This window comes from Symphodus melops, assembly GCF_947650265.1.
Source record: "Symphodus melops genome assembly, chromosome: 18".
Classification (NCBI taxonomy): Eukaryota; Metazoa; Chordata; class Actinopteri; order Labriformes; family Labridae; genus Symphodus; species Symphodus melops.
Window position 1 is genome coordinate 15,726,815 of NC_136708.1, and position 115,016 is coordinate 15,841,830.

Below are 115,016 nucleotides of genomic sequence, written 5' to 3' on the forward strand. Positions count from 1 at the left end.
AAGTATATTTATGATATAGATTTTTGTTTGGTGATAGATTTTGTTGCTGAACTGTCTGCATGCATGCACTTCCAATTACATGGTCTAGCAATTCCAATAATTAATTAATTACTGCTACAGCTGCTTCATTTCCCCTTTCAGGATCATCAGATACTTCATAAAAACAAAAATCTGCAGGGTGAAATAAATAGAATAAAAAGGAGGAAAGATGCAAAAAGGACCAAAAAGGTACTAAAAACTAGATTTCTACGGGTTGTTTTGTGTGTGCACTGTCTCTTTATGGGCGGTGGGACCATGGGACAATATGTGACCATTGGTTGCTATGCTCAGTCTTATGCAATCACAAGCCTGAAGGTCTGCCTACTGCAGTCAGTTGAACTGGGTGATACCACTGGGTGCACACGACTCTCTGTGCTGCTTTAAGATCAGTCTCTCAATGGGAAACTCCATTTAAAGTAAAACAGGAGGTCAGATACTATCAAGAACAGCTGAATGTCTTGCTTTTAACACCCAGTTTCTGCAACTTACAGCAGAGAGTCAGGAAACGACACTCAACTTCCAGCAAGGTGAAAACTTAGCCAACTGTAAGTGAAAACGTAATGTTGTTTTACAATAATAAAATGAATTTGAGGATTTGTGTCTCTAAGCACCCATAAGTCTGTTGACCCTCAAGTATCATGATGCTTATTCATTTGTGGCTATTTGAATGTCTTTGACTTAACCTTAAATACATTATTTTTAATTTATTATTTTTTGTCTAAAGCTGTAGAGACTGGAAGTCCAGAATGCAAAGTCTATGCTTTGTCAGATATATGAAAAAAATATGGGATCCAGCACAGGCATACCGTCTACTGAGAGTTTCTTACTCGCAGAGATCTGCTTGTCACATGCAACACAACAAGGTATTTTTTTGTTAAATAAACAGGTTGACTTAAGTTAAAGAAAAAGCCTGAGTTAATAATGCAAAAAAAAAGACTTGATTTAATGCCTTTTAAGTGCAAACAAATGCAATTCAAAGGGACAATGCACTGATCACAACCTAAAACACTTAATTACAGTTTGATATCAATGGAGTACAACAGAAAATGCATGTGAACAGTTACCAGAGCTAAAAGAAAGAGAGTTTGATTTGAAATAGGGTTCAGGTTATTGACTGACTCGTAGATCTTAAATCATTATTCTATAACTAAGGATTAAATGTTAAATATCAAATAAGGGGAGTGACAATTGTTTTGAGATATTCTATTTAAAAGACTGTCAAAAAAAGCAGGGAGAAAGAAACATGCCTTAACTGAGGCAGGAGTTCACAGTCCAAAGCTCCCCAGCTTTCCCAGCCTTGTTTGGTTTAAGTATAATTTTTTAAAAGATTAGCCAGTAAACAGGATGGTCTTGATGACCTTTCTGACACATCTCAAGCCTCCCAGCATGCACTGGGGCAGCAGGTCTATTCTTATTATTGACAGTCTGTAGCTTTGTTCAATCATCACTTTAGGGTTTAACATGTTTAATCTTAATAATATAAAGGTCTGATGTATTAGAAGCGGTACAGTCTATGCATTACGGAAGGAAGCTTTTATTTTGACATCTTCGACAATCCCCATATTGTTGTTCCTGGTTCAAGAACAGGAAAAAAACCAGAGAGGCAGAGTCATCAGACACCTTAGAGTAGATTCTGGTTAGTTTTCAACCTTTGCAGAGGTCCTGTATTGATGACTGCTGTCAAACCAGCCTCCACTTCAGAAACGATAGTTAAACCCTGACGATATTTTAAGGTGAGCCTGTAGTAGAACCATTACGGAAAGACAAGTGTCAACTCAAAATCCACCCCAGTATTTCACCACTTTACAATGTTATTTACCAGTTATCAGGACGATCTGATGTAGAATTTCAAAAATAAAAGCTATCTGAAAATTACCCCCCCCCCCCCCAGCTATATTCAATCATGTATTCAATGCGTATTTTAATTTGAAATGAAAAACAAATTACTGTTTACCACAGACTCATCTCTGTCGAGATAGGTAGTCTTCGGGTCGTCCGTGCAGGATAACTATCTTACACGGTAACTCACATAAAGTAACATGAAACACCCCCTTAGCTTAGCTTAGCATACAGATAGTAAACGGGTGAAGCTCCGTCAAAGAAGAGCAGTAACCATAGAGACATAATATACGGCAGTAACCTTATCTGCTCTTTCTGGTTGCTGTTTAGTTGCCTAAATAACCATATAATAACCATAATCATTTGTTTTTTCCCCCAGATTAAATATTAAGACAAAAGTTGTATTGTAATAATAATTGAAAATTCAAATGTTCTGATTGGCAGTTAAAAAAAAATGCTTAGCTACGCTAACTAGCTGCTGTCCTGCGTTACATAAACTTCGTTATTCTACAAAAATAGCGGTGGTGTTTATTTTTCCAGCTTATTATTCAAACATATTTTGAAAATAATGTTTTTCAGTGCATGTGGGACTATAAACCAAATAAACAGTTAATATAACAACTACAAACTTACATTGTATATATATTTGTATATTATATGACAAATTCTCGGTGACACAGGGACCTTTTCACCTCATGTAGGTCTGGGCAGCCAGGGCAATTGTGAATGCTGCACTCTAAGTAGCCTTTTATTATACTTTAATATTGTATCATTAAAAACCAGTTAAATCTGAAACTATTTGCTTAATCTCTGCCCAATTAATGATATTTAATTAACTAAAGTGTTTGACCCACTTTACATTTCTGTTAAATCTCTCCAGGTGATGGAGGACAACAAACCATGGGCCCTGTTCTCTGTGGTGGGTGAAAACGGTTACCTGGAAGAAGTAACTGATATAATGAAACAACACTTCAACATCATCTGCTTCAAAGACTTCAATCAAAACACCCAGCTGTATGGTCCTAAAATCCAGGCCCTGTTCGTGTGGAATAACCTCCCCTCGACCAAGCCCTCATTTCTCAGCTTGTTGCCCTCGCTGAAGGTGGTTTCCAACGGAGGAGTGGGCATCGACCACCTGGATGTGCCATACATAAACAGTCTGGGAGTAAAGGTAACCAACACACCTGGTGTGGTGAGCAATGCCACGGCAGATATCGCAATGGCTCTGCTTCTGGGATCCGCACGGAAAATTGTTCAGGGTGAGTTAAGCAAACAAATAGACGACGAAACTGAGTCAACTATTATGAATAGAATGACATCACATGATAAGCCTCCTAAAAGGGAATCAGAATCTTTCTGGGATATAATAGCCGATATCTGGCATTAATGTGTTCATTATCATGGGCAATAATTACTTTCATATCATGTTCAAAGTTCATCAAAGTTCATACGTTTTGGCATTGTACTACTTTATCTATCATATATAAACATACATCATATAATATAATACATATACACGGATGAACATAAGGATGACTCTAGACTGGTTCATGTCAAACAGTTAATCTGATATGGGGCAGGTTTGTCATGATAACTTACAGAGGACTTTGATGCATTTTTCTATAACAACAAAGATGGCTACCACTTATGTAGAATGTTCAAAATCTTCCAATCATATCAGTATTAAATAACATGAACATTACTTAACTTTACATTGATATTTTAAAGGTTAGTTATCAGCTTTTGTTATTCCAAACATCTGTTTATGTTGAACTAGGTCACGAAATAGCCACGCATAAAAAACCCACCCACATACCACCAGACCTGATGGGAACTGAGGTCACAGGGTCGACTCTGGGGATTATTGGAATGGGACACATCGGCTGCAAGATTGCTCAAAGAGCAAAAGGGTTTGACATGAAGATCCTGTACCACAATAGGAACAGGAGGTACATTGTGATCAAAAAGTTCAATATGACTTTATTCATTTAGAAGGGCCTTGGTTAAAAAAATGAACAAAGAACATCTGATTCACTGAGGTCAGCTGCTCAAGAAATAGATTGATTGTATTTTATATATATGTATATGTAACACATATCTAAATAATGTGTGTTGAGCTTCTGAATTGACAATGAGTGCATACTGTATCTATTTAAACAATACTTAGAGATTTCTTTCAAAATATTTCATAATAAATACATGTTTTAACCTTTTTACTAATGTGAATCAAATTCAGGCATTAAACCTATAATTACAGCTGTAGTACATTTTAAAATTGTACATAGTCACATTGCAATAGTAGACCAAGTAAGCTTTCTCAGTTGGCAGACATTTATTTCAAATCTACAAATCATAAACCTTCTCAGCTGTACTCTGTTAACTGTCAGCTTGAACTTTCCTCCGTGCTGTTTAGGAGCATTGAAGACGAGCAGGCGGTTGGGGCGAGTTTTTGTGTGAACATGGACGACCTGCTGCGTGAGTCAGACTTTGTCATGCTGTCAGTCAACCTGACCCCTGAAACCACGAGCCTGATCAGCCACAGAGAGCTATCCCTAATGAAACCCACAGCAACACTGGTGAACATCAGCAGGGGTGAGCATCATTACAGTTCAACAATTTCAGAAGTTAATTGTTGAGTTATTCTCAAATTAAGTCTGTTCTTTTATTTTTCATGTCTCAGGTCTGGTGGTGGACCAGGATGCTTTGGTCACAGCGCTGCAGTCTGGAACGATTAGTGCAGCAGCACTGGACGTAACTTACCCTGAACCTTTACCCAGGTCTTACATATTATCTTTAACCTGAATAATATAGCTATTTATATATATTCTATTTTGTCATTGCACCAGCCATAGCAGGAAGCTATATAAGTTAAGTTATAACAACTATATGCAACCTAGCCAACACCAATCAGCTGACAGACCCAGTTAGAAATAACACAAAGTTGAGTATTTAAGTATTAAAGCACCAGATACTTCCCTCATGACTTGTTGGAGGCCAAAAACTTAGCTATAATTACAAACAGTAGCTTTGCTTTGTTTTAACTATTTCAAATCCACATTTTAAATTCACCGTCTTAACTACCTCCTAACAGTTCTGTCTGTTTCTTCGTCTTCTGCAGGGATCATCCTCTCCTTCATCTTCCTAACGTGCTCATCACTCCCCATGTTGGCACAAAAACTCGTAACACAGAAAGAAAGATGGTGCAGAGGATGGTTGAGAATGCTGTGGCTGCATTGAACGGACAGTCTATTCCCAATGAAGTCAAGCATAAATAACTTCACTGACTGTTATTTATCTGGCTTCAGTAATGGCAAAATTAATTCTTTTTTTAACGGTCTGAACCATTTTTTTCCCCACAGGGTTCTGTTCAACGATCTACTGTAATCAGTAAAAAACGGTATAGCCATAAACTACTTGAGTAGCAATTAGATACGTTTAAACCACAGGTCTATGAACAAATGTTTGATGTGAAATTTCAAGTAAAGATAAATGTCTTTGTATCGCTGCACCTCATTTTTGATTGAGTAAAAGTAAAAGTATAGATAAATGTTTTAGTATAGGTGCACCAAAATCTTTGATTGAATAACTGTTACATAAACATATGAAATGCTGCAAAACATAAAAACAAACAAGACAAGAAATAAAGCTACATCACATTAAGGCTCAATTCCTTCAGCTCAGCAACATTTTGTATGAACTGTCTTTTCCTTAGTCCTCACGATCATGAACAACACCGGTGAAGCATTTGTGGTCAGCAGGGCCAAACAAGATTAAAAAGTTGAGCCATGGTTGAAGTTCCTCTAATAAATTATTTACACTTTTGAAATGAATCCATATTTTTCCTCCCTCCTGTTCTTCTAGTTGCAGGGTGGCAAATAAAACCTCTGCTGTGTTTTGAGTTAATCCTACAGCTAAATCAAATAAATGCTTAACCGTCATTTAAAAAAAAAAAAAAATCATAAAAACAAAATAAAAAGCAACCTTTTGATAATATGTGAAAGCAGCAAGACTGAAACTCACCACAAGATAAATAAATCATGTGCTAGTTATCACGGGAATCTAGCAATCTTATTGTCTTATTATTTTTTTTGTTCACATTATTGGAAATGTGTTTGAGATTCCACTATTTTGAAACGAAGTTGCTGATCTCTTCCATGCACGAAATCTTTGTTGAGCTTTAGTTGGCCGTGACTATGCCTGATTAAAATGCAACTCCAACAATATTCAGGCATTTACATCAGGTACTAAACTCATTTAATCATCAACAGTCGACGTTGAGAAAGAGCCAAAGAGGCCCACAACACCAGGCATGATAATAGAAGTGAAAAACTGCCGGGTGAATACCATTTTGGGGAAATAAAAAAACAACCTAATTTGATTTAACATCTGCAGCTCTTTACCTCTTTGGCTTTGTGCATCTGCAATTTAAACGACACCATGTTTATCTCTTCTCAAAACCCACCGCCCTCCTTCAGAGATTTCACCCTTGTCATGGTGAGTGGCACATCTGGACTTTATAGTTTCGTTTTAGAGGATAAACTTCACTATTGTTATTTAGCGGTGTGGCTGATTAAGATATGTGTTATTTCAGATGTCGTAGGGCTGACGTCACCCAAAGTCTTGTCACACGCGTCAGTTTAGTAGACCCGTTTAAGAAAGTTAGACATTTTACAAATTGGTTAAAAAAATCCTGCGATAGTTGGTACCACGTTATATTATTATATTATTGTTGTGTTTTATATTCCCTTCTTGCAGAACTTTTCTGTTACCTCACAACATATCTGCAGTCGATGCACCAGTGTGGATCATCTCACTTAATCTGACTTTGAATGTAGTTTCAATGGGAAATATTATGAAAGATCCACTTTGACTGTGTTTTTTAACTTAAATTGGGGTAACCTGAGTGTCTATCAATCCCAAAAATATTAAATAAATCCATGCAGTCCTTTGTTTGTGCTCTGCAATAAGTCTTACCACACAGAGAAAAAATGCTCTGTTTCACATTTTCTCCGATTGTGACATCACAAGTTGGATTGTGGTATTAAAAAAAAAAAACAGAAACAAAACTTCCCTCCCCTTTCCCCCTCCACCCACGGACTCTGCTTCCAGTCTAAAACAAAACTTTTACGCCGGTCTGCCATTTCTATTCTTGTTACAGAGGAGTGATTTATACGGGGAAACCCAGGGGGCTCATTGCATTTAAAGAGACGCACACGTCAAAACGGAGTGTTTTGAGAGAGCTGGTTATTTCATAGTCACAAAATCCTCTGGTGCTTGATTCATGTTATATTTGGAGTCGCACCAAAGCTCAGCACAGATGTTTCATTTAGACCACAGAGGGACTGTTTGAAAATGTGGAAAAGAGGGACAATATGTCCCCTTTAAAGTTGTCTGGGAATCATTTGTGATGGCTGTGTGATTAGTTAGTTCTGGGCAATAAATCGAGTTTCAATTTCAATTACATGTTTGTCCTCCCACCAACATGAAAACAAGATAATCAAGATAAAGCGATTTATTATCCTCTGATTTACTTTTCTGTCTAACTTAAACCAAAGTCCAGACTCTAGACATAAAACTAATTAACACTGTTAACTGTGTTCTCTCCTGCAGCCAGCAGTGGCTGTTGGTAATGTGGGCCAGCTGGCTGTGGACCTCATGGTGTCCACTCTCAACATGAAAAGAGCGGGATACATACACACAGACTGTCTCATACCTATGGCTGGTAACAACCCGTATGCCACCTGCAGAGGAGATGCAGAGGAGCTGCACACACCAGCAGAAGGTGATGGTTGATCACTGTGGACACACGCCTCTCTTTGGCTCACTCACTGTTGTTTGGCTGATTAAAAATATGATATGAGACCTGTTATGATTAAGTTGATGTCATTCCCAAAAAAATACATCTTTATCAATAGAATGAGGGTTGACTAACGTGTAGTAAAACACTGATATGTATTGAAAGATATAAGAGTCCCAGCTTGGTCATCCACAATGCTTTTAATCTGTGAATAATGTGTAAGTAAGCTTTTAAAGTTTACTCTGTTGCTGGATTTGAACATCTTCAGATATCAATTGCTCATTTAATCGATCAACATTTTTTCATCAACAGTGTACATAGCAGCAGAACTGAAGTTAGCAGTTCTTCAAATCAGGGCGCCAATAATTCAGGTACAGTAGTTGGTTACATCATTTCAGTTGTATAATTCAGGATTTTAAACGGAGCTTTAAAAACATCAGAACTAATTTTGCTCTGTTGCAGAAAAAATCCAAAAAGTTCAGGCAGCTTGTGGTGGCGTGGATCAAAGCCAGCGGGTTCTCCAGGACCGTCGTTCTGTCCAGCAGCCACGCCTACCAGAGGGACGACCAACAGCTGCAAGGGTACCAACCACAAACTCCACGTCACCATTGACATTCCTCCTGTGCGCGCAATTTAAACTCGCGTCTTAAATCAAATGTCTCTGTGTTAGCACTCCTTTAAGGTACCTGGTCACTCCGTCTCTGCAGAAGGTCAGCGTGGACGCATTTAAAGAACTCGGCTGGAGGGAGATGGAGCGAGTGACGGCCTTACCTGAACTGAGGGACGTTAACACAGAACCACGCCTCTACATCTCTGGAGGAGGAATAACCAAAGGACTCTACACAGATGGGTACAGAGAGAGGGGCAACCTCAATTTCAAGCATGACTATAGTTTACATTTTTTAAAGTCTGAAAAATGACTGATTTATTGTTTTTGATATTCAACTGATTACATACTGAGCACATTTAGCTTTAGTTAGCATTCTGGCGTTTATATAGGACTCATAATACATAGTATTGTACTGATCTACAAGAGGCATTACATTTTACTGGAAGATCTGCAGAATTGTGTTTTCTCTTGAGTTGTAAATGACAAAACAAACTGTAAATACCACAACATGTTAGGTTTTTTTTTTTTTCAGGACACTTTGACAAATAAGCACAAGGTTTATGTATTCAAAGATCTTTTTGTATTTTGTGACCGTGCGTGCTGTATTGTGTGCTCAGTTGTGAGGAGGATCTCCCGCTGGCTGTGCTGCTGCTCTTCTGTTCAGAGGGGGACAACATCCCGGATGCCTTCACGCTCGTTAACCACCTGAACGACTGGCTCCATCTGCTGGACAACCCTGTGAGTGAAACACATTTAGCTTCTAACAAGACTTAAGACTGTACGTTCTCTCATACTTTCTGTCTTGATTGTCGTTGCAGAGCAAAGAGCCTAACAAATGGAAGATCCCAACTTCCTGGAGTCTTCTGTTCGGCAGCGGCATCCCTCCAGCGCTCTTCTGATACACACATACCTGTATTAAGTTTTTGCTATTTTTAGCTCCGCTTCTGGGAAATCCACTAGGCTCCAAAAACTCGCAGATGTTTTCTTCGACATGCAGGCGGTCCAGTTGTAGCCCCATGGTATTCTATAGCGTTTTGTTCATCAGTGGAAATGTATTACTAGTGAACAGATGATTGTCTTTTGTGCCCTAAGCTCATAATAATACCAAGACAAGGGGCGAAAGGAAAGGATGATTTCTGCTCTAAACAACAAATTACTTTGTTTTACCTGGTTTGGACATAAATCAGAAGCCCCAGCTTTTCAGGATTCATCAAAGTTTACTATTAATTTTAAAATGTAGAGACCAAAATTTACCAACAAGCGCTTCTGGAATACTGTATCTTACTATGGATGTATTTTTCTAACAAATAAAAGATTGCAACAAAATGCAGGACGTGAGTTTATCTGCAATGATTGTATATTGTGTATTTAGTGACTCCCACTGGACCCAGCCTCTGCCTGTTTAACTGAAAGTGTTTGGAAAGGTGCCATCCCGTATTCCTGGCAGACCCGCCTCTCTGTAATTTGATTCCTTCCGACAATATGTTCGAGCGTACATATTGGTAACAAGAAGACAACACTGTGAGTCATACGTTGACCGTTTAAGGATCTTTTGCCAAGTTTGTGGTTTCCTTTTCTGTGTGCATTGTTTTGGGTGGTTTCTGTGTGGACTGTTAGAGGAATGTCCTGACAGCATTTTTTTTTTAAGAGATGAAACTGAAGAGAAACCAGGAAATGATTTGAAGGTTTTTACTGAATGTTTCCTTTAAGATACAGATTCCTAATGAACAATTGCCCACAAAAATCCCCACGTAATCAGATAAAAAATGTAGTTCAATCGTATCATATCGCTGATTTATATTTTGCCTCCATGTTTATACTATTAAAGTTAAAGTTCAGAGTATTAGAAATCAACCTCTGACATCTCATAAGACTGTTAGCTTATGTTAGCAGGACTCAGAACAGTGAGCTAGACTGTTTAAAAATCTGCTTTATAAACAAGTTGCTGTGAAATTGATCGTTTCTTACCCAAGCAAATGCAAAATAGTCAGAATTTTGCCATTTTTTTTAAGAACAACTTTTTCTGAATGAACACATTTTAAGCTTAATAAATGCGATGAGCAGTTTAAACTTTCAAAGCTAACCAGCTAATAACTGTTGCTTCATTTTTGAAGTGTTGTCAGTATCACTAAGCCTCTTTTTTTTTTTTTTTTTTTACAATCAGTGTTGGAAACTAATGAAAGACGTGTCCTGGGACAAATCAACAAACATGTTTGTAGTGATGTAACAACAGAAGAGCCAGGACAAGTTTGTATGTAAACTAGATAATACCAGTTTTATTTTGTAGGTTATACTCTAAGAGAAACTTAAGACAAATGAATTTCAAAAAGGAGAACAAGTCAGCAAATCAGCTTTTCTACCGTTTCAAATATGTAACATTGTCCATCTTTTTTTCGTACAAGCAAAAATATGTCTTTTTACAGGCATCTTTTTAAAAAGAATATTATATACATCATGGAAACTTTACATGCCACTGAATTTCTCGTGGGAGGAGGCAATGATTTTCATGAACCACCCTCCTCCGTCTTTGTGAAAAACTTCAAGTAATCTCATATAAAAAATAGAACATTTTCATTTGCACCTCTGAAAAAAAGGTCCTCTAAAAATACACATGAACACCATTATAAATTGGCAATGCATAGCCCCTATTTATCACTCTTAATTTCATAAATGCAAAGAAGAAGAATAGAATGATAAAGCTGCAAATAATAAAGTTAAAGCAAATCAAAAGTTGGAGACTCCAGAAGCAGCACAGGCTGCGGTTGAGGGCTGGTGTGTTTATCTGTTAAAATGTGCTCTCTTCAAAGAATGTCGAAGTGTCGGCTGTAAACAGTTTAGAGAGGATGAGGAGATTTGGGAAAGCTGTGAGGAGGACTAAGGCGGATTTCAGGGTGACTTGCTCCTATTAAAAGAAAAACAAGGGAGGTGCCAGTTGGCTGAAAAATGCTACTAAGCTTGGATTAAAAAAATAAGCGTTTAAGAGAGGAGAGCTGGCTGTTGAGGTTGAAGGAGGGCACAGAGGTTGGGAGAGAGATGGAGTTCCCTGCCGAGGTTTGCTGTGCTGCCAGAGCTGGCAGTGCGTAGCTGGCCACAGGTGGCGGTTAGCAGTCGCTGGTTTTCGCCCTGTCATGACATAAAAAAACATTTAAAGGTTGAAAAAAAAATACAACCGAGTCAGTTTAGGTCAAGACATATTTAAGGTTTTTTTTTCCCCACAAATTGTCGTTAGTGTTTTCCAGTTAACTCAAATTCAGAGATAAATCCAGAAAAACTAGAGGAGCTGTTAAAAGGACACACTTGGATTAGATTAATAATCAGAACCAAAGCAGAAGCCATGTTTTAAACAAGTCACACTGGTTACATTAGATGTTTTAAGTAGAAGATGTTACTTTATTTGTATCACTTTCTTTCAATGTAGCATAATGTCATGCAATGCGAGGCCCTGTCTTGTTTTTTTTTTCTGTCTGACTTAAATAATGTATACTCTGTTAAAAAAATAAATAAATCTGAAAATCAAAAAAAAAAAAAAAGAGAGAAAACAACAAAGAAACTAGCTGTGTTTACCTCACATAGATTATACGGTATTATTCCAGACCCTTTTATTGTATTATTCATAGAATCACAGCGAGCGAGCGAGAGAGAGAGGACCTTAAGTCCCCCCCCCCCCGATTTTTTCTAAACCATTATACATTTCTGCAGCTTCAACACTTCAAAACGTGATTCATTTACTTGAGCGTCTTCTGTACTTCTGAGGACACACACACACACACACACACACACACACACACACACACGAGCAGGTGTGTGCGCCCGTGTGTTAGCGAGCGTGTTTGTGTGGATAAGAGAATAAAAAGGGGGACGAAATTAAAATGAGAAGATTAAGTTGTCAACAAATGACAGATAAGTACGTTTTACAATAAAATAAAGGTGACACTCCCCCGCCCCCCCCCCCTTTTTAATGTACAAAGCGGGGGTTTAATGAAGTGAAAAGATCGTGGCTGCTGAGAATAGCGTCAATGACACTTTAAAAAGGTGCGAAATTGTTTTCAAACTTAACGTGACATTTCAGAGCTTCAACAACCACACACCACAAATGTACACACATACACACACAAACACCATGCTAGAGTGCAGCCAAAAATCAACCAAACTCCAAAACCACACAAGCGAAGCAAGTCACAAAAACAAGAACAAAACCTCAACCGAAACTACAACACAGCAGGCACCAGGCTCAAACTTCCACACACACACACAAACACACCTTTTTGTACAAGAGTAGGCGGGCTTTTGTGTTTTGTTTTTAAAGCGGTGCGTAAACTTCGTCCTCTAAATTGTGCTCTCCGTGGTTGTTGTTGTTGTTGTTGCTGTCACAGAGGGGGGAAGAAACACACTGCCCCCCACTGGACAGGCCAGCTCTTGTTATGTGCAGCAAATGCAGCCCAAGCTGTCCGAGAAGAACCACAACAGCAGAGAAAGACTTCATCAGAAAGAGAAAAAAAAAAAAAAACGGTACCGGGCTGCTACTCCGGGGGCTCAAATTACTGGAACAACACTGACATGTAACACAACTAAGAAAGGCTTCTCAGAAATGACGTGGGGAGCTGCACAGTCATCAGAAATAAGTGCTACATCAGGTCTAGCTGCCTGGTCTCAATAAGAGCAAGACGTATATGTCACTTAGCTGCACTGGAGGCTCCACACTAAATGACGGAGGAAAATGAGAAGAAACTGAAGCCGAGGCTAATGCATGAAGTGTAACTTCTGTTTTCATGAGGCTGTGTCACACACAGGGAAAAGCTAACTGTGTCTGATTTAAAGAACTGTCGCTGTAAACCGACTCATATCTTTTGTTGACATTTCTTTGAAATCATCAGATACATCGTGAAAAGCAACAAAAGTTCTGGCTCAGAATATAGATTCAAACATAGATAGATCTATGATAGATCCGGCTCTGAGCACTAGAATAAAAATAAATAAAAAAACATGGAAAAAAACTAAACCTAAAGTGGTAATGTGATGTTTCATGACAAATAAGAGAGAGATGGGATCACCTTTTTCTCTTCTTCTCCGAGTCGCTCGTCTTGGGCTTGCTTTGGGGCGTTTTGGCTGAGGCTGATTTGGAGATGCTGTCTTCTCTGCGTCGTTTGCTGCAGAAAAAAAGGCGGGGAAAGATGTGTTGACAAGAGCTGGGAAATACAGAGAAAATGCTGCCTTGACAAGACCACATGTAGGAATAACTTATCTAGCTACCCTGAGAGCTGTAATCATCTGTTATCTCGCTGACTTTTTCCCCCTAAATGTTGTCAAGACACGTTCACGTTGATTTTGTACTTCATTTTTATCCATTTCCCCCCCCCTCTCTCTCCTACTTTTCCCTGTCTTTGTGACTTGAATCCGTTGTTGGACAAACATGTCACTGGATAATCATTCTTGTGAAGGTCTGAATTTAAGAGGATTAGCTGAAGGTAGGTCAGGAGGATTGTGTGGATGGGGCATGTGTGGTGGAGGAGGGGGTGGGGTGGGGGTGGGGGGTGGGGGGTGGGGGGGTGGAGACGAACTATTTCAGAACTATGATCATTTTAATAATGTTATTGTCTGACGCATGATACGCTCAGATTTCTAATATATACTGCAAACTAGGTGCAACCTCGTAGGATTTTTGGATCTATGATAGATAGATAGATAGATAGATAGATACTTTATTGATCCCGAGGGAAATTCAGTAAAGACAGTTTTCCTTTATTGGCCAGAAAACCAACAATGCACTGAAACACTTTTTACTTAAAAATTTACAAATATAAAACAAATAAACTTCAATGAAATAAAAGAGACGTTTTAGAGACGCATATCGGAGAGAAAAATCAGCCGATACCAACAGTCACAGGATATTCTGATATCGGCCGGCTGATTTATAGGCTTTACTGCAAACTAAAGCATAATGACTTACCGTAAATTTCGGACTATAAGCCGCTACTTTTTGTTGCGGTTTTTAACACTGTGGCTTTTAAAACGATGCGGCTTATTTATGGATTTTTCTTGCGGGACAATGAGCTTGTGCCGCTTTATGCACGCACCCTCATCATGGAAAACACACAGAGAAAAATATATGATGCAGCTTTCAAGTTAAAGGCGATCGAACTGGCTGTCAAAGAAGGAAATAGAGCTGCTGCACGTAAAGTTGACACTGACAGCGACAACGAAAAAGAGACTGAGGAAGTGAGTAATGAAGTCATTCTGAGGCAGTGAATGGATGGACTTTTTCCTGTGAAATATATTATGGTAATCTTTTTCATCAGCCGCGTTACAGACACTGTTTGATAAAGGATTTACAGTAGGCTTCATATTTGCGGATGTTACCAGTAGTACGTATTTCATTAAAAGTTAAAAAAATGTCTTTGTGTCACGTCTGTGTAAATAGCTCTTGTTATAGCGTGGACACCTGCGGCTTATAATCAAGTGCGGCTTATATATGTACAAATACATTTTTTTACCTATTTTTAGCCGGTGCGGCTAATATCCAGGTGCGCTCAATAGTACGGAATTTACGGTAATCAAAAACTATTAACTTAAACTTTCTTAAATAAGGTGTTTGCCGTGTCAAGTCTTGGAACCAAAATTCTTAGAAATATTTTGAAAGCAGACCATCCGTTTCCTCACTGAGGCAGAGACCTCTGATACAAACTGACCACAGATCAGATTGTCTTTAACTCAACACAGTATCATAAACTTTCTGCTTGTCTGTTCAATTCAAACATGACGCCATCTGAACGTGACCCTTCTATACCAAGTTATTTCAAATTAACACGATCTCATGATAAATAAGTGAGTCAGATCATTTAGGATCCTGGTGCATGTTCTTTCATTGACTCACTGTGCTGTGCTGCCGTCCACCTCCTGTTCTTTGCAGGGAGACTGCGCGGGTACTTTGCCATCCTGTCTGTACTCCCCCCCCTCCTCCGGCGGACAGCCCCGCTGGTTACCGTTGCACCGCTCCGTCTGGCACCTGGCCTGGGACTGAGCTGAGGGGGGAGACTCCAGGATCGGCTCCTGATCTTCTTTGGACAACTCCCTCCATCGGTTCTACACAGGCAGGAAGTAGAACAGATTAGGCTTTAGATAGTCGTCTATCACTCGCAGGTAGATAAACACGTTACCCACAACAGGAAATAATCGATACTTTAAGATAATTATTAAGGTATGAAAACATCTTAAATTTGAAAAGCTCTTTCGATGTGACTTCATTCAAAATGTGGAGGTGGTTTTAGCAGGCATAGATGAATAATTGAGGACTATCACAAGGGACACCTGGTCCTTCAGCAGAGATGTGATAAAGCTCCATCTGTTTTTTATTTTTATTTTTTTTAATTTTGACCGTGAGTTAAAGTGAGACTGGTGAATGATCACTGAGTGAATGTAGAGGAGTTACAATCAGTAAATTAAAAAAAAGTCAGTTCTGGATTATGTGTATAGGACTCTTGAAAAGGTGGCTGTGGTCTCTGTCAGTCAGCTGGTTTAACTATCGCCATAGCAACAATCTTCCATGTGCCGTTTTAAAACTTCGATGGGATTGTGGAGTTGTGATATTTCCTGCTGTAAACGATTCGCCCGTTGATGAGAAGTCTCCTCCTCTGATGAAGTCAGAGCCGGGAAGGTTGTTGAGAACAGAAAACAAGTTGTGAAAGGAGGAAGGGTCATCTTTAATTTAGGGCAGCTCCTGTAAAGAGCCTGTTGTTAATAGAGATGTGAATAATGATAAATTGTCACCTTGGATCTGAGATTGAGGATTGGATGTTATTATTAATTGCAATTGTTCTTTGTTTTGAATTGTGATGAACTGAGAAAAAGTGAGGGGTTTTTAAAATAGTGCTTTTATTGTTGTGATCGTTTCCACATTCAGTAAAGCCAAGGACTCAGTTCATGGTCGCGAGTCAACAAACAGCTCATCTACAGAGACAACAGCCTTGACTTGGGTTTTTTTTTTTTTCTTTCTTTTTTCTACAAACTGCTTCCTTGAGAGAAATAGTTGTGTGAGTCACCAAGATTTCACCAGGAAACTGAGCTGTATTCCTTCGTTTGTTCTTTCTCTTAATTCTTCACCATGTCGTTGGGTTTGTAATATTCAACTTCTCGAGCTGTTTGTGCTCCTGTTTTGCAGCTCAGAGACGGTGGACGCAGTGGAATAGGATTTTATTTGTTGTTTTGGGTTGGATTTGGAGATTTGTTTGCTCCCAGATATACTGGAAAAAAGTGATGTTGTCTCGCATGCGAACGCGCATGCAAACGCGCATGCAAACGTCTCGTTTAGCCCTTCGTTGACCCTTGTTATGGCGGCCATTTCAGTGGAAAGAGTCTCTCTGTGGTAAGAATGAGGATCTGTTTCACACTAAATTCCAAACTTTGTTTTCGGCTCTCAAATTCACTATGTAAAGGTTTCTCATTTGACACTAGAGTGTAGAGCTGGCCAAACATGTCGAGCAGGTCATGACGCTCATCAATGACATTTTTTTTAATATATATATCTATCTACACTTTTTTAATCCCCGAAGAGGAAATTGTGGTTTACACTGTTATTGTAGAGACATGCTTCTCACACACAGGCCTGAATCACACACATGCACAAGCAGGACGTGTGGACATGCACTAATGGAGAGAGATGTCAGAGTGCGCCGACTGCCCTCACTGGAGGCGCCCCCTGATCTGGAGGGGGTTCGGTGCCTTGCTCAAGGGCACCTCAGCAGTGCTCGAGAAGTGGTCTGGCACCTCTCCAGCTACCAGACCAACTTCCATATTTTTCAGGGTCCGCATCGGGACTTGAACCGGCGACCCTCTGGTGTCTGTCCGCAATGTACCAATTCATCCAGTTTTGTCGATTGATAAAGAGTTGCACAGGGGTTAAAAAAAGTCCTCAGCTCATACTTTTTTTTTTTGGCTTATTCTGTAAAGCAAAATGCCGCTGCCACGTTATATTGTACACCAGTCTCTGGAAATGGGAGCACAGCATCATGATGGGCTGGCACAGTACAGATACCTGTATGGACGAGTCTCCTTTGATGTACTTGGCTCCTTCGAGGACGGCCATGTAGGAAAAGCGTAACTGGTCTGGTGTTTGTATCAGGCCCATACGGCACTTCCTCATGTCCAACAGGATGCTTTTGATGTCCACTGATGAGGGATCTTTCCTCTTGTCCATCTGCAGGGCAGAGAGAGTTGATCAGCTCGAAGCAGAATGAACCCCTATGTTCTCTTAAAGCAGGATTTACTGCTTGTGTTTTGAACGGGAATTCAAGCTGGACGCATCCTTACACCATGACTCATCAACGGCTTATACAGACTGTATCATGTTTTAAAGCATTTCCCAGCATTGAAGTGCTAAACTTAACCAAAGTAAAAACACAGATCCAGAGATTATTAAAAACAAGGAGGCTGGACTTACCAGAACTATACACGTGTCAACTAATGAAAATGTCCCTGAGCGTCCAATTCCAGCACTGCAGTGAACCACGGCCGGTCCGTGATCAACCCCGAGAGCTCCCGACTCCCGCACTTTAAAGAGGAAGTTTAGGAAGGATGCAGGAGACTCTGGGACACCAAAGTCAGGCCACGTTGTGTAATGAAAGTGGTAAATCTCTCTCTTTTCTCCCGTCTGTGAAGGCAACAAAAAAATTTAAATAAAAAAAGACTCTGTCAGCTTCTTCAAGGAGTCAGTGCTGATTGTGATCTGTGCTGTTTGGGGTTGGGGGGGGGGGGGTCAGAATATTTGGACAGTTTAGGCAAGAAGACATTCCCAGCAGTTTCTGTTACACTTTACATGAATTAATCAGGTAACAAAAAATTGTCAGGGCAAAACAACAAATCAAGAAAAGCTTGTTCTGCTTGTTTTGCTTTGTTTTCTTGGCATTTGATTTCTTGATTGTTCTTTTTGTATGCAATAAGGAAAACTTTTTTTCCCCCCAAGACCGTAAAATACAACGATAGATTACAGAAAAGAACGCGCCACAAATTAAAAAAAAAAAAACTTCCTGAAAAACTTGAACTTGATAAACAAGGATGTTTCCGAAACCCTCAGACATCAGAACTACATGTGATCCCTTCTTGGTGTGACGGGCACGAGCAATTTCCGTTCTCCATTTGCCGACTCTTACTGGGAATGCCTCTGGTGTTTAAGTTCAATTCTGGCCTACACTCAAGTTCTGAAGCTCCAGGACTCTGGTGGTGTAGTACGACTTTGTGTCTTCTGACAACAGCGTGACCATGAAGCGCGTGTCTCTGAAGGCCATCTCCCTCTCCTCAGCTGTGGGCCAGTACTGGGCACATTTTTCCTAGCACAGAAGAAAACAAAACATTCCTGGTTAGGGAAAGCAAAAAAAGAAGGTTTACCGCATGATGGTAAACAGCACAGTGTAGCTGGGTCGGCCTTGAGGCAAGAGCAGACGTCACTTAAAGGAAGACGGTTTGCTCCTTGGTGTCATATAAGGGGAAGCAGGATGATCTGAACTCAAAGAATGCTTTCGTTGCTTCCGTGAGGACTTTTAAGCTGGTTGTGAATCTGACTAAAATTAGCATTGATGATGCCTCTTTGTGAGAAAGAACAGCAGTGAGAAAATGGACCATTTGTGTTTCGTAAAGCCTGTAATTATGCCAAAGAGCATGAGTCAGACAAAGCAATAAACTGAGCCGCTTTCGTTTTCTACTGAAGTCACTGACTGATTCATACGACGGCAGGGTGACTTTTTTTTTTTTTTTTGTGGAAACACCACATGCACTTTCTCCAGGGTCCTGATTTCCCACATATCCGCACGTTGACTCGGTCACACATGTACACAGCTGTGTTGGAGCAGCGAGACATCGAACAGTCACTGGAGTTTGACACCCCTGGTCTACGTTATACTGTGTTCGATAAGAAAGATATGATCCGTTATCTGATTTGTCTCCCTCCCCAATATCGGCCCCAAAATTCACATTAACAATCAATCAATCTTTATTTGGTAATGGTGTCAATTCACAAGTGTTACCTCAAGACCCCTTCACAAAAAGCAGGTAAAGGACCTTATTATGTATTGCTATATTACAAGGGCCCCAGCTTAATCCGTCATATCGTGGCAAGAAAAACGTCCCTTTAACAAGCAGAAAACTTCAGCAGAGCCGGGCTCATGACGGAGCAGCTGTGTGCTGGCTTTGTAAACGGGATGGGGGGGAGATGAGATGCAGAAAGAAAGAAGGATAAGATGTGCTTCACGAGTCATAAAAAAGAGTTTTTGCTTTTCTTCCATGTTCTATAATGGTTTGTTTCTGGCTTGTGAGTGATTCGATTTAGTGACTTCACTCATTAAAACGAACTAAACAACACGTGACAACAGTTTTGCATCACATAACTGGATTAATCGAAACTAGCCATACCTTTATTTCACAGTAAACCTCAATGTTAAAGTTTAAAGCAAGCAGCACACATCACAAACCAGCGGTAGAAGATTTCAAATCTCGCTCAGACGAGTTTCGCTTAATTCCGGAAACATTCCTGATCTTATGGGGAAAGTTCGATATTCTGAGACTTCTATTCAGAGAACAGAAGTCAAACACTGTGAATAATACTTCAGTCCTGTGAACAGCTAACTTGTCATCCCACAGTGTTGTGTCTTTCATCGTAAGCGGACAGTGGTCAGAACTGTTGGGATAAGTCTATTATGTAACATTCCCTCTGCAGGATTGGAGAGCTGGCCTACATAAAAGATCCTTGTCAGGTTAATAATACCCATGCACAAGGTGCCCTTTATCTCCTGTTTCCGAGAAAACGGTGAGAGTGAATCTCATGGCCGAGTGCGATCCTACCCAGCTGCTTTATTGAGAGAGAGAGAGAGAGAGAGAGAGAGAGAGAGAGAGAGAGAGAGAGAGAGAGAGAGAGAGAGAGAGAGAGAGAGAGAGAGAGAGAGAGAGAGAGAGAGAGAGAGAGAGAGAATGGATGCTCTACTTGAGGGAGACAGATATTCTGTGTGTGTGTGTGTGTGTGTGTGTGTGTGTGTGTGTGTGTGTGTGTGTGTGTGTGTGTGTGTGTTTAATGGTTGCAGGTCAATCTGTGACCACATTATCTAAACACTAAATTCCAGTTATCCCTCTTAAGCCCGGTTCCGGTCACACACACACAAAAAAACAAAAAACATGTAGAAAACTGGAGGTTTTTTTGGGGGGGTTGAGCTGAATTTTCCACTCTGACTTTACCTGGAGCTTCACCCTTGTGATTTTTTCCCCCTCAGAAACTCAGAGTGAGCTGTGAGCACGCAGCAGGACATAATGAGGAGAATTCACTTTGAGCCAGTGGGATACTTAAAGGGACACTTCACCCATATGCATTAAGCTTCGTATCATTAGAAACCTGGTAATATTCATTAATGGTCGTGCATTCGGCCCTCGTTTTCCCCTGAGACGGGAGAGATCCGTATTTCTTTTCTGAAAAGGAGCCTGAAAATCGTCTTTTTGCATCATCTGAGGTTGTTTTGGTTAGCAGGGGGGGAATCTACATCGCTAGTTCCTCTTATTTTCGACGCCATCTATTACAGGTCAGTGGGCGGGACCTCACTCCCAGAATCTAAACTTAGCGTCAGGCATCTTGCTTGAAAGCTACATTAACAGACTCTTTGGAGAATGCTGACAAGAACCCAGAATGGCGGAAAAAGTACATTTCAACTTCAAGCTGATATGGATGAGGGGGATTTTGAAGGTCTTGTGCTCGAATCGGATCCAAAGTGAGAGAGAGAGACACACACATAATTCATTTTACTCACCGAGCCTTTCTCAATGACTCTATTAAGCATGATGACAGCCTTGGTTTTCTGCTCCCAGATCATGAGCCAGAAGTGGCCGCATGTGTTCCTGAGGGGACCCTGAAGACACACACACACACACACACACACACACACACACACACACACACACACACACACACACACACACACACACACACACACACACACACACACACACACACACACACACACACACACACACACACACACACACACACACACACACACACACACACACACACACACACACACACACACACACACACACACACACACACACACACACACACACACACACACACACACACACACACACACACACACACACACACAGAGTTTGGATTGGGTCCGGCAGGAGAGCGGAAAGTCATTTACAAACCCAATGTGGCGATGTGCTGTGCACTAATAATAACACCGGACTCCCTTCATACATTAGCTAAGCAACGTGCTGAGGAGGACTGATGTCATTAAAGTGATAACAGTGCAGAGGATAATAAAAAGGGCTTACTTAAAGGTCAGGGCCCGTATCCACAAACATTCTCAGAATCCTCTCAGAGAGCTCTTAACTTAGCTTAAAAAAATCCTAGCCAGGAGAAACGCTTGTCTAAGTGAGGAGGTGTGCTTGACACATTTTTTTTGATAATCTGTGATTTAAAAAAAATGGAGATAAAAAGTTAAACTGAATCATAGTCAGACATGATGTGTTTTATTATAACAGCATATTTTACCTATGTTTTCCTTTCTTAGTTGTTTCTGTAGTTATTGTTCTTAATGTCTGGATTGTGAGAATTTTCTCACGAGGAGAAACTCTTAGTACTTCGGAGGCTTCGTGAATTCTTACCCAGGACTGATAAAGTGTAGAAGATTGTTTTTAAATCTAGAAAGCTGCACTCTATGAGGTAATGACACATGAAAAAAAAAATACAAGATGGGTACGACATAGTGCAACAGTAACTCACGAGTAGATAGCATGTAGAGTAGGATGTTATTGACTGGGCATGGGGGGGGGGGGGGGAGGGGGGGGGAGATGATGAAACACCAGATGCAGAGTTACACAAGTTTCTATTATTAGACTCAAAACTGAATTAACTGAAGCCAACATTAGCCCTAATATTTGCTCTGTATGCAGATTTTTTTTATTAGGCAAAACACAAACAAATGGCACAGCTAATGATTTGCTTTATAAAAATTCGGGAAACGTTTGTTTTTTTATTCCGAAGGAGAAAACATGCTCAGCTCCCGTTTCATGTCAAACAACAGGGTGCTAAATAATGTTCAAACAGGTAAAAACGATAAGGTCAGCGCTCCGAAGTTAAACAGTCTGCGAATGGCCGCGCAAACGTTTCTTCAGGCATTTTTCTCAAACCGGTGGGACTCATTTACACTTTAAATAGGAAGCCAGCAGAGGGAGTCTCCGCCTCACACCGTTCAACATCGAAGTCGTCGATGAGCTTCTTTAACTCGAGGTAACAGGCTACGTCATATAAATCCACAAAAACAAACGTTTGTTTAAGAAATTAATCTCGATTCTTGCATTAAAAAAAAAAAAAAAAAAAGGAGAAAAGGAGAAAACTTTAATGTACATTCCTCTGAAACCGTCCTTTACAGCTCACTGAAACGTCCTGTTGTTCTAAGCTCTTTGAGCAGCACGCAGATCGTGAAAGTGTCGTGTCAGCCCAGTGATCAGACTTTCACAGAAAGGAGAATAACATAAATTGCAGAGACTTCTCTTTTTTAGTAGAAACAGGAGATATACCTAACACACAGTGAGGGTGGATATATGAAGCCTGACATTTTCATGATTGAGTCGAGTCATTCGGACGGTTACATCATTTTCAAAAAAACAATACTGGGCGTCTTTCCATGTTTAAGAAATAAAGACGGCTCTGTGAGGCTCCTTTGATTTCACCTGGTTTTAAAAATGTCGACGTAATTACATAATAAGCAGACGTGTCTCTGATTTATTGAGACGAACAATAACAACAAGGGTTTAAACCAAGCAGCCATAGCCACTGGTGCTGTTCTGCTGAAATGATTTTAGCTCCTGAGGGCAGACGTCAACACCGAGCAGCTGACTGGGATCGCTGGTTCTCCTTTAGAGCATGAGGCGGCCATTAAATGTCAATAAAAACTATAACGTAGGTTCATCTGGAGCAAGAATCTACCCTGCAGGTTTCTGTCTTCGCCATAAGACGTCACTTAAGTGACCTCTGACCCTTTAGATTAGCTTTACTAGTCTCTGCTTTGAGTATCCAGCTGATTGAATGTCCTCTTATGGCCTGAAAAACACAAAGTCATGTGCACACAGAGAACATCGTCCACAGGCAGCGGGACTGTGAGGACAAAGCTTTCATCTGTGTTTGTTCATCTGAACGAAAGCAAATATGACTTCATTATCCGTCGTCTTTACTGTAAGTCAAACCGAACAAACAAAGGACAGCTGTGTAAGACTGAAACACACGGAGGGGTATTCTCATTCTCTTCAAATAAACGTAGGCATCACTTCGTCATGGACATGTCCCTCTTTTTCACCTTTTCAATCAGAAACATCGGTTTTTTCTGTGCTTTGGTCCAAATATAAAATGAATCAAGCACCAGAGGAGGTTTGTGACGCTGTAGAAACAAAGCTCTCTCAGAACGCGCCGTGTCTCTTTAAATACAAAGAAACCTCCTGAGTTTTCCCAGTAGACGTCACTCCTCTGTAGAGAGAAGACAAACGATAGAACTGTACAAATGTTTTGCTCCAGGCTGGAGGGGAAGTCGATAGGAGGAGATTTTCTCAATCAGAATCCAACTTGTGATGTCACAAACTAAGAACATTTGAAACGGAGCATTTTTCTCTGTGTGGTAAGACGAAGGCAGACCACAAACACAACCCACAAATTTTGTGGGTTGATAGACACTCAGGTTACCCACATACTGCACATGTTCAAAAAACCCTGTAAAGGAGGATTTTTCATAATGCGTCCCCATTAAGATTTCAGAAATACCATTGACTCCATTGTTTTTTGGGGGTTTAAATGTGTTAAATAGAACTGATTTGTTAAATAGGAGAAGAGTATGAAAGTGTTCTGAAAAGGACAAAGACTGCGACTTCTCACTCTATCATTTAAAGACATTAGTATTTAGCATCATATCGACGTTCTGCAGTGATGATATATTCATCACGTGACATTTTAAGGTTAACCATCGTGCTCTAACACACAAGTGAACAAGCAGTCGTGAAAGTGAAACTGGTCAACTCTGCTAACGTGTCGGACATGAACACAGATTTGTTCTTTACGAGGGCAACTTAACTGCTGTTGAAGATATGAGCTCACGGAGAGTCGTTAAGTCATAAACGCAGAACATAAACCAACATACATCGAGAAGTTCATGTGGACGGCTTCAGAGCACTTGTGATTATTTAGTGAAGTGAAAGAATACGCAGAGTGTGACCAGCTTTGATGTTTTTTTTTTTTTTTTTAACTAGAGAATGGGACTGTTCAATATTGAGGTCATTTTTCATATCTGATATCGAACTGATGGCGCTGATCCACGTCACAGATCAAGAAACATCGCCGGGCACTCAAATCATTCTCAACTCGTGCGGTCTCGCTTTGAAGACGTTCAGACTGAACCGGAAGAAGTGTCAACAAATCGTCGACGTTCAGACGAGCGCCGTCATGACCACAAATTCTAAAGACTTATTTTGAAAACCTGGCAGACTCTGCTGCTTCCTGTTTGTATACAAAGCCAGCACTATGCAGGTTTACTACACCTTTGTGTAGCTTTACAGATAATACCAACAATAACACTATGAGTGAGAGTGCTAATATCCAAATCTGTATTTTCGTAATGTGAAAATATTTATATTTCTGTGATATCTATCATAATTTACGATGCTGCTACCTGTAAAGAACTTTACTATACGTTGCCCATCTTACCTTTATTAGAGTTACTTATTTATATTCCTCTTCTGTTGTTTTCTTTTTAACTGTGTGCACTTTAAGGAGAAGCCAAATAATTGTGTTGTACAATTATACAATGATAATAAAGGAATTATATTATATTCTATTGTATCAGAATTGGTGCATCTGTATTTCCTACTTTTACATAGTTTGTTAGAATAAATGTGACATCCTTGACTGAACATTGCCCTTGTTGTTCGCACACAGAAAAGCTGCATCTTGTTTGACAGCAGCACAGCTTTCGGACTCGCCTGTGATAATATGTAGCTTCTCTGGGCTTCCTCCATGACGACCAGACTCGCATTGATGTAGTCGTTTTCCGTGTTCTCCAGCTTCACCCGACTGTGATCAACTGCAGGCAGCACGAAAAAGACAAATAAAGCGTCAGGATCAGCAGCACTTTCTGTTTAGACACATGTCGAGGTTTTCACAAGTGTTTACCTACATGGATTGACATCTCTGTATCTGTTTCGGTTGCGATTCTCTGGATACTTTGCCACTTTGTAGGAGCACTCGTGGGACTGATTCCTGATTTCCTGTTGACAAAATGCAACTTTTTTTTTCAGGGCAGGAAATGACCAGATAAGCAACTAGTATGACATTAAAATGAATAATGGTACACTGTGACTCAATTCCTCCTCTGATAAAACTTCTTCAATAGAAACTGAATAAAGAGGAAACCAATGACAGGCTGTGTAAGTGTACCTTCATCTCTGAACATTATATAAAGTCATATAATGATCATATTGTGGGCAATAAACTCATTCATTCAAAGTCATTCACATTGATCTTGTACCACATTATCAGGTTTTAATAGGTTACATATAAAAATATACTTTAACATAAACAGTGTGAAGTGTAATCTGGAAAAAAATACATAAAAGCAGCCAAACAAAACGGTGAGGGAGGCAGCGGGTTAAAAAAACAGGAGACACACTTAAACCTGATCTTCTGTGTATTTATGTTACCTCAATGCTAACTATGCTAACAGACTTACATGGTAGAGTTTCTGCCACCGGCCCTCTGAGTCTATGTCTTCAAACTCCTGCTCCATATTCACTCTGTCACTGTTTTCTCAACCGAGGTTGTTGTCGTTTGTCGTCCAGGTTGTCTACCTCATTACTTAGTCCCGGCTTGGAGGAGCTTTTTTGTCACTTTTTTTCTGCGCTCAGTGTTCGTCCGTTATATCTCTCTACTGCAGGTTGACATCTGAACTGCGCTCTACTGCGCATGTGCTACAAAAAAAGAAAAAAAGAAGAGGTCCTTCAGCTGCTTTCAAACCAAAGAGCAAAGATATTCAGCGAGTCATCGAGATGTTCAACACAACAACAGCAATCAGTCTGCAGCAGCCATTTTAGGAATGACTTGATGACTTGATGATAGATCAAGGAGTAGGCTATGAGAAGGCGCTACAGAATTATTTTTTTAAGTAATTGCAGAGAGGTTTGGGTTTCATTTAACAAATGAACTTCAGGGCTAGAATAGTAAACATTTAAATGATAAATAACAACACCATTTAATGTGTTTTTTTGAACCTAACAACAAGTTTTAACTTTTCATATATCTGTTATTGATTATAATATTTGATGAAAAGTCAAAACACGTAAAAACTTTAAAATGAAAAGCCTTCACACATTTATTATATTTATATTTGGCAAGCTGGACCAGGTTACTTTACAGGCATTTTGGTTTGCCATTAAAAATAGTGGCATATTTTTTCAAAAGTAAAAACAGGCCTCTACTAGTATATTAAAAACATTTATATGGCACCTAAGAATGACATTATGAGTGATTATGAAGCCACTTTCAAACAATGTAAGAAGCTTTAATTCAGTTCTCAAAGAGACCATCACGATATTATTGAAGAAACTGGAGATTATTAGATTGTTGAATTTAACAAAAATTGACTGACATTATATATTGTGGAACAACTCAGTTTTATCAGAAGAAACACATAACTCAAGTCCTGATGTTATGTTTTTATTAATAGAATATGAAACATTTATTTGGAGGGAAATTTTAATGGGGGGCTGTATATTAGAGTCACAATGAGATGTTAGCCTACAAAGATAGCTGTGAATGAGCAGAGGGGCTCAGTGTTTTTGTACTGACACATATTTGATGCTATGCCCCCAGGTGTCATGCAGGCCTATCTGAATTGTCTCTAACGAAGAAACTTGATGTATCTGGATGTCTGCCAAAACTCCTCTCCGGCAGCCACAGGGTGGTAGTATTACTTCTTCTTAATGTACACTAGCTGGAAGATAACACTTGTAAAGTTATCAGCTGCTGTAAGGAAAAAAGTTCCGACAAAGATAAAAACAGATAAGAGCACATAAACAGACAAATCATTTTACATGAGGTAATATTAAAATCAAAACGATACAATATATTTCTGCCATTTTGGGGTGATAAATCGTTTATTTAATTTAAAAAATAAAGACAAGAGACAATAAAGCTTTACAAAATAAAATAAAAATAAATCATAAACCAATGAATCATTATCATGATTTCTTATAGCTAACCTTTAAAACAGTTTTCAAACAAATAGCCAAAAAAATTAGAGAGATGAGCGATTTCATACATACATAGCCTAAAATGGTGGAATCAGCATGTTGTTGCAATCCTGCCCTACTGTGATATCACATTTATTTTCTTTTTTTCTTTTGCTTCAATAAGTCTTATTTTACTTATATAACATTTAAAACAGGTTTTACAGTTAAAGTGGTATTTTTTGTTTACAATGTCCTAATATTATGTTTTGAAACTGTTTTAAACCACAACCGGACGTATGTGTTTTATTTTGAAGGGCGACCACTTCAGACGGAAGTCGACGTGTTTTGGTCTCGAGCTTAATGACTTTAGTTCAGTCTCAGTCGAGGAAATGAAGCGAAGCCGTCCTATGAAGTTTTCATCAACTACGACCTGCTGAGACATGGAGACGGAGATATATGTTTCTGTAGTGAGGTAACAAGGACCAGAGAGACTTTTAAAAAAGGTGAGTGTGAATAAGAATGAAACATAAAGGTTTACTGTTTATACAGATCTGAACTTCCTCCTCTTCGAGCCTGAAGAAAAGCTAACTTAGCTTCGTTAGCTTCTACATTTCTCTCCTAAAACTGCATAAAACTGCCTGCCTACATTAAGATATCATTTTTTATAGCTGTTATGGCTTCTGTCTGTGTCAATCCCCCCCGTTGAAGATTTAAAAGTCCAATGACCAGTCTCTGTCAACTCTTTCTGTGATTAAAGTTAGCTTCCTGCTAGCTCAATCTGATGCTAGTAGCTAGCCTGGTGGAAAGTGTAAACACATATTTTTTAGTCTCTTATATTTTAGTCTGTGGAAATTTATTATGCACTTCTCATATTCCTGTGCTGTTTTTTAATGTAGCCCAGACTCTTAAAACATCCACTTGTGATTAAAAACGTTTTAAACTTCGGTATGTTTTAAATTCGTATCATTTAATTACCTGTAAATTGTTTTTTTCATTTACGCTTCATGTCTTGAAAGATAAGTTCACACTTTAGTTTTTTTGGCTGAAGCAGCAAATGTTAACCATTTAAAATTGTTAAATTAAGTCAGAAAACATTAGAATGATTGAGTATTATTTCAGGTTTGTTTCGTTTTTTGAGGCTTGATAATAAAGCCTCACCTTGTTAGTATAATCATCTATTCAATTTATTATTGATAACAGTCATTTATCCCACACTCTGCATTTAATATTATAATTATGGACTTTACTTCCTTTTATGCCTTTATTAATTTGTACTTCACGTGTTTACATTGTAAGTCGTTGTAGATCTATTTGTGATTACCAAACAGATCTGCTTCAGTCAGTGAATGGAAAAGCTTTCTTCAGTGTTTATTCTCTTCATAGCTCAATCAGTGGTGGTTTCCTGAATAGATAACACGTCGCCTGTTGTGTGCAGTATTTCCTCATTCACTGTGGGACTTTTACAGCATGCATGTTAAATTAATCTGGAGCCTTTTGCTTGTCAGTATTGATTTTCTGTTTGTCTTAAATCCAGACAAAATACAAGACAGTGTTTATGTTATATGAACACTGTCTAAATCCCTTTTAGTTTCTTGACATGGGAATATGTCAAGAAACTAAAAGGGATTTTTGAACTTACCTTCTCTCAAACTTTTTATGACTAAGAATCAAAAATTCTGTATTACTCTCAGGGGGAAAGGGACCTGTCACTGGAATTTCTCACTGCCAGTCCAAGTGATGTATTTTATATGTTCTTTAAAGACTCGTCACACTGAAACCGTCGAGTGGTATTTGTTTTGTAAACCACATAAATCATGAGCAAAACTCAATGTAATTTTTTTTTCTCATCACATATTTACAAACAGGGCGTGCGCCACACCTTTAATTTGTAAGGGGAAAAAAATAGGCCAAAGATTATCCAGTCTGAACTGGTTTAAGTTACGATGACCTACATTTAGCAGCTACTTTGTGGGTTTGAAACTGCTGTGTGATAGATTGAGGGGGCGAGAAAGTATAGTCAAATGTTTAAAAATTGTCTTCTTTTGTGATCCGGAAATAAAAAAGCCAACAACATGTGAGGAGATGAAGTTATTTTTACAAGTTCTTTACATATACAGCAAATTAAATCTTTGTTTTAGCTACATTTTTACAATCCAGTGATGAGTCAAAGTCAGGCTACAGCCCGCTGACCTCGGAGCAGTGGGTGGATTCAAGGAAACATTTTCATTTTACAACACTGTCTCTTTTTCTTATAAGCATCGACTTTATCTTTACTTTTCTTTTAGCTCGATCTGGCATGCAAACGTTTTGAGTACACGTGACAAACAACAAAAGACGTCTACAACCGAATGTTGGCCTGAAAGGGTCGACAATTTAGGTTCCAGTCAGCCGTTGCTTATTTAGTCAGAAGTTGACAACAAGAATAAAGTACTATCCCAGCCTGTTTAAAATGGTCGAAATCATGAAGCATCATTTGGAGGATGAGATCACAGTTTTAAACCTTTGAATAATCTGATCTGGGTGTAATGTAGTCTCATGTTGCTTTAAGTGATGTTTACTGTTGTGTTGTCATTCATTGACCTTGTTCCGTTGACTTGTTAGTTTTGCTTTGTTTGTCGTCTTGTGTTTATGTAGATCATCCTGCCCTGGCACTACAGATTAAAAGGAACTCTGTGCAAACCGTTGTGTTTTGCAAAATTGTAGAATTATTCACGGCCCGTGAATCAGACGTGAATGAATACTAGATAGTTCTGCAAAGTAAAGTTGGGTTTTACATGGAAACTCTGTTATTTAGGAGTCCAGGTGAGAAGCTGGGCAGCTCTTGGCTTGTTCAACAGTCGGTTCCCTCATGACAAGGTCAGAAAGGATTTCCTCAGATATCAAACGGTAAATATTTGGTTTCGTACGGACAGTGAATCGGAGCCCTGCAGGTGAAGTGTGAGTAGCTCTGTCGATGACGTCCTTCATGGTCACACAGACTTGAGCGGAGCTGTCTCCTCCATCACATCACCCATCTGCTGCTGCTGCTTGGCTGTTTGGGGTGAAAAGGCTGACGCGTCGTGTTTTGCAGTGATTGCTCGGGGAATAATTGTTGTTGGCTGAAAGAGCAGATTGACATGATTCAACCCATGCTGGCTCTATTTGTAAATGAATTTAACCCAGGATTGGTTTCAACCAGTGGTGTGTGACTACTAAAATACCATCTGTTGTCCTGTATATTTCTCCTGACTGTAAAAACAGCATTTGAGTCTGATCATGCATTTTCCACCAATTCATGCAGGAGCTCAGATCGGTTGGTTTGCAGCAGTTAGATATTATTTTTTGTACCTTTTTTAAGGCAAAAAGAAAGTACTTACTCACCAGTTGGGGGGGATCTCCATTGATTGATAGTTTTTTCAGGAGAGTATTGAGCTTCCCACCCTGAGAATGACGTCTGAGGAAAACGATCGCAGTGATATTAAAGTGAACCGTTTCACAGTTTGTCTCTTTAGCCGACTTAAAAAAAAGTCTTTATGAGAGAGTAAAGAAGAAGGATGCCAGCATGTTAACGGTTTGGATTTGAAAAATTGTAGAGAGTGGGCTTTGTGACGTTAATGCAACGGTCACTTTTATTTGACCCCGAGGACACACACGGTTTGTTTTGCTTAGTCAGTGTGAATGTTTGTTTTTCTCCACAGGACTCTTTTCAAAGGGTCTTAAAGTCAGTCCCTGATGCTGAGACCTCCACGGGTGCACGTCGTCTTCACTGCATCTCACTGTTGGCGTTTTCTCATATGCACTCGGGATAATTACTGGAGGACTGTTCCAGAGGTTCTCCCCACCTAGCTGCTCATGTATAGACCTCACATCTGGACACTATCCCTGTCAGCCAGGAGGTCTGGAAGGAGAAACTCCGGGTAAAATCTGAGTGAAAAATCTCGGCTGATGTATTCACACATACAACCCCTCCGGATAATCTCTGGAGCTTTTCAGGAGAAATGTGTGAAAGGGTTTTATGTTCAGCTGCTGTTCTTCATGTTTTATGCAAATACTGGTTTGCAACATGTCCCTCCTGAATAGATATTAAATCAAGAAACTGCTCTTTGTAGCTTATGTCTAGACGTAGCTTTTTCTGACGGCATCAAAAATGTTGTGAAAACGTTTCTGTTCTACCCTCCATCAAGAAGGCGCAGCGTACATGCTCGGGGACTTTTTATTTTTTAAACCTTTTGTGATAATCCAGACTTAATTTCCCAGCCCTACAACACTTTTCATACACGTCAGAGATGTAAAAAAAAATGTTTATAAAATGATTGTAAAGTCGTTATTGGGACCAGACGAAGCCTGACGTGGCTCTTCTTCATTTTGCTCCTCTTCATGAACCGTTGGGCTGCAAAGACTTTGCTCCATGAAGCATGCGAATGGGGTCACGCCTACTGTGGCCTCTTGTATGTTGATAAATGCATGAAAAGCAAACAAAACAATACAAAAAAATTTTTTTGACTTGCTCTCTGGAAAAAATGGTTGGTTGAGTCATTGCGTGGTGAGTTTAACTTTGTCAGTTTAAACAAAGCCTTTAACTAAGCACATAGTACAGGTACAGTTCAAAGGTCCCCCAGCCTTGTTGGCTCGATATTGAACTGTGAATAGTTCCTCCAGAACCTGCTGTTCACATGAACTGAACGTCTGACATCATTCTTTGACTAGCAGGTATCAGGCTAAAGATTGATAAAATCACAGTTAGCTAACAGACAGTTGCTGACCTACACCTGGTGAATGATGACAGTCTAACAATGACTTTAATGTCATCTGTAAACGGCAGTGAATGTTTTAAACAGAACAATATATTTCCTCTTAATGTGGGAGGTAAACGTGTTGTGTAAAGAAAAGGAAAAAAAGCAGCTTGTCTTTAGAGTTTGTAATCCAGTCTCTGAGCTGTGCTTCTGTCTCAAGCTGTACTAGTTGAATGCATTGTCATGATCAGGAAGTCTGTCCTCTGGCAGGAATGTCTCCGGAAATTAGTGTACGTGTTGAGCACTTTGCAGAAGAACACTTTGAAACGTTCGTATCCAGCGTTGGGAGCCGATTACTGCATGTGGGATTTCTTTGAAGGAAGGCATAGGTTACAAAGAACTCAGGAAGCTCACATCCTCTATAGGCCTACCCACATCTGGTCATCTGAGCGTTGACAAACGAAACTGCGATGCCCTCTGTACACATTACGGACTTTTGATACCCGAATTCCAACTGTGTTAAACTAAGAATGAAAGAGGGGAGTTAACTTTAGTTTGTTCTGTCTGTTGAGCACCTTAAATAAAGAAAGAAGTGAGTAACACAGAGAACTCCCATGATTCCCCGTCAGCCTCGATGCCATCTTTTGTTATTGTATCGATTTAGAGCCCCCTGGTGGTGAAATCTACAAACTGGGCCTTTAACTAGACTATCGTTTAAATATAAAGAATCTGTTATCAGGAGTCAGTGAACACACTTTTACATCTTAAAAAAAAAAAAGTTACATCCAACACTGTTTAAAAAAAGGAACATTTTTGGTGCTTTTTATTTCAATATATTTATTTATTTATTTATTTCTATATATATTTCTCCTTTAATTTCTCAGTTTTTCTTGGACTCTTGAATAAATCAGACAGTTCTGAATATACTCTGGATGATGTCCTATCTCACTGTTGTGCCCTTTTTTTTCTTTTTCTTTTTTAACCACTCGCAGGTTTGAGATGATGCATGCAAAGTCATGTCTTTTCTGTGGAAAAGTTCCAGCAAGAAAAAAAACCCAATTTTTTTTCAGTGGGGGCGTGTTCAGCGTTTCCTGCTTTTTATTTTTGTGCTGCAAAAACTTGTTTACTTTGGAAAAAGAAGAATCACAGTGGAGCAATGTTAATATGAAAATTCAGGACGGATGTTCCTTGGGAGATTGCCATATTCTCTTTATAGCTTATTAAAAGTCCCTAAAAATACAAAGACGCTTCAATGCAGCAGCTTCTGATGAGCCAGCGTGTACTCGCAGACCGGTAATATAAATGTTCCATGGCCGTTTGGTTCTGCACCTAATTGTCTCTTTGTGAAATTACAGCCTGTGGAAAACCAGTTTTTTTTTGTTTATTGCTGTTCAAGAGCCAACATGTTATTGCTCGGTGGTTTGCAGGGCCTTACTTGTTAAAACCGTTACCACTACAGCCCCGAGTGACACATTCTGTTACGATATTTTTCCCCTCCATCTTGGCACATGAATGACCATGTGTCTCCCCCCCTCCCCCCCAAAAAATAAAAAAACTCAGCAACATTGCACTGACCTGTCTCACGAATAGAAAAGAACATCAGCTTGAGATCATACAACAGTTGAGGTAATCTCAACACAGAATCGGATGATGCAAACGCAGTGAATCCTTTTTAAGAGTCGAGGGACGGTTGAAACCATTTATTCTGCCGCAGAAAGCTTCCTGCCCCCGGGTTGTCTTGGGAACTGGGACACCATCCCAGTGTGTGAGAGCTGAGAGTTGCATATGATTGCCCTCGAGCTACAGAACTTGGATGCATAGATGTATATTCACACACATATACACACACACACACACGACTGCTGTCACCGGAAAGTCCCACTCACTCCGAGTACAGTGCCGTGGCAGGCTTTTTCAGTTTAATGACGCCCGGGGAGTGTAATTTCACATTCACTTGCGGGTAGCCTGAAATTGCTCCTCTCTCTCTCTCTCTCTCTCTCTCTCTCTTGTTAAAGTTTCCTCTTGCTCATGTGACTTTGCTAGTTGACCTCATACATCATCAAGCTTTGTTATGATGTGGAATTATAGTGTAAGGACATCACTTTAACCAGCAGCCCCCGAAAAGCCTCACAATGGAAGTTGCCTTCAAGGTCTTTGGCCTAATTTTGGATTGAGGATACTCGGGGATGATGACTCTGGAAACATCCTGTTGAAAGTTTCCAGTAGTTACTATTAAAAGACCTCTCCACTTGATTACATTGACTTTTCAAAACTAGCGAGTATAAAGATGCCGTTTCATGCCTTTACAGACTACAGGGTTGTTCTGTGTCTTCAAATTCAGCACAGGTCGTCGTTGGCCTTGCCCGCTCATTGCTCATATCTTTTTCTTTTTTGTTCCGCATCCAGATTAAGTTTAGAGACAAACCATGCGAAAAGCATCTTCTCTCCCGGCTGTAGTTGGAGATGGATTGACGTGCTTTCTCTCCATCTCCGTCAGATGGAGTTAAAGTCAACTCCCAAAGCAACACAGAACTAAAACATCTCATCGAGCGTGACATCAGAGCAACAGATCAGTTTCCCCACACTGCTCCTCGCTGAATGAGCTGGATGTGACGGAGGAGATACGCACTGTAACATAATCGTTTTGACTGTTCGCCACGCGGGATCACACGTCTCTTCGTCACACGGACGTAACCTGAGTACGCCGTTGTTAGCAGTCTGTTGACGTCCAGCCTCACAAAACTGATCATCGGTACAGCGATGGTCTGATTTCAGAAACAAATCTGATTGGCCCGCGGTTTTAGCCAAGGCTTCGAGTCAGTTGCACCGTTGCCGTGACGTTCCTAAAGGAAGTAACGCTGACAAACTGAAGTGGCGAGCTGTGTAACCCACCGGTGCTCTCTGCTTTGCTCGTTCGCATCGACAGTTTTGGGTTTTAATTGCAACTCTTAAACTGTCAGGACGTGTAATTACACCTCATTACTCTTTACAACTTTGCTGCAGTGTGATTGGCTTGACGAGATGCAATTATGGTTTAGATTTTAAATCTTTATTTATTTTTAGTTCACAGTTCTGCACAGATTAACCGTACATCAAAGTAACGTAAAGATCTTTTTATGCTTTATTTAATTAAGATTTGCTTCATTCATATTCTCAACATTTTATTCCATTTCAATGTAACATTTTGAGTTCATAGAGTTTGGAAAAATAAACTACCCCTAAAAAAAGCAGCAACATCTTTAGAAACAAATAAACAGAAACAAACAAACAAAACAATGAAATAAGAAAAGAGGTGGAGGGGTAGAACCTCTTCATTCAATGCAGAGTTGAGGTTTCCACATTTTTACATTGATTTAGATATTAGCAAACCTTCATATCCTTATTTGTTATTTTTAAAGTAACTTAAAGACGTTAGTCAGCAAAATATGGCTGCTGACGTTTGTCTTGTGTCATGTTGTTAACGAGTATCGAGTGGATCCTTTTCTCTGTGTCCAGGTCCAAACTGATTTGTTATTGATGTCACGGCGTGGCAACACTCAAAGAGTGTGACCATAAAAAGTAAAAGCACTAAATGTTTACACTGCCTGTGTGTTACGGCCCTTTTTATTGAGAGGAGATGAAGGTGTGAGAAGGAAAGGAGCCAGTCGAGGGAAAGAACTGACCAAATATTGTGGAGCGTTTAGCCGTCAGCGTTTGTGTTCTGCTGTCCGTCTTCCATTTCTCTGCAGGAAGCTGCTGCTCAACGAAAAACAAAAGCATTGTATTTGTAGTTGAGAAACTGGGCTACTTTTTTTTTTTTGTATTTTGGTTACTCAGTTTTGAAAATCATCCAAGTTATTTGACCCAGAATGCATTGTGTTTAGCAGCTTTAGTCTACATGGCACAGGTTGTTACACGGTACATAAATCCTATTTCATTATGACTTTGGTAAGTTTGTATTCGGGGTTCATTTGAAACTATATTTTAAGAGTTGTTGACTCGTGATCAAATCACCGCCTCTCTCTTAATGCAGATACAACTTGGCTTGATGAGGTCGAGGAAGAACAAACGGCCTCGACAAACAATGAACCAATCTGTCTCCTGACTCGGCCGCTTAAAAGACTTCTTCACATTTCTCATCTCAGCGCCGAAGCAGCCGCAGTAAAAAGTTAACTGCTGCGTGTATGTCATGGTGAAGGGAGGAAAAGCCGCAGCCAGTCAGAGTGAGGTTTCTAGGTTACGAGAGTGAACATTTGCACTTCTACAAGGATTGCTGTCCCAATTGAGATTTACAGTGGGCTTGTTAATTAGTCACCGTTTGGCTCCCACTGGAATTTTCCTGAAATGAGTCCCTAATGACAAACACACACACACACACACACACTTGCACAAACACAAACAAAAGCTTAGCACACAAAAAGTAAAGCAAGAACATTCTTTTGTTTGACAACTTTGGATGCTCTAGGATTTTGAATGTTGGATTTCTCAATCTGGCTTTTGAGCTCAGTGAAGTTAATGTGTCATTATCTGTATAATAACATGTTGCTTGGATGGAGTTGCAGAGTTTTAAGACCCTGATAAGCTTTTCAAGTCCAGGGCGACATTACTCTGGTTTAAAACGTAGCAAGACTTTACCGTAAGATGGACACAACCAACTTTGTGTTGAAATCTACTGATAGAGGTTAGTGTGTGTCATGTGACCCCATGATGGAAGTGTTTGATTGCATAAAAATGGAGTAGATAGATACACAATTAAAAACAAAAAAGGAACAGTAAAAACAGACAGTATCAGTGCTGTGGGCCTGATGTCTATATGAACAGATGAGTGGGATAAATATGACGTGGTCATAACACATCACATGGTTATACAATCATATTAAAACCTGATGCGGCTCTTTCAGCTCAGATTTTTCTAAAGATTTTTGGTTTTAGTCTGCAAAGAAGAAAACCGACGGGTCAAGCTGCTCTGAACTCTGTGCGAGGGCATGTTTGACTCGCTCACATTGCCAGCTTGGTCTCTGACCAGTTAAAGCGCGTTTTGATTCGCTCCATTGCTCATACTTAATGCAGTTTTCAGGCCGGGTGGTCCTGTTTCAAAGATGGATTTTTAAGCAGCAAACGTTGAACTTTGAGGTTGTATGAAATCCAAATAGTTGGTGATCATCCCTTATTTATTTTTTCTTTTCTTTTTAGTTTTTCTCAAAGGGAACCAGTCCAACCCAGAGAGAAATATTCAAAACATCAGCTGTTTGGGGATCTGTCAGCACCACACCCACAAACTGGGAAGAATTAAGCAGAATATCTGAGGCAGAGATAAACCATCAGTGTTTTGTGCTGATGTGTCAGCAGGACAGAAATCAGAAGAGTCACTAGCTTCACTTTACATCCTCTACAAGTGAACAATAAATGATCTTCTCTTCAGTTTGAGGCAAGGTGTGGCTGCTCTAGAGACTCACTGACACAGCTGTGGCAACATCTGAGCTCCACGCTGGGAAAACGGGGGATTCTGTCTTGTTGTGCCTTTTGGATGATTAATGCACACTCCGGGGGGGGGAAAAAAGAAGAAGCCTGCAGTCATTTTAGATGAGCAGCTTCACATGCACAAACACACGTACACCGAAGAAACGCCTCAAAAAAAATGGCTGTAACCAGCCAGAAAACGTTTGATTTATCGCAGGGATGGTCTTTCCTTAAAGCCAAACAACCAGAGAAAGGCCTCATTTTAATAGAATTTGACAGAGTTTTAGTGTTTTGAATGCAGCTGATGTTTTTGAACGGACTCTGAGGAACGCCACTGCATGTGCTTCTGTCTTCTCTGAAGATCATTTCAAGTTAAAGCATTCAGCTCTGCATCTAATTCTCCGTGTTGTGTTCTCTCTTTTTCAGGTTGGTGTCCCGCTTCTGAACATCTACATCTCATCACTGTGATTCCAACAGGTTACAGACAACACAGCAAAACTTCCAGACCTCCTGTAATTTCTGCAAATCGCTATGTCCTAGCTAACACAAGTCAGACCCCCTCCCCTGATCATCCTGTCCCTTTAACCCCAGTTACCATCCTCCATCCTCATCCCTTACCAGGTTGTCTCTCCTGATGTGCTGATTTCTGGTTGTAGTACCAGCGGCGCCCCTTTCCAGTGCAATGAGCAGCCTGCACCAGCAGCAATATGGCAGCACAGGCTCAGAGCGAGACCTTCACTCTGCTGCCTCCTCTGTCAGCCTCCCGTCTGTCAAGAAGACCCAGAAGAAGCGTCGTCTGTCCTTGCACTCGCTTTTTGGCCGCCGCCGCCGTCATGACCGCGATCCCAAGCGCAAGTCCAGGCCTCTGCAGGTTGGAGCTGGAGTGGACGGCGTTGTCAGCGCTGAAATCATCCAGCCCGAGGCTCTCCAGGATAAAACCTCAGCCAACTCTTCACTAGCCGCGGCGTCGACTTCATCGGTGTCGGGTTCTTCATCGGAGCTGATGGAGTGCCCACTGTGCCTCCTGCGCCACGCACGCGACCGCTTCCCTGACATCATGACCTGCCACCACCGCTCCTGTGCGGACTGTCTGCGGCAGTACCTTCGCATCGAAATCTCTGAGTCCCGCGTCAACATCTGCTGCCCCGAGTGCTCGGAGCGCTTCAATCCCCACGACATCTGCATGATCCTGGGGGACCGAGCCCTCATGGAGAAGTACGAGGAGTTCATGCTCAGGAGGTGGCTGGTAGCTGAGCCTGACTGCCGCTGGTGTCCGGCCCCAGACTGTGGGTAAGTACAAGAGAACTGAGAGATTCAATTATAAAATACACAGTGACTACAACTTTTAATATGAAATATCACTTGCAGGCTGAAGGAAGGTTAATACTGGTTAGATTTGTTGTGCAGCTTTTAATTCAACCAGAACTTTCCAAATCAACTTATATTTAATGATTTTATTTCATCTCTATTTTTGGTCACCTGAGAATCCACCAGGGATGTTTTGTTGATCTGATTCCAAAAAAAAAAAAAAGCCTGGGTCCAAAAATAAGCTGGAAAGCTGCCACGCTGAGGAAACTTCTAGGCTGTGATCATCGGGCCCTTTGAAGATGCTCACCTCAGCTTCTACATTAATGGCTGAATTATAAATAACTCCCAACAGTAATAGACCTGTTTGTTCTGTCCTCCACATGACTCAGCCAAAATAAATAGATCTAGGCATCCAGCGATGACGATGTCTATTGTTACCTGTCATTCGCTTTCCATGACGGTCGTCGCTCAAGACAAATATCACGTAACGCCAGCATGTTGAGCAGTAAAAAGGGGGTAAGTCAGTAAGGATAATAGAAGCCGTTTTGTACCCGAAAATCTACCTGAACGTGTGAATGTTAAAGAAGCTGAGTTGGATTTTCTGGCCAAACTTCACCAACTACCAAGGTTCATGAAGAGTGAAAGAGCTGCAGCAACACTTGTAGCAACGCAGGTCAACTGTGTGAACACATTTACCCTCAAGCCAATTTGTTTATGATAATTAAACTCACAAGCATGAACTTTGAAGTTTTATATGCTGTGAAGCACTTAAGCATAAAAGTTGACAGTGCGAAACTGTGGGACATGTAAGCACACTGTGCGCGTTAAAGGTGGGGGGGGGGGATTTGATTAACTTAAAAATTGAGATTCTTATCTGACATTTGAAATAGACTCGTGACTTGGCGGATCAGTCAGTCCCTAAAGTTACCTCTTCAACTCATTAGAATGTTAAATGGAGCAGCAGGAAAGTCGGCCAGTCTCACAGATGACCGGAGTCGATCCTGAAGTATGTTCTCATTCCGAAAAAGACTTCCAGAATCCTTTTGAAATTAAAAAAAGACAATGAATCGAATCGCGTTGTTATGAATTCACAACACCAGGACCGACGTATAGTGATGATATATGATGACAGAAGAAAGAAGCAATGTTCTTAAGAACTAAAGATATTCCCCCTCTGCTCCTCTGATAAAACTCTCCTGTAGATGTAATGCAGTGTTGAGTTGTTGTTGCTCATTTATGAATGTTTCATCTCAAAGACTGAAACTCTTAATCATTTCTGGCTTTTTCCAAGGAATGACCCCCCCCCCCCCCCCCCCCCCCCCCCCTCCTCAGCTCTGCAAAATGTGTCTCCCTGCATTGGCCCTTAATACTCTGCTGTATAATTTGGAGTATTGAGCAATGAATCTCCATGAGGTCAAACAAAGTCACTCCATTCCTTAAAAAAAAAAAAAATACAAAAAGTGAAACTCTGCTGATTGTCGAAGGGAGAAAGTATTTCTCAGGTTTCCCTCTTTCACAAGGAGTTGATGAGTGTAGGTGTGTGTGTCGGGGGGGGGGGGGGGCAGGGGGCAGGCAGGCAGTTGGGGGTCTTGTAGGTTTGGAGCTGATAGGCATTCAACAGTTTGCTCCCAGGGGCCCGAGCTGACTCTGACCAGGTCACTCTGCCTCAGCTGACATGTAGACAGACAAAAACACAGCATCATAACTGGATGTGCGTTTGCCTCGCTCTGGAAGAATCTGCAGATGCTCAAAATGTTTTTGTTTTTTTAACTAAACAAAACTTGTACTGTAAAGGGTTAAAGAGTTTTGAAGCTCTTACTCGCCCACATACCCTGCATTCAGTCGCCATTGTTAGTTTCGTATTGAAAGATTGCCCGGTTCAGTAATGACTTCACTCTCTTTCGGCTTTGTTGCATCAACACTGCTGACCCTGTCTTTCAGAATAATGCCTCTTTCATGAGCGTGTTTCAGCTCTTCTTGTTCTCATCATCTAATCAGCTAAGCTCTGGCTTCACTGCTAAATGCTGACATTCTTTCAACCTTATATAACCCCTGGTATGTTAACAGCTATTTGACCTTATCGTCGGGGTTTTCCAAACCTCAATTGATCAGTAAAAAAATGGATCACTTGATATGAGTGTAGAAAAACAAGTCCAACCATACGGGCGATGACTTGAACACCATATGTCATGAGTTTGCCTCACTGAGGTGTTAGAAGAGTCTGTCTGGATCCTGTCTAGACTGAATGCTGTGGACCTTTACGGTGCCCACACACTGCTACTAATCTTACTGCAAAGTGTGTCAGTCACTTGGGAAACATTGACGAGAGTATCATAAAATGATTCCATGAGATTAATGACTGGAGGTGCATCAGTTCTTGTTTTCTTCATGTAACACCTCAGCACCATAAAATGTTGTGGACATTTCCCAGTATCTGTGAACATACTGTAGTCCGCTGTTCCTTTTTTTTTTATCTTATCTTATTTTTTATCACTTTTGACCTGAATTCAAACAATGTGAGGACAACACCAGTTCATGTTTTGAAATCTACTCGTGCAAAGAAATAAACCCAGAACTATATCCCTCTTCTACTGTTGGATAGATTCCCTGACAGCGGTCGGACCATACACTCGCTTCACGAGGAAAAACAACACAACCATATTTAAACACTTTGATGAAATAATATTCGACTGGAAAAAAAAAAGTATGGATTTAATTTAAAGTCAAAAAATGCAGGTCCATGTTGAAGATCAACTTTATGACAGACTTTGATTCCAGACAAGACAACACATAAAATACAAAGCTCAGTGTGAAAATCACTCAAATGTACTGACATGTTATACTAGTCATACATGTATCTCTATTCCTCAATTTCCTTCCCTTTATATTCTTTGGTACAATTCATAATACAGCCTGAACTGTCTGTTTTTAAACAGACTGTAGTTTAAACGGCTGCATCATTTCAATAACTGTATTTAAAACCCTCATTACTTTATAAACACTAAACTGAAATCTGTCTGTGAAAACAGTTCTGCTCATCATGTATAAATGTGCGTTGCGTGTGACTCAGACAAAACAAACTTTATCTTTTTATCATCGCTCAGTTTCTGCAGCGAACACGGGGCTGAGTGCTCTGTGACGGATTCTGTTTTTGCTGGGTCTTAAAGCTGCAGTGTATCTTTTCTCAGAACTGTTGTCACTGTTGCGTCTCTGATATCAGCTGATTTCAGCATGTCCATTGGATCTATTCATCTCATTATTATTATTTTTTTACCAAGAGAATGACCGAGTGAACCACTGTTTCACAGCCATGGCAGTGGCGGGTACATCAGCTGATCGTGGTCCCGCTCATCTTTGATCAATTTCAGGGAATGTGTGCAGCATGCTGTTCATTACAGAATCACATGTTTAAATCAAATCATGATGGTGTGTACCCACAGCATTAGTCTGAGGGGGCTTCATGCTCGTTGCAGACTTTTTGTGTGCATAATTTTCTGGAGCTGTATCCTTCTGCACGCAGTGATTTCCAGGGTACATCTGTTCCACATTGTCCTCTTCATACGTCAGTCTCAGTGTTTGTTTTCCCTTATCCTCTGTTTCTAGTGTTCCCATGATCACCGTGCTATGAGATGCACTTCGGCTACAACAATCCCAAGGTTTAGCTGAGGTTCTCATACATACACTTACTTTATTAATAGGCTGTGTGCTCTGCTCTCCCTTCCGCAGTATTTAAAGTCATCCTTCAATAAAATCACTATTATTGTGTCAGCTTACAGACGCACAAGGACGTGAGTTTCATTTTGAGCCTGCAATCCAGTGAGATCTGTTCCAAACCGTATTGTATAACTTTGACAGGTGATAAATATATTTGAGTGAGGCAGTTATTGTGTTGGGTCATCAAAGACTGCACTTTGAGTGATGTTTTAATTCCAGTTAGGTACGTTTGTAATAAATCTGTTTTTAAAACCCAGGAGCTGTTGGACTTTACTTTGGTCATGTAGTTGTCTTTTGTCTCCCAAACAGACCGCTGTGATGATTGATGAGGGATACTGTGGTGACATGCAGTCATGCTGGACTGATTGTGCCAGTCCAGCCTGGCAAAAAAACAAAACAAAACAAAAAAAAAAGCCCATAGTAGTAACTGTTGTAGGAAGTTGAATTTGCTAATTTCCTGCGATTATGTAGGAAACACTGCTCAAGTTGTCAAACCCCAGAAGATGTAAAATGCTGCAGTAAAGAGGAGGTTTCTGAACTGAACCTCAGCAGACGTAGCTCATGATATCACTTTCCTCCTCACCTCCACACTTGTCATTTTAGCCCCGCTGACCTCTAGTGCTGTGCTGAAGTACTACATCCCTCCTGTCTTACTGGCTAACCTTGACCACCACCATGTTTTTTTGTTTTTTTTCTTCTTATCTTTCTCAGGTACGCTGTTATTGCGTTTGGCTGTGCCAGCTGCCCGAAGATCACCTGTGGGCGTGAGGGCTGTGGGACAGAGTTCTGCTACCACTGCAAACAGCTGTGGCACCCAAACCAGACGTGCGACTCGGCACGCCAACAAAGGGCCCAAACTTTCCGGCTGAGGAGTTTCAGGTCCTCCTCCCTCAGCTACAGCCAAGAGAGCGGAGCCGCAGGTATCAAACTAATGACTACCTGCATGCCAGTCACCTTTTTCTTTTTTGTATCCTCATCCTTGTACACAGAGACATACCTAACATACAATCTGCGCTATATATAGACACCAAAAATACCTGTTTGTAAAATACTTCTCTTGTTTCCCTCTATCAACCTCGACAAGGCGATGACATCAAGCCGTGCCCACGATGTGCTGCCTATATCATCAAGATGAACGATGGGAGCTGTAATCACATGACCTGTGCAGTCTGCGGCTGCGAGTTTTGCTGGCTGTGCATGAAGGAAATCTCTGACCTGCACTATTTAAGGTGAGACAAATGATGACCAGTAGATAAAAAAAAAACTCAACTACCCACTGTAAAAAATACAAATATACAGTATCTATCCTTTTTTTTTTTCTAAAAATTGAGCCTCAGTGATGTGGTTTAAATAAAGTAATGCAATTGTTTTTTTGTTTTTTTGATTTAGCTCATTTTTCTTTTGCTTCATTCCTTTTCTTTGTATAAATGAGTCAGCCCCAGTTTTTCAGTCATGGTAGCCATACACATGTCCACTCACATCCCCTTCTCTCCCGTAAACCCTCACAGTCCATCAGGCTGCACCTTCTGGGGGAAGAAGCCCTGGAGCAGGAAGAAGAAGATCCTCTGGCAACTCGGCACGCTGGTGGGAGCACCCGTGGGCATCGCACTCATAGCCGGCATCGCCATCCCCGCAATGATCATCGGAATCCCCGTCTATGTGGGCAGAAAGGTGAGCACCGAAACAAGACAAGTGACGAATAAATGGACGTGATCCAAATTTTGAAACGGAGAGCTTAATGTTGGGAGACTTTGAGTTCCAGAGGAGTTCTTGATAATGATTTCCTCCTCAGATCCATAATCGCTACGAGGGCAAGGACATCTCGAAACACAAGAGGAATTTAGTGATCGCTGGTGGTGTGACGCTGTCTGTGATCGTGTCGCCTGTGGTGGCAGCTGTCACTGTTGGTGAGTGTTTTTTTTTTTTTAATTCCTTAAATGTCTGTCTCTTTCAAAAGCATCCCATTTTGGTTTGAGAGGGGTATTATTATTATTATTACGACCGAGCTGCCCCATTTAGAAAGGAATATACTATTTTTGCAGTTCAAACCCAAAATCCCACTTTGTACATTTCACCACCTCTTCTTCATTTTGTCGTGCAGGTATCGGCGTTCCCATCATGCTGGCGTACGTCTACGGAGTCGTCCCGATCTCTCTGTGCCGGAGCGGAGGCTGCGGGGTGTCTGCCGTCAACGGCAAAGGCGTGCGTATCGAGTTTGATGACGAAAACGACAACATAGGCAGCGGGGCAGCAGCAACAGGTGAGAATATCGTCCTGCCTGAAGGACAACATGTAGAGTTACTAATCGTCCTCGAGCTGGCATCAGCGCCGTGCTCAGGTGAAATACAAAGACAGAGTACACAGATGGTATGTTTAACGTTGTACTTTATGGGAGAGTACAACACGACTATACATTAATTCTCCTTTTTAAAGGAGGTCAACAAACCATGAAACCTATTTTTCAAAAAATCTCAATAATTTGCTTCTTCGTCTCCTTGAAATGGTGACTGCTTGTATTTTCATTCTCTCTACTTTTGGTCACTCCCTTTTTAAGTCTTACTCTCAAGTAGGTTATCGGACTCGAGAAGAAACTTCCAAATATACTTCAAACCTGTCCTCTCCTGTCACACAGTTACTGTTGACACTGTTGTGTGTCACTATATTGTCTCAATCTCCCTCTGACGTCATCAGCAGCACTTGATTACTTGGTAAATACCAGCGGCTGGTTTTGTGGCGCTCTGTGTGTTCAGGCATATTTTTAGCTTCTCCCAGGCTGAGAGAAGAACTCTTTTGTCTTTCCCTGCCTTTCTGTGTATTTATACTAGATTATAAATAGCCCGTAAAGAGGCCTAACAGCTGATGGTGTTTGTGGTGTGTGATGGTGTTAAACGGCTGGCCTCATGTCAGTGATTTGACGATGCGTCTCTGTCAAACTGAAGCCCTTCGAGGTCGAGCTGGTTTTTCTTTCCCAGCAGGCGTTAAGGGCGACAGCGTTGGGTTTCTCATTGCGTCTGTCAACAAAGCCAATGATAATTATGAGACTAAATGACAGCCTGGACGTTGGCCTTTCCAGAAACACAAGGTGTAATATTTGATGTTTAGTCACACCCAACGAGTCCTCGCCCTGTTGTTACAGGAGGAATTTTAAAGTCTACACAGCACTGACTCATTGGAATAACTTCAGCGGAATAAGCTTGCTTTTATTTCACTTTAGTTTTCTGTAATCTGACTTCCAGACTTGGGCTGCTCAATGTCAAAAATCAGATTTTTCTGTTTTGTTTTTTTTTGATATTTTTTTTAGATTATTGAGATCAGGATTCATTAAACATGATTACAAGCTGTACATATGCATCACGTTCATTTGTCATTGAACACTCTAGCATCTTGAACCCTTTGAAAAAAACAAGCACTAAAATGTGTCTAAAATAATCCAATGACTCTCCTGGCTTTCCCGTTTCCTCCGTAGACACCACCTCCGTGGCTGAGACGCGGCTCAACAACCCCAGCCTCGGAGACGGAGCGAGTGTCGGCGGCCTGACCGGTCTGAGCCTCAGCGTCAGCGGAAGTCACATGGAGCGCTGCGGAATGAGCTCCACTCAGCGGGACAACATGAGCGACAACGCTAGCACCACGGCACTCGCTGGGACCAGCATCACAGGCAGCCTCTCAGGAAGCTGCTACAACAGGTAGTCCACCGGGACCGGACCTCTTTTTGAGAAATGTTCAAAGAGAGCGCCTGAATGGCTTCATTTTATTGGTTTAGTTATTTCATACTTTGTAAAGCAAACATTCAGACGCTTATATTGTTTTAGTTTTCATTTCTCTTGTTTTTCTTTTTTCTTTTTTTTTTTTTTCCCCAGGATGGAAGTTCAGGCTGATGTGCAGAAGGAGCGCTGCAGTCTGAGTGGAGAGTCTGCCACAGTCAGTCTGGGGACAATCAGTGACAACGCGAGCACGAAAGCCATGGCGGGATCCATCCTCAATGCCTACATGCCTCTGGAGAGGTCAGTCAGAGTTTACTCATTCCACTGACTCCATCTGAACATTTCTGACCTTGTTTTTTAAATCTCTGCCAGAGTTTTTACAAGACTCATTGTGGTCAGATAGTTTGACCTTTTTTTTTTTTTTTTTTTTTTTTTTTAAATCATGAATTACTTTGCTTTGAGTTTATGACTCAAAGAAGTGCTTTTTCAGGATTTGTTTGGTCACTTGGTTACTTTATTGCTTTTAAATATACAGGTGCATTTACAAAATGGGGGCCAAGTATAGCAGCCTTAACAGTGTGTTTATATTTTGCAGAGATAACAGTCTGGAAGTTCAGGCAGACGTGGAATCCAAACAGGAGAAGGTGAGGCACTGCAGCGCCAGCAGCAGCCTGGATGAAGCCAGCTGTAGCAGCAGCATTGCCGGCCTCAAAGGTGCTAGCGGCGGTGCATGTTCATGCCCATCATCAAGCTGCTGCGCGCAGCATGACAACCACTGCTGCCCCTGCTCCCTCCCCTCCACTTCAGGGGGCAAGAGGAGCAAAGGAAAGCTCTGGAAGAGAGGCAGCAGTAGCAGCAGCAGCAAAGGAGAAACAAAAACCAACGAGATGAGGGGGGACTTGGACGCGCAGCTCCTGGAGCAGCGCAGCACCAACTCGTCCGAGTTTGATTCTCCGTCTTTGAGCGGCAGCCTGCCCTCTGTGGCAGACTCGCACTGCAGCCACTTCTCATCAGAGCTCAGCTGCTCAGACCCCGAAACCTCGAGACCAACTCATCCACCCTGCTCCACCACAATAGACCCCCAATCTCATCATCCCAACGCCGCCGCCGCCGCCGCCGCCTTCAATGATGTCAACATCACACCGATGCCTGAGGTGGAGCACGACCGCCTGGAGCATCATCCACCTCAGAGCAGCCGCGCAGCCTTCACACACCGCCTGCTGTCCACATCTCCACCCGCTTCACCCAAAGAAGGGGGCAGTGTGACGTTTTTGTACATCAGCGAGGAGAGCAGAGGCCCCACAGCAGACACAGATCCAGAGAAAGACAAGAAAATACAAGAGACGACCAAAAGCGCTGCAGCACATTCTGTAAGCCCGACAAGGAAGCACTGTATACAAACAGACATCTAAAGGACCTTTCCCCTGTGTTTGAGTGGTGTTACTACTGCTAAATAAGTTAGCCTTATAACCTAATTTCACTGTTTAGTGAAGCATCTTTGGAAGCTTTGAAAGGCTACAGATAGAAGTCTACTTATTTTTGTATCTGCTGCCGAGGCAGAAATGTTATGTGAATGTCAGTCTACACAGTAACCGAGAAGGTCCAAGTTGAAAAGTTAACAGGAGCACATGAAAGTTAAAGCGAGGTGTAAAGCAGAAGTTCTATTCTGCTGTTGAAGTGTCGAGTGGAGCAGCGAAGTTTATAGTAGGTAGAGTTGGATGTATGTGGGAAGGTGTAAGTATGTTATCAGGTTGGTGAGATACAAAGCCCACCCAGCTTTTATGATGATCTGCAAAGTCTGTGCTCTGATTTGCTTTTCTCAATCCAAGCTCAAATTGACAGACGCAGAACTGACAAAGCTGGTTAGGAGCAGGTCAAATGTCTGCTTTTACTTTTCAAAGTAAAAGTTGAGCTGCTACCTTAAAGCCTGATCCTTTCTTTACTATTTTTTTTTTCCTCCCCTTCCCTTTATGATCTCTGCAAGAATCCGTTTTACTTTGGACGGTTTGCATGAATCAGGGATGGATTTGTCATCACTGTGGTCCACCGCTGTGCCACCAGTTCACTCTGCTACTTCTTAAAAAAATGGCAAGAGAAACACCACACAGCTAAAGGATTGTGGTACCTGACAGGGACCAGTCAATACAGTAGCAAATTTTATATTTCCTTAATCTTCTATAAGCAAAATATTATTGTTGTTTTTGTTAAAAAATGTGACTCTTGTTTTTTTTTGTGCTTTTGTCTTTTGCTTATTTTTTATTTTCCATTTTGGGAAAGTTGGTTTTATTGTTAAAGCCCTGTGTTGGGTCCACAATTTTAGTGTTAAAGGGTGGGAACTGTGTTTGCGACCCAAACTTACCTACCCTCCTTACTTTTTATATATATATAGCAAATTTAGGGAAGTTGACAACTGGCCTATGTTAACCCCCCCCTTTTTTTACACTTTTGGTGAATTCATTAAGTTAGGTTAAAGTAATTATAGGGAATTCCATAATCCGATGTCTCTGAGAAAAGCCCAACCTTTCCCATTATAACTTTAGCAACTTTTCACCAGTTCATTAAAGCTGGAACCTTTTAATGGACTAATGGCTAAACTAATTGCAATGAGGAAGATGAATCTGTCAGCTGGAGCAGATGTTTTCAGTCAGCTCTGTTATAATTAAAGGTGCAATGAGAAACTGCTCTTGTGCATTGGAGCACCTCCGTCTGTCAGTGAGCGAATATTCAGTGGTGAATGTATGATGATAACAGGGTGATAATGTTGATACTCCCTTCGGAAGAATCTAAAGCAAAGTTTTATTCCTAATTTAGCTCCTTTGGTGTATTATAACTACGATGTGTTGAGCTTTTTTTCTTCCTTGAATCCCTTCAATGGATTCATGCAAATAATGATTTTATATTTGTTCGACCCAAAGTGCCTTTGGGGGGATAAACCTGTTTTCATTTTTTTTCTTTTTTACATTTTATTGTTATGTATTTTTTTCAAAAGATTAACATTTAAAAAAATACTATACAAGGAATTATATTTGCCTCATTAAATGCATACATCCTCATGCTAAATACTCGCCTCCCCCTGAGTGCTAACGCTAGCACTCTCATTAGCTTGTTTAGCCTACCAAAGACTGCTTTCAGGCTACTACAGTTAAGACTAGCACACTCAAGTCAAATTAAATCTATTACACAGGGAACGTTTAGCCCTAAGGTACAAAACTGGCTTCTACAAAAGAAAACATAGCAGCTCACCTCTGGACTCAACCTGTTTGAAGAGCAGAGCTTTAAATCCAAGACCAAAAACGATTTTGTGTTTTAGTTACTTTTAGAAATATTCCTTTAATCATCTTAAAAAGGTGCTGAAGTGTACATTGGGTTGTTAATCGGCACCTGTAGGCAATAAAACCCTGTTTTTTATCCAAAGTGATCATTCAGAGATGTTTAAAGCCCCAGACATGTTCAGCTGAGCTGTTTGGTCATCAGAGCAGTCGGTGCTCCTCAAAAGCCTCCAGCTGAACAGTTTCTCTCTTGTTTTGGTTCCCTCTGTTAAAGATGCCTGTTGAACACTTTTGAGTTTTTTATATTTTAATTTGAAGACTTGTGCCAGGTCTGTTTCTAACTTGGTCAAAAGAAGTCTTTGCTCGTTGAGACGGAGACTATATTCCCTAATTATTTGCTTTATAATGTGCATGTAAATGCATATCTTTAAACAATAAAACTTTCAATCAAGCGTGCTGACTGTTTTTGTGTTGATCCCCCCTTTCTTGATTTTAAATATAAAAGAGGATGCAAAGACAAAGGCTCAGTAAAGCAACCACAGTGGTTTTATTATTTACATTTGCATTCCAACTATTTACATACGTTACATGCTCTTTACATTCCACGAAGTCGCACTTCAAACCTCATGTCAAGCACTTTCATTTAGCTTCAAATAATGCTTTCAGAACACGAGAAAATCTATGAGAAAAAGAACCTGATATCGGTCAGTCGAAAAACATGATAATTACTGAAATAAAGGTTGTGGCACATTGTGCTGTTTAAAGATTAACATCAAAGTGAAAGGCTAACAAGGCTAGGGTTTGTAAAATATAAAAGACCCTGAACAGAGACAGATGTTTTCAGTTATGTTGATTAATAAATCATTTGTTAGTGTAAATCAGTGATCTTCAACTGGCCTACAGTGTACAAATAATCTAAGGTGATAAAAGAATAAACATAAAAATGAAACCACATGGCTGAAATACTCCAATTAGGTTAACTTGTGAAATTAGATTTCCCCGTCTTTACATTGGCTCGGCAGCTTTCAGACTTGTGTGCAAGAATATTTTGAAGTCACAGTGTCTGTCAAAAAAAAGAAACTGGCCCTTGAACAGTTGTAGGTAATGATCCCTGGTGTAAATGATTGATTTCATGAAAGTCTATTTGTCCAGTTAATCTTTTTGAAAGCAGTCTGAAATGTATTACTTTTACTGTGAGAACAAAGCGGTAAAAGTTGGATTTATAATGTAAAAAAATTAGGGTGATGTACGTTGTTAGTAACAGGAAAAGAGATGTGTTGAGAAAATCAAGTAGAGTTTTAAAGAGATTTCCCCAAAAAATAAAAATAAATACAGTACACCTATTCACAAACAAAGACGTACAGTCCTCTGGTTACATTCGAGGTTGAACCTGAGACCTACATGAAGTCTTACAGTACATGATAGAGTAACATAATGCTATGTTCAGCAGCTTCAAAAACAAGGAATTGACCATTTATAATTTAAAATGTCTTCTGAGCTTGGAATATTTTAGATATTTCTTTGGGAAATTTGTATTTTTACATCTTTGATTGTAGTCACATCAGAACACGTCAATTTAATGGAAACTGAGAACAGCCATGCTTCATGTTATTCTTTTATGCCTTGATGTCAAAAGCCTAAGCTGTGTTTAAAGATAACCAGACGATCATCCAATTATAAGGAAACAACAATATGTTTTTTTCCTCAGATTACCTTTATCAGATATCAGAAGCAGCATGTCAGCATGCAGAGGAGGCGTCTGATTTCTTCAGCTAATATAAATCAAATGTCTGCTCAAAAGATGAAAATGATATCAAAAGATCTGAACTGTACTTCTGCACATACAGTTCAATTAAGAATCTTTACAAACAGCCAATCAGGTGTGATCAAATATAGTTGAGGACTGCAAGAAAACTTTTCTTTTTCTTTCTTTGTTTTGTTTTCTTGGGATAATCATTCAAATGAACCCGTTATCGCATAGAAACTAGCTTTGTTCACCTGAGATCAAATCAAGACGTGGTCGTTCTTGGCCTCTATATATTCGACAAGCTCCTTAGCTGTAGTCCTTTTATAATAACTTTTTTTTTCCTGCTTAATTAACATAAACTGTAAGTAACTGTAAGAGCAGAATCTGTGGATAGATAAAGCTTGTAATGGATCCTTTGAATCTTTAAAATTTCCCATCGACAATCCAGTTAAACTGAAGCTGTTCCTGCTTTTATTATGAGCTCACTGAACCAAACCCAACCTCTTCAAACAAATTCAAATAAGACTTTGATTCTTGGCGGGGTTTTTTGTATCCTTTACTCAGATAGAAATCTTTATAAGGCACACATATCACACTCTTCGCTTTCCTGGTGTTACTTCACAATTTGACAGAGCTCTGCCGTTTGTTACAAGAATCTGTATTCACAGTACATTACATCATGATGTGAATGACTTTCAGTGCAAGCAGGTCATGAGTACCTTGACATTAGCCTCAAATAAAGCTGCCCCATTATGTAAGGTTGTGTACTCAGGAGTTATGGTGTGGTGTGCACACACCGCAGATGGTGCAGTGCTGGTTGTCTGAGAAGCTGTCGCAGGACGTTAATGCCTGTAATTTCCATCTTTACAGGTCATACTTATGGCAGATGATGGCTTCAAGAGTCCTTTTCCTCCATTACTGCTACAGTACTATTGTGTCCACACCTGTTTCCTCACACTGCTTCCATATGGCTCGACAAACAAACCTCAGACCTGCAGGAAATGTGGAAAAGTCAGTCTCTTGATGTTTTTATTCCAGTATTACTGCACAATAAGCATTTTACATCTTATTTCTTTTACATTATAGGTTACGCTTGTTAATAGTCTTGAGGGTTTCATTTTCCTACACACGAATGAGCTGGTGTTTGAAAAAGAAGAGGGATTTCAGCTTAAACCTAAATCAAATCAAAAAAAGAAAAAAGTTCTGTTAACACATATGCCAGGATTTCCCAAACTTGGGCTTCCAAAAATAATGTATGTCTGGGGTCGCCAGATCTTTGAGAAATTCAAGTGGGGTCACCTAGATGTTTACTACCTTAAAGACTGAGGTCTTGAGGATGTTTTCATGTGGGTGAATAACTACATTCTTACCCGTGGTGTGTGTGCAGTGCTGTCCATCAGGCTCTGTCTAAGCAAGCCTGTCACTACCTCCAGCTCCTGCTCCGCCTCCCGAACTTTTGGGTCGAGCTGGAGGACTTCCTGCAGGTCACTGCTGGCTGACAGGTAGTCCTGGATTCCAGGGTGATCCCCAGATATACACAGAAGAAGAAGAGTCAGAAAACCATGAATTAAAAAAAAAGCACTAATCGTTCTTTATTCGGCTTAAATGTTTGAGTTTACCTGTAAACCTTTATGAGCTAAGGCTCGTCTGTAGAAGGCTTTCTTGTTGCTCGGCTCAATCTGCAGAGCGGAATCACAGTCCTGTTTGGCCTCTGCAAAGCGACTCAGTTTCAGGAGACAAATGGCTCTACAGAAGAATAAAGAGGAGAGTAGAAGAGAGAGCTACATGTCCATACCTGTCATCCAGGTTAAGTTGCCAATGGAAGTAAATGACGAAAGAGATTAGGCTGATGTTGCCCAAATTTGAAAACTACAAGCATCCAGACATCTCCTTTACTTGTCTCATTTTTATCTGAGTAACTTTAATTTTAGTTTCTGCAGCCCAACCCATTCGATCTCAGGGGCTGCAGAAAAATGCAAACATGTGATAAATATTGTGCATAATAAAAAAAAAAACAAGATATTTTCTTTTTTATGTGCCAGGAAGGGCTGATGGTGGTTTCAAACTGTGGGCTAATAAGGAATTGAGTCAAATTACAGACATGTTTGGTCCTGGGACTGAGAACAATAAACATTGAGGAACTGGTAGCCAAGGGTAATGTCCCTTGCAAACAGTTTTTAAAAATATTTTCAGCTCAAGAATTTTACAAGATCTAAACAGAATCAGTCCATGGCCATTACTGCTTTATCTTTCTTATGGAGGTTTTAAAAATCCCTTTTAAAAAACTAATAATGTCAGAGGCATATAAACTGCTGATAGCTGAGTCCATAGAATCCTCAGAAACTAAACTGAAAGACATAGAAAGAAGATCAACAAGATCTCCGTATGTTTGTTTCAGTTCAGAACCTATGAAGCTTCTTCAATACTTTAGACTTTATTGTCCCCATGGAGAAATTCCTCTTCACAGCAACGTCTCTGTCCAAACGGACAAGAGTACAAAACTTTACCAGCCAATGTCAACTATTTCTAATGTTTCAATAAAATTGTTTTTGAGAGTAGAGTATATTACAGCAGAAAATCTCTGGTGAGAGCTGCTCTCAACCACACAAGCTGTATCATAAGTACTGTTAGTCACGTAGATAACAGAAGTGATGGACTGGAGGTGAAATGTAGATGATTATGTGGTGCCCTCTACTGCTTCTCCTTCTAACTGTTCTTGGGGGAAATCAGCAGATAACTTAGAGACATCCTGTGTGCGCATGTTTTTATAGTCAAACAAATAACATACAAATATTAAACGAGAATAAATATGGAGCTGCTGCTTGATTTACAAAAGATGTGGATTATATTGGTTGCTATACAAGCTACACAAATGAAGCACTCAGTTTGTTCATACAAGATATTGTTCCGTATGTTTGTTTCAGTTCAGAACCTTCAGTTCAGTGTCTCCACGTTGTTGTAAAGGACACAGTGTCTCTTTTATATCTAAGGGATGATTCAACTTGTTGAAATCCTCCCTGTTGCAAATCTCAATCTCACTTTGCGTGAGACAGGTTGCACACCCGGGTATTTTCACACATACCTGTTGGTGTAGAGGGAACACTCATCAGGTTTTAGGGTGAGGCATTCGCTGTACTTCTCCAGAGCCTCCTGGTACTGCCCTGTCTTGACCAGGTCGTTTCCTTCCCGTTTCAGTAAAGTAAAGCGGGCATCTTTCCTTCGGGCTGTTGGAGGAAATCCACAAAAATTAGACTCTGAAACACTCGAAAAGGAACAAAACAATGATCACATAATGGCCATGAAAATAGCAGGTAGATATTTTTCTCCTGATTGGTCATAACATACCATCACATACTACTTTCACTTTCTCATTTCTGTGTTAAGAGGCTGTGCCGAATTTGTTCGTGCTTGTAACTGATTGGAGAAGGAAAAGCTTCTTTAAAGATTTTCTTTTCAGCATGGATCAATAATTACATCAGCCTGTCAGCAGAAGTCTGAATGAATGAGGGAGACGAGTCAACTCCTGCTTACCGAGCTCTCTGCTGTGCTGAGAAAACCACTATGTATAATGACTTCGGCAAAAACACACAAACACACACTGGCACTTTTAAATACATCCACAAACTCATGAACACAGTCACACAGGAGGATAAGAACTTTTTTCTCAGAAAGGGTTGAAAGTCATAATGCAAGTCATCAAGATTTTCAATGCTGAGTGAACACTACTGTACGACACTAAATTGAAAAGCACTACAAAAATCATATTTGTTACATGAAAAACAATCCATGAAAAATGGATTATAAAGAGATAAACCTTTTTAAATCAGAACTGCTGGAAGTATCACTCACCTTTTGAAGGAGTGATTTAAGGTTTTAGTGTTCTATTTTCTAGATTTTTTATTGAACTATTTTTTTTTCTAACGCAACACAAAAAGCAACGACTGACAGTCTCAGAAAGGATGTCATCATGCCTGGCTGATATCATTAAATGTATGAACAGACACCACCTTTAACTCAACCTCTCAACGACTGAGCTCATTGTCGTCCCAATCTGTCCCTTTATGCAACCAGAGATCAATATCCTGCCTAGAACAATCAAGCTCATGTCCATGGAGTGTGCCTGAAACCTATGGGTGTCATGATTAATGACCTGCTGACCTTTAAGATTCACACAACCATGATTACTTGGTCATGTCGATTTGTCTTGTACAACTTCAGAAAGATCAGACCCAGCCTGTCAGAGCATGCTACGCAAATCCTGTTAGAGGCTCTTTTTATATCAAGCATCAGCATTGACTAATGAAAATCCTTATTGGCTGGCAGGGACAGGTCATGCTGCATGCACGCTCAAACATCTGCAAATGATCCAGAATGCAGCAGCACGTCTGGTCTATAGCCTTCCTAAAAAACAACCTTCCACGCTGCCAATCACAATCCCTCCACTGGCAAAAGGTTGATGTTTGCATTAAATACAAATACACTGAAAGGATTGAGCAGAGACATTACAAACAGACAGTTGGATAAAATTAAATATAGACAGATCAAACTAAGGCAAGTCTAAACAGATGGGTCTTTAACTGCTTTAAGAATAGTTCCAAAATGTATGTTTCACAACCTCAAAGACTCAGTCTCCTTTTTATTTTAATCTTGTGCAAGAAACAACCAGCAGACCCTGTCAGAGGCCCTCAGGGACCTGCTGGTGTTATTTGCCCTCAGCAGCTCAGTGATTTAAGCCGGGGCTTGACCATGCAAGGCTCTAAACACAATAACTTTAAACTGTATTCTAAAACTAATGTGGAGCCAGTTTAAAGACACAAGGACAGGTGCGACATGAGAGCGCCTAGATGATTGTGTCAACAGCTAAGCAGCAGCATTTTGGACCACTTGTAAGCAGCTCATGGAAGTGACACTAAGACATGGAAACACAGAATTACAATAATCAAGCCTCAATGAAACAAAAGCATGTACAATCATCTCATGACTGTTTACATGCCAGTGTGAAGTTGTTACAGTCAAGAGTTATTCTTGTGTTTTGTGTATTATAGCATTTAGATTTATTTTCCTGTTTCATTTTGTCGTTTCATCCTCCTTGAGTTGCTGTTTTCCTTGTGTGTTTTATTACTTTACTGTGTCAGGCCAATCAAGTACATCTGGCTCATTGGCACCCATGCAGCTAAGGAAGCTGCAGACTGCGAGCACACCAGCTCCCTACCTGAAGCTTTTTTCTTTGTGACCTAATTTTAACACACATTACTCATCCATTCACACGTGACGTTACAGATCTTACAGATTTGCTAATTTTTTTGGGGTACTTTTTGTTGAGTGAGTAAACGGTAAAATAAAAAAATAGTTAAAACGTTTTTTTTTTTAAAGCTTTCTTCTTTGTTACAAATAGAAAGAAACCATGTTGTAACATTAGTCACAACATGCATTGCAAAGACTTTTTTTCTTCTTGTTTCAGACAGACAGAATGCTTCTTTCATTTTTCAGTGAAGTACAATTTGTCTGAATGTCAGTGGTAGACTAGGTGTATGATACGAATTAAAAGTATAACATTGGCTGGTACAAGTCAAGACTGAGCCAATAAACATGAGGTGTTAACCACTGACAACAAGTTGAATTTCTCACTATCAGTTTCCCCAGCAACAGAAATGTGCTATTCTGAGATTTCCTCTGATCTGTATGTGTGCTGTAGATAACATCTGTTTATGTGTGTGCTTGTGTGTCACTCCCAGTTTGGGGTTTTGTCTGTGCAAGATTTATATCCAGTGTATGGGAATGTTGTGAGTGAAAACCAATTAATCTGCAAGTATGTGTGTTAGTTTTATAGCTAATTGTCATGTATTTGAATTTTTGACACATGTGGAGCCTTTTGTCCCTGTGAGTGGCAGCAGCCTGCAAGAAACCTGACCTGGATTGTTCCATTACAGAAGCACAACACTGACAGGCTCTCCTTACCACCTTGCATTATTGATGCTCTACCCAGACACACAAACACACACTTTCTCAGACAGAATCTCTCAGTAGGAGTTTCTTCTCCACAGCTCAACACTTACACACTGATTCTCTCTGACTGACTTCTGCCATTGCTGCCTTATAGTTCCATCGTTAAAGGGTTTCATTGAAAAGAAATGTTACACTCAAAATGGTTAGAAAATATCCATAAAGACAATAAAGCAGACAAACAGAATGTGCAGGTTGAGGTGTTTTCTCTCTGCATGTGAATGGTTTAGAAGACAAGAGTTAAAACTATACCCATAGCAAACGTTTTTTTTTTTAATGTACACTCCTGCAGTTGACATGTTATCCTCACTAAGCTAAACGGGAGTGATGTCACTGACCTTCGTCCTGAGAAGCCCTGGCGGCCCGGGCCTGAGCCACTTCAGCGCTGATGGGTTTGTCTCTGTGTTGCTGCTGTACAGACAGAGGAACCACAGGAATCTCTGGAAGTTTCTCCCTCCAACCAGGTCCATCCTGCTCAATTAGCATCTTGGTGATCCTGATAAGAAAAACAGAGGACAACTCAAAGTGAAAAACCAATGATTTCTCTGTAAAAGGAATTTATATTTTTGCTGCAATGGTGGTTGTTGAAGGCTTAGACTAGTTGACATGTAGTTATAGTCAAAGTATTATTACTACTAATTATTTTTTTTCTGTCTGGATAAACTCCCACAGATATGTATTCCAAAAATATGCATATTATTTATCTGAAACATTATTTAACAGCCAAACACTAGTCAAATATTGTAAACCACAAAGAAAGAGAAATTATTAAGCGACGTCTATACGATACAATGACAAATAATTTAATAAGATACTATATGATATTATAGGAGATATGTTGGATTAGGCTGCTCTGCACTGCCTTGCAAATACAATGAGATGTGATATAGAATATTATCAATATTGGTAAATGCTATGTTTATTCAGGTGTTTCAGTAAAGGTATGTCAATTTACCATAGATCCTGCTAAATGTTTTAACAATGTTGCTGAGTCTATGTTTTAGTCAGCTGGAATAGTGACAGTGCAGTAAACTTAATTTTGCAGATGGTTAAACTTAGTTGTTAATAATATAAGTCTTGCTAATATATCTGCAGTGTAATCAGGAATTAAAATAAAATGGCAAGGTATTGCTATGTCGTGTACACTATTTACAAAACCAGGAAATGTTCAAGATTTCGAAAGCTTCAAACATTTAGGCCCTCTCAGCGGTGCTGAATGTGTTGCCCTAATCTGACACAGTTATGCCTCGCCTTCAGACCCCACAGATTTTTTTCATTCTTCACGCCCACTCTTCATATGAAGGAAGAAAAAAGGCCTGTGGTTCTCTTAAATGAGCAGTGATTCCCAACTAAATACTGTACTACAGCAGCAGATTTCAGCAGGAGCTACTCAGTGAAAGCAGCTGTTCAGTGTTTGGTTGAATGAAAAGGTGCAGACTCCTAGGCCTTGATGGCACGTGATTAGCAAGCTGAGCTCTTGTTAAATCCCTGTTCATAAAGTCATTGTTTAAACACACAGGTTGAAAGCTACCAATGCTACAAGGCATACAAAGATAGAAGATAGTATCTAATGCAACAAAATACAGTACAAAAATAAATCATCCAAATTAAAAGGCTGGAAGGGGAAAATAGAGATGTGGAAATCAATAACTTCTGAATGAACTTTAACATGAAAATAAGTTTTCTTGGGATAAAAACAAGTCATCAGAAGAAATGAAATCTAAAGTAACCATTAGGCAGTTTTCAGCTTACCTGTGGACACTATCATTAGCTGCCTGCACCCCAGTGTCAATCTGCAGAATAGTCTTATAATCCACGTAGGCCATTCTGTAGCGCTCCAGTGACTCATAAGCCATCGCTCTACGCAGCAGGGGCTTCAAGGCGTAGGGCTGCAGCTCCAAAGCCCTAAGAGGATCAGAGAGACGCGGAGAACAGAGAGGATCAAACTGTCTGCAGCTGCTCTCTGTGTCACAGGTGTCACTGAACGGATCCGTAACACTTCATTCATAAACACACGCCGTGTTTGTCTAGTACATGCAGCCCACAACACCAGAAACAGTCACCAGAGTGTGTTTAGAGTTTGTAGGTACGCTAGAAATAAAATTCCACTTATTTAAAAAATAATGAAGAAGTCGTGCGAGAAAACTGCAAATGATGTGAAATAGTTGACTTCAATTATAATGTGTGGCAGTAAAAGCAGCAAAACAAGACATGGACAGAATCTCTCAATTAACTTTGCATATCTTCCTTGTTATTCGTGCTTTTACCACAACACAAAAATCCTAAATATGCAGACCATCGTTAAGTATCTAAATAACTCAGTTTTTTGTCATGTGTTAGTTTGGGCAGAATAATTACTGTAAGTTTAGTAAAACCATTCAAAGTTGAAAAGAATTGTTTAAATATAAAAATTTACCGAACTACAAAACCTACAACTTTGGTTGAAGTTAAAGGTAAAAGCTAGTTTGCTTGGTCTGAGTTGTAGAGTTACCTTAAACTTCAGCATTAAGTTGGCTTGTAAGATTTTAAAATCAGGATAAAGGATCCTTTTACGACTGCACATGTTTCTCTGCTTAACGCTTCTGATTTGGTGACTGATATGAGATTTGTTTATTCTCTGTGTAATCTTTAGAAAAACAGTGTTATTCAGGTACATTTTATTATTTTACAGAGATCTACTAGACATAAATAGACATTTAATCAAGCATAAAGGAAATCAACGTTTACAGAGTTAACACCTGGTACTTACTTGTTGCAGTCCTGTATGCAGTTTGTGCTGTTTCCATCCTTCAGGTAACAGGCTGCTCTATTAGAGTAAAGAATACACAGGTCTGCTGGACTATCGATACCTGGAGGGAAACAATCACTAGACAGTTATTTTAAAGACCAGATGCTGACAAAGCACTTTGGCCATCTTTGATGTCAGCACAACACAAAGGTGTGAAAGGAGTTTTTCACAATAACATTAGCCCTATTTAACATTTTCTGTACTTTTTTGTCCTTGGTTTTGAGATATCAGAAGAATAGATGCTGATGGGGTTAATGATGAGCCGAAAATATGGATTTGCCTTTATCAGTCCCTTTGGCAGAGTCAGTTTAAAAACTTTCCTTTCACCTGTACTACAGTTTCAAATCTACATCAGGGCATCACTAGTGCTGCAACACTAACATGCTGATATTCTGGAACAATTTAGACATACAATATTTTAAAAAAAAGACAATCACATACATGCATTGTTTCCCGTGTGTTTCTTTAAGAGTCTCTCTGCTAAGTCTACTCTGACTTTAAGTCTAATCTTTTTAAGCAAGTGTCCGGAGCTTCATAAAAAGGCAATCCCTCTCGCCAGTGTTGAGAGTAAAAGTTGGCTGAGTGCTCTTAAAGGTGCAGGGTGATATTCAATCTCTCGAAGAGCCCCACGTAGGTCACATGACTCCTATGTATGGTCAGCTGTGTTATCTGGTGCCAACCCTCCATCGCACTTACAAATCACCAATGATGTCATTTGTCAGCTGCAGTTTTTAGACATCTAAAACATCACAAAGTTAACTTAACTATACAGCTGACTGATCTGAAAAGGGCAACATTACAACCATGAGTAGAATTCATTTAAATTGACATGAGATACTGTGCTTAGTGAAGCCAAAAGGCACTCTAAGACAACTTGTATCTAATATCCTTATAAAGGCCAGTGCATCTTTCTGTTTGTCTCTGTCTCCCCCTCGGCTGCTCTTTCTGAAACACGAGTATTACTAAATTAAAAGTTGCTTTACAGTTTTCTTCATCTACAATTACAGCAGAGAGAAGTTTGTAAAGGCTGTTTCAGAAAGGTTGTGGGGGGAAAAAATGAAGTTGCATTATAATGCAAGTTTGACTGTAAGACTCCTGACTAGTGTGAATGATTTTTTTTTCTTCGTATTTTAGAAAATAAATCTCAAGTTACATAGATTTCATGCTCTCAAAGTAAACATTTCCAGTCCAACTATTCAGAAACAAATATTTTTGGATATGAGAATGTTTGTCAAAAACAAACATTTGTCATAAACAAACAAACAAACATTTTTGGAATGATCAGCCCTACTCCTAACTGAAGTCAATTTAAATACATTCTTATGTGACATGCATCTCTAGTCACATTGTGGTCATTAGTGTTTATTAACGGTACTACACTGTTTATATGTATACATGATTGCTTTTAAAAACAGAGAATTCTAGTAAAAAAAAAAAAACCGACACATTTTTTAATAATATATTTTCCTTTGAATAGATTATTTCAATTAAACACTAGTCACAAGGGGAAGTCTTTACAAAAATAAGCAGACTGCTCATATCTTTCCTCACCTGCTTCAGCACATCCATCTATTGACTGCGTGTACTTCTCTAAGGCATCCCCAAACTGTCCATGTTTAAAGAGGTGGTTCCCTTCATTCTTGATCCGGGCCAGGTGAGGAGGAAGGGCCCCAGCAGGGGCATCCAGGTAACTTGTGTCCACTGCTGCAGGGCTGCTCTGCTCTTCTTGGCCACCCACAGTGCTGTTTTCTCTACGGGTGCCATTGGTAAAGCTCTTCTCTGGAGCTCTCTGAGCCTGGGGTTTTCCCCCGATGCCTTCACCACGGTTTCTGGTCCCGCTCCCTGCTGTTGTCTGCTGCGATCTGCCTCCCCCTCCTCCTCCACTTCCCGGGGGTTTGTCCTGTGTGTTCCCCATAGCTGCACTCCCTCTGCAGTATCTTCAAACTCTCTTCCTCCCTCACTGCCTCTCTCTCTCGCAGAGCTGCAGCTGCATCTGTTCCTGGCTAGGGATTTCTTTAGGACACGCCCCCTGGATGAGACGTTAGTTGTGATGTCATAGAGGGGGGAAGTGCCACAGTGACGCAGTGCTGCAGTAGGGCATTTCTGATGGAAGACCCTCAGATTAGGTTTAAACTGACACCTTCAAAAAACATTTGGATTTTACCTGGATTTCCCATTTCTCTTTTCTTGATTAACTTTTTATTAGATTTCAAGTTATTGAAGTTAACTTAATACAATTAAATAAATCAGAACCATTTAATGCAGCCCTGGTTTGACAATATATGGGTTTTTAAAGTTGTTGAGAATTAGTCTATATTTATCTCTTCATTGTATATTTATAGCCAGTATCTTTGAATAAACACTATAAACTAAAATATGATTCAAACATCCAACATATGATTCCTAAACGGGATCATATGTATGTAACATGTAAACTCTGTGAGGTCACAGCAGAAATATTTCGTGTTCAAAATCAGAATCACTTTTATTGGCCAGGTATGCTCATGCAAAGAAGGAATTTAACTTCGATAGACTGTGCTCTCTATGTAAAAAGGCATAACATTAAATATTTCACAATACACAAAAATATGTACATGCTTACATGAGATAAAAGTAAAGTTGTAAGTAGTGCAAAAACATACTGAAACAGACAATAACATATTACATATTCATTTACATTAGGTGGATGGTCTTAACAATATTTACATTAAGGCAGGATGGACAAGGCAGCACTGATTGTTAGAGTAGGATACCAATAGTGACATGAACTCTCCTATAAGCATTTCCCTCACAATACTTTAATTCTTCTCCTTCTGAGCATTATATCCATTTCCACCGAGCTTCTACCGCACCTGTATGGATCAGCTCATTGAATTTTACTTTGAACTTGGCATTAATGTAACTGATAAGAAGAAAAGTTAACTCATAAGCATTTATAGATCCAGAGGTGCCCCAAAAAGGAATATATTTGATAATCTGCAGCATACTGTTGGTTTCTTCCAATACCACTTACTGCACATAAGACATTTGCACAAGCAGCAGTGCAAACAGAGAGACAGAGTCAAGGTTAAGAGAAAAATCATGTTTTTAATTAACCAAAATTTGGAAAAATAAAAAAGCACTGCCCTTACATAGAATTGCAAGTTTTGAGAACAATTCAGTAATCTGAAGTCAGGACCGGAGATTTATTTATTTACATGATAACATACTACAAAAAATAGTACACAACAATAACCATTGCTCTCCGTCTCTTCATCGAGCATCAAAGACGACCACTGGAATTAGAAAGTCAAGGAAAATGCACAGGTATATAAATTCTCAACCCATACATTTGATTCACATAAAGCCCATTGCTATTAAACATGTGTGAAATGATCAATATGAGGACTTTTACTGATAATGAACACCGTTTCTGCATCAGAGTCCAAATATGTAAACTCCAAGGCAAACTTCCCACAGAGACAATAAAGTCAATCTTATCTGAAAAAAAACATTAACTGCTTAATGTTAGGTCTCCATGCTTCTACAAGTTCTTCTAACATTGGTAATGTTTGCATGTCGACATAAGTCTGAGACAAACCTTGTACCCTCTTTCCAAATATAACTACAATTCAATATGGATTAAGATTATGAATAGTGATGTAAAGATGAATCGTGAGGCAGGTAAAAATCAATTTATAGGTGTTATGGTTCAAATCGGTTCTCTAAAAAAAATTAATTGCAACATTATGGTGAACGGTCAGGAGCTGTAGAGCAGAGGTGGAGGTTGGTTGTACTAAGCAGCTGTTATCACGGCAGTGGAAGCAATAAGACTTCCCCAAGACAGAAAATTAAAGACCAAAAATTGAGTGCATATTTTACAAAAGACAGGAATTTACAAACAGCACAACCAACACAATGCAGCATTTAGTCAACAGCACAATGAGAAGCTCAAATAACCTCCAGGTTCTCTTAAAATAAATCGTGAGTTGAGTGAATCGTTATATCTCTAATTATGAATGTCACGGTCAGGTTTCATGCAGTTCCCCAATGCACATACATCCTACGAACATGCAGAAATAACCATTTAAAGGATACATCTCTTTGTCCTCTTCTTGTACATGATTCTGTAACCGCACTCTCTGCATCGGATTGGATCCCGGGCTTTAATTTCATTTTCGGTGTGACACTCTGAAGGTAAAAACAGAGAGATTATTATCATAGAAACATTCAAGTACAAAATACACATAACGTGTTTTTAGTCCTATAGCAGATGTTACATTGGTTGTTCGTGTAAGCAAATACTACCTCCACATATGTAGATCATGGGTTGCTGTTTCGGTGGCTGGATATCTTTCGGTGGATCCATTTTTTAGTTTCTTTAAAAGTCAAGAGAATCACAGGAGGCTCAGTCACATCTGTATTAAATGTGCAGCATGCTAACACAGAAACAACAAGGCGGTGACTACAAACTGATAAACCCTCACAATCAGCGTCAGAATTATCATTTATAACTCCGAACATTAAGTAATAGTCTTATAAATTGCATATACATAAGGTCAAGCAAGATTTAAAATAACAAAAAACCCACTCACCGTTTGAACAAGCTAGCTTAGCTATTTACGTCTTTTTCACATCACACGCTTCCATCCTGTGCGCATGCGCACAACCTTCATGGACCTCGGAACAAAGCGATATGCGATTGGCCACAACATTAAGAGCTATAGTTTTCATATTTCCCTTTTTTAAGTCAGCTAGTAAGTTTGATAGATTAAAAAATATTAAATATTATTATCAACATAAACGCCATTGTGGGGTATTTCTTGAAGGCCAAATAATTTAGAATATTAATTAAATTATTGATCTCCAGGCCACCAGGGGTCGCAGTGTAAAACTCATCAACCCAAAACTACCGATCTTCAACAGGAACACTCAGCTGGCCCTCTGCTAGTTTATGACAACAACGTCTCTGTCGACAATGTTCATATCTTGACTATCGGACAAAAAAGCTGCCCTAACTTTCTATTAGCCTGTTTTTCTTTTTTTTGGTTTTGAAGGCTTACACAAATGGAGACGTCTGCGCCCAAAAGGTTCGTGATTATAAACGTGATTAACTAACTAGCTCGAAGGCTAACGTCGGCTGGATCTGATTTTAGTTTAGATGAACCAGTTTTATACTGTCAAACTTTCCTCTCCTTTACGACGAGTCAAGGACCATAATCACAAGCTTTTAATGAATCTGTCTATTGTTCAGGAACTTTAACTTCTTTCTTGGAGTGAACTTAGGCATCTATTGTTTGATAATAATGTTAAACACGAGTATCATCTACAACCTCATAATTATTATTAACCCGTGTGTCTGAAAAACATGTTCAATGGTTTTATTTCGATCTAAACATTATTTTGTTTAACATGATAATTGTCGAAATTGAACTGATTTAATTATAGTTTTACAAAAGACTGTCATCCATATTTTAATAGTTTTTTTCACTTACTGACAAATGTTGTGTGGCATTTAAACTATGATGACACTTTGATTACATTATTTTTTTAAAGTTTTATTCATTGTTTTGCATAACTTTATGTTCAGCGCCCTAAGCCATACTAACTGTGGATTGAGAGGCTCGTATTTCAATTTGTTTTATTTAATACATATGATCATAAAAGGTTGTTTTTTTCACAGCAAGCTGAAAAAGCTGAGTGAAGATAGTTTGACCAAACAACCAGAGGAAGTGTTTGATGTTCTGGAGAAACTCGGTGAAGGGTGAGATGTTTTAAGAACCTGTTAAAATACAGTTTATCTAATGCACTCTGGATAAATTGTAAGGTAATGTGTGTGTGTCTTTAGTTCCTATGGCAGCGTGTTTAAAGCCATCCATAAGGAGTCGGGTCAGGTGGTGGCCATCAAGCAGGTTCCTGTGGAGTCTGACCTGCAGGAGATCATCAAGGAGATTTCCATAATGCAGCAGTGTGACAGGTTAGAAGATAACACAGCTTTCTCCAACCCTCCAAATCTCACCCGTTATATTTAATTATTAAAACAACTATCCTCAAAAATCCTGTTTTCCCCTTTCAGTTCACTTTACTGACCGTCAGCTGCTGCAGCCTGATGTCTTCATGAAAAACAGTTTTCTCACTTCTGCTGTTTTCAGTTTGAAACGAAACTTTTCTCTTCTCCTTTGATAACTCTGTTCTGCTTTTTTTTTTCATGGCAGCCCTTACGTAGTGAAGTACTATGGCAGCTACTTCAAGAACACAGACCTGTGGATCGTCATGGAGTACTGTGGCGCCGGCTCTGTCTCTGACATCATCAGACTGCGCAACAAGACGGTGGGTTGTTCCCAGAGAAATATGGCTGCGTTGCACTTGTCATCCTCAAATGTTTAAGAGTTTATATTTCCAAAATGTATTTTAATCAAAGATTATCGTTTGGTTTTTTGATGAACGTAAAGTAAACTTTAAACCAAACATTTACTGCTTGGAGGCTGTTATTATATGGTATGTATACCACACTTTTCCAGCTCTCTTTTCAAACAGTAGTGAACATTAGAAGAAGAAAACGCATGGCAGATTAGGTCCTCACTCTTATGTATAGTGTCATAATACTTGACAATACTTGAAACTTGTCCTGGTATGTTGTGTCTGTGACATAACTGGCTCAGCTATTGACTGGAATTTAATGAAGTCCTGAACTGCCTCACTCAGTTTGAATTAAAACTCTTCTCATGAATGTTATTTCATCCCCTTGTTTTGTTTCTTCCTTCTCACATCAGTTGACAGAGGATGAGATTGCTACCATCCTCAAGTCGACGCTGAAGGGTCTAGAATACCTTCACTTCATGAGGAAGATCCATCGGGACATCAAGGCAGGAAATATCCTCCTCAACACAGAGGGTCACGCTAAACTGGCAGACTTTGGAGTTGCTGGACAACTTACGGTACCATTTAAAGCACTTTTTTTGTGTGTTGTGTGCTTTGCCACGTTACTTTGGATTTTATAATCATTTCATGGATTGATCGGTATTGTTCTGAAAACTTTATTGTTTGTTAAAGTTCATAAAATGATACCAGAGATGGTCTTTCTCTGTAGGACACCATGGCAAAGAGAAACACTGTGATCGGAACTCCATTCTGGATGGCCCCAGAGGTGATCCAGGAGATTGGCTACAACTGTGTGGCCGACATCTGGTCTCTCGGCATTACGTCCATCGAGATGGCTGAGGGCAAACCTCCCTATGCTGACATCCACCCAATGAGGGTGAGTGTGTGAATGCTGTTTGTCGAAGAAATGTGAGTTTATAACTACCATGAAACAGCTGAGTCGATGTCCTCTTTGGCTCCTCTCCTGCAGGCCATCTTCATGATCCCCACCAACCCTCCTCCAACTTTCAGGAAGCCGGAGCTTTGGTCAGATGAGTTCACAGACTTTGTGAAGAAGTGTCTGGTCAAAAATCCAGAGCAGAGAGCGACTGCAACACAGCTCCTACAGGTCGGAGGAAAGACACGCACATTAACAGACACAATCATTTTTTAACAGAACACAAGTGCCTCCTATGACCTTTGCTTCAGGAATACTTTGATGAAGTACATGCAGGAATTAAAAAATTTGAGTTTTTATGTCAGCACTGTGTAAGAGAGCTCTAAAAGACCCCCCCCCCCCCCTTGTGAATATCCAGCACCCGTTCATCAGCCAGGCCAAGCCGGTCACAATCCTGAGAGACCTGATCACTGAGGCCATGGAGATGAAAGCCAAGAGGCAGCAGGAGCAGCAGAGAGAGCTGGAGGAGGAGGACGACAACTCTGTAATCACACTCGTACTTTGATTACAACAACAATATGTTATGTAACGCGTTCAGATGATGTGATCAACTGTCTTTGTTTCTGTCCAGGAGGAGGAGACGGAGGTGGATTCTCACACGATGGTGAAGTCGGGTTCGGAGGGTGCTGGAACGATGCGTGCCACCAGCACTATGAGTGACGGGGCGCAGACCATGATTGAACATGGCAGCACCATGCTGGAGTCAGACCTCGGCACCATGGTTATCAACAGCGACGACGATGAGGAGGAGGAGGAAGACCAGGGATCCATGAGGAGTGAGCAAACACATTAACCTCTTCATGTTGGAAATGAATGAGATGGAAGTACAGGTGTTGGTGTTTCTAGGGCTTAAGCTTTTTTCTTTCTCCTTTTCCTGTTCAGCAACACACCAAATTAATTTATCCGTCTGAGCCCAATGATGAGTTAAAGAAACAAATCTGCAGTGAAGCGTCTTTTCCGCTGATGATTTGAATTGTGACTAAAAGGAGGACAGCCTCCTACAAGCATTTATATACTACTCTCTTCATCCTCCTCCTCCTCAGGGCACGCCACCCCCCAGCAGCCACTCCGTCCATCCTTCATGGACTATTTTGACAAGCAGGACTCCAACAAGGCCGCCCAGCAGCAGGAGAACTACAACCACAACCAGCCACAGGAGCAGCCCGGCTACCACATCCAGTCTAAGAACGTCTTCCCTGACAACTGGAAGGTGCCTCAGGACGGAGACTTTGACTTTGTGAGTAACATCTGCCAGCTTTACAGGTTAAAAATAAAAAAAACAGAAGCAGCACCTAAAATATACTTTACACAGAACTCAATATGAGTCATCCCTTTTTTTTCCCCCTTTGTTTTTTGTGTGTGTTTCCTTCTTCAGCTCAAGAACCTGGACTTTGAAGAGCTGCAGATGCGATTGAGTGCCTTGGATCCCATGATGGAGCGGGAGATCGAGGAGCTCAGGCAGCGCTACACCGCCAAGAGGCAGCCCATCCTGGACGCCATGGATGCAAAGAAGAGAAGACAACAGAACTTCTGAATCTCCCAAAACCACTATCATCATTTAACTTGTGTCCCAGTGACTCAGAGGAGTTAAGATGACCTCGTTGTTTCTTTTGGAAGCCCCCTGCTGTTCCGACCGACCGCTTACTGGCCTATTAATGAAGCTACAGGCTCTCCATTTCGGCTCTGGGAATCTCCACTCACAATGCCTTGTTTCTTACAGTATGTCTGGATGTTGTTCGTCCATTCAGGATCTTGAATGATGCCTAAGATTTCAGCCAATGTAAGAACTTAGGCTCTATTCTCACTAAATGGAATTCCCCTTTTTTTTTTCCAAATCAAATGACATTTCTTGCACGGTAAACCTTCAGGGAATCCCCCATCAGTACATAAAGAAGCCTGTCGTCTGGCAGTAAGCAGCAGTTCAATCAGCAGGTCAATGACGTGTGCTCTTTCTTCCTCACACTTTGTGTAAATAGAACATAGAGCCTAGTTTAAAAACGACATCAACAAGAAGCTGTGGAGGCTTGTCCATGACCAAAGACAATCAAAATGATGTTGATTAAGTTGATAATGCCTTAAAATATTTTAAACCTGGTTTTCAATGTAATATAATAAGCAATGTAATATTTCAACCAGGTGGTCACATGGTTGAATACCCTTTCCTTACTTGGTGATGAGGGAGGAAAAATGGACAGAGAAGACATCGGTGAAAGGATTGTGCATGTTTTCAGTCTTTGATGGATCAGATTATCCTCAAATAATTTCCATTAGTCTTAGTCTTTATTTTGTTCTACTGAAGATGACAACCTGGGCTTCTTTAAACACTGTTAAAGAAGCCCAGGATGTCAACCTCGTTGTTTCAGAAGCCCATTGTCTCCGTCCTATGTAGTGCCTCATTTATTCACTCCTAGTTCTGTCACTCTCAGCCTGCCGACACTCTTCAAGAACAGAAAATCTGAGCTTTAACTAAACTTAATGATCAATTGTACTGAAAAAAACCTGTTTTAGACCTAAACTCATTCCTAAACTTAAAAGAAATGTATTTCCATTCAAGCAAACGCATTCCAAAATACTGTATGACTTGTTTATTCATCTCTGGAATCTTTAAAAAAAAAAAACCTAATCATTATGGGGGGTTTTTTTACTATAAAAAAAATCTGATTATGATTGTCTCACCTATTGCTAAAGCCGTGAAGAAAACAACAACCACAAAGACCAAACAGCATGGTCAGATGACAGGCACAGTTGAGTGATACTTCATAATAAATAAATAAAACAAATCTAAAGTTTAATTTTGAAAGTTTTCTCTTAATTCCAGTTAACTTCCCTGTAAACGATATTTATACTTTCCTAATAATGTGATAGGATGGCCTTTTTATTCTTAAAGGTGTGATATTATTAATGAAGGATTTACTCTGTACTGTCACCTTGCTCTTATCGACGGTCTTTCCAACAACACTTTTGATCAAAAATGATTGTTTTTGTTACATGTTTAAAGTACACATTTTGGTTATCAGATCCTCAGCTCTCAAATAGTGAAGTCAGTATTGGCTTCAAACGTCTGATGTCAGTCTGACTTTTATTTAATGAATAACACAATTATGAATGTTTAATTGAAAACTCTGACATGAAGGAATCAGTTTGATATGTTGTCATGGTTACATTTGGGCATGCTGATTATACATGTGTATCGAACATGACCCAATGAATGAATTATAATGTGGTTACATACAGGTTGCTGTTACACAGGTATGTTCATATGCAGCCTGGCTTTGTGGTTCAGCCTTTACCTTCTGCATATTAATCTATAAGATTTGTTACACTGTCAGACCTGATTGACAAAACGGGGAAACTGAGCCAATGTTTTAACTGTCTGAATCAAGATCATAACTACAATCCATGCACCATGTCAGCCCATCAATGATCATGGCTGTGTTGTTTTGTTTGTTCAACTATTATCCTTTTATCTGTAACTTCACAGAAATAATTTTTCATATCTTAAGGTCATCATTCACAAGCATTTACACTATTTATTGTGTTTTTTGTTTATTTTTTCCTCGACACTGATTTAAATATGATAGCTGGATTGGCTGTTTTTATTTTCACCATTTTTGTCCAATACAATGATTTCTGTGTGATTTAAACTATGCATGTTTGTAGTTATGTTTGCTACTTCGAGGAATGCAATGATTGTGCAAACTGCACAGATAGTACTGTTGATAGCGAAGCTGTGTTTCAAATTGAACAAAAACGATTTGCTCTGTACAATAATGAAGCCCCCTTGTTAAGAAGTTGCCATAATATGTATAGTTATCAATCAGTCTTCGTCGTATCACTTTATGATTTCGTTGTCATTTATTTCACCATCATTTTTCTGCGTCATAACGACTTGAGGGTATAGAGTGGAATGTAAGCATTTATGTTTGAACCACTTAATTTATTTTATTTTGTTTGTAATACTTTATAACGTTTTGAGAAAATGCAATACATAATAAAAGTTACTTATTGTTAACCTTAACTGCAGTGAAACATCTTTTATCTTATCTCCAACTTCATAAAAGCAGACTTGGAACTTGGACTCCTGTGTTTAAAAAAACCCCTCATAAATGGCCACCTGTTCTACCGTAATTCTTCGTATAGTGGCTCCTTTTAAATTCATTATCTGTTGTAAATTCCGTCAAAAAATGCAGTGTTCGCTTGTGTAGTTGAATTACGGTACACTTTACGGCAGCAACTGTTTTTCTTTTCCAGAAGCTGTTGCAAACACGTTTCTGCCTTTGAGCCTGTCTGCAGGTGAGACTAGAAAGGAGAGAGAAACATATCAGGTAATCATGTCTGCGCTCATCAGAAGAATCATCAACACGACATCCGCCCCGGCTGCCATCGGCCCTTACAGGTGAGCAAACTAATATGTCCCTTTTTACTATTTATAGTGACACGTGTGTTGCATTCACGTGTATTTGCATTAAAAGTTTAAATAAACAGTAATCACGAGGACAGTACAATAGGCTATATGAAAAGGGGCGGGACTTACGTGTTCATTGAACTCACCTGCTTGAGTTGACCCCATAAAATAGTGCCAACGTTTTTAACCTTTAGCGGAGCAGCTGCAGAGTAGGAAATCTCTCAAACAGACTTGAAATGGCAGCAGCAATTCGTCGAAAATTTCCCTACACACCAAAAGCCCCCGTTAGACAGGGAATATACAGGTAAGGTTTTAAATTCAGTGAAATAATGCATCTTAACATCACATGCACTTTAATCTTTAAAAAAAAACTGTGCTACTTTTTGTTTCTAACAACTTGATTGAAGTAAAAAATACCATACAAGAAATGATTTGCAATCTGTCTAATCTAAAGTATCTTATTTTTTTCTGGCTTCTTTTCAGATTAATTTTGCACAGTTTTAAGACTAAATGTTGAGGGGTGTCTCTGTCATGACCAATAGGCTGTCAGTGGGCGGAGCAATTTCAGACAATGAATGAATGGCCTCAGATTGCGTAAAATGCCCTTTAATCCACTTCAACCATAGACTGTAACTTCAACAAGGCTCTGCAGGAATGAAATTGTTTTGCCATTCTGGCCCCTGGTGGTAGATTAAGACAACCTATGTTTTACACTTTGAGTGAGTCCTTGGCTCCCTCTATAAATGCTGTAATGCAGTAATAAAAAAAAAAAAAGTAGACAAAAGAAGTTAGGAGCAGATCATGATAAATACAAAATATTGGTCTGGAAAAACACAAGGGTTGAGTATTAAAGCTGTTAATGGGTATACAGATAATATAGTGCAAGTTGTATTACTTTGGGGTTATAATGGTGAGGCTAACCTTTATTTTCAGATATTGTAAGTGCAGATATAGAATTGTTTTGTTGTATTTGTTGAGCTTATTATATGTTAGTAACAATCAAAAGGCTAGAGAGAACTCGCTTTATCACATCATAAATGTCTCAATGCCAAAAGTCCATTAAAATAACTAATTAAAAGTGATTAATCACTATTGATAGATTAGGAACAATTGATGATATACGAAAATGTGTGTTTTTTCATAAAAAGAAAGAAAGATCAGCAGATTTTTTTCAGCTTCATTTGGTTTTGGTGTTTGAAGTGTTCATGTGTACACCATTTTATTTATTTATTTTTGTCTGAATGTGTGTGTGTTTCATTCTTAGCCAGTCGGTGGTTGTGGACAGAACAATGTACATCTCAGGTCAGCTGGGGATGGACGTGGCCTCTGGTCAGCTGGTAGATGGAGGAGTGCAGGCCCAGGCCAAACAGGTAACATTCATAGGGGAAGATCACAGTGATGATGACTGTTAACTAAATGTGAACGCCTGGTGACTTGACACTGACTGATACATCTGCAAGTTGTTTTCGTTGACTTAGAGGGCTGTAAGTCTGAAGGTCAGCTACCATCGTTAACCTTTATCACAAATGTTTTTGTTTAAGATCAACTAGAGACCAAGCTTTGTCTAACAAGGGACCTTCATTGGATCAGTTTTGATTAGAGAAGCAGCACAACTGGCTCAAGAAATGAAGCTAAAAATGTCATGTCAAAAATTATCGGTATTCAATAAAACTACCAGTACTTTTTTTGTTTTTTTTGGTCTTTTCAAGAATAAAAATTCAAACTGCTAAGGTATGATCCACAACAGAAATGAATAAAACAAGAATCTGTCTCGGCAGAAGGGATAAAACTATAAATGTTTTTAAAATTGAAATGCACAAACTCCAAAACTCTTTCAATGTCTATTTAAAAAAAAAGATAAAACCTAGAAGAAGCATTAAAATAATTTCTATTGTGCGTCTCTCGTTCCTCAGGCTCTCGTCAATATGGGTGAGATCCTCAAAGCAGCCAACTGCGACTACACCAACGGTGAGATCTCAGAACTACCAAATGTTTCGTGACTTGCTCCTTATGTTTCTTAAAAATGAAATCAAAACTCTTTGATTTCAGTGGTGAAGACGACGGTGCTACTTGCTGACATCAACGACTTTAACAGCGTTAATGAGGTCTACAAAACATGTAAGCTTTGTTATTGTTTATTTTTCACACGCTTTTTGGGGTTTTTGTCTTAAAATTTAAAATGGCAGACTTGATTGTCTTGATATTCTTTTGGACGTATGAAAGTCGCCACAGGGGGGCACCCTTTTACTTAAAAAGTTCTGTCAGCAACACAACTGACTTGGTTTAATCTATGTATACTGTTGGATTGAACCATTTTCATGCTTTAGTGACCTCAAGTGAGGCACGTGTTATGAAATGTCAACAGTAATGATTGGAAGCTGATAATCAATCTATCAATGTTTATGTGTCTCGCACGAATTCATAACAAATGTTACATCGAGACATTTTACAAAAAGAGCAGGTAAAATACCTTTCTCATTATTTAAAAAAAAAAAAAGAAATATGGGAGATTATGAGTAGTGCGACTGGAGAGAAAAAATATAAATATCATCATTAAACATTACCTAAATACTCACACATTGTATTTACATAGTCATGCTACAAGTCCATGTGTGGGCCATTGAGGGGACGAGCCAGAAGAATTATAGATTCTCATTGGGTTGTTTCGGGGGTGCAGGTAATCTAGTTGTTAGAGTGAGTGCCCCTTGTACAGAGGCAATGGACCTCCAAGCAGGTTCGACTCCGACCTGTGACTCCTCTTCTGCATGTCATTTACATTTATCTCTCAATCCACTGTCCTGTCTCTGAATAAAGGCATAAAAATGCACCAACATGATCTTTAAAAATATTAATAATTATTATTTGTTTAATGAATGCCCTTTTATGTAAAATACAAGTTATTAAACTTGAAGTAAAAAAAAGTATTTCATTTGCTGAGTTGTAATTCTACTTTCTTGTTTGTGCTGTTAGTGATGAATCGTTATAGTTTTTTTACTACTTAAAAGCAAAAAAACATTATAACCAGTCTCTTTCTCATGACTACTTTGATTTGCAAAAAAAATAATCCTCCAAAATGACAATCAAACTGAAAAATGTTGTTCCCCTTGGCACACTCCAGGATCTGTATGTGTGTTGTCATTAGAGGATGCAGTGCCTCGTGACGTCCGTCACAAAATGACTGCTGACAGGTGTATCAGTCACCTGACAGACAGCCTCCCTCATCTCGTCCTCTGCTGTATGAATGCTGTCCATTCTGACTGGGCTTTTCCTCGTGGATCAAAACAGACAGGTGTAATAGAGCTGCAGTATCCCACGAGTTGTAAACGGACACCGCTGTGCAGGCAAACAGATGTAACCCAACTCTCCCATCAGGCTTTGCTGTGCCACCCCCTGAGCTCCCATCCCTTCCTAACAACCTAAAAACAAATTAAGTTTTACTTGAAAAAAAAAAGCATGTGTCAGATTTTAAAGATAGATGTTGCTAAATCTGTTGGTTCCAAAATCCACTTTCTTTTCCATATCAATATAACCTGAAGGTTTTCCTTTCAGTTTTCACCAGCAACTTTCCTGCCAGAGCTGCTTACCAAGTTGCTGCTCTCCCCAGAGTGAGTATGAACCATGTTTACATCAACACAGAGCTACAATGCCTTACAGTGCATGGATGCATGCGACTGATGAATATTGTTATAATGTTGAAAGAAAACAAAGTGTTGAAGCAGCTATAACTAATTAGTAGGAATCACAAGTTGTTTTGTAGCAGCATTTATTGAGTTATTTTAACTGTTGGATGGATGTTGCCATTAGGCCCACCCTCCATAGTTAAAGATATATGAATTATTATGTGAGCATGTTAGCATATAGCTAAAAGCTAACTATGCTTTAGCACAACTTTTCCATAGCTTTTTTGTAACCTGGCAATTCTCACTCTCCTCTGCTTTTGCTCGTCAGGGTGGACTGGTGGAAATCGAGGCGGTCGCTGTTCTTGGTCCGCTCTCAGACTCCTGACTAGCCGGCCATGTCACAAACAAATTGTAGTCGATAACCATCAAGTGACCTTAAGCATTAATTAGTTCCTCCTCTTGGTTACTTCATACCTGGCATACTTTCATGAAACACAGAATAATAACTAAATGGAGATTGCATCTACAACCAATGAAACATTCCCTACTGCCAAACTCTTCTAACCCTTTGTACTGTTTCTGGTTTGGTATCTCATGTTCTGTTTCATGCAGCTCTGAATATTAATAATAAAAAGTAGTAAAACCACAGACTCCATAATGATTTGCCCTCAATCGTTTCATCTCATGTGTGTGCACTGCATTACGGTATCAAAGAAGTACACGTATCAGACAGACACCATTTCTGAGGTTGTCTCTTTCATTTATTTGTCAGTTTATAGCTTATTACAGTTTCCAGGGCGGACAGATACATAATGACACATCAGAGATATAGTCTCACATGTGCTGTAAATTCATATGTGCATTTGATAAATGATTGAAATCAGTTGGAAATTTACTGAGTATCGGCTCTTCATATCCTTAAATCAAAGCCTGTTACTGAAAATAATATAGTCTAATAAATCAGTATAATTTGGTAAAAATATATTTTGGCTTTGGTTTATTTCTAATAATTACGAGGTTTTAAAAAAGTGCAAAAAGGGGTCTTAGATCATGGTTAAAAACACGATTTTTGAAATGTCTATGCAGAAAAGTCAGTAATTTCAAGTCATTACATCGAGTGGAAGTAGACAAACTCACTAAGTGCAGAAGAAATCTGTCTATATACAGTATGCAAGTATACATTTCAGCCATGCACTACTGTGGAGGGAGGCAAAGTGATGACTGAGTGGCCCTGACTGAAAGAGGTTATCACAGGGCCTGCATGTTGGCAACAAGACATCGTCTGACACACGAATGCACACATTCACTCATGCATGCGCACTAAGTAAGCTATTTCAAACAAACTCATGTGTTGGACCTCACTCACTGGGAGCTGAAAACAAGAAAAGACAAAGCATGTTATTTATGAGAGAGAAATGATTCAATTGATTATGTTATACATTGCCTTGGTATTACAGCACCACCCACCTGGTGCCTCCTCAGTCGCTGCAGCCTCTGCTTTTTCTGTTTGGAAAAGAAGACAAAGATTTTCCACAATTGAATTTACAGGAAACCTGGAAAAGGGTGTTATAATGTACTATTAATACACTCAACTGCAGCCTATATACCTGTCCTTGTTACTGGTCCACTGAGAACAGTTTATTAACAGGTTCAAATTACTTAGAATGACGCTGCTGACAGAAATTTCTGTGGATTCCTTTTTGGTAGAAAGTTTTAAAATCATTGCCATCACAGGAAGAAAAACAGGTCAATATTTGATCACATTATCATAACTTTTTTTTCCACCAAAACTGTCTCAAACCACCGAAACCCACTGACAGATCCAGAAAGGGATGATCTGACATGTCCGCCTTTCTGATGTGTCATTCGAAACCTCCCTCTCTCTCTCTCTCTCTCTGGCTGTGAAACAGAGTGAGGATGGCTCTGTAGACCTGACAGCGCTCAGTGGAAGCCCTGTCAGTGTTTGCTTGCTCTAGTTTCTCTGTGGACTCCGATTGCAACTTAATGAGACCACAATGTCAACTAAGTGTTGGCAACACACACGCCATCCACACACCTACAGGCCTGTGTCAAGCATTAAGGTGAGCCCAGTTTGACAGCATAAGGGGTCGAGTTCAAGTGGAGACACAGGTTCAAGGAGAATACGGAGAATATTATTGACTTAATGAAATGAATATTCTGAAGGAGTACTTTGGAACAAACTGAAGTGTATTTCGTGAGTGTCACACTGTCAGCTTAAGCGTGTGTTATACATTTCTTGCCCTGCCTACTTAAAGCAGGAGTTTGAATTGATTTATTTTAGCAAATAATTAGATTAATTTTACTTGACATCATGGATTCATTACATAATATTATCCCCCAAATGTACACTGTGTGAAAATGTAATGACTTTCTTACAGGCGTTTTCTCACTAACAGTAAAGGCGGATAGAAAAAGAAGCTATTGGAGGGAAATTTTAACAACATAAGAAGAAGGGAAGGCACCTTTTGTATCAGCCTCCAGATGAATGCAGTTTATTGGCTCTGCTACCTTGTCCATGTTTCTTTTTGCTGCATGACTTTTTTTTTTTTTATCTGTGGACACTTTGCATTTGACTTCAAGAGGAAAATGAGGAGCAGCCCTCATGAAAATGGTACCAGCATGTCCTATTTGAATAATGTGTTGTAAAGCTATGATAGAAAATAAAACAATATATGTGGAACTGCAGGGTAAGGGTAAGTAAGATTGGAGATGCATTTTTTTGTTAAAGTTCCATCCATGTCCTGTTAGCAATCAATCCCTAAAATGCTTGATGACTTAAGCTCCCAAAGGTCAAACCTGCCCGCACAGTTGTGCATTAAAGTTTTTCAGCAGTTTTAACCTTTCAAGTATCCTGACCACATTATTTGTTTAGTGAGTTATAAAATGTTCTCTGAGCTGAGCTGACTCACCTGAACAAACTCAAACACCAGATGATGTTCAACCATTTTCTCTCTCGCTAAAACAGTTTTCTTTTCTTTTTTTGCTGAAAACGTAAATAAGCTGGCCATTGGGTTAAACATCCTGAATCAGAAACATATTTTGTTCCTCAAGAAAACAGTTTTGCTTGGAAATGGTGTTCTCTATGTCCCCTTAATAAGAATGACTACTAAGTGCTTTACTACCAGTGTGAAACTGTTTCTCTAAGACTTTACTCTTTTGTGAAGGTGAAATATAAATTCTATTAAAAAATGATTTAATGCGGTGTGATTTCATCAATATCAAAAAAACTTAATTACTTATAGGGTCGTGAAAGATTGTTAAAAAAAATATTCAATATGTCATCATATGTGTGACTGAATATGCGACAAACCCCCATGGTTTTCATTATATGTTAGTCATCTGTCTGTGTGTGTTGTTGGATATTGCTTGGCTACCGTCATTGCAGTGGGACTGGAGAAAGGGACATTTTGTATGTTGACGCTGAGGAAGCCTGGTTTATTAGGCAGCACTTGGCAGGGGGTTGTGCCCAGCTCAACCAGGGTCACAGGGGTCACAACCAGGTTGGAAGGGTCGCATATAGTTTGTGACTATTTTTTTCTACCTTATTAATCGTAACAGCTTTCAAATACCAGATTTAAAGATGATGTCCAATCCCATGTTTTTAAACCATTTCAAGTGAAGATGATTTCTCTATGGATGTTCTGTAGATTAAAATGCCTTTAACATTTTTTTTCTATTTCAGAAAACAGTCAATCTAAAACACATGTGGGTGTGAAGCTCCTTTCTAATGAGCTTCCATGCATGCCTTTGGATCATGCGATAGATGCCGCAGGCTATCAACAGGCAGCCAGTATGTTGGAAATGTATCATTTGTATAGAACATCAAGCTTGAAAATGAATTTTTTGCTAAAAACCCTGAAAGCCACAACTATCAGCGTCAAACTGATCATCCGGCAGAGACAAGTGTGGTTGATCAGGAAGGTTAAAGATGTTGTAATGAATATAATGTGGAGTGTCTTGGTTTTTTTGCAGCTCAAACTCAAAGTTGTAAAGAAAAGCACGTAAACTCCACTTATGCATTAGAATCTGGCCTACCTTGCTCAGGAGCTGCAGCTGCAGGCTCTGAAGAGCTCGCTGCTGTCTCTGCTGTGCTGTCTGCTGCTTCGAGAGTTTCAGCATGAGTTTCTTCAGGGGCGGCGGCTGCTTCTTCAGTTGCTGCTGCTTCTTCAGGTGCTGCTGCTTCTTCAGGTGCTGCTGCTGCATCTTTAGGTGGACTGGCATCAGCAGGCTGAGGCTCCTCTCCTGCTGGTGGAGCTGCAGCTGTGTTTCCTGCAGATGTTGCAGCTACAGCAGGTTCTTCTGCAGGCGTAGCACCTCCGCCCTCAGCAGCTGTCTGGTCGGGGATAGTTTCACAGTCTTCAGCGACTTTGCCATTTTCGTTAGCTGCCCCTGTCAGGACAACAGAAACAACACAGTATATCATCATCCACTAATATGTATGTATGTATATATATATATATATATATATATATATATATATATATATGAGCCTGAGGTTGGATTCAAAATCCACAGCCACTGCGACGAGGACTATAACCTCTGTACGTGGGGCGAATAACATAGCCGCTGGGCTATTAGCGCTCCTTTCTCAATCTTGTTTAGTTTCTTTTGGGGAAAAAAAACATCCTTATGTTTTATTCCTGTTTTCAAGTCCCTGTTTTTCTGTCAAATCTTTACTCATGTTTGTAAGCAGCACTTTCATTCTGGTGATTATATGGTGACAAAGAAAAAACAACACTAAAACCAACACAGAGACCCTGTCAATCATTTCACCCCTTCAAGCCTGAAATTGTTTCACAGTATTAAAACATTTTTTTTACACGTGTTTCTGCTTTCAAGTAGATGCTAAATTAAGTTGAGAACGTTTAATTAAAAAATAGCACATAAATAGATAGCACATAAATAGCACATCAAACAGATGTTGTTCTGTCTCCAACTGGTCCTCTGACAAACTAATGCTTGCAAAAGCTTCCTAGGTATGTATTGAAAGTGGATCAACCGGCAGTGGAGGAATACGGACGCTATTTTGGCTGCATTTGGAACAGAGGCGGTTTGATGCAAATTCGTGACCATAGGCGTCAAGGGGTTAAACACGACACAGCTTGGAATAAGTGCTGTTGCTCTTGAGTTTCCATTGTTGAGTAGGCTTTATGTTTGTGTTGCCTACGTGATGGCTAAGGAGTTTTCTTAATCCAAAACCAGGAAGTTAACCAGTAACAAATATCATCACGGGTGCCAGGCAACACTAAAAAGAACTCTTAATCAATATTGATATTCAGACGATTTCATTTGCAGGTTTCAGAAATGATGGATGTTATCTGTGGTAAACAGACACAAATACGTTTGCTTTTATTTAGAAGGGAAAAATAAAAACAATTAACAGAAGTTTAAATTTGCTATATAATTAAATCTTGTTGTATACTTATCATATAACTGTTATACACATACTCATTCGCTGAGTATATAGTGATAAACTACTGTAGAGTCTGGTACACTGATGTCCAAGGAACTGATCAGCAAATCAATCACATTCATCAAAAAGAGAGACAACCACTGAATTAACAAATTAAACAAAATATACTTCTACATGTGTCAAATAGTGAAAATACATGTTTATTTGTAAGAAAAATAAAATAAACACAAACAAAAATGGACGATTAGACCTCCAATGATGCAAACGTGAAACCACAAGGAGTTAATATGAAAAGGATTGTTATCTATCAACATTCAAACCTCACACCACACCATTTTCACCTCTATGAACTTGTTGCCGTGCTTTAGGAACATTGTGTAACACTTCCTTCACTCTTTTTTTTCCAGAGGGATTTGCATTGCAAAGTTGAAAAGCAGAAGAGAAGTGCTGATGATTGACCCTCCAAGTTTTTTTGTTTTTAAAACAGGGAACATTTAGCATGACATGGATGATTATAACTATGACAGTCAATAAGCTTATCAAATTGTTCACCTGAAGATGAACTTTAGAGTGATATCATAAGAGTGTTAAATTAACATGTTTTGAGGGTGAAGCTTGGGTTGATGGATGTCTAGTTTCGTGAGAGCAACAAGTAGCACTTGGTAAAGGAAATGAGCTATATGCAAAGAATAAGAAAAGATCCTGAAAAATTTCCATCTGACCTTCAAGACAATTGTTATAAGAACACTTTTGGTTTCAGCGTCCTTAAGCTCTTAATCCTTAAGAGTAAGAGACTTACAGAGTCTGAAACTGTGCAATTGTCAGACCACATTGGTGAGATAAAATAATTCCAATTGTGAGAGCCAGCTGTATGAAAAACATTTTTTAAAAAGTTCTCATCACTCACTGTATCACTCTGATGCTCTGTACTTTTTCATCCTTACTCGTGAGGTGTGCAACACCTCCTTTGCACTAACAGGCCCTTACTATCTATTTTAAAGAATGTAATGAAAGCAAAAGACACTTTCTCAGAGGGGGTCCAACTTAGTGAATCTTTTACCCGTCAATCTGTCAACGAACACCTTAGCTGGCAGTACTGCAACAAAGTCTCACTCATTATGTTTGCTGAGCAAAAGGATTAGACAAAAATAAAAGTTGGACAGCTTCTGAAGGTAAATTGAACACCTATTTTCTGGCTAGATTCACACTATTACTTAACTGCTTTGAATTCTACAACATCCAGTGTTGGTGTTTTACTTTGAAAAGCGTAATATTTTGCACAACAGCTGGGCCATCCCTGACCCAACAAAGGGGTGTCCAAAATGGCCTCTCCATTATTGAAACTGTAGACTGTCACCAAATCTGCTTTGGTCATGCTCAAGGACAGGGCCAGAGACAACTGTTAAATAATCACAATAAACTTTCTCATCCTGTCACTGTGGATCCCTTGCTTACTGAAGCAAAGACACCAGGTACTGTAGCCGGAGAAACACATTGATCATTTGCATGTACCTTTTATCAGAGCACTGCTGACAACACTGTAATTCAATGTATAATTCAACTTTAGTATATGGCAATAAAACACGTCTAACTCTTGTTTCAATTCTATTTATGGTAAGTAATTACAAAAAAATATTGTAAGTTACCGGTAATTACTGTATTTATACATATGAATTTCATGATCTAAGACACAATTTGAGTGGTACCATGATAGCAAATTAATATTTATTGGCTTAAGTACTTTACTGCTCAATATTTCTGAAATATATAGTAATTTACAGAATCAGAGAAATATACTGCTGTACTCAACATTTAAATTGTAAAGAAAATATTAACTTTAATGCTGTGATAGGAATTCAATGCTTACAATACACTTTAGACAACTCTTTAGACCTATAAGTCGTCATCCAAATGTTGGATGTTTGGTCCCTTAAACCACATGCTTGAAACGAATGCTGCCTGTGTCTATTTGATGTGTTTATTAAATTGCATACAAGTTTAATGCTTTGTGTTTCACCTGTTGTGCTGGCTCCGTTGCTCTCCTCGGTCTTATTACTTTGTCCAGGAGTATCCACTGCTGAAGTTTGTAAACTGGTGGAGCATCCCATCCTGTCCTGTGCACATAGAGGACTAGATTGTTAACTTTCGAGTGAAGAGAAGAGGAGAGGCTGTAGTTGCGCTGATGACGTCGTGCATAGATATCCTCTGTTAGAATGTGGAGGACTCAAACTGTGGATAATGAATCCCCCGGAGGATAAACTACAAAAATGGGCAGGTAGTTAAAATCCTTTAATCTCGTGCGCAATTGCGCATCCTGGTTCTTCCTTCCTGCCAGACAGCACTCCACTATTTGTATTGTACAGATCTCCATACAGCTGGGAAGGCAGGTGAAATGTGGGTTTATGTTGTGTACTGTAACGTAGGCCGTTTCCAGGAGGCTGGCGGAGGGACAAAAATACATTATTTAGTCAGTGTGCTGCGGCCACCTCTTGTGGCGGGGAAAGTGAAATTGTTGCCAAATAAAATTGGAATTTTCTCGTAGCACTCAGCTTGGCAGTGGAGTTCTCTGAGTTTTGAGACTTTAATATCATAATTTTAAATACTTTATTAAATAAAATATGTTAAAAGTATCAAAAGTAAATAAAGTATTTGTGCCAACGTCAGTTGTTTGTGTTTTGTTTTGCTTGTACATAAAAACAAAGTTGACTTGCCTATCTTTTGTTTGAGCATGCTGTAGACCCCATTTATTTTTGTAAATCTGGATCTACATTCTCTTTTTTATTAAAAAAATCGTTTTTTTCCGATAGTTAATTATTTATTGACTTTCCGGTAAAATACTTGTACACAGACTGTATCCACAATATGCTTTGTAAACAACTTGCATGATGAGCAGTCTGCGCAGTACTCGTCTGCGCAGGCCAACTAACCATATAGCAGCGCAGTGCATGCTGGGACTTCCTTTTCTCTCCGAGGCCATATTGGAGTTAACTCACTGTAAGAAAAGCTCCGAGTTTTCTGGATAAAAATCATCGGGATTTGACTCATTATTGACATATTATTCACCTCCAGACTTTAACGACAGTCTCCCTCTCCCCTCTCGCCCACAGGTTGGCTGGACCGGACTAAACCGTAAAAATGGTGGCCGCAAAGAAGACGGTGAGTTGGGTGCACGCGCTGCTCTTCGCTTCACGTGGAGACGTGTGTCTGTCAGGGCCTGTTGGCTACATCGGTGTTAATGTATAATAAACTATCAACATGTCAAGTTTGATCTGAATTCTCGTGGTTGTAATACGATTGTAAAATGTATTACTCCCTGTCTCCACAGTAAAACATTACTTGTAAGTTAATTTGAATACCGGCTGTCTGTACAACATCGGCTGTTCAAGCTAATGCTAGTTGGCTAAATCTTACCAGTGACAATGTGATCCAAATAAAATGGCAACTACCTCTAAAGAAGATGTATGTGCGTACATTATTCAGCCTTAATGGGTAATAACGTCTTCCGAAAAATTGGTGCGACTTTTCGCGATGATGGTGAAGTGGAGTAAAGTCAGCTATGCAGGAAGCCAGCCGTCACTAACAAAAAGTTTTTATGCATCTTTTGTTCAGAAAAAGTCCATGGAGTCCATCAACTCTCGTCTCCAGTTGGTGATGAAGAGTGGCAAGTACGTCCTGGGATACAAACAGTCCCAGAAGATGATCCGTCAGGGGAAAGCCAAGCTGGTGATCCTGGCCAACAACTGCCCTGCCCTCAGGTATACACAGATGACCAATTCAATTTAGACTATGCTCTGACACTGTGGCTATAGCTGCATCATTTGTGATGTGGAGTGTGCATGATATGTTTGTAATTCAATATTGTATTTAGATGTGCATGCACGGATGTTTTTAGGTTAGTTGTGCTATTAGTAAAGCAGCTTATAGAGGACCAGAAGAATAATGCACTTCTTTCATTACATCTAAATAACATAGCACCTGACATCATAGCATGATTACTTTTGTGAATAAGTGTGAATGGCAAACATGTTAGATCTTGATTTAAAGCATTTAAATTCAGTTGATTGGATACAGTGACGCAACTGCAGAATTTCAAGCAGGACTGGTCTGAAGAGCTTTTTTGCGTTTCAAACAGTGATTGCACATTGATTATCATCAAATCAGTTTTTTTTTACTCTAATCTCTTTATGATAAATAAAATGTCTAAAGTTTCTATGCAATCTTTGCGTATAAGTGCCTGGACATTCCAGATCAGCCTGAATGTCCGATGTCGATCTTGTCATTTCAAATGAATGAGGCAGTGATGAGGTCTTGAATGTTTTGCGTCCTGCATGAAATGTCTGTTTTTAAAGATGCGATGATTCTTGTTTCAGCCTGTATAATAATAAAAATTATCTGCACAAATTTAAATCCAATACTATTCAAAATGTCTCAACCTCAAACAATTATTTGTTGTTTTAGGAGCACATTTGTCCTGACATCGTCCTAATTTTTTAATTTCCATGAAGATTACATTTTGACAGTCTAGAAGAATTTAAGTGTCGCCAACATGGCAATTTTGTAAGCAGTAAAAGCTGTGTTCAACAAAGTTCATAGTGTCTATTTTTTGGGTGATAAAGATGAGGTGTCCTTTTAGACTTTATTGCCTCAGGTGCAGGACTCGTACCTTTCCAAATTACTGATTTAGGTTAAGTTGGAAAGTTGTAGCATGGGCCTCAGTTGAAATGATTGAATTTCAAACTGGCATGAAAGTTTAATAGCAGCTCTGACTGTTGGGTATAACAAATACCAGGTTAAATACGTTTTCATATGCATGGCTAAGACGAGTCTGCCTCACACCCGTTCTGTCATCCACAACTTGTAAACATTTTGACCGTGACTGACGGAATTAATGACCTTATCAAGCTCTGCAATCTTGAAATCCGTCAGATCGTGGTGGAATTTGGTTTTTGTGTCTATTCTGTATTTTATTGAACAATTTTTTTGTTTCTCTCATGTCCAGGAAATCTGAGATTGAGTACTATGCTATGCTGGCAAAGACTGGTGTCCACCACTACAGTGGAAACAACATTGAGCTCGGCACAGCCTGCGGAAAATACTACAGGGTGTGCACACTGGCCATTATTGACCCTGGTGAGTATCCATTTTTGTCTTGGAAACATCAATACTGTTAAAATTAAATCCCACTCTTTTCCATTTTGTCCGTCCAAGGCCAAGTCAGATTTTCATGAGAGAAATCTGAATTCCATGCTGGATTATTTAATAGACTTAACTGATGTTTGTGAAGCATGTTTATGATTCCCCAGTAAACCTGGTTTGCGGATCGGCAGTCATAAAAGCCATATCCCATTATTTTCACCTCACTTTTTACCTTCCAGTATCACCCATAGACGCACGTATGATCTTCTAACACTCGCATGCAGCACATTAAATGCAGGAAACCGTTGGTTTAATTCATGTTTAGTTATGAGGATCAAGTTGTGCGTGTAACTGCTGCCAACTGGATTTCAGTGCGAATTTTTGCGCCTGTTGGACTTGCTTCTCGTGGTCCAGATCAGGACGAGTGGTTCGCTACATGAAAGCCTGAAGGAACTCTTAGCTGAGCTGCCAGTTCTTCCTGAAAAGTTCATAAATGTTCCATTGGTAACATTTAACTGCAAAATGTTGACATGCTTTATAATTTGTAATAATTGTCCAACATAATCTATCAATGTCTTTGTGGGATTTTAAAGACCTTGTTTTTTTTTTGTTTTTTTTTTTTTAACACCGTCTTTTGTTTTTCTTTCTTCATAGGCGATTCTGACATCATCAGGAGCATGCCAGATCAGCAGCAGCCACCTCAGTAGAGCTGATCCCCCACCCCGTTGTTATAAATAAAATCGGTGTTAACAATAAATACTGCAGTCATGTCATCTCTTAACATAAGCTGATCGTCCGGTCAGTGCTGCAAGCATCCACCAGGGAGCATCGGTGTGCCCATCAGATTTTCTCTGATGAAGTTTCACTTATTAATGCATTCAAGGTCTCAGAGGGATTTCCTCTGGTCTGAGCCGTTTACATTATGAAACTGTCGGCTGAAAACTAAGAGGAAATGAGTCTGAAAACCACAGTGAATCTTTCTTTGGTGATTTCAATGACAACCGGATTATCCGTTTCTGTGGAACTAACATTTCAACAAACCAACTGACCGCTTATCGCACAGTTGTCAAAATTACGCAACTGCTGATCTTTGAGAACGTATTTATTTTTCTTGCTTACATAAACCGTGGGGATGTCCACCTGCTTTAATAGTTGCAGTCTGTTGACTTATCGAGTACGGACACTACTCTGGTATTAAAGGCTTTAGGGTGATGGGCACCTCTGTCACTCATACTGTTTATGTCCTCAGACTTGTTTACGTAAATGTAGTCCCATGCACGATGAAGCCAAAAACATGGGTTCTCTTTGGAGACTGAGTAAGCGTGTCTGTAAAGGGCGTGGCACTGAAGAGTTGATGGAAAAAGGGGATATATTTTACTGCCTTCTTCATAGAACGTATACGATTCATTATTCAAGATGATTGTTTGAATTTGTAAATCAGGGAAAATGCATCTTTTATTAGACTTTTGATCTTGTTCATTTTAACTTTTGGGCGCTACAATAAGTTTGCTTTATTTAGATGTCTCCAATTATCAGAGTTTAACAACCTACATTAAAACAAATCTGACCTTAAAATAACTGCCAAGTTATGTTGAGCTTGTGTTGGGTAAGATACAGTCCAGGGCACTAGATAGCTTGGAGGTAATGTGTGCTCCATGAACAGGCTGTTGTCCTCGTCAGTGACCCTGGGTTGCATGTCATCCCCAACTCTCTCCTCCCAACTCAATTTGACCCAGTTCAATAAAAGAAAACGTACTGAAAAATAGAACTAATAGAAGTCGGACACTCCAAACTTGAACATAGCTGGTTTGTCAAATATGGACACCAAGTGTGGAGCCAAAAACATTTGGTGTTTAGACATTTGAATGGTATACATCCTGTTTCTGTAGTTTGATCCAGATTTTTTTTTCAATACAAATCAGGACATCTAACATCTAACAACACATTCAAAGCTGGTAAAACACGAATCGTCTCTTTGATTTGTTCCTGCAGGTCTTCAAAACTGAACTGCAGCTCAGTATCTCTTTAACTACAGTACTTGATTACTTTTTCTAACAGGTATGACAATGAAATATGTATACTTTTGGGGAGAACAAAACACAACACAGTTGTACCTGCAGCTATAGCAGAGTAAAAATACAGACTGGCAACACATTTTTCTTGTTTTATCTTCAATGTGATGTGAGGTTGAAGCCATAAGTCATGTTTTATTCCCCAATTTGAAACTTTGTCATGCTGAACATATTCCCAGACACACAGAAATAAGCCATCAATTGTCCATTGAGCGGTGTGACCCAGTTTCACCTCCTTACTGCTTCCATAAATGTTTCTTGATTCCCAATTAAATCGAATGAAATCATCCCAGATGATTCGCTCACGTGCTGCGGATGCCCCGCACCCCATGAGACAATCCGCACCAAAAATAGAAATGAAAGCCTGTCGAGGCTATTGCAGCGTTTTCCAGGCCTCCTTCACATTTTAAACCTACTGTTAAATTTCTATTCATTCATTGTTCTTGTCCTATTTAAACTGATCCCAAATTAAGTTGTCAATTAATAGATAGCTAGTTCTGAACTGATGTGTATGTTTATCAGTCATGTGCCAATTAGTGTTACTCTAGGCTTCATGTGTCCAAACACACATTATTGATCTTACAATTCTCTCTTTGCCTCGAGGCAATGTCATGACACACTAAAGTAGAGGGCGTAGTCTTATATACTGTACTTAATACAGTAAATAGTGTTTCACCGTATATTGTGATTTTAAGGGTGGACTCAAATATACCAGTACTAACATTTAGAAATACATTATTTATTCATATTCAAATGTAAAAAGTTTATTCTAGAAGGTTTGAGAGAAGGATTGCAATGCTATCCAGGTCATTTCAAATCTGCTGATAGACTTGTGCAAAGCCAACATCTGGCTCCATGCACTGTACTAAATGATTCTGTAGTCATACATTTAACTTAATATATCTGATAAAATGTATTCAATATGAATGCGTCCTTGATTTTGTGGCAATTATTTAAGTAACTTTCAAACAAAAATATTTAAGATAGTATCTGCTTATTTTGGTTGCATTAGATAGCCTACATATATGTTCTTGTAATTCTAAATTAAGAGAATTTTTAATGAATCCAACTCAATAGAAGTTTTTAGTTGACGAGCACCTCCTGTTTCTTTGCACCTTTTTTCTTCTTTTGAATTGAGTGGCTATCTTATCAGAAGACATAAAGAAAGTGTGGATGCTTTAACACAACAATTTCATTTGGTTGACAAAGACATGAAGAGTTATTTTATAGATACTGCAATGTTAATAACAACCTGTGGGTGTATGCTGCGGGTAATATTTGCTTGTGGCGGAGCCAGAGCGAAGCAATGACAAACAGTTTCGTTTATGAGGCAAACTGTGATTAAATTATTTTCTTGTAATTAGTTAATCAATTTTAATCAACTCATTAAAGTCCCACCCTGAAAGAAATAATACTTAGTTGTCACTAATGCTATGCTACATCCTAATACTGTGCTACATGCTATGCTACCTCAGTTGCATTACAATTAAAATACCTTTTAAGTAATATATTTTTGTAAAATGAATTTTTGCATAGTTAAAACCCTCAAGTAAAATGTATTTCTGTAAATACTTTAAAAGCATTTTTTTTAACTGTTAAAAAACCTCTTAAAATATATTTTAAGCTATATATTTTTAAATTTAAAAGCAATTTTTGCATAGTTAAAAACAAACAGGCAAAATGTCTTTGCATCTTTGTTTGTGTTAAATATGTTAAAGCAATTGTTGCACTGTTAAGAAAACAATTAAAATATCTTTTAAGACATATATTTTTGAAATTTAAAATCAATTTTTGCATAGTTAAAACCCACAAGTAAAGTGTATTTAAATCTTTGTATTTGTGTAAATATTTACAGTAACAATCTTTCAATCTAGTGTTTATTCAGTGTTTTGTCAACTGTTGCAATCTCACAATGATTCAAGAGGTACGTTTAGACATTCAGACAATTTATTTTACTAGTTTCTTTTTAAGAGTTTAGATATTATGCCCAGTTGGAAAAGTGTGTGTTCACAAGTACAAGTGAATACACACTTTTCCAACTGGGCATAATATCTAAACTCTTAAAAAGAAACTAGTAAAACAAAAGTACAAAATATTTGTATAGGGTTTTTTTTAATGGGTTGGGGTTTTTTTCCCCAAAATGTTCCTCTAAATGAAGAGAGGAAGAGACCCCTCAGGAGGTGTGATGCGGAGTCAGGAGAGGTCGCGCAAAAAAAAATTCTGTGTACGCATAAAATTCTGTATTTTTCATTTTTTCTTTAATTAAATAATTACAAATTTCCATGTCACTAACTGTACTTTATTTGAATTTTAACTATGTTTAGCCAGATTGCTGTTGGAGTTTTACAAACGCTCAACATGTGTCATCCTTGTCCTCTCAAAGTGTAGTTAGACCACTTTGGCTGCTCTCTTTCATTTCTCTCTCCATGTGTTGTTTTGATTGTCTGACTTTGCTACAATAAATCACATGAGAATTGGTATTATTATCTTTATAAGCATTGCTTTTGAATATGTATTGCTTAATTCTGATGAATTATGAATATGTAGTTTTTGGTTGTTTGACAAAGCGACACTGGAATGATGCTACAGAGAGGAACAGTGAGAAGCCAAACGACAGTCACCTCTCCTCTCCACACACCCAGACTCTATCAGTTCACACAGGAGCTAAGAACTAAAACAGAGTCCTTCGTTTTTCCTGAAGTTAAACACATGACAATCTGGTCACAGGACTTTTTTAGAAGGTCTAATGAAGCTTAGCTCGCAGTGACAACGGACCAACTACACATGTTCTTACCTAAATGTTTTGATGCATATTTTTAAAGACAATTTGATTGTTTTGTTTGTCCAGTCACAAAATCAATCAATTCATGAAGAACATCCTCTTCCCCACACCACGTAGTGCACTTCAAGGACATAAAATGTAATGAGAATGAAAAATATCTGCCTTTATTACATCTGTGTTTTTAATAACTTAATAAAAGTATTATTGCATAAATTGTTTATATTCGCCCATATGATCCAATATTGACAGCGACAAAGCTAGTCCGTCTCTATCGTCTCAGATGTTTTTATGTTTGGTAAGCGTCAGTTACTGAAAATATATTTCAGAAATTACATTTATTGCATACTCTACATAGTTTAAAGCAGACTCTAAGCTATGTCTGTTTACTACTCTAAACCTTTTGAGCTGGAATCTTTGTTGTGTGTAGCCTACAGAATAATGAAGTTGATTCTTAGTTGCACTGATATTATAAATCTTTAAAATGATGAATTTAGTTCTTTTATTATCTATTGTGCCTGTCTATTGTAAACTGTGATAAGTTGAAGTAACCTCAAAGTATTTTACATCAAAGTTCCCCGCCGGCCCTCCGTCGTGGGTGTGGGAGGCAGGCGAGTTCAGCGGAGGTCACCCAAAAAAAGGGTATCATCATTATTGCCACCATCATCCCTCGACTGCTTGACATCTTTCATCCAGATCAAGACAAATGCATGATATATTTGTGGCGTCTCTGCTGCCAGCTCTTTACTTTAATTTGTTTGTGTACTTTATTTGAATCTACTCAATTTAAACAGGTCACTCTTTCGAAACTGATTTGAGTTATATTAAGTCAACCTTAAACAAAGTTAGATTTAATTAATAATAATGTGTGCAATCTGTTGCCTTAATTTTATTGAGTAGTTAATGTGCATCTCTTTTTACAGCAGTGTCCTGCAACCAAAAAAGAGGAAAAAATCTCCCCTTTTTTTGAAGTTCATGTCATTTCCCTCTACATCCAACTATCATTTGAGCAAGAAGAGAAACAGAATGTGACCCACTTGTGTATTTGTCCCCCCACCCCCCGCCCTGCCCTGTCCACATGGCTGAAAGTAGGTGCGCGTGTCTGTCTGTTAGCCGGCTGTCAGACCCAAGGTAATGCCAACCTCCTGTTTGAATCGGGCGGATGTAAATCCCCACTGATTTGCCAGCATGCTCATCCTCACAGTGGGAGGTTGGCTCTCTAAGGACAGCAGGATGGACAGGCATCATCAGAATAATGTTTTTTTGTTTTTGAATGGTCATGTCCTTAAAATGTGACTGTCTGGTCAAATAATCTGAGGTCCACCATGTGACGAGAGATTTAGAACTGTGCTGGTTAAACAAGCAGACATAGAATACAATAAATGTGGACTGTGGAATACTTATAATTTCACTAGAATTAAAAGGGAATGTGGTCCATGTTATGTCTACATTAAAATAAACAAAAAACAATAAGGTGCTGTGCTGGCATGGAATCAGCCATTGGTGCTCAAATTCAGATGATGGTGCTCAAAAATAGATGATGCTTCTATTTTGTGTTGAGTCGTGTTTCCCAAGATGTCAACTCTCTTTCACAACACACACACTCTCTCACAACTGTACTTTACATAAAACTACTCCAACTCCCTGTTTAGACACAACATTTAGACATCAAATCTGGCCTTTTTTTCCCCCAAAGAAGACATGTTGACATAAGAACATGTGAATCATAAATATGGTGGGATACAGTTTAGCTGCTTGGTTGTAGGATCTGGCTGGTGTAAACGCGTGCACCTTTGCTAATATCATTAATAAATCTCCAAAGGGATAGAAGCTGAAGAAATTGAGATTCAATTAAATTTGATGCTGAATGTGTGGAAGATGACCTCAACTAGTACTATTGATTTCATATCAAAAATAAATTAAAATTTAAATAATGGCTTTAAAAAAAAAATGCAGTTACTATCTTTTATAGTGACATGGCAACCTTTAGAGGAGAGTGGAAGTACACACATCATGTATGTAACAAGTCCATACTCTTACCCATTGCCAGTAAATTTCTTGCATTAATCACCGGAACACATTTTCTTTTCATCTACAGACTAAAAGTAAATAGCTGATTATCTTCCCCGAGGGGTTTATGGTTGTAGTGATGTTTGTTTGTAAGTAGGCTTAAAAAAAATCTGCTGACCTGCTTTTGGTGAATCCTCATGGAGGGATGTCACATGGGCTCAGGACAAAACCATTCCAGTTAAGCAGCACATCTGACTTGGCATAAAAGCAGTCCATGGAGACATGTGGCCTTATCTTGGGTCTGAGCTCTCTGAATGTTTTTCTACTTTATCATATTGATATATCTCAACAGTTAACCCATTTCATATGTTAATGTTAAGGATGCTGATATAAAAGCTCAAAAGAATCATCCTCCTTTAAAAAAAAGTACAATCGCAGACACTGATTGATTGTTTTTATTATTCAGAATTAAAGACATGGGCTCATGCAGATCCAACAAGAGGACGTTTGTGAATGGAAAGCGGTAGAGAACAGTGAAGAAGTGATTCTAATCAAATTAGGCATCAGCTGTCCACTGGTCCGGATTACTCTGCAAACCTTTTCCCTAAATCCTGCACGACTCAGCTCAAATTCTCCTCACAGTCATGTTCGGATCTGTTAGCTTCACAGTCACATAACAGTCAACAAATAGCTGCATTTTTTTTTTTTTTTTTACAAGCGTCCATCATCCAGAGGACGGCTGCTGCTCATATTAAAATCACATAACATCACACCTTAGTCAAGATGAACAAAACACAAGCACATCAGTTGTTACTGAGCTCATGCTGATTTAAAGTGCATTTTCATGTTTCAGCTTTGTTGGATTTGCAGAAGCAGCGGTCATAATTCACACAGGGACAATGATGCCAGGGGAAACAAATGGCCACAGTATTCACTACAGCATTAATATCAAACGCAGTATAACTTCCTGGTACTAGCATTTCTAGGTCTAACAAGTTGTTCTGAATAGTCTGAGTGACAGAATGATGCTCTCTCGTTTATATCCAATACTACATAGGAATGACTGGAAAAAGAGGGATTAGGTTTATCTTACAATGCGTGTTTCATTATTAAGTACTTATTGCCTGAATAGTTCCAGGCAAAAGGACAAAAGACAAACACCTAGTGTCTGTCCTGTATGTTTTGTGCTACTATTCTAATCTAAATCAATGGTTTAGATTCCCATCCATTAATCATTTCAAAAGGTCACCAGCACAGGAAATATCTGAAAATGATATCACTGTATGTGCAAGAAAAACGTTACGACATATAAAGGACCTGGGAGTTTGACAACAACACTCAGGCCCGCAAACACACACACACACAAATATACACTTAGACAGTCACTGCATATACAGCATGTCACGCCGTCTTTATAGGAAAATGCCCTCAGTCCAGCTAAGTTAGCTTATCTAAAAAGATCAGATAATTCACCATGATCCATGTAAAAAAAAAGAAAGAGAGAGAAAAAAAAAAAAAGAAGCAAAGACACAGACAACGCTGTTAAAACTGTACGGGAACACAACAGATGTATTCAATCATAAATGTTGACACATTTGCAATTTGAGAGTATTTGATTTTATCCTTGAATCTGAAGTGCGAGAATATGTGAAACGTGATAAGTGCCTCAATTGATGATTACATCAATAGCGGTACAAACTTTAGCGATATGGGAACAAACAGGAAGGCAAACTGGAATATTTTGATACAAGTCAATGGGTGCACAAGGTTTTTTACTGGCGGTCAGTGGGTTACAGGTTCACAGATGGTGTTAGACAGATGCAAAAGGAAGACGGACAGTAGTTGTAACTGGTCAAGGAACCTTTTTTTCCAATACGATTTCCAGCAGGACAGAATTACATCGACACACAGATGAGTGATATTTTATCAGGACAGCCTTCACTACTCGCTTCTTCTCTCTGTTTTCACTGTAATACAAAAAAGTCATACAAAAATACCTCGACATTACATTCAATGAAGGAATTTGTCCTTTTCTGGAAAAAGAAGTGCTCTTGCATAACCAAACATGTACGTTGCTTTTCCTTCTCACTCTCTCGGTCGCCTTCTCTCTTCAGGTAGTTTGTTTCTAGACAAAGACCACGAGGGAGATTCACAGTATCAGGGGAGGTTAACAGTTGGTGGCCAGAACTGGTGCAAGTTTCACTCAAAGAAAAGTGCAGATTTAGGTTAGGGACGGAGTGTTCAGGGCGTGCAAGAGTTCAGGCGCTGCCAGGTGACATGGCAGCTGCCAAGAGGGAGGGCCAGGAGCGGCTAAAGTCGCTGCGCTTCTGTCCTTGGAGGAGGACAGAGGAGACAATACAGGGGAGGAAAATACGTCACAACAACCAGGAGGGGTGTTTTGGGGAGTGGGGAGTTGATGTCAATACTGGATCAGGGTCCTCTTAATCTAATTCATGCCAAGAATTTATGACAAGAATCCAAGCTGAAACCAGCCGTTAACATTTAGTTTGGTCATGTTTTTCATCATGAACCAGCCAGCGTTGGGGTCCTACTGTTGGAGGGAGATGTGATTGGTATTGGGAGGGTTTCGGGGTGCATGGTCCAAGGATTTCTCTCATGCCTCCATATACTGGGGAGGGGGCTCCTTGGGTGGTATGGCAATGGCCTCCTCGTATGGCGGCAGCAGAACCTGTAATACAATGAGAAACAGGCTCAGTCTCAGTGCGTCCCTCAAATAGATCATCCGTTGTGACACAGTTAGTGTGCCTCATCAAGTGATTGAGCTGTATCTCTGTAAAGCTCCTGATTATATACTGTTGTTAGCATGTCAACCAAAAGTTATTACTGATTCTGAACCCAATGCTCCCAGCTAAATGTCCCTGCGTGTTTTTGTCATATTTAAACAGGTTGAAAAGAGAGAGGCCTCTGTATATCATCCACTGTTGATTGCACCGGTTCTGCTTCAATGGATGGATGTGCGTAACAGCTCTGAGGAACAAAGAGTCCTGAATGTAAACGTTTCATAAAAAGGTTGAAAGAGAAAAAAAGCCATGTCTTCACATATTCTATTTTGCAGTCAGCAGTAACAGAAACAACGATAAATACAACTAAGCTCTAAAATGAAACGTTTAAATAGTCACAGCTGAGACAACTGTTGCTTTGTCTGGTACGACTCATGATGTTATCATATTCCTTTATGCGCATACCCTCTGCTGTTTCAGTTTCAGCTTCTGTTCTACAAATAAAAATGTATCGTAATGATGTGGCGACAAAGCCTTCAAGAGTTGGAGTCCAAATGTCCACCCTCTGAATACTCGCCCTGAGCCCTCATGGACTCCAGTTGTATTGACCATGACGTGTTCACCATCATGACGTCAAGCCAGTGAGGGCACGACACAGCATGACTTTTAAAGTCTTCCAAAGACTGTTCTTAAGGCTCAGTACTAAAATACTATTTAGATTTCTACTGTAACTGGTATCTCTACATAGTGCAGATATGTACACACTCGGTTAAGACAGTGAAATACAGCACATTATACAGTACAGAGGATGCTATTTCAAACATGGTCTTATTGGCTGTTGCAGGTTTCTTCTCCATCCTTCATACTCTTTATTTATTCCAACCCTATAGAGGGCATCACTAGCTTTAAGGATAATGTCCACATGCATCTCTGGGCTTTGGAGGGCAGCTAGCAATCTTTCTATGTGAGGTATTTCTCTGTAAATGGTGTTATAAAACCAGCACTGCTGCTAATTCAGTGACAGAGAGAGAGAGAGAGAGAGAGAGAGAGAGAGAGAGAGAATATGCTCTGAGGGGATGGAATTGTGAAGCAGCCAGGGAGGCCCGGCGAACACATCACAGCGAGGATTTGAAATGAAGCGGACAAGCAGACAATTATGTAACATGTCCAGAAGAAGAGAGGACGAACAGAGACACACAGAGAGAGAGAACCCTTGTGCATTTTAATAGCATTTATATAAAAGCACGGCGGACAAGCAGCTGGGTACTTGATGTTCGGGGCAATAAAAAGCCATTTAGACACACTGCTGGCTTTTTAATTGTAAAAATAGATGGAGGGCTCAATTGATTCACCCCTCTGCGTAGAGAGAGGGATATTAAAACAGATTGTTACTATTCTTGCAAACATAGAGACCCATGTTGTCCCAGTGCTTGTTGTGTTAAAGTTTGAATTGTGCCTATTACCTCTGTCATTAACATTCCAAAAGCACTTGTTGTGGCCTTCACAGCTTGGCTGACTCAGTTACTCAGTTACTATTGTGTATGTTTTTCTGGGGGGTAAATTTTTGTAAAGAAAAAAAGGATTATGATTAATCCTACCTACCCACAGTATTCAGTTTATTTAGTCCAAATCACACTTGATACAATCGAAAGTTTTGTAGTCAATGATAATAATAATGATTTGGGTTTATTATGCATGCACGTGCACTTTTTAAATATGTCTGATCAAGTGTTTATTGCTAAATGTGTTTTGTTTCGTGGAAAAAAAATAATAAAATTCTTTGCCTTCATCACATCTACCTTGGTAAGTCCTTCCAATCATCTAACAGTTCTATTAGCTACAAAGCCATGTGATACACAACATGATATTAGACCCTGCTGGGTTAGCCTCCTGCATGTGGATTTGGGAGGTGAAAATCCTCAGTGAACCAGCGCCACGACAGCAACAAGGACAAAGTGACAGATGTAGTGCGGCGTCGTATTGAGACGACAGCGAGTGTGAGGCAGATTAATGTCTTATGTATCTGTGATGAGGATTACAGACAGACGGACAAATGGAAACTGTGACTATGCTAAAACCCTTCTGAGTCAATGTTAAGAAGGGGGTCGGGGGAGGTTTGAGGTAAGTGGGGGTGGATGACAGCCTGCTCAGCACTGCCAGCCAATCGCACCTCGGGATGACCTACAGCACCTACGACACTGCTACCCACAGCACCAATGTCACTTCACTGTCAACAGAGATAAACTCATGGAGACTTGAGCCTGGACATAGGCTCGCCTGGACGTTTTCTATAATGTCTACGCTATTCTACAAATATCTACCAAAACAATGACAATATTTAATTTTTCTACTTACACTTTTATCATTTGCTGAACAACTCCTAAACTTTTATGGGTAGGATTTTCAGAATGTGGGTACTGCGGGTCATTTTTCTCTTCATACTTGAGTCATTTCATGTCTGAAAGGATTGTTTAATGGCTCATATCTTCACCTGAACCTCAATGTAGATACTGTGACTTGATACTTATTCTTTATACTACGTCAGAAAGTATTGAGATTTCTTAGAGAGGAATAACATACCTGGACTTCTTACAAAGTTATATCCAAAATTAGAATTTACACAAAGTCACAGGATTAAGAAAAGAAAATATCACGTGTTTTGTTTTCAAGCGATTTAATTTTGTAATTTACATTTTTTTAATTTGAAAAAACTTATAAAATGAAATGTACAATGTAATAATGAAAGAGTAAACTGACAACTGAAATATGAGGTCAAGGTTGATAAGGGTTTCATGAGAATTTTAAAAGTACTACCTCTTTTCTTTCGGGCTCTAAATTGCTGCTCTAAGTACAATTAAAGCTATGTAATCAGTGACGTAGATTTTTAATACTACATTCCTTACCTTGTGTATATAGAGGTATCAACTCATTGAACTGCAATTACATACAAAAGCAATTATAGTGTGATTTTCCTATAGGTCAATAATACCTGGGATGCTGGGAATAACATCTGACAAACTGAGATGAAAACAACTTTTCAAAAGCTTTCATTGGATCATCTTTAGCTTACGTAACAAACTGAAGCACACCAAGGGGAAAAAAAGCAATGCTGCAAAAATGCAATTACACTATGATGTGAGTGAAGGGAATTTTCAACATGTCCTTGAGGCTGGTTGTGAGGACTCACCGTGGTGTCGTTGGTGGTGACATAAACCAGAACCTCAGTGGTACCCCTGCCGCTCACGTATCTGTAGCAGTTCCACACACAGCCAATCAGGTAGGCCTGTCCACAGGAGGGGAAAACAAACACACGGTGACCTTTAGCAACGCTGTATCCACTTTTCATTAATACTCGCGCTGCATGCTGTGATCTCATCCATTCTTCAAGGTTAGGGACGATGACAGCATGGAAACATCGTATGACTACGTGACACAGACTGTGATAAATCCGCTACCTTTGCAAGAAGAGAGGTGCATTTACACTGAATGAACTCACTATGTAAATATAAGATACTTTAAAGTTGAAACATTTCCCTTCATGGCTCTTCATGGTCTTCTGACATTTTAGTCAAGGCAACTCATCCGGCATCTCTTTCCTGAGGAAGGCTTTGGTAGCACTGGGGTAAAGGTTTGTCTGAGTTGGCAGAAGAACAGGAGGCTCATTGTTTTTATGTGTGAGTAGCCTGCTGAGTCGGTGCCTCTGCCAGCAGTAAGTGCAACCAACCGACCAACCAGCAAACCAGGCAGCCCGCTAGCCAATCACTTCACCATCTGCTGATTTGACCTAGTCACTTTGATACCACGGCTAAATGGAGCTTTGCACCATGATATTATAAGCACAACATTTAGATCACACCAACTCCTGCTTTTTAGTGATTTTTTTTGTCTATGCTGTTTTCTTTTTTGTGGACCACAAATATTCAGATGACGCTTGTAGGAAAATGAGCATTTCGAATCTAAACGTTAACATGCTTTACCGAGGTTAACCATAAGTCTTATATTCCGTACTCTCTCCATCTATCTCTGAGTTCATCCAGCTATCTACAACTCTCTTATCTGTCATCTCTTCTTGCTCCAGCTCTCCTTCTTCCTGCCTGTCTGTATCTGTCATTTATGCCAAGTGCAGTGAAGTGGAGGATGTTGGCTTTAGCAGGAACTTTAGCAGGTGCTGCCTGTGTGCTGAGAGCTGAATGTGTCCTTGAGGATTAAGATCTGGCTCTTTTCCAGATGAATAACTCTACTATCGTTCCTAAAGGAGCATATGTATACTGTACTTGCAGCCCATTCACAAAAGAGGGGGATTCTTTTTAAATATCAAGATTCTGTTGATGTAGTTAGAAGGCACATGTTAATATTGGATTGTAAAGGCTGAAATTTGCTGTTACATTTCCCCATATTCTCTGTGCAACAAAGCTCTTTGCGTAGGCTTGACATTTATAGCTCGTGTCTCCGTTATTCCGGCAGTGTATCTTCCAGTGACTGCTTCCTATCATGAAACCCCAGCGCTGCCGTTGGATATCTGCCGAGAACATTTCCAATCTGAGCTTAGAGGAAAAACAAGTTGATTTGATTGTACAGATGACTGCAACTCCATGTCCCATCTCGTCCCAGAGCCCCAGAGCAAAGCTGCGCCTGGAGAATCATCCATGCATTGAGGGGAAATGAGCTTGACAGGACTTTGGTTTCCTGTTGTCCCTGACCCACTGCTCTCTCTCTGACTGTGTAATAATCCCATGAAGAACATCGATAATGGAAATGCTCACACTGGCAGATTAATTATACAAACCATATGGCTGATGTTCATGTGCACAGTGTGAGACTTAATGCTAATATCTTTTTTTCTACACCCTCAACAAGGAAAAACCATTAACCATTAATTTCAAATATCATTACACTTTGGAGTTTTTCCTTTTCTAGGCATCCGCACAGTTTTACTCATCATGGAAGAGGATGATGGGAGAAGCTGCAGTGATACAGTGGGACTCTTGTCATCTCACCTTGAAGGAGAGGATGCAGCCGATGAAGAGGAGGACTGCAAAGACTAGGCACATGTTGTTGGTGGACATGATGTCCTCTTTGTAAGGGAATGTCCCCGGCTGTAAAGGAGGGAAAGAGGTACAGAGAATGAAACCAAAAACAATTAAGAAAAAAGTAACACGCAAAGTATGAATTTGTTGTTTTTTTCCCCCCACAGATCTACGTTACTCCTGTTTTGGGTTTTTTTTGCGCCACAACACTTTAATCTTTCTTGTCGTTCCTGTGTTACAAATTATTTCTATTGCAACTTTTAAAATTCAACAACTATTGATTGCTTCTCACCAGCTGCTGGAGGTAGTCCTGCACCGTGTTGGGATAGACCACCACACTAATGGCTACAAGTGTGTTAAGGGCAAAGTCGAAGATTTGGTAGCAGAAGAATGGAATGATCCAAGCAGCGTGTTGCTACGTGGGAGAGAAGGAGAACAGGTGAAGGAAAACATAAAGCACAGAGGCAGGTTGTTGTGTAAACGGCATATATTTTCATACTTCTGTTTTTATTTTGTCTGTTTATTTACCTTGTAAGCACCGTATGTCGCCATGCCACATATGAGAATCATGAGTAGGGATATTGCAGTGGCTATGCAGATATCTGCATAAAGAAGAACACACAAACAAAACCCAAGGATGTGAGGACAGATAATCTAGATTACCAGTGATGAGTAACTCTTAACACGTCAATTCTCGGGAACATGACGAACCCGCTGACGTAATCCCAAAGTCTTTATTAGGGCACGGATTTGAAAAACACCTTAAGTAACGTCACTATATTTAGCACCTTATCTGCCTTGGACCAAATATGATCAGCACGTGGGTAATTGTTATGCAAAATGTTCTAAAATGAACAAAATGTGACACTCTTCTCACATTTACATTACAGCTGTGAAAGCCGCCAGATGAGGTGTGTGTCAGTATCACTGTAGCTCTGTTGTTAGTAAAAGACATCCATGGTTAGAGAGTAAGAAGTATGTGATGTGTGCTGATTGGTGGAAGGGATCCCTGTCCACTACATAGTATAAACAGTACTGGCTGTTTCTGGCTGATTGGAATCAGTGAATCCCTGTTACATCTCTGTTATCAGTAAACACTACAGTTTCAATGTGAAAAAAACCTCAATGTGTCATGATACTCATCATCATATATATTTTTTTATTTGTCTTATAACATGTTCACTGCCCCTCACCTTTAACATGTCATAAAAGGCTTCATTTTTTAAAACTGTGACGTGTTTCACGATCTTTCATGATGCCACACAAGCGACAAAGTAATCCAACAAGGGGAGCAAGTCAAGATGGCCGCTCTAATCTGGGAGAGAATTAGAGCAGTGTTTTTTTTTTTTTTTAAATCAGAGTGGCCAGTGACACGGGTCTGTGCTGTTCCAGAGGCGACTGTGATGATGATAGCTGCCGGAGGGGGAAAACACTGAAAACCCACATGCTCTCCGATTTGTTCTCTATGTAGCTGAGCCTACTCAGCGATGTCTGTGCTGAGAGCAGCATTATGAGCAAAGTGGAGGTCGGCAGAAAAGAGAGAGGAGGTTTTAAAGCTGCAGAAACGCACGGGGCTGTAATGAAGAGTTCATCGCAAAAATAAATAACTGTTCATTTTTTGAAGTTCTGAATTATATATGTTTGGTTTTTTTTTAAAGAAAAACTAAAATAGCACAAGATTCAAAGATGTTTTCTGGACAGCACAGATACACAAAAGAAGATATATCATACCTCTTAATATCTTACATACAGAAAAGAAAGGTCATACATCTAAATCTTATTGTTATTCTGAGCTATCAAAGTAAATATTGTCTGTATTCTTTAGATACTGTAGTACTCCAACAGTGAATATATTTAAAGTGGGTTAAATTAAATATTAAAATGTTTAGTATGGTAGTTTGGCCTAAATTTTAGGACTTTAGCGCATCACTAAGATCTGTGTGAGTTTGTGCTTGTGAAGATTTAAACACAGTTACGTATTCACGTATATCACTTTTTTTTTAAAACCCTCCTGGTACATCCTGAACTTTTTCTCAGCAGAATAATCAGAATCTGAACATCTGTATTACGTGACAGGGAGGTATTAGTTGCACTCACTTGCATCGTCCATGACATCGATGTCGGTTCCGAGCTCAGAGCTGGTAAGGTGGTAGCGGTATTGAACTGGGTCGTTGAGAGCCGACAACAAGATGAGTAGGACCACGGCATTGATGAGCTGTCGGGAAATGAAGATCAATATGTATATTACATTTCACAGTGGAGGGATGCCATGTTAACTGATCTGAGGGGTCCGGGAGTTTTTCTAGGTTGGACTAAAAGTATTTTAAATGGGAGAACCTTGAGGTGGAATAAAGAATGAGGTATGAGCTCTGCGTGTGGCTAGATACTGTAAAACCACAACTTGACACTCTATGAAATACCAATTGGGGGTATGACTTGCTATTCTTGTTGTATTGCTAGCGCACAATTGATTACTTCCTAAATAACAGCTATAAAATGACAAGAATGTTCCTGGATACCAAGGCCAAATATTAAAATGGCTTGTTTTGTTGCCCGAGTAGGCTTAACTATCCAAAATCACAAGATGTGGCATTAAAAAAAAATTATATGAAATGAAGAAATTCCAAAATCTAAAATCCTTTAAGTGACTTCAAGAGAACACTTTTTTTTTTCTTTATTGTCAACATGATTCTCAAGTAGCCCATTTGAGCAGTGTTTCCGTAAAGGTTGAAGTCCAGGATTGAGCAACATGGAACCAGTCTGATCATAAATGATGACCTTGTTCTTCCTTTATGTCAATGTGTGTGTGATCATCTTATGGAGGTAACATAACAGGTTGCTTTTTCTGACCTTGGCTTTATGTCAAGACTTCTATTTAAATGCTCCATGGTCAAACAGAGAGGGAGAGAGAGACTAATGCTTACTAAAGGTCAGGGATTTAACAGGCTTAGTGAACTATGTTTAAAACTTCAGGTTATGTATGTAGGAGCCAAAAACGAAAGCAAACTCAAAATACAAAATTAGGACAAAACAAACCATAATCTTTACAGGACAACAACAATAACTAGTGTAATATTGGTCCAACATTTCCAATTATAAGCATTCTTTTGACACAAATGTGTAAACATTTGTGAACTTTGACTGAATACTTGGGCATGCTTATCATCTTAACATGTTGTCTTGTGCTTATCATCTTAAAATGTTGTTTTAATTATAGGAAATGTTCAATTGACTGAAAACATCCTCAAAATGTCAATCAGCTGTGAACGTCGGAAACAAAAACATCCGTCGCTATGTTACTGCTGTGAAAAACAGCACGCCAGCCCCTTTCTTATGTTATTTCGTCTTTCACAAATGAAGACATATTTCTTGAAATGTGGGCCTGACATCGAAATGAAAAACGAGACTTACCATGTACCATATTCCCAGGATGATGGTGCCCGTCCGTACATGGCAGCACAGGCAGCAGCTCGTCGAGTACCACCGGTCCCACGGCGAAATCATGATTTTTATCCTGCTGTGAATGTCACGTTAGTTCATGAATGCAGGCGAAAAATTAATGGGTCACGGCTAAAAATGTCCCTAAAAGAAGGTGGAATAGTTGACGACCTCCCCGGTGCTCATTCAGCGTCCGTGTTATTCAGACGATGTTTCTTCCGTTAGTGGACTCCTGGCAAACGGAGAGCAGCCGTTAATCTGGCTCATCCCGGAGTCACGTGACCAAGGGAGGATTTTGAACCAGGATCCGAGGGATAGATGTTTAATAATCATCCAGAACACTCCAGCTCAAACCATACATGACCTGTTTCTTCTGTCAAATTAAATATATTCTTTAGCCTTTTAGGCAAACAACTAACTAAATAAGCATTTAAAGTAGTTTTAATCATTACCAGCCAACACTTGATTATCTGGCACTAGTCTGCTCACATGGATATTTGACATGTATGACTAGAATCTAGACTTTAACAGTGAAAAGACTTCAGGGTTAACAGTAGGATTTAAATGAATGCACATATGTATTTTCCAAACAAAAATATAAAACAACACAATATGTAAGCTGTTGTTGCTATATGGTTTTTCAGTAAGAGTGAAAGTAAAACGTGAATTGTTTGTGCCTTGGATAATATCTTGTTTTGTTTACAGTGTGATGCTAAAACAAATATTGATGTCTATAATAAAATTGCCATAGATTTAATTTGGTGGATGGAGCCACATACAGTCACTGTGTTTCTTAAATCATAATACCAGCAAATGTGCATTTCGTTTTTACCAATCATTAGCAATAGTACTGCATAACTGAATGGGCTGAGTTGAATTTTGAGATAACATCAACAAATTCAGTCTAGGATTATATCAATTTCGAGTTTTATGTCCCCACATGATCTATATTTATGAAATATTGAGACTCATTGGACTAAATTACAGCAAGTTTGAAGTGAAGGGTCTCTATGGACCATACACACAACACTTGATAGATAAAGAACTGTGCCAACGGAGCAGTCATTTGTCCTGACCAGTGCAAGCCTGGATTACTCTCCGGGCAAACTTTTATGGGGTCCAGAGCGCCATAAGCCCCCAAAAACCTCAGGTTTTCAATTTACGGCAACTCATGAGTAATCCGCTTTACTTTATTGTTAATATGTACTTCTGATGCTGATGTTTTATTGTAGCTTGAGAATTTGGCTTGAAGAGGAGTCCAAATAATAAAATGTTGTTTTAAGGCCTTTAATATTGATAATATTGTGCTTACACGATCCATTCCTAAATGTGTTTGAGAGTCATTGTCAAAGTTTGAAGAGTTGTATGTTGTTCCAGAGTATGAACAATTCACAAGAGAAGGAAGTATTCACAGTGCTCCACACATGGCAGTCTGTCTCAATGTGGCATTTTGCACACTTTGACCTTCACTTATGAAACACATTAATGTTCACTTTTTTTGTTCTGTTTTTCTATCAGTTTTAGAACAAGATGTATCTCTAGCACATGTCACTTTGTCCCATTTGTACAAACATCCTGGATCAGGCCTGACAGATGGACTGGTGACCACAGCTTTAAGCTCTGGTGGGCGGACCGCATCATCGTCACATTAGGGGATTTTCCTCTCCTGCCATGACTTAATACTGTCCAGACTGCCACCTCTTTAAAGGCTAGAAACAAAGGCTGAAGAGGACATCTCAATGGATGGTCCATTTTCAAAATGTTCCATATTACAAGTTACAGAAAGTGTTTAGTCCCTAACATAAAGTATTCATGTAGGTATATTTGTTTGCCTGCATGAGGTAAATTCAAACCCAAAGCCAGTGTTTGGGTGAACTCATTTGTAAGTTTTGTCAGATAATGCTGCCACACTCATTTGGTGAAAGCACTTATGGTTCAAGATGAGGACCTTATAAAGATCTTTTTAAGACAGATTGAGCAAGCCATTTTCAGAACATGGCTTAGAGCAACTGCAGTGCCATGCAGTGCAGCTGCCTTCAATACACACAAACACAAAAGAGTAAGTAAAACAATACTCTGGCAGGGAACAACCTATAAAACGTGACTTCCCTCTGAAGTGAAGGTGAATGGACAGGCAGCCAGAGATTGAGAGAGATTAAAAGCGGGTAAATCCTAAATAAACTGAGAGCGAAGGGACAGGGGGAGTGATGAGAGGAGGAGAAGGAGGTCAGGCTCTGTAAGCGTGCCATGCGTCTGACTGGGGCAGCAGTTTGGCTTCAGAAGAGTCACTCAAACCACTACAACCAGGCTGCTGACACACATTTACTCAGTCACATGTAGTGAACCAACATTGAACTAATCACAGTTTGGGGATTAGTGAGACATCCAAACAAGATGGCAGTGGTCAGGAAGAAAGCACCATTTACTTTCAATGCTGTATGATTGGAATTCTACTTAAATGTATTGTGCTTTTTAAGGAAAAAACATGGTTAAATGTGAATTTCTTTCTAGGTTTGATGATTTTATATTCATGAGTGTGGGCCTGTGGCGCTACATCAATTTTAAGATGTTTGTTATATTCCCTTGAGAACAAGAAGAACATCTGCCGTCACTTAACAACCTGATGAAAATAAGAGACTTTAAGTTGTAAAATCCAAAGTCAGGCAGAGACAACAGCTTTTCTATGACTTGATATCAAGCAATTCTTATTTATTTTTCATCTTTACCAAACAAACATAGAAATTTTATTTATATCTCCTCAATAAACAAAATCATTCACATAACTGCTTTCTAGAGACATGTATATAAATACATTGATTGGATTTTAATCATCAGTAAAAATTTAACCCAAACAAAAAAAAAAAGTTGCCTGAAGCCACAGCGACAAATCATTTTGTTCTATCAGGTCTACCAAACACTATGTATCAATACCATCTGATCAACATGTTGATGCTCTAAGACTCTTTGCCTAAAAACACAATCCTGTTACTGTCCGCTCGATCTGAGGCCCACAGAAAGAGCTGCAATTTGTCTCAATAAAAAGCTAGTACAGTATATACACTAAGGTGTAGTCCAGGAACAAGTACTTACAGATAAAGCAAGAGATCGTTCTTATTTCATGTACACAAGTACTATTATCAAAGACATGCAAGATGAAATTACTTTCTGACATCAAAACTTGCAACTGGATGGAAACTATAAAAAAAGATGCCAATGTACTTTCTATACAACTACAGGTTAAGGCAATGGAATTACATTCCGTTTAATATGTTAAATATGTGTAATTGTGTGTGTGTCTTGTTTTAAACCAACTCTGTAAAAGTAAAGCTGCTCCTTATCATTCATTGTTAACTCCAAAGATCCCCCTCCCCCCATCATAAAGTCTGGAACTTAGGTGCAAACCTCAAAAAGTTACACATTTCACATTCCAAAAAAAAAAAAAAAGTAGTAGAAAACAATTCATTGACATCAAAAAGGGACTCCTTGCTGCCTTTTGCACAGTGCAATCACAGAACTGGAAAAAGCCCTTACAATCTGTACATATGGCATGGCTTTTTTTAAGCACAGAAACTGGAAGAAAATGCTGTAAAAAAAGAAAGAAAAATTCATAGATTGCAAAAAAGGGACAGTTAAGTCTATAGAAAAATCAATGCACAGTTTAGTCAGATAAAAACAGACACACTCAAAATGATAAAAGTGGAGACAAAAGATCAGTGCTACTGATTTATGGGATTAACCCACTCCATCTTTACTTCACCTTACAGTGCCCCCTGGTGGTTCATACTAGATACTGTGCTCTCGACATAACTGTCTGCAACAGTCCCCAAACTAAAATCAGAATCTGTTCACAATGGCCAAATTTCCAACTTAAATATGAACATCTTTGAATGACATATCTGATCTCATTCTACCTGGTGGATTTGTGTCATTTCAGCTGTTGGTGTGCCCCAAAGTGACTTCATAATTTTAACAAACTTTCTAAACACACTTCTTCCGTGTTTTGAAGCCGGCTGACTGCATTTAACAATATTTGGTGAAAACTACAACTCTTTGGAACAACCATTCACTAAATGAACAGTAAAGTGGTGGTTTACACTGGAAGAAAAAAGACCAAGCAGTTTCTGTCTTTAGGACACTTCATACTGTGCTGTTCTGATTTAATTACAATTCACCATGACATCAGCTGCCACTTAAGATAGGTAAAGGATGAAATCCATATTTCATTAAAGGTCACTGTTGATCAAATTAACTGTGGTGATTCTGCAGTAAAGTGATTACACTAATAAATAGGGAATTAAATCAATTTATAATGTTCCAAATTTAAATTTTCCAAATACAAGGCTTCAGCAGTCAGTCATAGAGCCTGTATTTGTTTGTGGCCTGAAATTTTCCATTTATTTTTACGGTTTTGATATGGCAAAAAAAGAAAAAAAAACTATACATGAGACTGTGGGGACACAAAAAAATAGAGTTTGGAGAATAGTGATGTATTTGGTTAACACCGCAGATTCTTCACAACCTATTTCCTTCATTTTAGTTGCACTTTGTGGATGAAAAAGGGGGGGATGTCTTCATGAACAAAAACTAACAAAGAACTTTAAGAACTTAGAAGTAGACTTCAAATTAATTTTGAAACATTTATATTTTTGTTTTTGAAAGGTTTCCTCGTGGTGGGTTTGGTCTGTTTGTCATGCTTCTACACTTACTTTGAGATTTAAACTGATTCTACAAGCCAATCCTCAGAACAGTCGCACAGAAGCTGTTCAGCTATTTCAAGCAAAGCGTGAGCACGTGGAAGAATGACGAGTGTCCCTGACATTGACTTTGTCTGTAGGAATTCGGTACTCATCGTGGACGTCTAATATAGGCGGTGGTTATCGAGCTTCTGCTTAGCAGGTTCAGTTTTCTAATCAATGCTTTGTGTATTCTACCGGCTTATGATAGTAAAGCACTGTGTAAGCAATCACTATTTCTGACCATCTGAAAGTAATCATGCAAAAAGGGGACCCGTGTTTCCACCGAAGAATGTTAGACAGGTGGCTTAAACGAAGGTTTAAAGGGGTGCACACTGCTAATAGTCAGTGTGTCATTGCTTTGTGTGGAGCCAGAAAGAAGCTAATCCAAACTACATGTCTACACAGTTAGGACGAATGGTCTAAACAGAAAAAAAAGCTGCTTTTGATCTGTAGGAGGAAGGGGTTCATTTTTTACTCTGAAATTAGCTTAATGAGCATCTCACTTTATCATGAATGCATTTGGACTATTTTAAGACCAATTTCCTAAGACATTGTGTGTGGTCATGTGATTCTGTGCTGAGATAGATTAGAAGTAAATCAGAACCAATTCTTGTCCAAGACTAATCGTTAATATTTGGGGTGTTATGGGCATGTGGGAAAAATACAGAGTACATATGTCTGGGGCTATAAATAAGTTTGTTTTTTCTTGTGGCATTTGTTTTCATAGAAAAAAAAAAAGTGATGAATTTTCAAGTTTACCACAGTGTAACTTATAAGACAACAAGTTAAACATGGGGTGGAAAACAAACCACTTATGATAACAATAATAGTTATTAAATGAACATGTACCTTCACTGCTACCACCTCCCCTAAACTCCAACCTGGTTGCAGAGTAGCAAATAGTGCAAATTAGTTAAGTTTCCAGTCCATAGGACCACATTTCATCTCTTTGTTAAGCCAAGCAGATATCATCCACTGCTTGTTTTCTCTGTGTTTCGTGAACTGATGAACCGTTGATGTATCTCTGAAAGTCGCTCTGTACCTGGTAATTATTGCATGTGACACAGTTAACAATCATTTGCATATTATGCTCTGTCTGGACCTGTGATGAGACTTCATGTTTCCCTTCGGACCTTCTTCTTCTGGGAGGGCTTCGGAGGTTCCACAGTCTGCTCAGACTTCTCTGGAAGTAGGTTAAAAAGGGAAACATATTTAGTGACAAAAATACTGTTTAAAAGGAGTTTCCTTCCTTCATGTGAGTAAGAATTAATTCAACTATGAGTAGTTGACATTTACTCTGAGAGGACGGTATGCTTGGATTCTGCTTCTTTGAAGCCAGCACAGGCAGCTCTTGGGGTTTTGCCACTGTATCGACCAGGGGCGATGTGCTCATCGTCTACAATCAAACATGCAATGACGTCATCAAAACAGCGAGAATTTTTTGTGCAAGATGTTCATCTCTCTGGTTCTTACCTGGGTCTCAGGGGCAGACTCCTCATCTGTTTTCTTCTTCTTTTTTCTCTTCTTCTTTGACTTGGCTGCCCCGTCTGAAGGGTCCTCAGTATCCTTCTCATCCTCCGATACCTGCCATTAAAAAATGTTGGTTTAATCACAAAGTAGAAGTGATGTCCATGACAGATGGATGGCTGTTTTTTTTATGAATTGTTGGTGCTAGTGTTGCTTTCCTAATGATGTATCAAATAGATTAATAAATATGATAAAAAAAAATGTGTATTAAGGCCTTGCATAGAGGGAATTCTAACAGATGGACAATGCCAGGTGGATGATTTGGCAAAGAGTAAGTGAGACCTTGTGTAAAACAGGCTGTTCTTTTGGTGGAGGTGCTGATGTCAGCAACACAGGAGGCTCCTCGTAGTTTCCCCAGTGCTCGGCTGGAGCATTCCAGTCAGAGCTGGGGTCCACTGATGAAGTCCCATCTACGAAAACAAACGAGGAAGATCTTATCAATAGGATGGTTTTAACAAAATGTTTTTTAAAATTTAGAAGTTGATAGATGGATAGATTTTTGTTTGATATGGACATTGCAATTTCATTGGACGAACCAGATGCATTGTTTGAGTGTTTCAGCACACATGCAAATTCTAAATCAAGAACACACATTACATTTGAATTAAGGATTGTACCGTAAAATATAGCCATATTTGATTACTTTTAATCATTATGAAAGGTCTTTGTAATACTCACTGATTCCAGACCATTCATCGTCAACATCTGGGCCGCTCGCCCACTGAAGCTCAATTGAATTTGATATTGGGTCTACAGGAGAAGTGGGAAGGTGATTGAGAAAGAGTGGAAGAAAAAAAAAAAAAAGTAAATCAATAATTTATGCAAAAATCAGACATTCTTCTTATGAAACATCCTGTAAACACAGTGTGGTGAGCTGAGTTCTAACCTGTGGTGTTTCGTCCCAGCATGGAAAAGGTCACAGGGTTGAGGTCAGTCTTCATCCGGCCATCGATGCCACTCCATGCTGCTGGTGAAAGCACACAGTAAACATAAGTTATGGATTTTATGGCTGGAGTGCTAAAACAGTGAAGCTCAGATGTGGTGCGTCAGTCAGATAAACTAACTTGATTTGGTAAAAAGCAAATCAGTGAGATTTAAACAGGAAAGACACTGAGACATATATTTGTTGTTTCTTTTCTACAACCACAACATCTTTCTTGAAAAAAACCAAAGGACTTGATATTACTCATACTGCTATACTCCACTATTGATATACTGATTTGTGCTTTTAAAAGATGTTACCTTGGGTCTCCTGGGCCCAGGACTGGCGCTTAGGTGGGGCTCTGTAGTGTGTAGTCGCTGGGACGGCGCTCCACTTGGCTCCCTCCATCGCAGCCACCTGACCTGGGATCAAAGAAACGTCAGTCCAACCTCCACCATTTACTGAAGGCTCCTCTCTCCAGCTTGAAGGCACTGAGGAGAGAAGACATTGGAGGATGACACAGGTCAGACTGACAGTGTTGGACATCCTTCATTGTATCTTGATTTTAGATTTTTTTTTAAATTAAGGTGGAAAACGAAAGAAAAGCTATGAAATATGTTTTCCCACCAAAGTCACACAAAATAATTTGTATGGTTTATTCATACCAGCTCCACTGGGCGCGTCCCCCTTTCCACTTGTTCTTGAATGCAGTGATTCTAAACAATGTGGAGAGAAGCAATGCTTGAGTAACATACAACATGCACATTGTGTTTTAAGAGTCACAAAAAGTCCTTGCTTGATGATTACCGTTGTATCCTTTACTCTTCTTGGTGTTGGTAGGTGCTGTTGCTACAGGAGCCTCCACATTGGTCTTTAAGACATCCCCCCCTCCAGGGCTACCAGAGTCCTCTGGGCCCTTGTCCTTCCTTCGCTGCTGCTTCTTTTCTCGGTTACTGACTTTGGTCTCCCATGCACCTTGTCGACACAAAAAAAACAACATCAATAGTCCATGGGGATAGTGGATGGAGTTATTTGATTTGTTTAACCAACAGGCTGGTGATACAGAAAAACTGTATTTGAGACTAACTCATAAATAGAGCAGGCAAGAAGGTCGTAAACTGGCTAAAACAAGAAAGCCTGTTTAAAAGTAAGAAGTTAACATGGCTTTAACCCACAGCTGATTCTTACCATCATCGTGCTCCTTTCCATCACTCGTAACCACACGCTGGACTGGTTTCACATCTGCCTTGGTTTTCTTTTTGTTCTTTTTCACCTGAGCCGGAGCCACTACCTCTTGAACCTGCACATGTAAACAAATACGAGTTATATTTCAACACAGCAAAGTGACGCTTCTGAAATGGTTGTGTTCCTTTATTTTGGCAGTACATCTAAAATACCTTCTCAGTTTTGATCAGCGGGGCTGGCTTAGAAATGGCCTCGGCCACTGTAACTTCCTCCTGAGCTCCAGTCACTGGTTGTCCATTGGATTGAGTCCTCTGTGGGGAAAAAGATAGACATTTAGTAAACAACATGAGGATTATCGCCCTGTATTATAGCTATGTAATAGCTGTAAATGTACATCGCTAAAATCTATTCACCTAGCTTGTATTAAAAAATTATTACAGAACACACGTTTTAAAGCAATATCTTTTTTTTTTAGTCAAAGCAAATCCTTTAGATCTTCTGTTAAATACAACAGTTAATCTTGAACACAGACAGTTTGGCTGTGGATCAAAAAAACTATTATAGTATTTGTCTAACGTTGATTTTAAAAAACATTAACATTAAAGACCAAACAGCTTTACCCTAACTGTGTTTAAATGTTTAAAAATGCTGTTTTAAAAGGTAGTAATACAATTAATTTGTCTGACACGTACTCGAACTGAGAAAGTTAAGCTAACCTTAAAGCTTCTCATCAGCTGGTTTGACAGCTAGCGCCTGAGGCTAAAACATCACATCTTTTGTTTGTTTTTATTTCAAACAAACTGGGTTGTTTTTTTGTCATTTTCTAAGTGTTGCACATGGTCGCCCTTCAAAAGACTCATTCATGTCGGGACGAGAAAAAAAAGCTAAGGCTAGTTTGGGTCAATATCGTTCATGTGGCAAGCTAACGGTAACTCATGTTAAACGTCAGCAGCTTGTGAAGATAAAATAACAATGGGTTTAAATGAACAAGCTCGCTAAGGCTAACCAGCTTATACACAGTATTAGCTTAACTGTTACTGAACACATGCATGAATGGGCATAACCAAACGTTGCTTTCTGTTTCCATTGTGACCAAACTGCACTGTAACGGTGCCTAATATACCTTTTCTATCGTTTTCTTTTTGTTTCTCTTCTTCGGCTCCTCTGGTTTGGCAGGTTTAGCTACGCTGGCCTTGTCGGGTTCAGCGCTGCCTCGGCTGATCGGGGATCCTCGCGTTTTCTTGACGAACAACCCGCCGCAGACAGCGGCCCAGGACAGGCTGAGTAACATCAGCACACCCGCAGCAGCCGTTGACAGGATGACCCACGTCGGGTACTGCTCAGGCTTCAAATCCAAATCTATTCCGAACTGGGCCCGGACGTATTCATTGCCCAGCGACAGGGCCTCCCTCAAATGGGTGGAAAGCAGCTCGGCTTTCTCCAGCGCCAAACCTTTCAAGTCTCCAGCCATCTTTCGAGATCACTTAGCTAAATGCTAACAGTTAACGATCATTGACTATGCTAACGGAGGAGTGGCTAACCTTACTTGACCGTTTGGGGGAAATAATACAAATAGAAGTGATTTCAAGCTGAATTAAAACTCTTATTTTGGGCCGCTTAGAAACTACATTTAATGCAAATCTCTGTTAAGCGTGTTTTTTTCTTCTTCTAACCAAGTCACCCGTAAGGCTGCTGTTTTAAAATGTATTTTTAAAGTTAAAGGTGCGCCAGTGAAACTTTAAAGTTGGAGAAGTGAAACAACTCTGCTATATATTTTCTGAACTAAATACACAAACTTTACTCTAACATAAAAATGGGTTCTATAAACACTGTTTAGAGATAAAATCAAACTCCTAGGAGAGTTATGGTTTCACTGTTGTGGACCCCCCACCATAACATGTTATCTTCAGACTGTGTTACAGGAACCTCATTTTCATCTGAGGACAGGTAGTGTTTACTGTTTAGCGTTATAAACATAAAGCACATCATTTGTACACTTCTCCAAATATTAACATTTATCTACCAAAACTCCATAATGCACCTTTATCGCACACAACTATATTGCATAGTATATTATTATATTACAGTAGGGATTTGATGACTTAGTATTTTTAATAATATTTTTTTAACAAGAGAGTATATTGATGAATCACAGTAGAGGACAAGTTGTGTTCGAAAAGCCACTAGTTTGCATGTAAAACACTTTGAACTTAAGTATAATCATTGAATATTAAATATAGCCAGGGCCATTTAAATCAGTAAACCATTATTCTTAGATAAGCCCGTAAGCAACTGGTTGAAGGGTAACCTAAGCCCTGAAAGGAGCACTTGTCTTGAGGCGACATCTGAACCATATTTATGGGGCCCCTTTCAGCTCCTGTGACCTTGTTGAGACACAGTAGATTTTGAACTTAGAATTACACAAAAAGACGCATTTTTGTCCAACAGAAACTTCGTCTAAGATAAAATCTCACTT

The 115,016-nt window shown here is 39.5% G+C and overlaps 12 protein-coding genes across 19 annotated transcripts; 6 read left to right on the plus strand and 6 right to left on the minus strand.

Annotated features, from left to right (window-relative positions):
* The first annotated feature begins 323 nt into the window (after nucleotides 1-323).
* LOC306839020 (putative 2-ketogluconate reductase) lies at nucleotides 324-5,708 on the plus strand. Of its 3 annotated transcripts, XM_079367484.1 has the most exons (7): nucleotides 324-584; nucleotides 764-902; nucleotides 2,759-3,137; nucleotides 3,656-3,827; nucleotides 4,292-4,470; nucleotides 4,559-4,655; nucleotides 4,997-5,708. In XM_079367484.1, the coding sequence occupies exons 2-7, from the start codon at nucleotides 786-788 to the stop codon at nucleotides 5,151-5,153; spliced, it is 1,101 nt and encodes a 366-aa protein (XP_079223610.1). In that variant the 5' UTR covers nucleotides 324-584; nucleotides 764-785; the 3' UTR covers nucleotides 5,154-5,708. The 3 variants fall into 3 exon arrangements, with proteins under 3 accessions (XP_079223610.1, XP_079223612.1, XP_079223611.1); XM_079367486.1 differs by lacking the exon at nucleotides 764-902 and having other exon boundaries at nucleotides 326-584; XM_079367485.1 differs by lacking the exons at nucleotides 324-584; nucleotides 764-902 and adding an exon at nucleotides 1,146-1,772.
* Nucleotides 5,709-6,118: 410 nt separating this feature from the next.
* psmg2 (proteasome (prosome, macropain) assembly chaperone 2) lies at nucleotides 6,119-9,615 on the plus strand. Its single transcript, XM_079368835.1, has 7 exons — nucleotides 6,119-6,372; nucleotides 7,489-7,660; nucleotides 7,988-8,046; nucleotides 8,138-8,256; nucleotides 8,346-8,525; nucleotides 8,903-9,023; nucleotides 9,104-9,615. Exons 1-7 carry the CDS (start codon nucleotides 6,316-6,318, stop codon nucleotides 9,182-9,184), a joined length of 789 nt encoding a protein of 262 aa, XP_079224961.1. The 5' UTR covers nucleotides 6,119-6,315; the 3' UTR covers nucleotides 9,185-9,615.
* A 918-nt stretch (nucleotides 9,616-10,533) lies between these two features.
* Nucleotides 10,534-26,265, minus strand: ptpn2b (protein tyrosine phosphatase non-receptor type 2b). Its single transcript, XM_079367483.1, has 10 exons — nucleotides 26,030-26,265; nucleotides 25,478-25,568; nucleotides 25,284-25,384; nucleotides 21,062-21,160; nucleotides 18,467-18,604; nucleotides 17,719-17,928; nucleotides 17,314-17,475; nucleotides 15,157-15,365; nucleotides 13,337-13,432; nucleotides 10,534-11,408 (listed from the first exon to the last, which is right to left on the minus strand). The coding sequence occupies exons 1-10, from the start codon at nucleotides 26,084-26,086 to the stop codon at nucleotides 11,387-11,389; spliced, it is 1,185 nt and encodes a 394-aa protein (XP_079223609.1). The 5' UTR covers nucleotides 26,087-26,265; the 3' UTR covers nucleotides 10,534-11,386.
* A 1,577-nt stretch (nucleotides 26,266-27,842) lies between these two features.
* LOC306839016 (E3 ubiquitin-protein ligase RNF19A-like) lies at nucleotides 27,843-50,125 on the plus strand. Of its 3 annotated transcripts, XM_079367480.1 has the most exons (11): nucleotides 27,843-28,030; nucleotides 38,105-38,190; nucleotides 38,300-38,968; nucleotides 43,412-43,620; nucleotides 43,785-43,929; nucleotides 44,209-44,371; nucleotides 44,493-44,607; nucleotides 44,802-44,960; nucleotides 46,167-46,386; nucleotides 46,561-46,704; nucleotides 47,000-50,125. In XM_079367480.1, exons 3-11 carry the CDS (start codon nucleotides 38,361-38,363, stop codon nucleotides 47,814-47,816), a joined length of 2,580 nt encoding a protein of 859 aa, XP_079223606.1. In that variant the 5' UTR covers nucleotides 27,843-28,030; nucleotides 38,105-38,190; nucleotides 38,300-38,360; the 3' UTR covers nucleotides 47,817-50,125. The 3 variants fall into 3 exon arrangements, with proteins under 3 accessions (XP_079223606.1, XP_079223605.1, XP_079223607.1); XM_079367479.1 differs by having other exon boundaries at nucleotides 38,105-38,968; XM_079367481.1 differs by lacking the exon at nucleotides 38,105-38,190.
* A 72-nt stretch (nucleotides 50,126-50,197) lies between these two features.
* Nucleotides 50,198-62,242, minus strand: spag1a (sperm associated antigen 1a). Its single transcript, XM_079367482.1, has 8 exons — nucleotides 61,763-62,242; nucleotides 60,173-60,272; nucleotides 59,176-59,328; nucleotides 57,762-57,919; nucleotides 54,503-54,644; nucleotides 53,040-53,166; nucleotides 52,791-52,928; nucleotides 50,198-52,412 (listed from the first exon to the last, which is right to left on the minus strand). Exons 1-8 carry the CDS (start codon nucleotides 62,124-62,126, stop codon nucleotides 52,407-52,409), a joined length of 1,188 nt encoding a protein of 395 aa, XP_079223608.1. The 5' UTR covers nucleotides 62,127-62,242; the 3' UTR covers nucleotides 50,198-52,406.
* A 1,036-nt stretch (nucleotides 62,243-63,278) lies between these two features.
* polr2k (RNA polymerase II, I and III subunit K) lies at nucleotides 63,279-64,888 on the minus strand. Its single transcript, XM_079367721.1, has 4 exons — nucleotides 64,786-64,888; nucleotides 64,499-64,569; nucleotides 64,289-64,381; nucleotides 63,279-63,486 (listed from the first exon to the last, which is right to left on the minus strand). Exons 2-4 carry the CDS (start codon nucleotides 64,557-64,559, stop codon nucleotides 63,464-63,466), a joined length of 177 nt encoding a protein of 58 aa, XP_079223847.1. The 5' UTR covers nucleotides 64,560-64,569; nucleotides 64,786-64,888; the 3' UTR covers nucleotides 63,279-63,463.
* Nucleotides 64,889-65,067: 179 nt separating this feature from the next.
* Nucleotides 65,068-71,526, plus strand: stk3 (serine/threonine kinase 3). Its single transcript, XM_079367699.1, has 11 exons — nucleotides 65,068-65,280; nucleotides 65,874-65,954; nucleotides 66,039-66,167; nucleotides 66,406-66,520; nucleotides 66,964-67,128; nucleotides 67,281-67,448; nucleotides 67,542-67,679; nucleotides 67,867-67,992; nucleotides 68,080-68,284; nucleotides 68,552-68,745; nucleotides 68,884-71,526. The coding sequence occupies exons 1-11, from the start codon at nucleotides 65,258-65,260 to the stop codon at nucleotides 69,040-69,042; spliced, it is 1,503 nt and encodes a 500-aa protein (XP_079223825.1). The 5' UTR covers nucleotides 65,068-65,257; the 3' UTR covers nucleotides 69,043-71,526.
* A 198-nt stretch (nucleotides 71,527-71,724) lies between these two features.
* rida (reactive intermediate imine deaminase A) lies at nucleotides 71,725-76,179 on the plus strand. 2 transcript variants are annotated; one of them, XM_079367851.1, is made up of 6 exons: nucleotides 71,725-71,904; nucleotides 73,178-73,283; nucleotides 73,827-73,881; nucleotides 73,963-74,031; nucleotides 75,463-75,518; nucleotides 75,862-76,179. In XM_079367851.1, exons 1-6 carry the CDS (start codon nucleotides 71,840-71,842, stop codon nucleotides 75,916-75,918), a joined length of 408 nt encoding a protein of 135 aa, XP_079223977.1. In that variant the 5' UTR covers nucleotides 71,725-71,839; the 3' UTR covers nucleotides 75,919-76,179. The 2 variants fall into 2 exon arrangements, with proteins under 2 accessions (XP_079223977.1, XP_079223976.1); XM_079367850.1 differs by lacking the exon at nucleotides 71,725-71,904 and adding an exon at nucleotides 72,072-72,217.
* Nucleotides 76,180-76,258: 79 nt separating this feature from the next.
* LOC306839257 (uncharacterized protein) lies at nucleotides 76,259-84,533 on the minus strand. Its single transcript, XM_079367848.1, has 5 exons — nucleotides 84,414-84,533; nucleotides 82,985-83,081; nucleotides 79,590-79,943; nucleotides 77,001-77,036; nucleotides 76,259-76,905 (listed from the first exon to the last, which is right to left on the minus strand). Exons 1-5 carry the CDS (start codon nucleotides 84,438-84,440, stop codon nucleotides 76,892-76,894), a joined length of 528 nt encoding a protein of 175 aa, XP_079223974.1. The 5' UTR covers nucleotides 84,441-84,533; the 3' UTR covers nucleotides 76,259-76,891.
* rpl30 (ribosomal protein L30) lies at nucleotides 83,900-86,860 on the plus strand. Its single transcript, XM_079367852.1, has 5 exons — nucleotides 83,900-83,961; nucleotides 84,075-84,123; nucleotides 84,577-84,722; nucleotides 85,967-86,097; nucleotides 86,758-86,860. The coding sequence occupies exons 2-5, from the start codon at nucleotides 84,103-84,105 to the stop codon at nucleotides 86,808-86,810; spliced, it is 351 nt and encodes a 116-aa protein (XP_079223978.1). The 5' UTR covers nucleotides 83,900-83,961; nucleotides 84,075-84,102; the 3' UTR covers nucleotides 86,811-86,860.
* Nucleotides 86,861-94,358: 7,498 nt separating this feature from the next.
* Nucleotides 94,359-104,477, minus strand: laptm4b (lysosomal protein transmembrane 4 beta). Its single transcript, XM_079368247.1, has 7 exons — nucleotides 104,144-104,477; nucleotides 102,830-102,947; nucleotides 101,261-101,334; nucleotides 101,025-101,147; nucleotides 100,703-100,801; nucleotides 98,893-98,988; nucleotides 94,359-95,653 (listed from the first exon to the last, which is right to left on the minus strand). Exons 1-7 carry the CDS (start codon nucleotides 104,234-104,236, stop codon nucleotides 95,579-95,581), a joined length of 678 nt encoding a protein of 225 aa, XP_079224373.1. The 5' UTR covers nucleotides 104,237-104,477; the 3' UTR covers nucleotides 94,359-95,578.
* A 2,370-nt stretch (nucleotides 104,478-106,847) lies between these two features.
* On the minus strand, nucleotides 106,848-114,283 carry mtdha (metadherin a). 3 transcript variants are annotated; one of them, XM_079368246.1, is made up of 12 exons: nucleotides 113,664-114,283; nucleotides 112,753-112,851; nucleotides 112,544-112,655; nucleotides 112,163-112,330; nucleotides 112,021-112,071; nucleotides 111,676-111,777; nucleotides 111,320-111,400; nucleotides 111,112-111,183; nucleotides 110,716-110,843; nucleotides 110,380-110,490; nucleotides 110,203-110,302; nucleotides 106,848-110,089 (listed from the first exon to the last, which is right to left on the minus strand). In XM_079368246.1, exons 1-12 carry the CDS (start codon nucleotides 114,009-114,011, stop codon nucleotides 110,022-110,024), a joined length of 1,440 nt encoding a protein of 479 aa, XP_079224372.1. In that variant the 5' UTR covers nucleotides 114,012-114,283; the 3' UTR covers nucleotides 106,848-110,021. The 3 variants fall into 3 exon arrangements, with proteins under 3 accessions (XP_079224372.1, XP_079224371.1, XP_079224370.1); XM_079368245.1 differs by having other exon boundaries at nucleotides 111,320-111,397; nucleotides 111,676-111,846; nucleotides 113,664-114,281; XM_079368244.1 differs by having other exon boundaries at nucleotides 111,676-111,846; nucleotides 113,664-114,281.
* Between the last annotated feature and the right edge of the window lie 733 nt (nucleotides 114,284-115,016).

Excerpts from the sequence above, each read along its gene's own strand:
- LOC306839020 (XM_079367484.1), top strand. The coding sequence starts at position 786 with ATGCAAAGTCTATGCTTTGTCAGATATATGAAAAAAATATGGGATCCA. Across the intron at positions 903-2,758 it reads GTCACATGCAACACAACAAG|GTGATGGAGGACAACAAACC; the intron begins GTATTTTTTTGT and ends AAATCTCTCCAG. Across the intron at positions 4,656-4,996 it reads TACCCTGAACCTTTACCCAG|GGATCATCCTCTCCTTCATC; the intron begins GTCTTACATATT and ends CGTCTTCTGCAG.
- psmg2 (XM_079368835.1), top strand. The coding sequence starts at position 6,316 with ATGTTTATCTCTTCTCAAAACCCACCGCCCTCCTTCAGAGATTTCACC. Across the intron at positions 6,373-7,488 it reads GAGATTTCACCCTTGTCATG|CCAGCAGTGGCTGTTGGTAA; the intron begins GTGAGTGGCACA and ends TCTCTCCTGCAG. Across the intron at positions 8,257-8,345 it reads GACGACCAACAGCTGCAAGG|CACTCCTTTAAGGTACCTGG; the intron begins GTACCAACCACA and ends TCTCTGTGTTAG.
- ptpn2b (XM_079367483.1), bottom strand. The coding sequence starts at position 26,086 with ATGGAGCAGGAGTTTGAAGACATAGACTCAGAGGGCCGGTGGCAGAAA. Across the intron at positions 18,605-21,061 it reads GAGTCATTGAGAAAGGCTCG|GAAAAATGTGCCCAGTACTG; the intron begins GTGAGTAAAATG and ends CTTCTGTGCTAG. Across the intron at positions 13,433-15,156 it reads GTGGACGGCAGCACAGCACA|CAAACGACGCAGAGAAGACA; the intron begins GTGAGTCAATGA and ends TTTTTTCTGCAG.
- LOC306839016 (XM_079367479.1), top strand. The coding sequence starts at position 38,361 with ATGAGCAGCCTGCACCAGCAGCAATATGGCAGCACAGGCTCAGAGCGA. Across the intron at positions 44,608-44,801 it reads GGTGGCAGCTGTCACTGTTG|GTATCGGCGTTCCCATCATG; the intron begins GTGAGTGTTTTT and ends TTTGTCGTGCAG. Across the intron at positions 46,387-46,560 it reads TCAGGAAGCTGCTACAACAG|GATGGAAGTTCAGGCTGATG; the intron begins GTAGTCCACCGG and ends TTTTTTCCCCAG.
- spag1a (XM_079367482.1), bottom strand. The coding sequence starts at position 62,126 with ATGGGGAACACACAGGACAAACCCCCGGGAAGTGGAGGAGGAGGGGGA. Across the intron at positions 59,329-60,172 it reads TGCATACAGGACTGCAACAA|GGCTTTGGAGCTGCAGCCCT; the intron begins GTAAGTACCAGG and ends TGATCCTCTTAG. Across the intron at positions 57,920-59,175 it reads GCTAATGATAGTGTCCACAG|GATCACCAAGATGCTAATTG; the intron begins GTAAGCTGAAAA and ends TTTTCTTATCAG.
- polr2k (XM_079367721.1), bottom strand. The coding sequence starts at position 64,559 with ATGGATCCACCGAAAGATATCCAGCCACCGAAACAGCAACCCATGATC. Across the intron at positions 64,382-64,498 it reads CATGATCTACATATGTGGAG|AGTGTCACACCGAAAATGAA; the intron begins GTAGTATTTGCT and ends TTTTACCTTCAG. Across the intron at positions 63,487-64,288 it reads CAAGAAGAGGACAAAGAGAT|TGGTCGTCTTTGATGCTCGA; the intron begins GTATCCTTTAAA and ends TTCTAATTCCAG.
- stk3 (XM_079367699.1), top strand. The coding sequence starts at position 65,258 with ATGGAGACGTCTGCGCCCAAAAG. Across the intron at positions 67,449-67,541 it reads CTGACATCCACCCAATGAGG|GCCATCTTCATGATCCCCAC; the intron begins GTGAGTGTGTGA and ends CCTCTCCTGCAG. Across the intron at positions 67,993-68,079 it reads AGGAGGAGGACGACAACTCT|GAGGAGGAGACGGAGGTGGA; the intron begins GTAATCACACTC and ends GTTTCTGTCCAG.
- rida (XM_079367850.1), top strand. The coding sequence starts at position 72,150 with ATGGCAGCAGCAATTCGTCGAAAATTTCCCTACACACCAAAAGCCCCC. Across the intron at positions 72,218-73,177 it reads GTTAGACAGGGAATATACAG|CCAGTCGGTGGTTGTGGACA; the intron begins GTAAGGTTTTAA and ends TTTCATTCTTAG. Across the intron at positions 73,882-73,962 it reads CAACTGCGACTACACCAACG|TGGTGAAGACGACGGTGCTA; the intron begins GTGAGATCTCAG and ends CTTTGATTTCAG.
- rpl30 (XM_079367852.1), top strand. The coding sequence starts at position 84,103 with ATGGTGGCCGCAAAGAAGACG. Across the intron at positions 84,124-84,576 it reads TGGTGGCCGCAAAGAAGACG|AAAAAGTCCATGGAGTCCAT; the intron begins GTGAGTTGGGTG and ends TCTTTTGTTCAG. Across the intron at positions 84,723-85,966 it reads AACAACTGCCCTGCCCTCAG|GAAATCTGAGATTGAGTACT; the intron begins GTATACACAGAT and ends TCTCATGTCCAG.
- LOC306839257 (XM_079367848.1), bottom strand. The coding sequence starts at position 84,440 with ATGTACGCACATACATCTTCTTTAGAG. Across the intron at positions 83,082-84,413 it reads CACATACATCTTCTTTAGAG|GACAGGATGGGATGCTCCAC; the intron begins GTAGTTGCCATT and ends CTATGTGCACAG. Across the intron at positions 79,944-82,984 it reads CAACGGAGCCAGCACAACAG|GGGCAGCTAACGAAAATGGC; the intron begins GTGAAACACAAA and ends TTGTCCTGACAG.
- laptm4b (XM_079368247.1), bottom strand. The coding sequence starts at position 104,236 with ATGATTTCGCCGTGGGACCGGTGGTACTCGACGAGCTGCTGCCTGTGC. Across the intron at positions 102,948-104,143 it reads TCCTGGGAATATGGTACATG|CTCATCAATGCCGTGGTCCT; the intron begins GTAAGTCTCGTT and ends ATTTCCCGACAG. Across the intron at positions 100,802-101,024 it reads AGGACTACCTCCAGCAGCTG|CCGGGGACATTCCCTTACAA; the intron begins GTGAGAAGCAAT and ends CCTCCTTTACAG.
- mtdha (XM_079368244.1), bottom strand. The coding sequence starts at position 114,011 with ATGGCTGGAGACTTGAAAGGTTTGGCGCTGGAGAAAGCCGAGCTGCTT. Across the intron at positions 110,491-110,715 it reads AACAGCCTGTTTTACACAAG|GTATCGGAGGATGAGAAGGA; the intron begins GTCTCACTTACT and ends TTTTAATGGCAG. Across the intron at positions 110,090-110,202 it reads AAGCATACCGTCCTCTCAGA|AGAAGTCTGAGCAGACTGTG; the intron begins GTAAATGTCAAC and ends ACCTACTTCCAG.